At 44.0% G+C, this 144,179-nt stretch overlaps 1 protein-coding gene across 1 annotated transcript; it reads right to left on the reverse strand.

Moving 5' to 3' along the window:
• Positions 1 to 32,722: 32,722 nt before the first annotated feature.
• LOC147422413 (isocitrate dehydrogenase [NAD] regulatory subunit 1, mitochondrial-like) lies at positions 32,723 to 118,724 on the reverse strand. The gene is made up of 4 exons (XM_086503241.1): positions 118,020 to 118,724; positions 66,379 to 66,618; positions 33,602 to 33,680; positions 32,723 to 33,507 (listed from the first exon to the last, which is right to left on the reverse strand). Exons 1-4 carry the CDS (start codon positions 118,569 to 118,571, stop codon positions 33,233 to 33,235), a joined length of 1,146 nt encoding a protein of 381 aa, XP_086359367.1. The 5' UTR covers positions 118,572 to 118,724; the 3' UTR covers positions 32,723 to 33,232.
• Positions 118,725 to 144,179: the final 25,455 nt, after the last annotated feature.

Consider the following 144,179-nt stretch of genomic DNA (forward strand, 5'->3'; position numbering starts at 1 on the left):
TCCGTTCCACCCTAAAATGTCGACCTTTACACCATGCTGCTGTGTATGACTTATACTACAACGAACAAAGATTATGAGTGGCCGTTCAAACGTTTAGAAATAAAGTCACTAGCTAGTCGTACATTGCAAACTTACCTTGGTCGCGCAACCCCGAGAGTACTCCCACTCTTCCTCAGTCACTTCGTCACCGCATTGTTGTGCGCTTTTCAATTGGTTGTGCAACCATCTTAAGCTCATGAATGTTGGTAGGCTCTCCAGACCCGTCGGATAGTGCATCGGTGGTCGTCTTCCCCGTCTCCACTCGATTCGTACCCTTTGTCGCTCTTGCTTTGCATCCTCATATTGTGAAATCCACTTTTGCATCACTGGATTGTGAAGCATGCAAAATCGGTTGATTTTAGCCTCTAGATCTTCCGTCATCTTCTTCTCAACACCAAGATTGCACATGACAATCCCAGATATGCGCTCATCATCTATGGTTCGCCATAGCTTGTCCCGGGCTTTATCAAATCCGTTTAGCCACTCTCCAATGTACACTAGGGACTCTGATACCAACCAACCTTCTGCCATGCTACCCTCCGGACGTGCCTTTTGACGCACATATCCCTTAAGTGTTTTCATGAAACGTTCTAAGAAGAACATCCATATGGAATGAACCGTGCTAGCTATTTCCACCTCATCAACTATGTGAACAAGAAGATGCACCTGAATGGTTAGCATGGTAGTAGGAAAATGTTTCTCAAACATGCACACAAGCTCCGCAGCATTTAGTTTGGAGAATGATATGGAGTCTATGTTGATCTCCTTTTGTGAGATCCATTGCACCAGCTTTGCAAGTTTGTAGATTGTGTTACGGATGTCGAGAGACAAACATCCCTTAATGGCAACCGGTAAAATAAACTGTAAAGTATGTGCAACAATGATATTAAAGTCCACATTTTATGCAATGATATTAAAGTCCACTATGAACGTACCTAACACATTTTATGCCAATCGTGTGACTTCAAACCGGTAAGCTTTCCTTCTTTAGTAAAACACATTCGGAGCGAGTGCATTATGCCAGTGGGGGTCCGCAAAGATCGAATGGTCTCTTTTACTTTGCGTTCTTGGGCTCCTGTGAAAATCCATGGTGCTTTAGGGAGTTATATCGATCCATCAGACGCTATTTGCGGCCAATATTGCTCCATATGATCCACATTTCTAAGGTCAACTCTGGCTCCCAAAGTATCTTTCTTGCCGGTCAGATGGTCCCATAGTAGATTACCCACATTCTTGAATATGTGCATTGGATTGAGCAAGTGATTGATCATGAGTCGGGGCCAGTATGGTAACTCGTACCATAGAGATAGTCTCTTCATCCCTGGAGGCAATCTGTCATCGCACATCTCCTTCTGCTCTAACCATGCTTGTGCAGACATCCTTGGTGGCTCTCTTCCCAAAAAGCCGTCGCGTAACACATGATTCTCTGGAAGATACTCTTGATGACCTTCGTAGATTTGCTTCTTTAGTGAGGGCGCCCTACGTGCATTCAGTCTAGGTCCACATGTGACGCATGCTCTGTATCCGCTTGTTTGAAGCCTTGCATGTCGCAAAACCTTTTGTGGAATTTTTGTCCCGTGGAGATCTACTCGATATCTTTTGGAATCACATTTCGGACACTTCTCCATGTCTATGTATTCCCCTCTGAAAAGAATGCAGTCATTAGGACAAGCGTGGATAGAATTGTAATCCATCCCCAAGTTTCGCAAAATCTTTCTTGCTTCATCTCGGGAATCTGGCATCACATTGTCAGCTGGTAGTATGTGCTCTTTAAGCAATCTACACAACATAAAAATACGATACAGTCGTGTAAAAATCTATCAGATCATTATACATTTAGAGTTTTATTAAAGTAAACTAATTGTAATAGATCACCTGAAAAGCGCTGTGACGCTAGTGTCACTCCATCCAAACTTTGCCTGCATGTTGAGAAGAACCAGGAGTGCTTTCAATCTAGACATACGTGCTCCATTATACAATGGCGTATCGGCTTCACTTTTCATATCATCATAGATAAGCCTTTCTGAATCCATGATCGTCTCGATCATTTCATCAATCTCGGGCTCAAACATTGCCTCGTTGGGAATGTGCTCTGCGTGATCATCCCCCGAGCTGTCAAAGGCTACATCTTGTGGCCTCGCATATGCTGCTTGACCAAAGCGCTTGCGAACACGTCTATTGGGTTGCAAGATTGCTGCTTGTTGGCCAGCGTCAGAGTCCGACGAGTTATAATTGGCAACAACTCGATCTATAATAGATGAATCGAACTCGCCAAATTCGCGAACGTGCTGTAAAGAAACACGTCTTGTCCGTCGCACAGCATGCTTGCATTGATTACAAGGACATAAGACCCTCGTTGAGAGATAGGTGTTTCGGTTGGACGGTCCCACATCCTCGTCACTACTCATAATGAGGATAAAAATCTTATAACCTGGACAACAAATTTAATATTCTATTGGCATTCTTTGTCTTATCTCTCTCTCTCTCTCTCTCTCTCTCTCTCTCTCTCTCTCTCTACCTCACATTCTCTAGTCATGTCCAATCCCCGCACACCTCGGTCTAGAGGTGCACGGAGATCAGAACCACCGGGTTATAATCTCGTCTTTATTGGTCAATACCTATATTTGTGGGTACAAGAAATCTACAGACCCACGTCTACATGATACTGCATGTAGTGGACAAAACCCCTTTGCCTCTTCTCTAGTTGTAGCACTTCACAGCATCTTAACATCTTTTCAAAGTAGATCTTTTCAATGTTCGTCTAACTCTAAACCCTAAACCGTAAGTAATTCTTGCGTGAACTCGATCTAACGTAAATAAGCGTAAATCTAAATAAACGTAAATCTAACTAAAAATAAACCTAAATCTAATTTAACGTAAGTCTACATCTAACCTAATCTTTAACGTCTTTTGGGATAGTTTCCTACGACGTTAAAACTCTCTTCTTCTTGTGTGTGTGTGTGTGTGTGGGGGGGTAAACCTAAATAAACCTAAGTCTAATCTAATATAACATAAATCTAAATCTAACGTAAATTATGTTATATTAAAAACAAAGAACTAAACTAACAGGGATTATAAGAACCTTAAAACTGATTTAACACATAATTTTTCACATAACTCGGCAAGAGTTGGCATTCTCATCACTAAAGATGTGAGAGTTGACTTCCGGCGGTGACACTGCCTCATCTCCATCCACATCTGACGACAGCAATTGGCCCTTTGGACCGTTCTTGCTCTTGTTACTAACTTTGAAGTTGCTGTTGAATGACTAGAGGTTGTCTAGATAGTCATTGTCGGGGATGTAGTGACTCTTGCCGCCCTGAAGATCCACCTTCTTCCCTATCTTCTGAAGACATTTCACCAGTACTTTTGGATCGACGGAGCCCACCATGAGTGAAGGCAGCAATACCCTATATTCCATTGAGGGCTTTCTTCACCCGCTTCATGCAGGCATCGCAGTCTATGGAGACCTAAATCTAATCTAATATAACGTAAATCTAAATCTAGCGTAAATAAACGTAAATCTAACGAAAAATAAACCTAAATCTAATTTAATTTAACTTAAATAAACATAAATCTAATTTAACGTAAGTCTACATCTAACCTAATCTTTAACGTCTTTTAGGATAGTTTCCTACGACGTTATAACTCTCTTCTTCTTGTGTGTGTGCGCGTGTGTGGATGTGTGTGCCAATAAAAAGAGATAAATGGTATAACCTTTCTATCACCCATGCCAAGTATGATAGATTGGTTATGCCATTTCCCTCTTGAATAATAGGTCTTGAGTTCAACTCCTCGCCGGCTAGATCTTTAGGTCTTTTAATTTTAATTAGTTTCCTACGACGTTAAATTAGTTTCTCTCTCTTTCTCTCTCAATGTGTGTGCGTTTTATTGTTTATGCATGTTTTCTCTCTTTTCCTCTCTCAATGTGTGCGTTTTTTTGTTTATGCATGTTCTCTCTCTCTTTTCCTCTCTCAATGTGTGCGTTTTTTGTTTATGCATGCTCTCTCTCTCTTTTCCTCTCTCAATGTGTGTGTGCATTCTTTGTTTATGTATGTGTGTGTGAGTTTTTGTTTATGTTTGTACTCTTTCTCTCTCTCTCTCTCTCTCTCTCTCTCTCTCTCTCTCTCTCAAAAACACTATGTGTGTGTGTGTGTGTGTGAGAGAGAGAGAGAGAGAGAGAGAGAGAGGGAGAGAGAAAGAGGGGAAGGGAACATGAGAGTGAGGAGAGGGAAGGAGCATACCTGGCTCTCCTTCCTCTCCTCGTGTGTGTGTGTGTGTGTGTGGAGAAGAAAGAGAGAGAGAGAGAGAGAGAGAGAGAGAGAGAGAGAGAGAGGGAGAGCGTTACCTGCTCCTTGCTTGAGGGCGCCGAAAAACTCAGATCTGAGATCTGAGTTTTTGGGCGCTCTCTGTTATTTTTTTTAGCCCAGTCGTAAATTTGCGACGCTCATAGCGACGCCGAGAATTTTGTTTTTGAGCGTCGTTGTGTGAGTGTCGCTAATATGAATAGCCTCTTGTAGTGACAGTGTTTGGTCGGGTATATCAAAATATTTTCAAAAAATAAGCAATGAAGTATACGCCATGCAAAAACCAACTAGGTCGCAAATCTAGATAGGAGCTGTCGCCATGGCAACATGAAAGATATAGAGTGGGAAATGCAAGAAAAGAGTGAGCAACCTGCAACGAGCTCATCCCACATTCAATAGCGTGAAGCTCGGGCTACACAAACTCCCACGCACTATGGTTCGGGAGGGAAAGTGACTTGGAAAGATAAATATGTAAGTTATTTTCAATTGTGCAAGTTTGGATAAAAAGGTGTTTTAGTTTTTTTTTGGTTATTGTTAACTTAGAAAAATATCACTCTGAGCCATCCTACTAGCGAGATGGTGAAGTATTGAAAGACACACAGAGTTCGATACTTGGCAATGGTTGTTGGAAAACCATCATATCTCTCACGTGCAATTTGACTCAGCAGTCGGAATGCTACAAGAGGTAAGTGTAGACAATGAATATTATATTAAAAGTTAATTTGGGTTATTGATTTATCTAATTTATTTTTGGTTGGATTCAACATATGCACCTGAGGACGAGGACGAGGATAAGGATGAGGAGGACAACAAAATGGATTATGATAAATATATATTTTTATGTATTCCTCTTCTACAAGTGCAGATGTGGCCCAAAAACCCTCATATTTTGTATATAAAACTCATTTGAAAATTTGGATTTATTTGTAATTTTTTTAAAGTATTGTTCAATTTTCCTCAATTTATAAAGGTAAGATATGAGTTCTAATTTTAAAGTTTGTATTATTTTTGTACAATTTTCAAAATGCAATTGATATTTCTTATGTTTTAGGTAGGTAAAAAATAAAGATGCTCATTTGGGCCACCCAATTTTGGGTGGCTCAAATGAGCATCCTTATTTTTTTAAAGTCGTATAGTGATAATAAATGCGATAATGTGTGTGATAACAATTGTGGATATATTATCATGTATTTTACTAATAAACCATTATTGCGTACATTTCCACCTCTGTTACTGCACACACAAAAAATTATTTTCTAATTTCTTTTGTTAAACCATGGCAATGATGGCGGTTCTGGAGTTTTCCTCTTATACTAAACAATAGACTTGTTGATGATGCTGGTCATGATTATCCCATTGAAGGATACTCGTACTTCGATTGACTTTTACTTAAAACTTTTATTTATCTTTTCTTTTTTTGTTGAGTATATTTTGGAAACTTTGTGCACAATTGAGTCGTACATAATTATTTGCAAGCATCTCCCATAAGCAACACTTCATACCCCAATTGGATCAAAAAGTATGTGTATTTTCAAGGGTTGGTTGTGGCAAGAAGAGTGGCGATGGGAAGCAAAATACCCTACGGTGGTTGTTGCAAACTAGGAGAAAGCACTTGCAACATGAGTAACTACGTGAAAATTGGTTGCATAAAGCTTTAATTGAAGTGTTTGATTATTTTAGACTAACAATTTTTAATCAAATATTCATAATAGGTGTAGTGCATCCTACTAGTATTTTCTTATTAACACTAGGTTGGTAACCTAACAGGACATAAAAGTGTCCTTTCAGGGTTTTGAAAAAAACCTCCAAGACCATAGTACATCCACTCATTTTGTAAAATCCTTTCATGAGGTTATAGTTCAAGGCCTACTACACATGGGAAAAATAAGAAACTTGTAAAATTTCTCATCTTTTGGTCACACCAAGCCTCCAAAGTTGATGGACCATTACATTTTCATCAAAACAATCATTTCTTACGTTTTGTTGCATAAAAATAAGATTAGGGATTTTTGTAGGACTTGAGATAAATTCCCTAGTTAACTTCAATGGGTTGGTGATCAGAACATATGATTGGTTCTCACTCACTATTTTTTGTTTTGCCAAAAGAAATAGGTACAAAAAAGTTGAATTTTTACCATTCTGCAAACCTATCATCAAAGTTTCTATAGCCACGCTCAATACAAATAATATATGCATGTTTTCTTAGTTCCCTATTCTCCTTTAGGTTCATAAGGAGCCGTGGAGCATGTCAAAAGAATAATACATCTCTTACCAAGGGGAATCTTGGGGACAAAGATGAAGTGCTAAATACAACAAACATGAAAAAAATGGGTTCAACATTATGAGTTGTAGAATCCCATAGAAACTATTCAATATCTAGCCAAACTTGATCCTTATGACTAGATATGGTTACTACCTACAAAATGCATGTAGTTGTCACAAGAAACTAACAATATTGAAAAAGCTATACTTGGTATACTAGAATGTTCCGTTTTCTTCTATAATTGAAAAAATCAACCATCGTTGTCTACTATGCAAAATAGGGTATTAGGTGCCCCAAAACTCAAGGAATATTAGCTTTATGTTACAATATGCGACATAGAAAATCAAAAGTGCATTTGGATATCATGAAAGCCACCAAAAAAATCATAGAAGATCTAAAATTGGCTAAAAAACAAGATTTGACAATTTTTGTAATTTGGTCATAACTTACAACTTTAACATTTATTTCTCCCTAGAAGCATCAGGACATGTTGAGGACTACTAAAGATAGTTCTATAGCATTATAGACCTCATAAACATGAATTCTAGACTGGTATAGTTGCAAAAAGTTGAAAAAAGCCAAAAACAGCACCCGTTTTTTCACACAATTTAGGTTGTGAAATGTTGTGCAAGGACAAGGTTAAAGATGGAATTGATATTCCAAAAAAATGTCGAGTTTTTTTCAGCTCATGAGACAACTTTCTAGACACATAGCACCTCAAAATCCATTTTGAAACTCTTGACATATTTCAAGGAAAATGGTCACTTAACAGGACATAAAAGTGTCCCAGAACATAAAAGTGTCCCATTACCAACCTAGTGTTAAAAGAGTTACTATCCAACTTTGTTTGTTGAGGATAGGAGAGGTCGTTTTAAAGGTAACCCATCGCAACGAGATTATGATTTTTGTGCTCATTATATACAAGAAGACACAACATCCACGATCCTCCAAGATAATTCTTGGAGCTGTTCAAAAGAGTATGGGTTTCATGGCATGTGTCCCTAGCACTTCTTGTTCTTTAGGGGGATATATGATACAAGATAGATATTGTTGTAGAAATGTAGTGCTTGCTAGTTATGCTTCAATTTTGAGAATGGTGTTTGAAGTGTTTTTGTGGATTTTGAAAAACAAAAATTGCAATATCTCTTATGTTTGACAAGCATGTGTTCATGTAATGAACTTGTAAAAATTAATACATGAAAAGTAGTGACATGTCATTGCTTGTATGAGGCTGTTTACATAGGATATGATTACTTGCACATCTCTCCCAAGAATTATTCCCTCTTTAGTTTTTTCTCATGTAGCAAGTATGTTGTTTGGTCTAAGCTCGTTGTGGTTTCTTCTTGACATAGAAGTATGATCTTTGGTTTGAAACTTTGGTTTTTATCCCATGAGAAGTATGTGTTGGGCTATGGTGGATCTGCGACACTAGCATTCATGATTGCAATATTGATATTTACACTAGTAATTAGAGAGAGTGTGTGTAGATGCAAATGATAACTTGATTAATGATAAACTGACAAGATGCATACAATGGAGTTGGGTTGGAAATGTGATTTGTTGGGTTTGTGGCCTTTTGCCTAGCACCGACAACTTGCATGTGAGAACCCTCTCTTGTATAATTAGCAATTCAATAAGCATGTAAGCATGTGATCAGCATGGACATTTCACATTCTATGGAGACACTCTTGACCTTTGGAGAGTTTCCCCTTGAGCCTTGGAAAAGGTGCATAGTTGTGACCCTTGAGAGGTGCATGTAGACACTAGCATCTACTGTATAAGTAGCTACTTTCTTGTACACATTTTCAACCCAATTTTATTGTATGCATCTTTTCAATTTTTCATTAATCAAGTTATCATTTGATTCTACACTCTCTCTCTAATTACTAGTGTAATTATCCATGCTACAATCATGAATGCTGGTCTCTTCGATCCACCCTAGCCCAACAATTGGTATCAGAGCTTTGACACGGTTAGTATTCCTTTGCATTTCATAATCTTTTGTTTAATCATGCCTCCTAATCCCTCTTTTAATGCTAATCAACAATGGATATGCACCCTTGAAAGCATGTGCCACTACCCACGTTCATTAAGCCAATGAAGGAGGATTTTTCATCATTAGAAGTCGATAACAAGTAATTTCGCATTCATACTTGCACTAGTTTGAATTCTCTATTGATTTCTTGCATTTTTTAGCCCTTCAATTAATTCATCTCTGTAAACCTTTTGCTTGCAATTTCTATGTGTGGAAGTAGTGCTCAACATAATATTTTTGTAGAGCCCTTAAGCTTTGTATTCTGAGTTTGAGAACCCCTCCAATTATCATCCCCAATCTTTTTGACATGATTTGGTAGAATTTTCCAGATGAGGTGCTTGAAAGACTTTCTTCCAAAATGATCTTTAATTACTCAGTCTCCCCTCGGTTTACACTCTCTTCCACGGATACAATGCTAACCCTATCTCCTTGGATTAGACTTCTAGACTGGTAAAACCTTCTTGACCTTAGAACGATTAAAATTTTTGTAGCAAGAATTCAAAGAAACATCCCAATCGGTAACCTTGGGATGAAATTCCGGTTTTCTTCTTCCTTGGGATACAATTCATTTGATAATCCCATCCTAAAATGTAACCAACACTCAAGGGTTCTTAAGTTCCCTATTAGCTACAATAGATTTTAATCAAGCCTACAAACTTCTCAATTCTAAATTTTGGGACCTCATTATTGATGAATGACACACTTTTACGAATTCAAATTTTTGAAAACTCATATGGACTCGTGGCTAGGACTACCTATGATATGAACGTTGTCTCTATGTGAGAAAATTATTGGATTGTGATCCAACTTTTGCAAGCTTTTGAATTAATTCCTTGGTAGGTGACTTCCCTATCTATGTGGCACTGATGGATTTATCTGTGTTCAACTTTCCTCAATTGGCTAGGGCACATGCATCGTAATCCATGTTCTGCCATATTTGGGCCACAAACTTTGGTAGTAACTAGGTTATGCTTATTCAAGCCTATTTCCCTAGTTTATGGTTGAGTTTGAAAGGTTGGGAGGGATTAACTAGCTTAGCATTCATGTTAGCATAATTGATTAGCACAATAATTAATCTATGCAAGAGAGAGAGAGAGAGTGTGTAGACTCAAAATATAACTTGATTAATAATGAACTCACAGCATGCTTAAAGTGTATAAGAAGTGGCTACTTATATAGTAGTTACAAGTGTCTAGGTGCACCTCTCAAGGTTCACATAAGCATCATTCCCAAGGGGCAAGGGGAAAAACCCAAAGGGAAAGTTGACTCCACAGAATGAGGAAAGGTAGCATGTCTAGGAATCGCTTTTGGACTTTTGCAACTCATCTACCATGTGTGCTAGGACATGTGTCCTCACATGCTCATATGATGATTAGACTAATGACTGTAGAAGATATTGTTCACACACTATTTTTGGTATAGTCCAAGGCCACAATCCCAAGAAACCTCCCTTTGGACTTTGCACTAGACTAGTGACCCACTACCAAGAGCTCACATTGCCACAAAGACCAAACCACAAAGGTTATGGTGAATTAATGGACTTTGGTTTCATGAAGTCCAAAGAATCCTCCCGTCAAACCACAAGTCGTTTAGGACCAAGATGTCCACATAGATTGAGCTATCCTCATATATGACTCCAAAAAATGAGGCTGAGGTTCACCCATATTTTTCCTACAAGTTGCCACTATCAATACTAAGTGTGGACACTGGTTTCATGTCTATCTCTTCTACTGTGATGCACTATGGATGCTACTATTGCTTCAACACTTGGAAGATGGATGACCCATCTTTCCATAGTGTGTACATTGTTTAAGTCTCCAACAACCCTTTGCTAACCCTTTTCTTTATGTCATGCTTTCTATATTTGTAGCATTTCTTGACATCTTTATTGGATGCAAAACTAGATGTAGTACTTGGAAGTTGAACGGTAAATTCAATTCCTCCCTTTGAAGATGGGTTTTGATTATCCCTCATGGTGAGAAATGGAGAGGTCTTATCACTTGGAGGCTCTCCAAGGACAATGTATGTCTCCTTATAGTAGCACAATATCAAATTGTCCCCGTGTAGGAAAACAGTTGCATACATTGAAAATTAGCTTGGATGCAAATTTTTTAGCTTTGAATTTAAAAAAAAAAAAAAAAAGAGCGTGTGAGAAAATATTTTGAAGCTTTCAAGGACCTTCCTTGAAGCCCTTTTCTTTGAATTCTTGAAGTTCAAAGCTTTTGATGCTTCAAACAATCTCTATCGATCCACCTAAAATCTTTTGCTTCAAAACCTTTTGAGGTTTGATTTGATGGAAGACTTTTTCCCTTCAAATTTCCTTTTTCTTGAAGTGCTTTAGGGAAGTCTATTAATCTTGTTGAATCTCTAATAATGCCCCCTAAATGCTCGATGTATAGAAATTTTCTTGGTGTGGTCTTGAAGGTTCTTATGTCAAACTACTCGTGTGAACAAGGGATCTTAGCTAAGGAACAAGGCCTTTGTAGTTGTGGTGAAGCTCGTGGGGATGGCCTTGTTGGGATTTCACACCTTGCAAGGGGTTGGAGGCAAGAGGGATTAGGGACCCCACTCTATCAGACCCAAAAAGCCTTGCTCACATTTGGTGGTCAACTAAAGTAAGAACTGTGCACATGAATCTCCTCCTACATACATGCTTGAGTATTTAGCTATGATTTGGAGCAATTTTTAGGTCCGCCTAGCTCCCCAAGTCTAAATATGGCCTTTGAACATATGCCCCACAACAATAGTCAAATGGCATAAGCCACTAGGCCTCTTGACTTTTCTTGTTATGGGCCTCCAAACAATAGAGTCTTATTTCCTACTATGAAGTTTCTCTCTCTCTCTCTCTCTCTCTCTCTCACACACACACACACACACACACACACACACACACACCCACCCTAAAAATAGGAACTTAAACTAGATGGGATGGGAGTGTCACATTGGGGGGATTTAGAGCTCGTTGGAGAGATCTCAAAGATCAATGCAATGATTTGATGCTTTGAGTGGAATTAGTTGAAGTTGCAAAATATGCAAAAATCAATACACAAATGCACACCAAATCTAAACTACCATGTACACTAATTGTCACTATCGTGTGCTCCTCTTATAGACGAGGGAGGGTAGTAAAGTGAATAGGAAATGCTAATCACATATGTGGCTCTAATACTAGTTGAAAAGCTGGGGAGATTAGCAAGTGCATCATTCATGTAAGCATAATTGATTAGCACAATAATTACTCAATGCAAGAGAAAGAGTGTGGGTACAGTCAAATGGTAACTTGATTAATGATGAACTCACAACATGCTTAAAGTGTAGAAGAAGTGGCTACTTATATAGTAGCTACAAGTGACTAGGTGCACTTCTCAAGGGTCACATAAGCATCTTTCCCAAGGGGCAAGAGGAAACTCCCAAAGGGCAAGGTTGACTCCTAAGGTAAGGTGATTGGGAATAGCTTTTGGACTCTTGTGAAATTGATCTACCATGTGTGCTAGGCCATGTGTCCTCATGTGCTCTTATGATAACTAGATTGTTGATTATAGAAAAGATGGTTCACGCACTTGTTGTTGCTATAGGCCAAAGGCCATAATCCCAATAGATTTCAATACCAAAAGTCCAATCCCTTGTGTATTTTCCAACCTTCAAGCTATTCTGCCAAATTCTTGGTTTTGCAGAGGATTTTGAACAAATTTTTATTCAAAAGGTTGTTATTCGTTTCAGCAAAGTCTTATGGCTTAGTCTTCACACTTTTACAACTTTATGATCTAAGATACATGAATTTGCGATTCAGCATCTCTTTGTTGGTCAAAATCCCTTGATCCTGCTTGGTTATGCTAGCAGTATGCAGAGAAGCTCCCTGGTTTAAAACCCTAGAAAGGTACATAAGTTGCAAGATTCAATCCTTGTAGAGTTTGGACTTCAATTTTTTCATACACCTCGGAGATGCTAGCAGTATGCAGAGAAGCTTCCTGGTCCAAAACCCTAGAAAGCTACATAAGTTGCAAGATTCAATCCTTGTAGAGTGTGGACTTCAAATTTTTCCAACACCTTGGAGATGCTATTTGTGAACAATTTCCCTACTTTGTGCCTAGTTTGGATCCTAATTTTCATTTCCCTTATGTTTCTTGGAATTTTCAGACTTTTTTCCAATTTCCTTATTTGATGAGACTAAACGGCAATCTTGAGCTCAAAGGATTTTTTTTGTTCTTGACAATCACTATGGTTCAATGTGAAATCAAATTTTCTTTTTTCTAGCATGAGATATATGAATTGCGATTCATATTCCTCTGCAATTCGCATTCATATTTTCAAGTTTTGTTTTGCAGGGTCCAATAAAGTGTATTGGTGATTCTCTAAATTTTGATCACCTTTTGACCTATCTACCAACACTTCTTCAATTTTCAAACAGTTATGGTATTTTTTGACCAAATATGATTTTTCCACCTTTTTTTTTTTGAATTGCACAAGCCCAAGTGATGGTTTCTATTTTATCTACTTAGCCTACTCCTATGAGTTGGAAATGATAGTATTCTATGAAATGAAAAAAAAAGTGAAAATTTTGGTGTGTACAACACTCTAAAAGCATGAAATAATCACAACGCTCTTTGCTACTAATTTGCACTCTAGATAGTCCTTGACCTCTACACTGTGCCAAGTGACAAAAACTCAACTTTTACCACTATGTTGCTAATATGGGATGGTTTTAAAGTGGTCCTTCTTAGAAAATGTGAATATGATCACAAGGTCACTAGACCACCATAGGATCATTCCCTAATAGTGGCACCAATGTTATGAATTTCCGCAACAAATGTCCATCATATGGTTTTCTGGCACTAACATACTCTATTCTCAGGGAAGTGATCAAGGGGTCATGGAGACACAATGAAGCTATTGTGACTAAGGGAACCCTATAGAGCAGTCACAGAATCAACTCAAAGAGTCTATGACTACCCATGCTCAATCCCCGTTTTTATTAACAATTTGATGATTTCCTTAGTCAAACGACCTCGGAACGTAGGAGACTATAGGCAAGGACTAATAGAACCCATCTAGACCTTGTAAAATCATTTCCAAGAGGTACATAAATCGTGATTCATGGATTTTCAGGTGTGTAAAACATGAAAAAAAGTGATCTAATAGAATCACTTATGTCCTAGGACTCATCTCCCATCATAAAATCAACATTTACACTTGATCATGGCAACAAAGTATCGAGTTTATCACCACAAAGCGTAATCGCAAACTTCAACAAAATTGACAATGCATTTAATCAAATGAAAGATTAAGAGGAGGGGAACAAGAAGCAATATTTGGAACTTGATTCTGATTACCAATGATGGAGATATGTTGATTACAAATTGGCACCAAGAATCTCTCTTTTTCATACAGAGTGCTTTCTCGCCGTTTCTCCTTTACAAAAACTTTAGGTTCTATTCCCATGGGGTACGGGGTACGACTTTACAAAGTAAAATTGGGCTTTTCAGAGTACATATTAAAAAATGGGGCTTGAGATATCTTGACAAAGCAAATAAATTTTTACATGGGATATTACTCTTGAAGTGGTATTCATGGGGCAATCTCCAAAGGTGCTCTCCGTTGGACTATTTTAAAAGCCACTTGTAGTCAAATGATTATTCATTTTCTCATACCAAACATGAGAAGGTTACTTTAAAACATACAATGCTTTATTACATGTACACACTTTATTTTCTTGTCCTTTCTTGATAAAAGCACGATCCCATTACATACACTTCCTTATATAGGCCACCCTTTAAGAAAGTTGTTTTAACGTCCCATCCAAAACAAGCTGTCAATGAACAAATAAAATGAACAGTAGTCAAACAACAAGTAGGAGAAAAACTTTCTTCATAGCAATGCATTTTGTTTCACATAACCTTTTACAACAAGCCTTGCCTTGTAGCGATCAATACTACCATCATCCAGCTTATAAACCCATTTTGTAACAATGGCCTTCTTGCCAAGAGGCAAGTCATAGAAAGGCCAAGTATTGTTCTTCACACGTGTAGCATATTAATATTACATATTAGCCATCCAATTTTTTGAATTTTGTGCTTCATCAAACGTAAGGGGTCTTCCTCATCAACTATACTTAACACAACCAAGCATAACAATCCGATGCACAAGAAGCATGATGATAAACGAGTACGACTAGACAAAGGTGCATCCAATTTATTATCACACAAAGTATGTATCAGACATTTTGGCATACCCCTAACTTTCTCATTTTCATCCTTGTCCTCATCAAGTGCATCATTTACATGTGCATAAAAAATAGGCTGATTTATGAGATTACTTGAAATGTGTGTAGATTGAATATTTGCCTCATTTGGACTTACATTTGTATTTCCACCATTAAAAAGAGGCAAAAATGTATATAAAATGTCATGTGAGCTTACACATATATCTTTAGAACATGGAAGCAATGGCTCAACTGCATTTTCCATGAAAACAACATCTATAGAAGTCAAGATATGTTTTGATTGTAGGTGATATAACATGTACCCCTTTCTCTCAGCACGGTTAGCAACAAAGATGCATTTTGAGAGCCTTATCATCCACTTTCCTACATTGTTTTTATGGCACTAGAGCATAATCCAAACAACCAAAAACATGCAACCCAGCAGTAAGTGACTTGTTATCATGCCATGCCTTATATGGAGTCATAGACTGCAAAACTTTGGTGCGACACCTTTTAAGTATATAGGCAGCACACATGATAGCCTCTAGCCACAAAGCATGTGGAAAAGCTTAGCTTTTCACCATACATCATGGCATCTTCATAAGTGACCTATTTTTCCTCTTAAAAGCACCATTTTGTCGAGTTATATAAGGCATTGTACATTGATTTTTATTCCACGACCAGCCAAAAAAGAATTAAATTCCTTTGACATATATCCCCCCCCCTCTCCCGCCCTTCCCCCTTGATCAAAACAAAGGGTGCCCATAGTACATAAGAATGCATTTTCAATCAATAGCAAAAACTATTTGAAGTACATAAACACTTTGTACTAAACATTAAGTGGATATAACCATGGATATTGTAAGTAATCATCAATGTAAGTCACAAAGTACAAATTATTACTAAAAGAAGGAATGTGCATTGTGCCACAAACATTACTATGAACAAGTTACAACTTGCAAGTAGCCCGCATTGAAACCTCTTTCAAAAACCTAGAATGCTATATTTTCCCCAAAATATACCCTTCACAAACATGCTTAGATGGTTTCTCCAAAGGGGGCAATGAGGCAACCGTATCAGATTTTTGCAAACCCATCAAACCTGCAAAGTGCTTGCCATAGTTTAGCATTTGAAACACCTTCAGCACCTGTAACTTCATTTCCAAAGTTTTCCACACACTTGTCATAATATTTGAGCTTGTATAGCCCACGAGACAAGGTACCTAATGCCACAATAGTAGCACTTGAACTAAGATCGTAAATAATGAAAATATCAACTACAAACTTTATAGAAAAACCAAGTCTTGCTAATGCATAAAAGAGCGATAGATTCTTCTTGATCCTAGGCACAAAAATTACATCCAAAAGTGTGAAGGAACTTCCATTAATCATAGTGAGTACAATCTTCCCAACTCGGGGGGTGCACTATGTAATCATGTTAATGTACCATGTGAATTCAATAAGAGGGGTTTTAAGATGCAAAGGGGTTTTTTAATCTAGTTTGAAAAACAAATCCTAAAATAAGGGGTCATTTTGTTCATTCAAACATGTTGAAAAAGGGGTTTTTTAGTTACCCTGCAAACACGCGTTATAGGAGGTTATTGAATAGTGCACCCCTAAGCTTTCCAACTCCATGAAGTATAGGTAAGAAGCATTGTTGGCTCAAGTGGCAGTATTCCCATCGGGATTAACAACATCAAGAGAATTGAACAAGCCACAATGAAATGTAATGTGCTGTGAATATGTATCCTCACTCATACATACATCATGGACAAAAATGTCATGCTAACATTGTGCACTAAAAGCCCATTCAGCATCAACAACAGAATTTGCAGATTCTATAATGGTTGCATTTGAAGAATATTCACTTATATTTCTTATGTGCCTCTTTAGTCATTAGCTCAAGACATTGCTTTATCAGATGATCAACACCTCTCCAATAACTGCAATGCAACTTTTTCTTTCCTTTTTCAGCAGATTTACCAGTTGCATTTTTATTATGGGAGGCATTTGTCCCATATGGTTTGCTACTTAAAGAAAGAACATTGGAAATAGCAGGATTGTTATTGCCACCTCTTCTTTATGCAACATGGCAAAAGCCTAATCAAGAGTACATTGCTTAGCCTTATTTTTTCTTTCCACAGTGTCTGTAACAAGCCTTGAAGCCTTTGATTTCAACAAGAAAAATTTTCAGTTCATCTTCTTCATGCATGGCAACCTCATGGCGACCTACATACAATGTAGTTAGAATGTCCCAAGCCCATTTTTCTATCTTGGATCAACAAATGTGATGAGTGATGGTGTGCTTGATATCTAGTGCAATCAATGTTTGAATGTGTGCATATCTATGATCGCAACAAGCGTGTTCAATTGTAGGTAAAACAACACTAGCAATAAGAACAGAAGTGCTAGGATGTGCAACATCCTCCACAAAACCTTGGTGAATATAAAAACCTTTAACAATGTTCCATACACCCTTAGAAATAATAACATGATGCATCATGTAAGCCCACAAAGGATATTTTTCTCCATTTAATTTGTCATCATGAAGACAACATCTTAAAAATATCATTGCTCTCAATCATAGCAAAAGATTGAACCTTATGTAGAAAATGCCCCATGACGGAGTAAAACCAAAGGGAAATTGCATGTGCTATATAGCACAAACCACAGTAGACTGTTAAAGACATGTTTTGCAGAAAATTGTAGTGGAAGAAATTTTGCACAAAGAATAAAATTGCCTACACAATACTTGTAGTACTAGAAACAAAGCCCAAAACGAGCCCAAATCAAGATTCTAAGTGCACCGAGCTCTATGAGCATTCCTGAAGTATTTATTGACCTACTGATGCTCACCAAAGCTCCCCAAAATTGGAGAAAATGAGCAATGGGAAATGGCGACATTGGCGACTATGACCGGGAAGGTGCAACCTGCTCTAAAATCAATTGGTAGAGTTAGGGGTGTAGGAATGCACGCACAATTTGGAGATGGAGAAGAAGCTCAAGGAATACAATAGAGAATGTATAACTTGGTGTGCACATACAAGATAAGATACCCCTAGAGTGATGTGAATACATACAAAGCACGAGGGAAAAAACCTTTTAATGAGGGTAAAAAGTGCCCCAACAATGCTAAGCGTGTTCACACACATCACTTCCATATACATGGTAGCACAAATGTTGGAATTAGGGTTGCAGAGAAACTCACACAGTTTGGAGAAGACGAAGGAAGCTCAAGGCACACAATAGAGAGTGTGTTACTCAGTGTGCAATGGAAAGATAGATAGCCCTAGAGTGATGGGCGTATATACAACGCTCGGGGGAAAAAAACCTCCTAAAGAGGGAAAAAATTCCCCAACGGTCCTAGTGTGTTCACACACATCACTACCACATGTATATGGTAACAAATTCCCCCTGGAGTGATGTGGTGAACGAGAGCTGGCACATGAGTAAAGGGAAGTGCCATGTCCTGAGGACATGATCAGTACACAAAGGGGAGTAAGCCTAAAGCTTTGCGGAAAGCTTCAAGATTCTCATGAGACAATGCCTTTGTGAAAAGATCTGCAAGGTTGTCCTGTGTTGGCACATAAGCCAAGTTGATCTCTCCTGCCGAGAGCCTCTCCCTGACATAGTGGTAATGCACCTCAATATTCTTTGTGCGAGCATGAAAAACTGGGTTCCTCGCAACTTGTCAATGTGATCTGACTGTCAGTGTAGATAGTGTTGGCAACGTCTTGTCCAACACCCAAATCAGCCATAAGGCATCTGAGCCATACACACTCAACCGTAGATGTGAAGACTGCCCTGTACTCAGCCTCACAACTTGAAGTGGCCATAGTAGGTTGCTTCTTGCTCAACCATGATATACATGAACTGCCAAGCATGAAACAAAAACCACTTGTGGACATTCGCGTGTCAAAACAACCAGCCCAATCTGAGTCCGAAAAAGCATGTAAGTCTGGAGGCAATGATCCCCCCTTGGGATAAAACAAGCCAAAATGTAAAGTGCCACTAAGGTAGCGGATAATCCTCTTGACAGCCTGCCAATGCTTAGACCCTAGGTTATGCATAAATTTGCTGACCTGTGAGACTGCAAACTGAATATCCGGCCTTGTGTTGCATACATAAATGAGGCAGCCAACAACAGTTTGGTAAAGAGGGACATCACTAGGATCGCCAGCATCATGTAGAGTCAACTTCAAACCTGTTTCCATGGGAGTGGCAATAGGTCTGCAATCCTCAAGTCCAAACTTACATAGCAATGTCTCTGTGTAACTTTTCTGACACAAGGCAATACCACCATCACATTGCTTAAACTATATACCCAAGTAATGATGCAACAGCCCCAAATATTTCATCTTGAAGTAGCATTCAAATCACCCTTAAATTCAGCAACATGTCTCTCATTTGGTCTAGTGATCAGCAAATCATCGACATAAAGAACCACAATGAGAAGTACATCACCCTCACGCTTTACATACAATGTGCTTTCTAATGGACTGTTACAAAAGCCTCGTTTGACCAAATGAGTGTTAGATTTCTCATACCAAGCACGAGGAGATTGCTTCAACCCATACAAAGCCTTCTTACATCTGCACACTTTGTCCTCTTGTCCTTTTATGAGAAAACCGCAAGGCTGCGTTACACAAACTTCCTCAAATATGTCACCATTCAAGAAAGCAGTAACAATGTCTGATTGATGTACATCCCAACCAAAATGAGCTGCCAAAAATGCACAGTAGTCATACGACAAGTGGGAGCAAAAGTCTCTTCATAATCTATGCCTTTTTTCTGTGCATAACCCTTTGCTCGAGCCTTATGGGGATCGATCTCACCATCCGGCTTGCGTTTCAACTTGTAAACCCACTTCGTACCAATGGCCTTTTTGCCGGGAGGCAAATCACATAAAGTCCATGTGTCATTTTCTATAAGTGCATCATATTCTGATTGCATGGCAGCCATCCAATTTTCTGAATTCTGTGCTTCATCAAAAGACAGAGGCTCATCAACATCATGTAAGCTAGACACAGCCAAAGCATAACAATTTGATGCATAAGATGCATGGAGAGAGACTGAACGAGTACGACTAGACAAAGGTGCATCCAATTTACTGTCACACAAAGTGTGCACCAGCCATTTTGGCATACCTCTAGCCTGCTCATTTTCAGCCCTTTCCTCATCAAGTACATCATGTACATCTGCATTAGTAATAGGTTGATCTATAACATTTTCAGAAACCCCCATAGGCTGTACATTTGCCTCATTGGAATTTACATTCAAACTTCCACCACTGAAAAGAGGCAACAAAGTGTCATAAATGTCCTATGAGCTTACATTACTGTCTCTAGTACATGACAACAAGGGCTGAACAGAATCTTCCACAAACACTACATCCCGTGAAACCAGAATACGCTTTGTTTGCGGATGATACAACCTGTAACCTTTGCTTTCAGCACTGTAACCAACAAAAATACATTTAACAACCTTGTCATCCAATTTTATGTGTTGTGTTTGTGGCACCAAAGCATATGCCAAACAGCCAAAAACACGCATGTGCTCAATAGAAGGCTTTCTATCATGTCATGCTTCATATGGAGTAATAGACTGCAAAGCTTTCGTAGGACACCTGTTTAGTACATAAGTGGCACACATGATGGCCTCAAGCCAAAAAGAATGCGGCAAAGCTTGACTTTTGACCATACATCATGCCATTTTCGTAAATGACGTGTTTTTCCTCTCAGCAACACCATTTTGCTGAGGTGTATAAGGCACTGTACATTGGTGTTTTATCCCACAACTAGCTAAAAATGCATTGAATTCATGAGACATATACTCCCCCCCTCGATCGGAACGGAGGGTGCCCATAGTACATTTCGAGACATTTTCAACCATAGCCAGAGATTGTTTGAAGCACATAAAAACTTCGGAATAAGCGGAAAAACCCATGCATGCCTGGAGTAATCATCAATGAAAGTCACGAAGTAAAGGTAATTGCCCAAGGACGGAGTTTGCATAGGCCCACAAACATCACTATGCACATGCTGCAACCTGCATGTGGCCCGAATTGAACCATCCTTTGGAAACTTAGAACGCTGCATCTTACCCAAAATACAGCCTTCACAAACATGTTTGACAAGTGCTTCAAGAGGCAGCAAAGAAGCAACCATATCAGATTTCTGCAAACGCAACAAACTGGCAAAATTCAGATGACCAAAACGTGCATGCCAAAGTTTTGCATCTGAAATAGCCCTTGAATCTGTAACAGCATTTGCAAAAAAAAATTCACACTTGTCATACAAAGTGAGCTTATACATCCCACGGCACAAAAGGCCACATGCAACAATTTCATCACCAAAACTGTCATGAACTGTACATTTGTCATCCACAAATTTGACTACAAGTCCAAGTCTAGCAAGTGCAGATACAAACAAAAGATTCTTCTTGATCCTAGGTACATAAAGTGCATCAACAATTGTGAAGGAACTGCCATTTGCAGCAGTAAGCACAATCTTTCCAACTCCCTGAACCGGATAAGAGGCATTGTTGGCACAAGTGACTGAATTCCCATGAGGGACAAATTCAAGAGAGGTGAACAATTCACGATGTGAGGTAATGTGCTTTGTAGCACCACTATCGAAATACCACACATGTGAATCTGCAACAACTGACAAGCATGCATCATGGACAGCAGGATTGTAAGTGCACTCTGAAGTAAAAGCCCATTTTGCATCACATCAGCATTACAGTCTCGTTTTACAGAAGACTCAACAATGGATGTATTTGTAGTGGAACTAGCATTTGCAGTGGAACCACCCTTTTTCTTCTTAGCCTCTTTGGCATTCAACTTAGGACACTGCTTGATCAAGTGACCGTTAGCTTTATAATAATGGCAACGCATCTTCTTTTTGCCCTTATCACCAGAATTTCCAGACAAATTGTTGCCAGCAGAAGCATTAGGAACAGAAGTTTTGCCACTCGCAGCAGAACCATAAGAAGTGGCTGCATTGATGTTACCACCCTTTCTTTGAGGAGCAATAAAAGTCTGTTCAACTGCACGCTGCCTAGTCCTGTTTTTTTTGGAAAGTGACTCTTGCAACAGTAATGTGCATAATGCATCAAACTTGATAACTTCAGGATTTCCTTGGGTCATCAGTCTCCAAGTACTAGCAAAAGTCTGGTAGGAATCTGGTAAGGCATCAAGAACAGTCTGCACAAGGGAACTGTCTAAAATGACTTCACAAGGGAACAATGGTGTGCTTCACAGACAACGCAATTAGTGCATGAGCCTGCGCATCCTTTACATCCCAATGAGATTGTTCTGCCGTAGGAGAAACAACTCTAATAGCAGCAATCCTTGCAGCAAGACCTGCAACATCCTCAACATCGCCTGCATCCTCAGAACCAGGACGTACATCAATGCCCTGCACAATATTCCAGACGCCCTTTGACACAAGAACATGTTGCATCATGTAAGCCCACATAGGGTAATTGTTCCCATCCAACTTGTCCTCAGCAGCACACATCTTGAACACATCTGTGTTGTTGTCAACCATGGTAAATGTTGCACCTGATGTGAAAACTGCCTGAAAATAGGAGAAACGGAGCAAGAACAAATCGTAGAAGACTGTAAGGCACCTGTTATGCAGAAATTGGAACTGAAATAAATTCTGCACAAAATGACAAAATTGCCTGTGCAGACCTACCTGTAGTGGAAACAGAGGCCGAAATGAGCCCGAATCAGAAATATGAGCCCAGGTAAGAGCTCTACAAGCTCTTTCAAAATATTTGTCAATCTGTGAACGCTCGCCAAACCTCACGTAATTGGAGAAAGTGAGCACGCGTATGCTGGAGCAGCTGGCGACTAAGCCCGGGAGGACGTAACCTGCTCTGATACCAATCGTTGGAATTATGGTTGCAGAGAAATGCACACAGCTTGGAGAAGACGAAGGAAGCTCAAGGCACACAATAGAGAGTGTGTTACTTAGTGTGCAATGAAAAGATAGATAGCCCTAGAGTGATGCGCGTCAATGCTCGGGGAAAAAAACCTCCTAAAGAGGGGAAAAATCCCCGGTGGTCCTAGTGTGTTCACTCACATCACTACCACATGTATATGGTAACAACAAACCCTTGTTTCACATCATGTATAAAACACTCAGAGCTTGTTTGTGTTGCATTCTAAGTGATCCCCTACTATTGCCTCCATTGAAAAATAATGAGATCTTCCTTAGCTAGCTATTTTTATACTTACCCTCGTATACATATATGGAAGTACATATTGGTGGTACCAAAAAAGAGTATCTTGAACACTCCCTTTCCATGGCACATGGAAGCGAGAATTAGGTGGGATGGAACAAAATTTGTGTTATCCTTAAAATTGTGAGAGTAGAAATTAGTTCAAATGCACGTGTAGTGGTGGACCTACCCATGTCTTGGGTTATATATGTATATCCCCGCAATTATTGCTTCTTAAGGCATGCACAATTAGAGTACACATACAAATTTAGGACATGGTTGTTATCCTAGCGCCTGAGAACGACTAAACCTTTGCACCTCCACATCCCAAACAATTACTTCTATATATGTTTACATGTGTTGCAATACACGAACCTACAATTTTGTAATGGTTCTCTCTCTCTCTCTCTCTCTCTCTCTCTCTCTATATATATATATATATATATATATATATGTGTGTGTGTGTGTGTGTGTGTGTGTGTGTGTGTGTGTGTGTGTGTAGTTGTTTGCATATTGAATAGAAGATATGATTGGTGCTCCCATGGAGGTCAAAGGTGATCATAAAGGTTTTGCACCTTTATTTATAATATGATGTAGCCTTTAACAAAACAAATGTATTAGTGGATTCGTAATTCTTTCTAGGGGAAGTAGCTTCTTCTCTACATTTACAAGTGAGTAACACAACACACATCCCACCAGAGTCAAGAGAATATATGACTTTTCAAGGAAAATGACTCCAAATAATGTATTTGGGTGTATGTGTTATATAAGAGAATGAGTTTGTGACCAAATGCAACAGATAGCCGTGTATAAAATGTCGACCCAAAGTTCAAGTAAGATATTGGAGAGCAAGGTAGTGAGGAAACACCATGTATCTCTATGTAAAAGTAAGTGTGTGTGTGTGTGTGTGTGTGTGTGTGTGTGTGTGTGTGTTGGGGGGGGGGGGGGGGGGGGGGGGGTAGGAGAGAGAGAGAGAAGAGAAATATCTATTTCACAAGTCTTGAACTTAAGATCATTTTAATGAGCTGGATGGAGACGATAGTGTGGATCGCAATCAAGCCATGGGCTTGATCATGTAAGGGTGGGTGTGCTTCCGTCAATGAGAGAAGGAGATGGTGTTGTCGCTCGATGAACATAAGTGGTGTAATATATGAATCCTGAACCCTCGGATGTTGGGCTTTTGGTATTTGGCTTGACACGAATAACTAGTGTGGCAGAACCATCTCTTATATAGTCAGCAGTCCAGTAAGCATGTAAGCATGTGACAGCACATGGGTTAGCACATGTGGCAGGTGAGTTTCACAAGAGTCCAAATGCCATCTCAATCACCACATTTTTCCACATTCTATGGAGCCACTCTTGACCTTTGGATAATTTCCCCTTGTCCCTTGAGAAAGGTGCATTGTGACCCTTGAGAGGTGCACCTAGCCACCACTAGCAGCTACTATAAGTAGCTAGTTTCTTGTACACATTTCTAACCCAATTCCATTCTATGCATCTTGTAAGTGTATCATTAATCATTTGCATCTACACTCTGTCTCTACTAGTGTAATTATCAATGCTACAATCATGTATGCTAGTCTCATAGATCCACCCTAGCCCAACAATTGGTATCAGAGATTTGGCATGGTTAGCATCCCTTTTCATTTCATAATATTTTGTTCAATCATGCTTACTAATCACTCTTTTAATGCTAATCAACGATGAGATATGCACCCTTGAAAGTATGTGCCACTACCCACATTCATTAAGCCAATGAAGGAGGACTAGTCGTCATTAGAGATCACTAATAGAAAATTTTTCATTAATAATTGCATTGGTTTGCATTATTTGTTGATGTCTTGCACTTTTTAGTCCTTCAATTACTTCATCTCTGTAAATCTTTTTCTTGAAATTTCTATGTGTGGAAGTAATGCTCAACAAAAGCTTCCCTTAGAGCCTTTAGGCTCTGTATTCTGAGTCTGGGAACCCCTCCAATCATCATCCCCAATCCTTACCATATTTGAGTGTGTGAGTTTGTGTGTGTGTGTACATCCTTTGCTAAGCCCGACATAAAACTTGTTGTTTTGGAAGTTTCATCAACCATACTGACGAGCCTTGTTGCTTTCCACATCCTTCTACTCCGAAGCCCTTGCTAGGGGCACCTTCCCACAAGCATAAGAGCACAAGCTCCAAGCCCTTGTAAGAGGCAGTTCCCCCAAGCAAAAGAATAGCATAAACAAATCTTCAAAGGAACTTCAAAGTATAAGGAAAAAAGCTTTGCACTCCAAGGCAACGGTCGAACCTTCAAAGGCTTCTTCCAAGCATCTAGGCAAAACATCAAGCAAAGAGTTACAAATTCTCTCGAGGTTCAGAACTTCAAAGAAACAATTTTTTAGAGGTTTTCCCAAGAAATTAAAGAAAGAACCTTTCCTCAAAGCTTCATCGAGGATTCACATAAAAAAGTAACATCTTTTTCTCTCACTAAATTATTGTAGTTCAAAGTTAAACTTTTGCAACCAAGCACAATCACGAAAGGAATGTATGTCTACACATCCATCATCAAGGATATCATCATGTGCATTTGTACAGAGTTTAGACACTCGCTTTGGGTTAAATATCCAAAATTTAAGACCACTCCAAGGCACAATGTGGAAGCAAGAGAGAAGATTCACTTCAAGGGGAGGAGCATCGATATCAAAAACATCATTAAATCATCAGTATTTTCTAGCATTGCATCTAGTTTTGCATCAAATAAAAGTGTCAAGAAGTGCTACGAGCCTGGACATTTAAAGGATTGATCAATGATTAAAGATTGTAGCAGTAGCATCAGCATCCAAACAACAACACCATAAAAGAGGTGAATATGAAGAAAATGTCTCGTGACTTGGCAGTGACAGTGGCTACTTGTAGGCAAAATATGGGTGAGCCCCAACCTCACTTTTTGAAGTCATTGTGGAGGATGGCTTGGTCTCTGGTGGACAGCTTGGTCCTAGGAGACTCATGTTCAAGGGGAGGTGTCTTTAGCTTGGTCCTAGGAGACTCATGTTCAAGGGGAGGTGTCTTTAGCCTTCGTGGCTTCATAGTCCAAAGAGTCATCATAACTTGCAGAGTCTGGCCTTTATGGCAGTTGTACTCTTTGTAGTTGGTCACTAGTCTAGTCCAAAGTCCAAGGGGAGTTTTTTTGGGTTTGTGTCCTTTGGTATAGCACGGATAACTGGCATGTGAGAACCATCTCTTGTATAGTCATCAATCCAGTAAGCATGTAACGGCACATGGCTTAGCACATGTGGTAGGTGAGTTGCACAAGAGTTCAATTGCCATCCCAATCAACATGGCTTTTCCACATTCAATGGAGCCACTCTTGACCTTTGGAGAGTTTCCCCTTGACCCTTGGGAAAGGTGCATTGTGACCCTTGAGAGGTGCACCTAGCCACTAGCAGCAACTATATAAGTAGCTAGTTTCTTGTACACATTTCCAATCCAATTACATTGTATGCATCTTGTTAGTTAATCATTAATCAATTTATCATTTGCGTCTACACTCTCTCTTTTCTCTCTCTAATTACTGGTGTAATTATCAATTCTACAATCATGGATGCTAGTCTCATCCATCAACCCTAGCCCAGCTCGGATTTCTCCCAAGTTAAGATACACTCATGCTAGCTTCAGTCAATTTGGAGTCTATCAAGGTATAATGAAGCAAGTATAATGCACCCCATCTTCCAAACCACTTGATGTCTTGCATCCATCTTGAACTTAAACTTTTTCTTTCATGTGTCTTTTTTAATAAGCTTCCAATGCAATTCTTGGAAGTTTCTATGAAGGGTTTGACCACATCTTTAAACATATATTGCGCAACTCTCTCTACAGCCATAACCACGGTGGGAAGTGATCCAGACTCAAGAAGTAAGAGCGTATATAGAGTGTGTGTCTTAACTTGGAAATAACTTGTAAGAAAATGCTTTTTGACATTAAACTCTTTCCAAGTATACGTAGAGATGCTACCATCCTGTACTTCAACCCCATAAAGAAGCATCAATGTCACCAAGGTGTCAGAGGTATTTCTTGAGAGCCCAACATCTATTATTTGTGGCATTGCACATGTACTAAACTACATAGTAGGATCTCTTCACGGATTCCAAGAGGTGTGTAGCACAATCGTTCCTTTTATGATTGGCTAGAGCATCAAGGCCAAGGTACTTGAGCTCTCTACCACTTTAAGTGGATCGTTATTATATAATCTTGGAACCTTAGTCATTGTGTTATGCATTGCACAATTGACATGTCTAGCCATCCTACCTAGTTACACACTTACACTTGGTCTATCTTTATAGAACCTAAGTCGTGTCCAAAGACCATAATTGTTCTTCGATCTTGTAAATTCACTGACGTTTGATTGCTTGTCACTTTGCAAATATGGGAGGTTTTTATTAGATGTCTAACAATTTCCTAGTAGCTTGTATGGTCATCTTTTGGGTGGATGTTCGGTGGTGAATTCCTAGAGAACCATTGGTCGTTGGTGTTGTGAGTTATTAAAGTTATTTTAGTGTGTCCTTATTTTTTATTTGATGTGTTGGGCACTCTTGGGGAGACATTGTTACAAAGATATCCCGGCTTTGGTTTGCTTAATAGGGTTTTGGTGCACACCATCGAGGAATTGCTTCAAATTACCTTTGATAAACAGTTTTTGGGAGACATAGTGGTTCATTTCTAGAGTTTCGTGGTGAAGAAAATGAAAGTGTTGAAGACTCCATAGAAAAAATGGAGTTTTCTTGTCTCCTTGTTGCCAGCAAGACCCAGCTTTAGTGCTGTAAATTTTCTCCTTTTGCTTGAAGAGTTATGCTAAAGACGGGTTCAAGGACTATAAATTTTTTTACAGTCAACACAATTATTACATATGACATGAAAGGCATGCATTTATTGCACAGTTTCAAAAATTTGAAGACCCACAAAAGGTATGGTAGCCTATTCAAAACTTGATACAAGGAAAAGGACAACTTTGTGAAGGCATTCGACGAATTGTGGATAACGTGGTGCACATTTTATAGGGGCTGAAATTCCTCCATTCATATTGAAAAGAATAGGTTTCTTGCAAGTTTTAGGAGTAGTTTATGTTTCAAGGTGGAGCTTAAGCAACAAAAAACCTTTGAAGAATCACTTGAAATTGAAAATAATGAGTGGAAAGTAGAATGACTTATTCATCTTGGAATTAGCATTAATCCAAAGGCTAAAGTGAATGTTGTAGAGAAACTTAGGGTTCTCACCAAAGAGACAAGGTATGATCAACAAGCTTCTCATGATATGGATGCTTTTTGTAAGGAGATGCAAGAAGGTGTAGGTCTCGTGAAGAATCTGTACATATGATGGGAGGAGGGTGAGGGATTTTCAAGTGGTCATAGGGCAAGAGGCACGTCCGAAATCCAAGTAGAGGAAGGTAAGGATGATTCAAGATCTATGGTGATGCTTGTAGGTTCAAGAGTTACAAGAGATCCCAAGATGGTGATGCACTTCCAAATCATAAGGGAGGAAGACATGTGGAGCAGGGACAAGTAAAGAAACAAAGAAGAGAAGACCCAAGCAAAATTACAATGAATTCGACTTTTTGTTGGAATAAGGGTTACCAAAATATTGTTAAGGGATAATTTGGTGAGTAGAGAGGATAATATTACCATTAGTCAACTCATGGAAATTTTCCCCAAGTTAAAGAGGCAATGAAAGCATGTGGTTATTCCTATGAAAAAGGAGCTTGAAGGGGATGTGAGAGTCCTATCTTTAAATGAGCTAACTGACATATGCCTACTGTTGATGTGTGGCATAATAGAAAGTGTGTTAGAGAGCTTATATTCATGGAGGTTCACATGTATGTGTTATCTCTCAAGCTTGTGTATCAAAATTGGGACTCAATATGGTCAAGAATAAAGGTTGCACACCAACCAAGGTGAAGTTTTTGGGTATCATAAACTTGGAGGTGGAAGACTCTAATGTTAAAAGGTCAATTGTCATGTTATGCCCGTGGGTACTTGTATGTTTTCTTTGATCCTGGGAAGGCCATGGTTGCAAGCAACCAAAAGTTGTACAGGATTGGAGATGCAATACTATCAATCTCTACAATAGAAGGAGTGATAAAAAGAGTTTTGATATGGCTATTAAAAAATCTTTGGAAGCTAATTTTGCAAAAAAATTATGGTTAAAAAAAGTACACAAGTCGAAAAACAAACAATGGAGATCATGATACTGAGGTGGATGATAGCGGTGACAGTGATGTAGAATTGTCTTCCTTGTTCTTAGAAGAAGAGTAGGATGACAAACAAAGATCTCTTTACCTTATGGAGAATGAGGACACATATGGACCTTATGCAAGAATAAAAGAGCTGATGCACCCGAATTTCAACCTCATGTCAAAGAGTTGATTCAAAGTATGTTGTCTCCATACTTGACCAATCATGTGAAGGGTGAGTACCTACACATGATACAACACTTTGTAATTTATTCATCACTTCTTATGAGGAAATTAGAGGCTTCAAAGGAGAGGAAAATTAGCATTATAAGTAACAAAGGAACTCGTATGTCAAAAGTCAGGAATAGTTGGATAGGTGAAACAAAATGCCTTAAAGGTGGTGGATAAGCCTTTTAAAGCTAGCTTTATATATCCTATGGGTAAGTGGAAAAAAAAATTTGATTATAAGTCTCTAAACGTTGCTATCAAAAGGTATCCATACCCTCTTCTTTTTGTAGATGACATACTATTACACATGAGAGGTATAGTATATGTGACGGCTTCTCAAGATATCTATAGCTAATTTTGGCTCCAAACAATCAAAAGAAAACCAATTTTGTCACACCATGGGGATGTTTTTCTTATTTTGTGCTTCCTTTAGGGCTTATCAATGATTGTGCTTGGCAGCAAAAGCAGGTTAATAAGGGACTTATGATCCTCAATGCACTTTGGTAACTAAAAGGAGTTTCAAGCTTATAACAAAAAAATAGCAATGATACTACTTTGGAGAAAGGACTACATCTTTGTTTGAGCTTGGCATCCATCGTGTGAGGGTAAGAGGTGATGCCCTTTTGGTGGTTAAACAAGGGGTATGAAAAAGTACTAAAATCCAAAGGTAGAAAATATGTGTTTTTTAATGAAAATTTTTCTTGCGGGCTTTGAAGCTTGGAGTTTGAGACAATTTAACAAATGTCAAATGAAGAGGCACATACAGCAACACAAGATACGATTGAGCAATTGTATGCGTGATAATGGTTGATTCTTCTCTTTATTTTGAAAGGAAAGTTTTGAAAGAGGAGGAATACTTTCTACGAACAGATATGCGAAAAGCAAAGATGGAGAAATCAAAGAAGTATGCCTTCTTTAATAATGCCAAAAGATATGTGCTTCATGGCGATCCTTTTATATGAGAGGGATTGATCTTATGATGAGAAGAGTGTTTTGATTGGAAAAAAATTAAAAGATTTTAGAGGAGAATCATAAATTTCCTGTGGTGGTCATTTTGCTTCAAAGATCACTTTGCATAAAATCTTGCAAGGGGGGTATGTGTGGCCAAGCAACTAGGTGATGTTCATCATTGGTGTACGTCATGTAATCAATGTCAAAGTATGACAAGTAGAGTGTTAGTATAAAAAATAAAAGGAATCATTTTGGCTTATGATTTTATTGAAAAATGATGCCATAGGGATTTTGTCTATAACAACTAGAATGTTGCATACTCGCTGTTGTTGATTGTCTATACAGATGGGCTGAAGCTAAATCTATGAAGCAAGTCACAAGTGAAGATGCGGCATAATTTATGTATAAAGATATTTGCTAAAAATTTGGTACGCCATTTGAGCTATTTTTTTATAAGGGTCCAAGACTCACAAGAGAGCTCGTGGATTATATATGTGACAAGCTTTGTGTAAGCCATATGACTCAAAACAATGTGAAAAGACTTTTTCACTTTGTTTTTGGCAGACAGACTTTACTTCCTATTGAAGTGGAGATACTAGTTTTAAAGGTTATGGAAGTTAAGGATAAAGTTCATGTTGCTTGAAAGAGAGGATTTTGTATCTACAATGGATACAATTAGATAGGTTGCTTGCTCTTGAGCATCATGAACAGGTTTTGAAGACTAGTCAAGTGCATAAGCTCAAACCTTCATCTTTATGTATATGTCCCTTGTCCCACTCTGTCTAAAAATAGAAGCACACACACCCCATGTTGTTGTCCGGGGGTACTCTTGCACAAAGTGATTATTTTGTCAAATGTATATGTCTACTTTAGTTGATTTTAAAGGGCTGAATATTGGCAATAAAACCTCCATATGTAAGATCTCATAAACTATGGAGTATGTGCACCACAACCTAACGGATTGTATGGTAATGGTCAATTATTGCATGGACTACAATGCCCTGCAAAAACATTGTATTAGTCCTTTTTTAATAGACAGCTTTTGTTTTGCTCCTCTCTCTCTCTCTCTCTCTCTCTCTCTCTCTCTCTCTCTCTCACACACACACACACACACACACACACAATCGTGGCTTCTCCATCTCTAAATTCACCAATACAAGTCGCTTTGACAGCACATCTCACGGGTTACCTTAATTCTTCGAGAGAGTGTCGTGTTTGAGGTGATACTTGTATTAAGTAAAACTCATGCAAAAACTAAGAGAGTTCAACTAAAGATTTAAAAAAATTTGCAAATTTTTGGTCCTCCTGACTTCTTTTGCCAATTTTGTCCTTGACTAGCCTCTCCCTGCATTCTCGTGCAATGGTCACCTTCTATTCTCACCGAATTTGATTTTGGTAACGTTCAAAACTTTTGTTTCAAAGATTTCAAAGTAGAAAAACAATTAAAACAACTTTGCATTCAAAGAACCAACCATTATAGTCTTGTAATTGTTGACATTGTTCACATTTCCCTCCTTATGTGAAAGTTTGATCCAATTTGTACTCTTGGGGCATGTCATGATGAAGTGCAAGTTCAAACATATTCCATATTTAACAATGTGCTTCCTTGCTTGTCCATTTCAACATTTACAGCTTGAATTCCTCTCTTAAGAGAGAGAGAGAGAGAGAGAGAGAGAGAGAGAGAGAGAGAGAGAGATTTGGACTCATACTAAAAAGACATATTTCAAAGCTCAAATATACTGTATTTAACAATGCGTTTCCTTGATAGTTCATTTCAACATTTACAGCTTGATACCTTGAAGATTTCCCCCCCTCTCTCACACACACACAAAGAAGAAAGAGGAAAGTTTTAACATCGTAGGAAACCATCCCGAGAGAGAGAGAGAGAGAGAGAGAGAGAGAGAGAGAGAGAGAGAGAGAGCATCTTTATTTTAACATTATAGTGTGAACTAGCTCAAGGCCACAAAACCCTCTTCTTGATGTTGAATGTTGGTACTCATGGTGTCAACCCTTACAACAATATATTGTCAATCCTACAATATGCAAACTAATCGTACCGATACCATGCCTCCAAACACATCATCTTGTTGGATGCAAGCATTTTGATAAATCTTAGGTGAGCTCTAACGTAGAGAGCACCAAAATTACGCAGACAAATAATGAAAAGCACTTGCAAGCAATACTAAAACTTTATATTAAGGGACACCGAGGCACCATTGGGCTAAAAGACCCAGTGAGCCATCTAGGAAATCCTTCAACATTTGTGCATCGAACGTCAAACTCACGCATGTTTATTCATGACTTTTAAGAAAATGGTATAGCAATGAAATGGCCACATTTGTCCAATTGTGGCTGCATTGAGTTTCCTTTAGTCCACACAAATCCTCATCTCATGCTCTTATAGGTACTGTGATGACCTTCAAAAAAATTTAAGAGGCCTACTTTTAAATCTAGCTTGTAACGACATGTACAAAACCGCACTTATTCACTGTCCCATAGGTGCATGAGATCCTCTAAATAGCTCAAGGAAACACTTGTCGGCTGTAAATAAGATGTTATACAAGGGAACCTGGTGACCCAAGAAACTTGTTTTCATAACCTCTATCATACACTAGAAAAACAACGGTTAGTCGCACTTGTGGGTCAACTTTTGTAGAGATTGGAACTAACCCAAGAGGATGATCTTATTCTGGGCCTCTGTCCTCAATATATCCGAATCGGAGACAAATAACAAAAAACAGACCATAGTTATCTCTTGGTCTTCCCGAACAGAATGTTCCTTATCCCAATTTCTCAATCACTGCATCGACCATCTCTTGTGTGGTACTATTTCCACCCATATCCTTAGTGCGATGGACACCCTCTTTGATCACAAGCATAACAGCCTGCTCCAATCTATCCGCAAACGCAGGGAACTGAAGATGTCGTAATAGCATAGATGAAGAGAGCAGGAGTGCGATCGGATTTGCTCTCTTCTGTTGAACAAGCTTCTCATTCCCGACATTCCCTGCTGAGGCTCCCTGTTCAAATATGGCATGCTCTGCTCCAACATTTCCTGCATCAAAACAATGGTAATAGGCCACAAATCCAGAAACTAATCAGACCCATTGCTATTACACGAACAGATCAAAAGGGATGAATTGCCTTACCTCCTGGCATTACACCTGTTCCACCCGCTATACCAGCTGCTGTGTTTGCCACAAGGTTGCCATACAAGTTTGGGGTCACCTGCAAGCCCAGTGAACATCTCATTGTTTAAACTCATAGATCACTTCTCATTGAATAACAAAGAGCATTAATGAAAATCCTATCAACTCATACATTCACCACTTCCTCTGAGCCCCATACTCTCTCTAAGAACAGTCAAAGGTGCTGCAGACGATCCCTTGCGCTTTGACAAAGACCCCAGAGAGAGAGAGAGAGAGAGAGGGGGGCGCAGGGGCGGGGTCGTGCGTGCTAGAATTATCGAGCTTCCTGCGGCTCTGCTTCCGCCAACCCCATCCCCCTCCTACATTCGCGGTGCGCACTGCCCCTGCTGTGGACGCTGCTGCTGTGACGTCCTGACAGATCTTGGAAGCTCCAAGAGCAAATCCTCCTTCCCCTCTCCCCTTGCTTGCAACTTCGCCGCCTCCCTCTATGTCCTCCGTCGTGTTCTTTGCTTTCTGCTGTTTTTCTTTCCTCAGAAGTTTTCTTCGGTTGCTGCATGTATGCTTGTTGACTCTGTCTGCAACTTCTTTGCTTGTTGACTCTGTCTGCGACTTCTTTGCTTCAAGGCTCGGATTTTGGGGCATTTTTCGTCTACTTGCTCCCAAAAAAAAAAAGGCCTACGATTGCTCGCTATGGATAAGTTATGTACTCCAAAGTGTTGTGGTGGTCTGAATATTCTTCATTTGTGTTCACATGTTACTACAAGGAAGGCCACCTTGTTTTGGTACCAGTAGATCAAAAAAAAAAAACCTGGACGCAAATGTTTGCGCTTTTGTGTTCTCGTGCGGTTTCTACACGAACTTTTGGCCATTGGCAACCTTCATACTGGGATGTAGTTTTTGGTAAATTTGAAGCCACGATACCTGGATGCCCCCTTCCTTCCAGTCTTGTAGCTGATTGGAAAATAGTCACAAATGAATTGTTGTGGCATGGTCGAGATGATGCGAGTGGCAATTCACTCATATCAGAGAGTTTGCATTCGAGTCGGGTTTTTGATCAGACCCTTGTTCAACAGTCTCCTAGATAGGCTTACTCTTCTAATGGTGTGGCTGAGAGGTATAACCGTACTTTATGTGAGAGAGTGCGTTGCATGTTGTCCATGGCTTTGAAAACTGCACTTCATGTATGCAATCGCTCTCCTAACAGTACGCTAAAAAATGACATTCCAGAGGAGGTTTGGTCTGGCAAACCTACCTCTTATGATCATTTGAGAGTGTTTGGCTGCGAGGCTTTTGTCCATGTTCGTAATGACTTGAGGACAAAGCTAGATGCCAAGTCCATCCAAGGACTCTTCCTAGGTTATGGGGAAGAGGGTGAAATGGGCTACAGGATATGGTTGCCTCAGTTTAAGAGGGTAGTACGCAACCGAGATGTAGTGTTCAATGAAGCTAAATTGCTGAAAAATGCTACATCTTCTGAAATTGACAAGAAATCGGTCAAATTTCAGCCTCTCTTGCCACCTATTGATGTTGAAAAAGAGCCTCAGGATGCATTACCGCAAGCTGAAATTGATAATCAACCGGTTAACCTTGAGCCAGAAGAGGTAGGACATGATTTAGATGCTCCAAATGAGGATGGACAGCCACCTGTCATGGCTGAAAATGATTTTCAGCAGCATGAGCATGCTAAAAATGAGTTGCCTCTTGATGTAGAACCCGTGCCTGCGAATGTAGATCATTGGGTACGCAGGTCAACTCGTGTCAGAAGGTTGATACAGCGCTTTGACCCCTCTTTGCATCATGTTATGTTGACAAAATGAGGGAGAGCCTCTTACATATAAAGAGGCAAAATCATGTGAGTTAAGCAGTAAGTGGGAGCTTGCGATGCAAGAGGAAATCAAATCTTTGCATGCAAACAATACTTGGGATCTTGTGCCATTGCCTAAAGGAAGAAAGGCTCTTCCTAACAAATGGGTTTACAAGGTCAACTGTGTTGATGGAAAGCCCAAGTATAAAGCAAGGTTAGTTGCCAAAGGGTATGCACAGAAAGAGGGGATTGACTTTCAAGAGATCTTTTCTCTTGTTGTAAAGCTTACAACATTGCGTGTCCTTTTTGCTCTCGCTGCAGTGCTTGCCTTAGAATTGAATCAAATGGATGTAAAAACAGCTTTTCTTCATGGTGACATTGATGAAGATATCTACATGAAGCAACCCGAGGGTTTTGTAGTTCCTGATAGAAAGGAACCTGTATGCAAACTAAGAAGGGCACTGTATGGTTTGAGGCAGTCATCACGTCAGTGGTACAAAAAGTTTGATACTTTTATGTTGTCTCAAGGCTTTAAACGCAGCCATTCAGACCATTGTTTGTATACAAAGAAGGATAATGATGGAAGTCCTATAATCCTTGTGCTATATGTAGATGATATGTTGATTGCTGGGAAGCATAAGTCTACCATTGATGCTCTTAAACGTCAGCTGAATTCAGCTTTTGTAATGAAGGATTTAGGTGATGCTGAGCACATCTTGGGCATGCGTATTAAAAGAGATAGAAAGCTGAAGTTGTTGTTTTTATCTCAAGAAAGGTACATTGCAAAAGTACTTGACAGGTTTAACATGGCTGAAGCTAAGTCACTTGGAGTACCTTTACCTCCACACACAAAACTTAGCAAAGCCGATTGCCCAAAGGATGACGTGGCAGTGAATGCTATTAAGGGAATCCCTTATGCGTCAGCTTGTGGTTCTCTTATGTATGCTATGGTTGCCACTCGTCCTGACATTGCCCATGCGATGGGAGTTGTTAGTAGATATATGTCCAATCCCGGAAAAGCACATTGGGAAGCTGTGAAATGCATTTTGAGATACTTGTCAGGTACACAATCTAGGTGTATATGCTATGGCAAAAGTGACCTGAAGTTGTAGGGCTATTGTGATGCAGATATGGCAAGTGACTTGGATACCAAGAAGTCCACTAGTGGCTATGTGTTTGCTATTGCTCGTGGTGCTGTCTCTTGGTGTTCACGACTACAGAAAATTGTGGCATTGAGTACTACTGAGGTTGAATATATTTCAGCCACTGAGGCTTCTAAAGAGGCTATATGGTTGGGCAGACTTGTCAAAGAGCTTGGTATGCCTGCTACTAGTACTCCTCTCTCGGGATGTGATAGCAAGAGTGCTGTCTATTTGGCCAAGAATGCCATGTTTCATGCACGGACAAAGCACATTGATGTGCGATACCACTTCATACGACAGGTATTGGAGGATGGTCTAGTCACCTTGACTAAGATTCACCCACAAGATAACCCTGCACATGTTCTCACCAAGAGTCTTGCTAAGGCTCAACATGAGCATTGCATACAGCTTGTGGGAGTTGGTTAACTTAAAGGCATCATTTATGCCTTTAAGTGGGAGGTTGTTGGGTTAAAGGCCTAAATAACCCCTTTTTGTACATTTTTATACTTTGTCCAGGTTCAATATCACATTTTTTAAAGGTCACTTATAATAAAAGTGGGAAAACCCAAAACTCACTTATTGAGTTTTCCCCAAAAACGTGAGCTCTCTCTCTCTCCCTCTTCGTTCTGCTAGTGCTTCCCTTCTACAGCACAGTGCCTCCGCTTCAAGCCTCAAGGCCTGCACATCTTCGCGTGCTCTATCACTTGCACACATCGCCGCGCGCTCATTACTGTTTTCAGCCCAAAAACAACAATTACAGCTCATTGTATTTACTGGTTTTTACCCTATTTTCACACCTAAACAGTCTCACAACTGTCCTCTAACAATGGGGCACTGTTCCCAATGCTTCTGGCATCCATACGGCTGCAAAACAGTCCAAAAACAACGCATAACCAACGCTGAAAATGCACCTGTAAGGTGAGATTATCACCCTCACCGGTGCCTGCTTTTGTAGTAGTTAGCTACTCCTGTTCCTACTCAAAGAGGCACTGCACGTAGGGGGGAGAGAGAGCAATGTAGAGTGTGCAGGACATCACACTTCTTGCACTAGACTGTACATGAGAGGGAAAGCTTGCACACAATAGCTCTTAACCTGTGAGACAGGTTCTCAATGAAGCATCCCCCCCGCATAAATCAAGCGTCCCCCTCTTTTGCGCTTGACCTGTAATGCATCTATGAACAAATAGATACAAAAGGGGAAGAGTTCCATGGCTGCCAAAAGTTGCATATCGCTAAAAACGGTGCAAAACAACCCTGTAAACACACATCTGATGCCTTCCAATGTTGAAAATGAGCTACTTGGTCCTAGGTAAAGTTATGGGAAGCTCAAAAATGCAGAGAAATGGCTAAAAATCAGAGTTATCAACCTCCAAAACTGCTTCAAAAAGTCAGTTACGAGTTCTGTTCTCCTAAACTTGGTAAATTGGCCAAAAAGTGCCACTTGGCATTCATGCATGCAATTTCTCCGCATTGGGCTTCCCGCTTAAAAATCTCTCAACTGGTTGCTTAATTGACTTTACAGCAAAGTAATAAAATGTTCCCCTTGTCATTCTGAAGCTAATGACGCGAACAGATTTCATGGCCCAAAATAGTAGTTCCCTAAATTTTAGGAGATGCTTCCATTGAACCCTCACTAGTCATCTGACCATCTTTCACCATTGGGACCACGTCAAAAAATGCAATGTAGCCGAGTTCTCGGGTGATTCTCTCTTGGTGATCCCACCTTGACATTGTGCCTCTATTGAGTTAGTTTCGTAGTATCCACCGATTTATAAAGTGCGACGAGGGAACCTGGATGACTTTGAACTGAGCCTAGGCACCCTTTTACTACTTGAATTCCAGTGCCAACCAACTTCTTGTCCGTGGGAAAAAGCAACTCTGTTAGAAGCAGGTACTCCAAAAGCAAGTTTGCTAAAAACTTGGTGCCTCAAAAGTCAGTTCACACTGTCTCATCGAGGAGCTAGCTGGTTTTACCTAGCCTCGCCTACTTCGCCTTGCACAGTGCAACCTACTGGTCTGGTCCAGTTTCACCTAGACAGCTTAGTCTAGGTGACCTAGTCCCTCGCCCTGCTCGTCTGGTCCTCTCTTGCCCTAGTCCAACCAGCTCTCGTCCTGGTCTAGTCCTTCCTCGTCCTTGGTCCGACCAGGTGGTCTAGTCACTCACCCTGGTCTAGTAGAGTCTAGACCGGTGTTCAGCCAATTCAATGTCTTCTTGTCCAAAGCTTGGTTGGGTTTGTGGTTACTGCATGACACATACAAGGCGGTCATTAGAGCGTCAAAGCGCATTACTGGGTCTCTGAAGTCCTACCACTAAAGGCGTCAACCCTTGGTACCTAGTAGAAGTCCACCAACCTCATCACCCATACCTCCACATACGGCATCATTCATTCCTCCGTCCGGTTCTACATTTTCCAGGTCACCTTTCTCAATAAAGCTCTCTCCCATTTTGTTATAGCAATCTATTGAGCAACAAGCTCCTGAGCAAGAGGCCATGGAGGAGTTGACCAGTGTTTTGGCAAAGATAAACATCAAGTTTCCTACTTTCAAGGGACTCTCCTCAGAAGATGCAGACGACCATGCAAGGAGGTTTGTATCTCTCTGTAGAGGTCGTGGTCTTAATAGAGAAGATGCTTATTTGGTGCTCTTTCCATCTACCTTGGATGGCTTAGCAGACAAGTGGTACAGTCGGTTTGCAGAGAACCACTTTGCAACTTGGGCCACTTTAGGACAACAGTTTTGTGAAGCTTTCAGACCGGGGGTCTTCCAAGAGAAGGTCCTGGATGAGTTGGCAAACCTGATGCTCCAACCAAATGAGACTTTTGCAGAGCTCATGACCAGAACAAAGTCTCTCGTGGCCAAGCTTCCTCAACAACCGGGTGAATTTATAGTTAAGAAGTGGGTGGAGAAGGCTCTTCCCAAACCTCCCAGCAAAAACTCCGAGAAAGTCTCCGACTTGACGCCACTTTGGAGGAGTTTATCGCGGCTGCTACTAGGATAGAGGGAGCTAGGAAGCTGTTCACCAACTCCCCTGAGGTAGAGACCCCCTTAGTGTTTTCGGAAAGTCCTTCTGATCCGTTAACTTCTTTACGCTGGGAACTGGAAGCCCTAAAGTACAGCGAGCTCTTCAAGAGGAGAGGTCCTTCTCTCTTAGACATGAGAAGCCTCCAAATCACGAGGCATTGGAACAGATCAAGCGCGAGCTAGAAGAGCTCAAGTCTCAGCAGGAGACTAAGGCTATGGTTTGGTGTAGCTCATGCCGCTCTCCAGGGCACCCTCCACATGAATGCCCCCTTCGGGTTTACTGCCACTTCTATGAAAAGTCTGGACATGAAGACAAGGACTGCTACTACCTCAAGGGATTGGGACAAATACAGCAAAGTCTTGGTCCTACTCTTCAACAAGGACCAGCACCTGCGTCCAACATGGTTTCTCCCTGTGGCCATCCATACTATATGCCACCTTTATTGACAGCCCCTCCTATGCAAGGTATGCAAAGTACTTTTCCGTCTCGAGCTTTTATCATACCCATGCTCCTTCATCACCTCAAAGCTCTATGCCTCCACCTCCAACTCCATGCACCAAGAGCAAGGATGTCACGTGACACATCCAACCCTATGTGTCCATGGACAAGCTACAGTATGACCAGGGTTCAGTTCAATCAAGTCAGTCTAGAATAGAAAGTGATCTGGCACTTTTGTGAGTCTGTTTGCAGACCGTGCATGTCCAGACACTTAGATTAGATCAGAGTTACCCGGAACGCAGAACGAGAACAGCGATGGGCCTCCATGCACAACAGGGGAACGGGAATGGGCCCGGAACAGGAACGGCGCGGAACGGGAAGCTAAAAAAACATCCAGATATTGTTTTTTTTAGCGTTATGTGTTTAAATACAAGTAGTACTAGAGTCCTTTGACTCTAATACCCACAAAAAACATGATTCGAAGACCATTCAACCTTATTATGACTTGATTGGGATGTGCAGCGCCCAGAGTACATAGCACATATACGACATTGAGCAAACACAATGCCCATACACAATGCTCTCAAATAATTGCAAGAGTAGTAGTCAGAGATAACAATTTGGAATTAATTATAGCTAACAAGCCTCAAGGGCCGCCAAGGTGCTACAAAAATTTTAAAAACCAAGGGGGGGCAAACCAATGACCACAATACCAAAAGACTGAAGGTGACAAATACCATAAAGATGCTAGTAGCTATAAATGGCAAAGAGGGCAAGGCTCAAGCAGCCATACAAAAAGGTAAGGATAAATGGCAAAGACTCAACACTCAAGAGCCACTAGCCTGAGAGGCCTCCCAATCTGTAGTAGCCGGCTGTAAATCATGCACATCCTCTCATTCCTCATCATCGAGCTCTAGGCCCGGCTCGATCTCACCCATGGATGAAGTACCTGGTGTTGGTGGATGTGCATCTCCACCTGCCTGAGGCCTCTTGCTCCATCTCCCACTGTGTAAAAGGATCTCTCTGTTTGTCTGTACTCTTGCAAAGCATTTTCAAATTTGCGCTGACGAAGACAAGATCATTAGCCTTCTCCACTCCAAGCCGATTCCTCTTCTTGGAAGCAATGTGGCTAAAGGTACTCCACAATTGCTCCAAGCATGAGGTACTAACTGACTGGCTGAGAATACGGATCGCCAATCTCTGAAGCTCAGGGCCATCATAGCCATAGTCCTCCCACCATAGCACTGAACCTATCTTCTTGCGATCAATCTGAGCATCTGGACTGTCAAATGACCCCCGCATCTCTCTGTACTGTCTCAACTGATCTCTGACAATGCGTCGCCCATCTCTCTCTAGAACCATCTTGTTTAAGATCTCTGTAAATTGGTTCATGACTTCCCTATCTGTCTCTTGCCCTACACCTTGAAACTCTAGATCCACCATGTACGCTGCCCCGTGTAAAGGAGAGGCATATGAATTCCACCTCGAGCTGCAAAGCGCATGGATCTCCTCATATGGCTCTGCGTTCGGCTCAAGTTGTGCAAGCTGCTCAATCATGCGGTCCATTGTCTCATAAATCTTGCCAATGCAAGGATCCATGCCATCCAGAACTTGAAGCAAATGAACCACCAGTTTTACCTGTGCGTCTAGACTCTTGAGCTCCTTCCAGAACTCAAGATCCTTTGCCTTATCCTTGCACAAAATCCCTGTAACTATCTTTACATAGGGAGAGGTGGTGAACTCATCACTGATGAAGACCTGTCGGACCGCATTTTGACATTCAGACAGACTACGCATAAGAAGAAAGTTGAATGCGAAGCGGGTGTCTGAATACTTTAGAAGCACTTTGCCGCCCGACCTCTTGAGATACTCACTCCGAACCAAATTGTGATTGTTGATGAAAGTAACAATCTTCACTGCATCAGCAATGACTGGAGCGATCCAGTCTAGCTTGCCGATGTCTTTTAGAAGATTGTTCAAGCAGTGTGCCATGCAAAAGCACACTGTCACATGCGGATAGTGACCCTCCATAATAGCTGTTGCTGCCCTGTTTGATGCCTCCCCATCTGTGACAAAGGCCACCACATGTTGCTCACCGATTGTTTCTATGGCCGTTGTCTACTCTGCAGAGAGGACACCGGCAGACTTGCCACTCTTGGTGGCATCATGAGAGTGCACAAAGTACATCTCTCCACTCGAGTATGCGACGAGACCATGGATAGATCTCTTCCTTGTATCGCTCCTCCTATCGGCAATGAGGGAAATGCCATGTTTTGCCCAAAGACACTGAATATTGAGGGTTGCTTGCTCCACGATAGCCTTCTCTCGATCGAGCAAAGTGGTTCGGAGAGCCTCTTAAGATGGCGGCACATAGCCGGTGCCATACTCTCCTATCCGTTGCACCATGACTTTCCAATACTCCGACCTATTTCGATCAAACATAGAAGAGGTTAGTATCAAAAAGGTGGAAACGACGATAACGGAAGAAATAAGGGAGAAGATTGATAAATCATAAAACAATGAACATACCTCGCCGTGACAAATGGAATATGGTCGTGATAGAAGAATCGGGCCACGGTCGCATCCACCTCTTCCTTCTTCTTTGGGTCCCAAGAGGTGGCAAGGGTCCTTTGGCGACGAATTGGACCTTGTGAAGATGCACCAACACCTACACCGGGTAGAGAGAAAGAAGGGAAAATGAGTCTTTGGATCAATACCTTTGCGTGCGGGCTTGGCTTTATGGTTGAATTACCGATCCTTTTCCTCGAGCTCCTTCCTCTTCTCGATGGTTACGTTGGTGCAAAATCTCACCTCATGTCCCGCCACTCCAAGAAAGTGTGTCCTCACTTTGTCATGCCCCCCTTTCCACGTGTAAGAGCATAGCTTGCATGCCCATGCACGAGAATCTCCCGCCGTCGACAAGGTGCCCTCGGAGGTCACTTCATCCCACCACGACCATTCCTTCGCCTTTTGAGTGTTGCCCGCATGAACGGAGGGGGTTGTACGAGAAGAAGAGGCCATGGAATTATCCGAGAGAGAGAGAGAGAGAGAGAGAGAGAGAGAGAGAGAGAGAGAGAGAGAGAGAGAGAGAGAGAGAGAGAGGCTTGAGCCTTGAGCAATGAGAAGTTGAAACTTGAGATAGAGAGCTTGAGAGAGGCTTCACCTCTTGAAAGTTGAGACCGAGAGGAGAGCTTGAAAGTTGAGCCTTGAGCCTTGAGGGTTAGCCAAAGAGAGAGAGAGAGAGAGAGAGAGAGAGAGAGAGAGAGAGAGAGAGAGAGATGGAGAGCTTGAGGCTTGAGCCTTCAACCTTGAGCCTTGAGGGTTAGCCTAAGAGAGAGAGAGAGAGAGAGAGGTGGAGAGCTTGGCCTTCAACCTTGATGTATTTGTGAGGAATGGGGGTAGAAGCGGCTATTATATAAGCTATGGAGGTGGGCACTGTAAGTAGATGTTGCTGCCCCAAACAGTCAAAATTTTTAAAACTTAAAAAAACAGCCGTTTATAGCCATTGGCTGCCGTTCCGACCGTTCCCGATCGTTCCTGCCCTGCCGTTCCGGTCACAGGCTACCTGCTAGAACGTCCGTCCGTTCCCGAACGTTCCCTACACTCCTAGCCGACCTGAACACCGGAACGGCGTTCCAAGGCCTCTAGAATCCGTTCCCCAGTAACTCTGGATTAGATGCATATCCTCTGGTTCCACACAGCATGACCATCAGATTCCAGTCAGATCCCGTCAGTAGCATTTTTACAGTGCATAGACCTATTTTCCCTATTTTTGACATTTTTACTTATTATTTTTAAGTGACTTTTGTTGGAAAGTAGGTAGGGCAATTTTGCTAAGTTTGTATAAATAAAAACCTAGCGCTAGCACTTTCTAGTAGAAGAGGCAGCAAGAGCACAAGCTCAACAAGCAACTTCTCAGCAGAACCCAAGAGGCCTAGCGTTTTTGCATCACTGTAGCAAAGCTAGCGTTTTCTGGACAAGAACCCGGATCAGCCAGCGTTTTTGCATCTGCATCAACCCGGCAACAGCAAGGAACAAATCAGCCCTAGCGTTAGCAGTTTCCCACCGCAGAACCACAGCGTTTTTGCATCAGCACAAAGATCAGCCCTAGCGTTTTTGGATCTGCCAGACAAGCCAGCATTTTTGCAGATCTTCGCGACGGAACCTCTTTAAGTACCAGCGTTTTCAGTTTTCAGCCTTTAGCACTCGCAGAAGAAGTTCCAAACCTCGCAGATCTCACCTTCCCACAGCAGTTCCTCGCCGCACGGTGGGATCCATCGAAGTTTGCAATTTCAGCCCAGAAAACACGGATTTCGTAGCTCGCTGCTGCTGTTGCGCTACCCACTCGCCATCGCAACCTCCCCCTGCCCCTCCCCCCCTGCCCTCGCGCGCCACCGCTGCCCATTCCCCCCTGCCCTCGCCGCCCGCACCTGCTGCGCGTACGCCAGCGCGCTGCCCAGCCTGCCCGCAGCCCTATGCCCGCCCTGCCCACCTGCTCGCCAGCTTTCCCCCACTCCCGCCTGCCGCCCCGTTTTTTGCCTCAGCCCCCCAGCCCCGCCTCTCAATCCTACCTCACGACGGCCATCCTGCTTGTCGGGCCTCGCCAGTACCAGTGACGGGTTCGGTCCTGCAAAAGCTTCGTTTTTCGACTACGTTTCTCCGCCCCTCCCCTACAGCAGCAGACACAAATGGAGGCTCCAGCTTCGCCACAGAGGGACTCTGATGAAGCCCCCTCGCCCGACCCCGAAGCCCCCTCGCCCGACCCCGCTGAGCCCACCATTCGACTTGCTCTCTCGCCTACAGAGCAAGCGAGCCTTGCCGCAGAGGTAGAGAGATTGCAGGCGACTTCGGTCATCTACAAGGTTCTCGGCACTCGACCTAGCAGAGGAGGGCTGCGAGACCTTCTCCAGGCCCGCCTTCTCTCAGAGGTGGGCAAGATCTTGGATGTCCAGACTCTCGGACGGGGGTACTACCAGATTGAGTTCGAGACTTCCGAGATGGCTTCCAAGGTCATTGCTATGAGTCCACTGGCCATCCGAGCATCACGCGCCCACTTTCGACAGTGGCGACATGGTTTTGACCCGACTTCGGATGTGCTAGTAGAGGAGGCAGACATCCCCATCTCAGTTTGCTTTCCGGGTTTACGGAGGGAGTACCTTCCACTTCTCTCCAGGATTGGCTCCACCATCGGGACAGTCCTGGAGACACCTCGTACGGCAGCATCAGTAGCTGCCAAGGCGGCTGGCATCCCTTCAGTTCGAGTTTTGGTCAGAGATACCCACACGCTCCCGAAGGTCATCCTTTTGCCTCGGGTGAGTGGGGGTTGGTTTCGACAGAGTGTGGAGTACTCAGGTCTCCCGAACCAGTGCTTCATTTGCAGACAGATGGGCCACCTAGCGAAGGCCTGTCCACGGAGGAGACCACGACCCGCACCCCAGCCTCAGCCCCAACCTACCAAGGCTGGGCCGCAGCCACAGCCAGCGACACAGAGCACAGATTCAGCGCCACCCTCCGAGCCTGGGGCTCCAGCGGAGGAGGGGTGGTAGCACGCCCGTGGCCGTCGACGCCAGGGGCCACAGCGTCAGCCTGGCACTCAGAGTGGCCCCCAAGTGCCTACTCAGCAGCAGTGGGTTCCCACGGGGAACCGCTTTGGGCCTCTTGAGTAGGAGGAGCCTCCTTCGCCAGCCTCCACCTCCGCTTCACCCTCGCCAGCCGCTCCGCCTTCCGATCTCCCCTCCTCCTCCTCATGCCCTCCCCCGCCCTCTGCTACCGCTCACCCCCCACCTCGCCCCCCCCATGTCTCTGCCGCCCCACCCCGCTTCTCCTCTCCCCCGCCCCCCCCAGCCCCTTCTCCCCCTCCTCCTGCTTCAGTACCTCAGTCGGCTCAGGAGACTGGACCCTCGCCGGCTGCTAGGAGATCTCTTGGCAGCGCCTTTGCCACGAGTCGCCTAGCGAGAGAGGGTCAACCCTTCATGCGGCCCCCTCTGCAGATTCAGACATCTTCTCTTGCAGCTATCCCGCGTGGTTTGACGAGCATTGACCTCCGACGCCGCTGGGATTTCTTCAATTACGGGTTTACTCGTTTTCTTGGCGACTCCGCAGCAGACCACGAGGCAGCCTGCTTCAGAGTCCACGCTTTGTTCCTCGCCGCTAGGGGGACAGAGGCCTTGGACTCGGCAGTTGGTTTCTCCTTCCCCCTCTGTGGCAGGACTAAGACAGAGTGGTCCCTCGACTCAGTGGTGGGATGGTTGCATACACAGGTTCTCGAGTTCTCTCACCACATGGGAGAACTTGGCGTTACAGATTTGCTGCAGACGTTGTGGCCACTGGCCAAGTTTGCGGTGACACCCCCACACTCAGCAGGATGTAGACACATTGTGGTGTACTTTTTTGCTGATACGCAGTGTTTGCCTTGCTATGTATTCATTCATGAGGACTCCTAGACAGAGGAGGTTGCTTTACGCACGGCTCGCTCTGCTTGGGCTTGGACCAGGCACTCACTGCAGTCTCGCCTATCTAGAGGACGCTCGGATGCGGATTACTCCCCATCCAAGCCTGCTTCGAAGATAGCTCGTCTTGCTGCTGCGGCAGCATCTGTTCTCTCTCGCTCCCCATGAGGATCGTCTCGTGGAACGTGCAGGGACTAGGTGGGCCCCAGTTTCAACGACAACGGGGCCGATTGCGTCAGGAGCTTCAGCGTTGCCTTGTGGGAGGAGAGATTGATCTCCTTATGCTTCAGGAGCACCATTTGTCTGAGAGCCGCATTCGGCGATGTGGTCAGATTTTGCGTGGACGCTATGATACCTTTTGGTCAGCTGCCAGCTGCTTTTGGACCTGGAGGCATCCAAGGTGGGGTATGTATGACTATTGCGGACTCATTACAGCAGGCCATTGTGGGCAGAGGGATTATTGTACCAGGCAGGGCTCAGTGGATTACTATGCAGGTTCAGGGTAGCCTTGTGGGTTTCCTGAACATCTATGCGCCCAATGTGGCGAGTGCTCGTGCAGAGTTTTGGTCACAGATTGTTGAGTCTTTGCCACAGGTTGACCAGTGGTGTGTAGGAGGGGACTTCAACATGTTGCAGGACCCTTCTGACAAGATCGGAGGCAGCCATGCTACTGTGCATGGAGTCGAGTTAGCAGCTTGGGAGAGGTTTTGTATGACGCTGAGGGTCTCGGATACATGGCAGCATTCTGGCTTTGTGAGGCCTCCAGAGAGTCTTGCCTTCTCTAGATCGGACCGCAGAGTGGGAGGAGTGAATCTATCGCGCATATATCGCTTCTACACTAGTGACCACTTCAGTGACTTGGGGGGATCAGTGGGCATCCTGGCAGGGACATCCTTCTCGGACCATGCACCAGTGATTCTCACAGTGGCAGATAGGCAGAGGAGTGGGAGCACGATGCTTCGCATCCCAGAGCGGGTCTTGTTGGACTCAGCACTCAGAGAGAGGGTCGAGGCTCTATGGACAGAGGGCATGGACAGCCAGGCTCCACCTGCAGACAGAGTGGCCTCAGGCCTAGCTCAGCTTAGCCACTTCTTTCTCCAGGAGTCTCTGGCTCGACGGGCTGCAGCGAGAGAGGAGGAGCAGCGTCTCAGACGAGGCACTGCTTCACTACAGAGGATGCAGGAGCAGCATCCAGGCAGTCCATGGTTGGAGGAGCAGTTACAGCAGGCTCGACAGGAGCTTGCTTGCACAGAAGAGAGGCGCCATGAGTTTGCCTTTCATCGACAGGCATCTCGGTGGAATCAGGTGGGTGACAGGGTGACAGGTGGTTTTTTTGAGACAGTGGGACCTCGGCACTCGCATGCCAAGGTCAATCAGTTGAGGAGACCCGATGGGTCAGTTGTTTGTGAGCCTGAGGATATGCGTGCAGTCGCTACTGACTTTTACCGTGAGCTACTGTCGGCTGAGCCCGAGTCAGAGAGACAGGATGTATGCAGGGAGCAGGTTTGGGCACAGATGCCCTGTCTTGTGACTCAGGAGATGCGGCAGAGGCTTGAGTTACCTCTTCAGCTTGAGGAGCTGCACACGGCTCTTAGGGCCCTCCCTCGTGGTAGCTGTCCAGGTGAGGATGGGCTGACTCCCAGCTTCTTCTTGGAGTACTGGGACCTGCTTGGCCCAGATCTTTGTAGTGCCTTTCAGTACATTCTGCACACAGGAGTGATGCCGGATAGCATGAGTGAGGGCCTGATTTACCTCATTCCAAAGGAGGGTGGCTCCTTGGATGAGATTCGACAGTGGCGCCCCATCACCATTCTCAACTCAGCCTACAAAATTCTTGCCAAGGCTCTGAGTTTGAGGATTCAACCACTTTTGGAGAGCCTTATACATGGGACTCAGACAGGTTTTGTCAAGGAACGCAATATCCTTGACAACATCTTCACTTTTTGGGAGGCTTCTGCCCTTGCACGGCTCCGTGGGGAGGACCTTGTGATTCTTCTTCTCGATTTTGAGAAGGCATACGACAGAGTCGACTGGGACTTTCTAGAGGGCACGCTACGCAGGATGGGCTTCTCAGAGGCTTGGATCAGAGGGGTGTCAGCTTTGTACAGACAGGCTCACAGTCAGGTGCTTTTGGCAGGAGGTAGAGGTGAGCGCTTCATGCTCACACGATCGGTCAGACAGGGTTGTCCTCTTGCCCCCTTTCTCTTTCTGTTCTATGCGGAGGCGATGAGCAGATTTTTGGTGTCACAGCAGGTTGGTTTGAGGGGCTTAGCACTCCCTCTACGGGGAGATGAGCTTTTGGACGCTCAGTTTGCCGACGACTCAACCTTGTACTTAGAGGGCCAGGAGGCCAATTTACACAGATGTGGGCAGGCTTTGGAGACCTTCTGCTGTGCATCGGGCGCACTGATCAACTGGAGAAAGACAGTGGCTTTCTCGGTTGGTAGTGCTCCTGTGCCAGATTGGATGCCAGGAGAGGGTTTCAGGTGGATTCCTCCAGGGACTGCAGTTCGGTACTTGGGTTGTCAGGTTGGTTTGGATTTGTCCCCCGAGCAGCAGATTGCTCCTCTTCTCCTGTCCATCAGGAGAAAGCTGTTACATTGGAGCTCAGCCCGACTTTCGCTGGCTGGTAGAGTAGTAGTTGCCAACCAGGTGTTGTTGGCGACTATGTGGTACATCACTTCTTGCTGGATCTTCTCGAGTTCTTGCATCAGCCAGGTACAGAGGCTGATCAGGAACTTCCTTTGGTCAGGTCGCGACACTCAGATTGCCCGAGCCAAGGTGGCTTGGTCGGTCATCACACTTCCTTGTTCTCAGGGAGGGCTTGGGATCATTGATCCAGCACAGCAGAGCAGAGCCCTTCTTGGGAAGTTCGTCGTCAGAGGACTTCTTCCAGGCGAGGAGCCCTGGAAGGAGTTCTTGTTGCAGAGGCTTCGTGCCAGGGTGCCTCAGTCAGGAGGCCCTTGGCAACCTTCGACCAGATGGATCTTTACAGAGTTGCGTCGAGTTGGTTTGAGCAGGAGACTAGAGGACCGATTCGCTGTGAGTCTGCTTCGTTCTTGGGAGCTATTACGACGTGGCCTAGAGCAGAGACAGTCGACGTGCACGGAGGAGCGCCTACGGCAGCCCCTCGTCTGGAACCCCATGGTTAGCACTCAGCGAGGCCACTTGGTTGGGAGTAGGCCTCATGTTTCTTGGGGTCCCATGGCAGCAGGTCCAACGCGCTCTCTAGGTGACTGGCTAGAGTTCACAGGTTTGTCAGAGGAGGTGCAGGTTGTCCAGCTACAGGGAATGAGAGGGGTTCAGAGCATGTGTCAGGACATCTCAGAGTCAGTTCCAGCTGACTGGCTCACGCCTCTCGAGCCAGTGGCACCCTGGTGGATGGGAGCCTTCACACGACTGGAGGTTCTCATTTCAGTCAGGGCTTGCTCAGAGACTGTCCCAGCCCTGTTCTTCGAGCTTCAGGGTGGTAGACGACTACAGAGAGTTGCAGTAGAGGCCCCGCAGGTAGCAGAGTGTTGTTTCCAGAGGATCCGAGTTGTGGGCATCTGTGGGAGGACTTGCGTCATAGACCCTGACCCAGCAGCTCTTGAGACAGGACACTGGAGGCTATGGGCTTGGGAGTGCTGTCCACTGGCACGAGTACAGTGGGATCCTGGTGAGTGGCTATGGAGGGACCCATTCTCTTCTGCAGACCGCCCAGGAGTCCCTTTCTTTCAGTACACTGTTCGGCTTGGACGTCATATACTTGCAGCACAGAGTGAGGCCCGCCCCGCTGCAGCACGTCATTGGCAGGAGGAGGGTCTCACAGTTGAGTTCTTGGCAGCTTTTTGGCAGAGGCTGTGGGACTCCAGACAGCCGAGGCGCGTCACCTTGTTCCAGTGGTTGGTTGCACACAGAGCCACAGCAGTAGGGAGCTGGCTTGTACATAGTGGTCTCTCGGCCGCATGTACAGCCTGTGACCAGTTGGTGGAGAGTCAGCGTCACTGTCTTTGGGACTGTCCCTCGGCCCAGCAGGTGTGGCTACGAGTTCTTCGGCTGATGCCTGCCCTCTCCACGGCTCGATAGTACACTTGGGGGGCAGCGGCTTGGTCCACCCTCACGGGCCCGGCACTTCAGTTTGAGCTATCTTCCACCAGCAGGATGATAGTGATACAGGGGGGTCGACCTACACTCCAGCCTGCTACAGACCTTACTCCACAGGAGTGGAGCAGTGAGAGAGCGGAGTGTTGGGAGCTCATCAGCGGCCTAGCTCTCTGGTTCATCTGGCGGGCCCGTTGTTTCCGCATCTTTGAGGCTCGCCTTGTACCACTAGCAGAGACTGTTCGTGACTTTTGGCTAGAGCTGATCCATACTCTCAAAGGACAGCTTGAGGGACTACAGGGCAGCTCCGACCGCATGCGGGAGCGCCGCTAGGCTTTCCTTCGACTCTGGCGCCCTGGGCCGTTCTACTCCATGGTCCAGGGGGTGCTCAGATGGCACTACTGTCCACCTGTGTGGCTTTTCCCTCCTCCCATCTCTTGATTTAGCCCCATTGTACATATGCTGTTTTTTCATTGGGAGAGTCTCCCCACCATGCTTGTTGTAGCCCTCTCTTGCAGAGGTGGATGTAGCCCTATGGGCAGTTTTCATTAACTAATAGAAGGATCTTTTTCTTTAAAAAAAAAAAAAAAACACGGATTTCAGCACCTGTGTTTTCAGCGCGTCCTCGTCATACCGTCACCATCGGCATCGTCACCGACATAGAGACAGAATTCAGCAGATACAAGATTTACAGATTTCAGCCCTTAGCGTTTTCAGATTTCAGCCCGTCTCAACGTCGCCCTCATCGTCGTCGACATCGTCGGCAAGTCCAAGCATTGTAGAGATTTGTGCAATCATAAGTAGACTGCTCTCGCCATTGAGAGTGGGGCCTTCGGAGGAGGGTTTGACAACATCTTTGGTGTCGTATTCTCTTCTCTCTCTATCTCTCAGTGTCATGCACTTGCATTCACGGTGTCCATTCACTTTATATGTGTCCATTGCACTCTCTCACTAAAGGAATGGAAGGCTCTCCCTTCCGTAAGTAAAAGGAACCCTTGAGCACAGTTCGGAGCACTCATCTTGAGCAAAGTTCAAACATTTATTCCGCTGCACCTTACATTGGTATCAGAGCTTTGGCAATGTTCTGTATCACTCAAGGAAAGAACCACAAGAATCACAAGAATTTTTTTTGCTTGTTGCGGTCGCACGAACCCAAGTTCACTTGGCCGTGTCGATTCCTAATCGTGTTTTTGAAGAGTGACAGGAATCCCAGGAAAGAAGGGCTTGTCCAGCCTCCCCTTGTGCCTCTTTTCACTCATTTAGAGCGGACCGTGCACTTAGCAGCTGGCCAATCAACGTGAGGTGGGAAAAAGCAACCTTGGTGTGAGCGCAAGGCTACCAAGGGGTGCGCCCACAGAAAAGAGCAAAACTGGGGTGAAGAGAAGATCCTTCTCAAACACAGATTGCAAGCAAAAGAAGACCCTCAAGAACCTCAAGACCCTCAACAACCCAAGCACCCAAGACCCGCAAGAACCCAAGTTCCTCGTGAACTTAAGAACCACAAGATCATAGTGCATGGTCATCACCCGAAGCGGAATGGATACCTCGCATACAAGTCATGAGCATGAGAGAGGCGACGAAGAATTTTTCCCACCAGGAGGCTTTTCCGACCCTCCCCCTTCTCCATCTACGCCACAAGTCGTACCAAATCCTATGGAGGCGATGGTCAAGTCGATGTTGGACATGATGGCACAACAACAAGAAGCAAATCGAGTTGCGTTGGCACAACAACAAGAAGCGACTCGCGTTGCGCTGGCACAACAAGAATCGAATCGCGTTGCGCTGGCACAACAAGGAGCGTCTCACATTGCTTTGGAACACCAACGCGATGCACGAAAAGAAAGAAAAGCACAAAGAAAGGAGGAAGCCGAAGCAAGACGAGCGGCCTTGGAGGCCGATCGTGAGGTTCAAAGAGACCTCCGCACTCAAGAATTGGTTCGACAAGTTCTTGCCTCAAAATATGAACCAGCCAAAGATGTTGGTAGTTCCTCAAGTGGCGCAAACCGGGATGCAGACTCCAACAACCCAGTCACAGAAAAGTTGACTTTCAGTAAGTATGATGGTAAGATGGATGCTACGGTTATTCATTCTTGGTTGCATCAATTTAATGCTTATTTTGCAACAACTAAGAAGACAAGGAATAGCAAGGTTTTGACGGCAGCTATGTACCTTGCAGGTGATGCCATCAATTGGTACCACGCATGGCAAGAGGCACAGTTAGCCGCGCACCTAGAGGAAGCCGACGAATTCACCCCCTTTCCTTCAATTGGGCTGATTTCCAAGACAAGCTCAAGGCACAATTTATGCCACCTCAGTACCTCGCACGATTGAAGAACGATTGGCACGCTCTCAAGCAAAATGGTATGCCAGTGATGTCTTTCTCTAATCATGTTTCGGAGCTAGGTACCCAATTACGCAAGTCGGATGATGAGCGCAAGGAGGCATTCCTTTATGGATTGGACGAGTATATCAAGTACCATGTCAAGGTGCTCGATCCAATTGATCTCAAAAAGGCAGTAGCGATTGCTCTCGCACAGGAGATGAAGCACAACAAGGGAAAGCCTAAGGAGAACAAGACTTCCACAACTACCTCTCAGACTTCTCAGAACCCTCAGAACGGTAACTCTTCTAACCAATCTTCCAACAGTCTCTCAAAAAAGAACTCTCAAAATGAACCTAAGGGAAAGCCTAACACAATTGCTAAACCTAAGCTTACTCCAAATGAAAAGGTAGCACAAGGAATTTTAGGAGGATACATCACGTCGGAAGAGCAAAGCACTTATTCTAAGTAAGGTCGTTGTTTTCATTGTCACGTTAAGGGTCACATCAAAAGAACATGTCCTAAGCTTGACTCTGATAAATCTAAAGAATCCACAGAACCCACTTCCTCTGTCAATGCAATCAATGATAACACAAGTGTGCCCCAAGTTTCTCCTGACCCTCCCATTGATGAGTCTCTCATTAAATGTTATGGTCATATGACAGGGCAACGTTTTGTCATATTGTTTGACCCAGGTAGTATGCATGATGTGATTAGTCCCTCTCTTGTTGAGAGAGCCCGCCTAGAGGTTAGTTAGAAATCTCCTCTCGAGGTGAAACCGGCCTGTTCAATCCAAAAAGGGCGGTAGACTCTACTTTAAACCTTGATTTAGCTTTCACCCATTATTAGTCGTCTATTTTACCTGTACTTTCAAGACACAACAAAGGGGGAGAGGGATACAGGTTGCTAGATTGCACCTGTATGAGTAGACGGACACCAGATTGGCCCCTAACTTAGGCGCCCCTTTCGGTATTTCTTTATTGTTCAAAAGAGGGAATAAACGCTGTGGTTCCTACAAGCTGCCCCGCACAAACTCGGCTGAATTTCCACTGTTCCAGCCCGATTTCGGCAGCATAACTGTACTAGAACCCTTCACGGTCAGTATTCCCACGCATTGACTGACTTTCCCGACGCATACGGGCACTTTGCAAAACCTGGCGAGAATCTGCAGCACGCTGAATTCTCTGTTTTCAGCCCTGAAAATGCGCCAGATCGCCTGTACAGCGGTCCCCTTGCGTCCCCGAACCTCCTGGGGGTATTAGGGTCCGTTTAGGGCCAAAACCCTAAACCTGCAAAAATACACAGCAGGCTGTAATTCGCTGTTTCGGGCTCCGTTTCGCGTGCCGGTCGCATCCCTAGCAAGTCCTCGAGCTCCCGCACCTGTAGGGCTACTTGCCCTTTGAATCGGACGAGATTTCTGGCGTGAAACCTCTCCGAATTCACATGTACCTGCGGGGGGATTAGCCGCTAGCTAATCCAGTACCTGTGCAAGAGGCTCTTGCCTCGGCAATCGCGCATGACCCCACACAACTGTACATTGGTCAAATGAAGAGCCCACTAGAGGGGCATAACATACTGCCAAAGGGGAGAGAGAGGGCAGTGCGTAGCGTGCAGGGCATCACTCCTGGCACCGCACTGTGCATAAGAGGGAAAGCAAGCACTCCATAGCTCTTAACCTGTGACAAAATCAGCAAATGAGCCCTTCTTCCCTTCAAATTCAGCGCCACTTCTTGTTGCATAAGGCAAGTGCACCAGAATGTGCCACTTGGCACATTTACAAGCATTTTCCCGTTTCGGGGTTGCCGCCTAAAAATATCCCAACCGGTTGCCCAGTTGACTTCACGGCAGAGTAAGAAAATGTTCCCTTTGTCATTCCGGAGGTAATGACGCCAACACATTTTCAGGTCCCAAAATAGCAGTTCCCTAAATTTTAGGAGATGCTGCCATTGTATCTTTCTAGGTCATCCGACCCTCTTTGTACACTACGGCCACATCCAAAACTGAAATGTAGCCTCTGTAGCAAAGGATTCCACTTTGGCTCGTCAATGACCCCACTTGGCTAACCATAGTCCTTGTCCAACCTTAGTGCTCTCTTGCCCTCAGGCCTGGACTCCCTCTGGACAGTTCCACACTAGCTATGCAATGCAGGGCAGTTAGATTTCCCGAGGGGTGTTTCCAAAAAGTGAAAGTAAATAGATAATAAGAAAGAAATCAACAAAAAGGATAAATAGTAGTCACACGCTGGTGACACGAGGTCTCTGGCTTCGCTCCCGGTATAGACTCTCTCATCGCGAAAGAGTGCCTTGATGTGTTGTTTACACTTCAACAAGCTGCTTTCCGTAGAGAATTTTTTGTCTCTTCTCTCTTAGGATGTGATATGATTATGGGCATTCGATGGTTTCGTGAGCACAACCCTCTCATTGATTGGGCGGAAAATACGTTCACTTTTAATGCCAAAAGTGACTCTCTCATTGTCATTCGTGGAGAGCAAGTTGTTTGGAGTATGCATACAATAATACAGTGCATTCATCAACTGGCAAGGCACCCTTTGAGATAGTTGAAGGTGGCAAGAAAGTTCCTCCCATACTGCATACAAAGGACAAGATATTTGAAGCCGATAAGTATGTTCAGGACATGGATGAAATGTACAAGAAGGTCAAAGTGGCCTTAGAAAGGACTCAGGCAAAGCAAAAGAAAGCAACTGATCGTCACCGTCGTGAAGTGGTATATTCACTTGGTGATTGGGTGCTTTTACGCTTTGAAAAGGCAAGGTTAAAGAAGATGAAGGGCAAGGAAAGACTTTCCAAAGCTCAGCATGCGTTACTATGGGCCTTTTCAAGTATGCGACATAATCAGTGATGTTGCATATAGGCTGAAATTGCCTGACAGTTGGAAGATTCACAATGCGTTTCATGTGAGTCTTCTCAGACCCTATGTGGGTGATGTGCGAGAAGATATGCCAGCTGAAGATTAGCCGGCAGTCGAGGAGCTTGACGAGATCTTGGTCCCTGAATAGATTTTGGCACACAAAGAAAGGAAAGTGAAAGGCAAGGTTGCTAGGCGTTATTTGGTAAAGTTCAAAAACTGTCTATCTATCCTTTTTGTTGATTTCTTTCTTATTATCTATTTACTTTCACTTTTTGAAAACACCCCTCGGGAAATCTAACTGCCCTGCATTGCATAGCTAGTGTGGAACTGTCCAGAGGGAGTCCAGGCCTGAGGGCAAGAGAGCACTAAGGTTGGACAAGGACTATGGTTAGCCAAGTGGGGCCATTGACTAGCCAAAGTGGAATCCTTTGCTACAGAGGCTACATTTCAGTTCTGGATGTGGCCGCAGTGTACAAAGAGGGTCGGATGACCTAGAAAGATACAATGGCAGCATCTCCTAAAATTTAGGGAACTGCTATTTTGGGACCTGAAAATGTGTTGACGTCATTACCTTCGGAATGACAAGGGGAACATTTTCTTACTCTGCCGTGAAGTCAACTGGGCAACCGGTTGGCATATTTTTAGACGGCAACCCCGAAACGGGAAAATGCTTATAAATGTGCCAAGTGGCACCTTCTGGTGCACTTGCCTCATGCAACAAGAAGTGGCGCTGAATTTTAAGCTGGGAGAGCCTCATTTGCAGCTTTTGTCACAGGTTAAGAGCTATGGAGTGCTTGCTTTCCCTCTTATGCACAGTGCGGTGCCAGGAGTGATGCCCTGCACGCTACGCACTGCCCTCTCTCTCCCCTTTGGCAGTATGTTATGCCCCTCTAGTGGGCTCTTCATTTGACCAATGTACAGTTGTGTGGGTTCATGCGCGATTGCCGAGGCAAGAGCCTCTTGCACAGGTACTGGATTAGCTAGCGGCTAATCCTCCCGCAGGTACAGGTGAATTCGGAGAGGTTTCACGCCAGAAATCTCGTCCGATTCAAAGGGTAAGTAGCCCTACAGGTGCGGGAGCTCGAGGACTTGCTAAGGATGCGACCGGCACGCGAAACGGAGCCCGAAACAGTAAATTACAGCCAGCTGTGTATTTTTGCAGGTTTAGGGTTTTGGCCCTAAACGGACCTTAATACCCCCCAGGAGGTTCGGGGACGCAAGGGGACCGCTGTACAGGTGATCTGGCGCATTTTCAGGGCTGAAAACAGAGAATTCAGTGTGCTGCAGATTCTCGCCAGGTTTTGCAAAGTGCCCGTATGCGTCGGGAAAGTCGGCCAATGCGTGGGAATACTGACTGTGAAGGGTCTAGTACAGTTATGCTGCCGAAATCAAGCCAGAACAGTCAAAATTCAGCCAAGGTTGTACGGGGCAGCTTGGAAAGAACCACAGCGTATATTCCCTCTTTTAAACAATAAAGAAATACCGAAAGAGGCGCCTAAGTTAGGGGCCAATCTGGTGTCGGTCTTCTCATACAAGTGCATTCTAGGATCTGTATCCCATTCCCCTCTCTTGTGTCACTATAGCGCAGGTATAATAGACGACTAATAATGGGTGAAAGCTAAATCAAGGTTTGAAGTAAAGTCTACCGCCCTTTTTGGATTGAACAGGCCGGTTTCACTCTCCCTTCCGTAATTAAAAGGAACCCTTGAGCACAGTTCGGAGCACTCATCTTGAGCAAAGTTCAACATTCACTTCTGTTGCACCTTACATTGGTATCGGAGCTTTGGTAGTGTTCTGTATCACTCAAGGAAAGAACCACAAGAAAAAAAAAATTGCTTGTTGCGGTCGCACGTAACCCAAGTCCTCTTGGGTGTGTCGATTCCTAATCGTGTTTTTGAAGATTGACACGAAACCCAAGAAAGAAGGGCTTGTCCGGCCTCCCCTTCGTTCCTCTTTTCACTCATTGAGAGTGGACCGTGCACTTAGCATCCAGCCAATCAATGAGAGGTGGGAAAAAGCAACCTTGGTGTGAGCGCAAGGCCGCCAAGGGGTGCACCCGCGGGAAGGAGAAGAGCTCGGGTAAGAGAAGATCACACAGATTGCAAGCTAAAGAAGAACCTCAAGAACTCAAAGTTCCTCGTGAACTTAAGAACCCAAGACTTGAGTGTATGATCAACACCCGAAGCGGAATGGATACTTCGCATGGAGGTGATGAGCATGGAATTGGCGAACAAATTTTCCCCCTTCCCCATCTACGCCAAGGGTTGCACCAAATCCTATGGAGGCTTTGGTCAAGACGATGATGGACATGATGTTACGCGCAATGCGCCACCTCGGAGCCCAAGCGCAAAGAAAGAAAGGCAGAATTGGAACGTGAGCGGGAAGACAGAAGGGTAGCTTTGGAGCGTGAGCGTGAGTGTGAACGTGAGCAAGCGTGCTTGACGGCTGAAGATAGACAAGCGGCCTTGGAGTTAGAGTGTGAGGCGCAGAGAGGCCAACACATGCAAGAGTTGGTCCTACAGGTACTCACCTTGAAACCCGAGCCAGTTAAAGATGTTGGAGGTTCATCAAGTGCCGCAAGACGAGATTTGGACTCCAACAACCCCGTCACCGAGAAGTTGACATTCAGTAAGTATGATGGTAAGATAGATGCTAATGCTATTCATTCTTGGTTGCACCAATTTTGCGACAACTAAGAAGACAGGGAATAGCAAAGATTTGACGACAGCCACGTATCTTGCCGGTGATGCCATTAATTGGTATCAAGCATGGCAAGAGCAATTGGCCGTGCACCTAGAGGAAGCCGAGGTAGGCATGCCCCTTTCTTTCAGTTGGGCCGACTTCCAAGACAAGCTCAAGGCGCGGTTCTTGCCACCTCAGTACCTAGCGCGGTCAAAAGAAGATTGGCGCAATCTTAAGCAGAATGGTACTCCAATCATGTCTTTTTCTAACCGTGTTTTGCAACTTGGTACCCAATTACGCAAATCGGATGAGAAGCGCAAAGAGGCTTTTATGTTCAGGTTGGATGACTATCTCAGGTTTGATGTCGAAGTCCTCGACCTCGTAGATCTCAACAAGGCGGTAGCGATTGCTCTCACACATGAGATGAAGCATAATAAGGGAAAACCTAAGGAGAATAAGTCTTCTCAAAGTACCTCTCAGACTTCTCAGAACGCTTAGAACGGTAAGAATGGTAAGAATGGTAACTCTTCTAACCAATCTTCCTCTAGTCTTTCGGAAAACAATAGTCAAAATGAATCTAAGGATAAAGCTAACACAATTGCTGAACCAAAGCTCACCCCATATGAAAAAGCAGCAAAAGGAATTTTAGGAGGATACATGCACGTCAAAAGAACAAGTCATTTATTCTAAGGAAGGTCAATGTTATCATTGTCACATCAAGGTTCATATAAAGAAAACATGTCCTAAGATTGAATCTACCGAATCTAAAGAACCCACATCCTCCGTTAATGCCATAAATGAGAACACTCATGTGTCCCAAGTTTCTCATGATCCTCCCATAGGACAAATATGTCTGATCTAGAAAAAGAACGCCAGGATTTTCTCCAAACTCATGCCGCTTGCTTTTCTGAGGGCCTGCCAGGCGAGTTGCCACCAGCTCGTCCTGAGGATCATACCATTGATCTGATACCTAGAAGCACACCATCGAACCGGCCACCTTACTGTGTGAGCCGAGCCCAGAATGAAGAGATTATGAACCAAGTGAAAGACCTCTTGGAGAAGGGTCTTAACTAGCCGAGTACTTCACCTTACTGCTCTCCGGTGTTGTTGGTTTTGAAGAAACACGGATCTTGGAGAATGTGCATTGACTATAGAGCTCTCAAGAAAATCAACGTCAAGAACGGATTTCCAATTCCTAGGATAGATGATATTCTTGACTGACTACAGGGATCCTCTTGTTTTAGCAGGATCGATTTGAAGAGCGGATATCATCAGATCCGAGTCGCGCAAGGAGATGTCTACAAGACAACTTTTCGAACGACCTTCAGTTTATTCGAGTTTTTGGTGATGCCTTTTGGCCTTACCAATGCTCCCACGACTTTTAACCAAATGATGGATAGGATTTTCAGAGAGTACAGATCTCTTGTTGGCACTTTCTTTGATAACATTATTGTCTTCTCCAAGGATGAGGTAAAACATAGAGAACATATGCTACAAGTCTTTCAGGCATCACGAGATCACAAGTTGGTGATTAATGCAAAGAAGAGTGAATTTTTCCTACCAGAGATACACTTTTTGGGACACCGTCTCAGCACAGCAGGAGTGCAGATGGACCCGGCCAAGATAGAGACTATCCGTGATTGGCCCGATTTGAAGAATGTCCATGAAGTTAGAAGCTTCTTGGGCTTATGTTCTTACTACCGGCGGTTCACTAGAAAGTTTGCAGAGGTTGCTTCCCCTTTGCATACTTTTACACAGAAAGGAGTCCCTTTCTCGTGGGGACCCATAGAGGTGACTGCCTTTCAGACATTGAAAGAGAAATTGACTACAGGACCAATTTTGACTTTGTCGGATTTGCAGAAGTCATTCGAAGTATATTGTGATGCTTGTGGTCGTAGTCTGGGTGCGGTCTAAATGCAAGAAGGCCATGTCATTGCCTACGAAAGCAGATTGTTTTCAAGGCCGGAATTGACAACACAGATATATGAGAAAGAGCTTTTGGCGGTTATTCATGCTCTTACTCAGTGGCGACATTACCTAATCGGAGCCAATTTTACGGTCTTCACAAATCACAAAGTTTACGCTACTTCTTGTCACAGAAGCAGCTATCGGAAAAGCAGATGCGGTGGGCGAACATCTTGTTACAGTTTCACTTCCACATTGTCCATGTGCAGAAACTGCAGAATTTGGTGGCAGATGCTTTGTCCCGGAAGACATTGGTTTTGGCTATTTCCGCGATACACCATAGAAGCTTCGAGGATATGGTCGATCAGTATGCCACAGATCCAGATTTTGCAGATGTATTCGTCGAATACAGAATCGGGAGGTAGTAGCGGGATATTCCATTCAGGATGGCTACTTGATGAAGACAACGACGTTGTGCGTTACACAACCGTTGAGGGAAAAGGTTTTAACCGAATGCCACTGTCCACCATTTACGGGTCACCGCGGCTTTGCCACCACCTTGAAAGGTGTGGAGAGATACTTCTTTTGATCGAGACTCAAGAAGGACGTGGCTATTTTTATACGTAGTTGCTTGGTATGCCAAAAGGTCAAGCTTGACAGGCATAAAGCACAGGGATTGTTACAGCCTTTACCCATTCCCACCCGCCCCTGGGAAAGTATTGCTATGGATTTCATTTTTGATCTCCCGAAGACACAGAGTGGACACGATGGTATCTGGACTGTTATTGACAACTTTAGCAGGCAAGCTCATTTCATTCCAGTGAAGAAGACAGTCAAGCCGGATCACTTAGAGAGACTGTTCATTGCCCAGATATTCAAATCACATGGCATGTCTGAGACAATTGTCTCTGACAGAGATCCCCGATTCACGAGTTTGTTTTGGAAGGTGATTTGGGAGAACATTGGCACGCGATTGCAGTTCTCGTCATCTTTCCACCCGCAGACAGATGGGCAATCGAAGATTGCAAATTTAGTCGTACTGTATTTATTGAAGTCTTACATTTCATATCAGAAGACTCCATGGAAAAAGTATTTGCCTACAATAACACAATACACTCTTCAACGGGGAAGGCGCCATTTGAAATTATTGAAGGTGCTCCGAAGGTTCCACCCTCCTTAAGCATGAAAGACAAGATTTTTGAAGCTGACCAGTACAAGACGGACTTGGACACAGCTTTTGCCAAGGTCCGGGAGGCTTTAGAGAAATCTCAGGAAAGACACAAAAAGGCAGCATATCGACATCGTCGCGATTTGAATTTAAAGGAGAACGATTGGGTGCTCTTATGTTTTGAGAAGGCATGCCTTAGAAAGAAAAAGAGAAAGGATCGGCTTTTTCCAAAGCTTAGCATGAGATACTATGGACCTTTCCAGATAAAAGAAACGATAAATGATGTCTCCTTTAGACTGAAGTTGCCTGGTACTTGGAGGATTCACAATGCTTTTCATGTGAGTCTCCTGAAGCCTTTTAAAGGCGATGTGCCCGATGATGGGAGCCAGATGAGCAACCCAAAGTGGAGGAAAACGAGGAGATACTCATTCGAGAACAGATATTGGCACATAAAGATAGAAAGACAAAAGGTAAAGTGATAAGGCGGTTCTTGGTTAAATTCAAGAACTATCCTGCATTGGATGCGAAGTGGATGGAGGAGGACCTAGCAGATACTCCTCAGATTCTGAACCTTTACGTTGAAGCATTCGGTTTAGCATAGTCTACTCTACTCTACTCCGATAGAATCCCGATTTCAGCATGGGCGAATCTAGTGCAGTGGGTATGCACAAGAGGGGAGTCACTCCACTCCTCTGTCGACAAATTGCCCCGATACTTGGATTTGATATAGAGTCACTCATGTCCCTTTGGGTTTCAGGGATACTATTGAGCTGACAGTATTCTGATGTATGACTTTATGTACTGGAATTTTCGATAATGAAAATGATATTGATTTGTACTTGACTTGTTTAAGTGCAGGAACTGATAAACGAAATGATTGCAGCATTTCGGTCTGATAATATCTCAATAGACATGATTGCAATACGGATTAGTTAATTGGGCATCTATGAGGCCCCGACTGGATCTAGATGCGATTGCTAAATACATTGCCAATTAATCATGGTCTGAGATCTGAATGAATTTTGAATGTGATTTGTCCTGTGATGTGACTGTCGATTGGTACATGTGCTTGATGTGTTCCTAGTACGTCGGTACTAACAGTCAGTGTCTGCTAAGACAGTTTATGGTTTCTGTCTGTTTTGCAGACGTAATCGAGGGCGATTACAATGCTTTCAAGAGGGGGGTATGTCACAAAAGGGTGACGTGGCAGCAGATACACACCCTGGTTGCAGATCCCGCAAATCCCGCTGACATGCTGACGTGGCAGTGTACGGCAGATCCCAGATTTTGCGACGCATTCTCCGCTGAAGTGCTGACGTGGCTGAGCGTACGGAATTTCGCTTTTTGCACTGATTTTTGTACTGAAAAAGCAACTGAAGAAAACTCTACGCAATTTTTTTGAGAAGCTTTTGGGAGCTTTGCTTTATTTTTGAAGAGCTTTTAAAAGAACAAGCTTTTGAGGCTCTGCTTTTGGGCATCCCTTGTAAACTTATAAATTAGTGGGTTGGGCTCTCACAACTCAGAGCATCTGGACATAGAGTCTGAGAGTGAGAACCCTCCCACTCCCTTGTACTTTGAACTCAGATTAATACAAAAAGAAATACCGAAAGGGGCGCCAGTCTTTGGGGCCAATATCTCTAGGCAAGGAACTCCGTCGGGCCGTGTCGAATCAATTGTGAACTGTTAACTGTTTTGAAGTGAATCTCTGTTGTTTCACTGTAGAATCTTGACTTAGAGTGACCAAGTTTGTTACACTTTACCTTGAAGCATTCGGTTTAGCTTTGTCTACTCTATAGAACCCCGATTTCAGCATGGATGAATCTAGTGCAGCGGGTTTGCACAAGAGGGGAGTCACTCCGCTCCTTTGTCAACGGATTACCCCGATTTTGAATAGTGTCACTGATGTCCCCCTTTGGGTTTCAGGGATACTGATGGGCTGACAGTATTTTCTTATATGGCTTTATGACAAGAATTCCCGAAAATGAAAATGATTGATTTGTACTTGACTTATTTGAGTGCACGAACTAAAAGACGAAATGACTACAACATTTCGGCCTCATAAATCTCTATAGACATAATTGCAATAAGGATTAGATAATGGACATCCGTGAGGTCCCAAATGCATCTAGATGCGATTACTAAATATGTTGTCGATTAATCATGGTCTAAGATTTGGAATAAATTTGTATGTGATTTGTCATGTAATGTCCTACCATGTCCGGTAATGTGACTGTCGATTTGTACAAGTGCTAGATGTGTTGTGTCTAGTGCGTCGGTACTAACAGTCCATGTCTACTAAGACAGTTTATAGCCTCTGTCTATTTTGCAGGCATAATTGAGGGCGATTACAATTCTTTCAAGAGGGGTATGTCACAAACTGGTGACGTGGCACGCCCCCAGACACACTCACACACTCTAGCGGCAGAAATGCCATGTGGCAATGTATGGACCCGCAAAACACGCCAACATGCTGACGTGGCAGTACCCTACAGACGTCTTCTAAATTCCGCTGACATGTTGTACGGATTTCCTGAATTTACGCTGACAGGTTGACGTGGCAGTTGTACGGAAATCTTTTTTTTTTTGGAGATCATTGCTTTTAAGTTTGAAGCTTTTGGGGCTTTGCTTTTAGCATCCCTTGTAATGTTTATAAGTGACCAAGGGGGCTCACTTCTCAGAGCATCTGGACACAGAGTTGAGAGCGAGCACCCGCAGGTCGGTTGTACTTTGCTCAAAGATTAATATAAAAAGAAATACCGAAAGGGGCACCAGTCTTTGGGGCCAATACCTCTTGGCACGGAACTACACCGGGCCGTGTCAACTCTCTTTTGAACTGTGATTTGAAGTTGTGCAGTATTTTTGAAGTGAATCTCTACTGTGTCGCGGTAGAATCTAGACTTGGGGTGTCCAAGTTTGTTAGAGTCTCCTCTAAAATCATCAGAAATTTCCCCAACGACATCAGCTCTTATATTAACACCTCAAATTCCCATCAAAGTAGCAAGTTCATTGTCTCCTGCAAGGCAATCACCTAGCTCAGGACCTCAACTTATCAATACCCTCTTCTTCTCCATCCCAAAGTCCTAGATCCAGCTCACGAAAACCCTCCTCTTCACATAGCACACATAGCCCAACAACAACTTCCCCTTCTCAAAGTCCAACAAATCTCCTCCCCTGCTCAAAGTCCAATGCAAAAACCCTAATACATCAAAGCACAGACCCTGCAAGCTCCTCGTTTGACAGTCCAATGATTTCTTGCGCTTCCACCACCTAGTGATCTGGCAATTAGCTCAACCCCTGAGAAACCACCTGCTTCGCTCTCACAAAGCGAGATTTCTCCTTTACCACGATCGTCACCTAACTCAATGGCTCTCATCGGTACATGGATGTTCACCGGTAGCATCACGACCACAAGCTGGCCCATAGTTAGAATGGTTTTTGAATAAAGGGAAAACTATACTTGACAAGAGCCGGCCAATCTATCTTGACCGCCAGAAACAGGTCAAAATCCTCCTGCAACTGCAACTTCAGCTCCACGTTGTATGCGCATGCAGCGCCAGTACCGGCGGGCTCATATGAAAAGCGAGCGCGTCTGAAAAAGATGCACACTGTGCAGAATAGTTGACCGTAGAATGAGTTTGCAAGATCCGACGTTAGAGAAGTGGAGAATGTGACCGATTCTAGTCTCAGATAGCCAAAAAAAAGATATTAGGCTCACCAAGTAACCAACAAGCTGAGTTTCTATCACACTTCGGAGGCGATGGGCATACTCAGCCATGACCAAGGCTAGAGGTTGCCAAGTAAGAGTAAAATTGCTAAAAAGCGCTAAAGTGAGCTAAATAACAAATCAGTGCATCACTAAGGCAAAACAATAAGTGGGCTTTTAAGGTCCCCACTTTTATTGATTTGACTGATTGTCTTGAACACTCCAAAAGAAGAAACATTGAAAATAAACTTACTCCGTTGCATAAATGAACTAACGTTTTTCATGATTTTTTTGACTAAGTAACCTTTCTCAACCAGTAAAGAAATAACTTCCAAACTTGCTCAGTAGGCCACATAGGGAATCATCTGCGTTGAGCTGCCACATCAATTGCTGTCATACAGTCTGCCACACCTTGTGACAAGAAGAGACAACAAAATAGGCCGTTGAGCAGTACGTCAAAGCTTGAGGAGTCTTTTGGAAGCCTATCCCAAAAATTTGCACTGACTTTGTTATTATCCATGAACTGAAGGACTAGGTTGTAAGAAGTTTGACAAACCGACATAATGGGTAGGCAACCACTGATAGACACCAATTGCTAGTATAACCAATTAAGCAAGTCAGCAGTTACAGCATTAAGGAGTTAGAAGCAGCAATAACACGGATCCTTGAACTAGTGAAGATGTGCAAGACTGCAAGTGCCTAGCAGCTGAGAGTAGGCATCCTAGGAGGTCAATGATGACAGGTCACATCGCACCATTAGTTCAGTGCAGTCTGGTTCAAAAGCCATCCTTCAAGATGGGACTCAAAGCCAGCCAGAGCATGCCTAGTAGATAAAAAACCAGAGATTAGAGCACAAACAGGCCGTATTGTAAATCCTACTGGTATGTCAAAAAAGTCATGCTTGGGTACATTTCTCATGGTCCACTTTATTCTTCCTTCCTCCACTGATTGCACTTTAAACATCAGAAAAAAGTACAAATTTCAAGTCCTTAGTTTTTCAGATGCATAAAAAGGGACGAATATTTAGTTACATCTTAGAGCTACCAACATTTCAACAACCAAAAGCTTACAACCAGTTTTGAGTTGTTATTTAGCAAAGAAAGAAGTAACTGTTTTTTCAAGTACGCCTATTAGGAGCTTGATCAGGATTCAGTAACATGCAATATGAAACCATCAGAAAGTTAAAAGTTTACCATAACATCAAACTGCTCTGGACGAGCTACCAATTGCATGCAGCAATTATCCACAATAATTTCATTGTACTTGATCCCTGGATAGTTCTTTGCCACTTCTCGACATGATTCCAAAAACAAGCCATCGGCCAGCTTCATGATGTTGGCTTTGTGCACAGCTGTGACCACCTTTCGATTATTCAAGTAAGCATACTCAAATGCATATTTTGCAATTCGTTCGGAACAAAACTTTGTAATCACCTTGCAATGCACATGTACATAATCAGGACATCGTTTCAAAGCCTCTCTCTCTCTCTCTCTCTCTCTCTCTCTCTCTCTCTCTCTCTCTCTCTCTCTCTCTCTCTCTCTCTCTCTCTCTCTAAAAGGGCTTGTACCGTTCGATATTTACAAAAAGGTAGACTCTACCAGTAACAAAATAAAGCTAAAAACATAACAAAAGACAACCATAGGTGAAAAGACCCTTCAAGATCTCCAAAAAACACAAAGCTGAGAAAAGAATCTTTTATTAAATAAACATCTTGAGGACACAATCCCCATGATAAAATATACAAAACATCCCAATCACCACAGAGGTGTAATTCCAAACCTACCAAGTTGGTTCCAAACATATTGTACGTGGCGGATCTCTACTTACTGTACGTTGTTCCATACATAAAATAATTTTATGTGCGTAAAAATACGTACTCTCGTAAACTAACTTCAATTTACCGAACTTTCTAGGACATTTCCAATTAAAAACAAGACTACATGCATCAGTTTTAGAGACATTTAAAGTTTGCTCCCTATTTGTGTGCCCAAAGGTGTACGGAATGGCTCAGAAACCCTTACGAAATCACTCAATGGCCGTATCTCCCCAAAGAAAAAAAAAAGAGACTTAAAAATTTTGGCTACGGATCGATCCGTACAGTAGGACCGTACGGTATGGATCCGATCCGTACGTGCGTACGGAAACAACCTTGTCCCAAACTCCACACGAAATACAAAATCACAAAGACCAAGACTATTTCTTGGTTCTCAATCTCTCATAAATCCTAGCATATACATTTCCAAGAGGTGGAAAATTTTCCTCATATTGTGTCATGAGAACAGTAAGAGGAATATCATCTCGATCATCACTACATGAAGGAAAAAAATATCCTTAGGAGCCCCTTCAAGCTCTAGAGAAGTAGGTGGTACAGCTGTCAAAGAAAAGGAAACACATGGAGGTGAATTCTAAACAACAATCCCCTTCAAGCTCTAGAGAAGTAGGTGGTATAGCTGTCAAAGAAGAGGAAACACCTGGAGGTGAATTCTATAGAACCCTAGAACCTATGTCTGCATGTACCATCGTCTTCAACCTATGCTTCCTTACTGATCATATCAAGAGCACATCTAACCCTATGTGCATGTGGACAAGCGGACTCCTATTTCTAGGGTTTATGACAGCCTAGGAAGTGTTATGGCACCTTTGTGAGCCTGTACGCAAGACGTGCTTGTCCAGACACTTTAGATTAGTTGCATACTCTCTAACTACACGTGAGCACAGCCAATGTCTGCTGGTGTAGGTAGTGGGGAGTGTTCCCATATAGTAGCATATATACCAAGCCTAAGTAGGTATTGCATGCGAGGCACCTCTTATTAATAGGTTTAGTGAATTATTATTGACATTTTAGGCCAGCTTTTCCAAGTCGTGGGACTCCATAAGAGATTCTCCTCGACCCAGAAATTTTCCGCTATTCATGTGACCCTAGGGGTCACCCTTGGATCATCAGATAAGTGAGTACAGCACCGACAATACCCCATGGGCAGCCAGCCCACAATACCCAACCGCCCTCTGGCATTTTTCCACCATCACCAGCAGATCAGACCAATGTTTTTGTGTTACACGCTTGGACACTCCAAGCGAGAAATCAATAGCAGCACACAAACAGAACCTGCAAAAATCACTGAACTTAAATAGAGAGAGAGAGAGAGAGAGAGAGAGAGAGAGAGAGAGAGTCAACACTGCATGGCAGACTTTCGAGCCAAGACACACTATCCCCAAAGACTGGCACCCCTTTTGGCATTTCTTTCTTATTGCTCTTTGCAAAGTAAAACCCGCGAGGGTCTAACTCTCTCTAAGACTTTGTGTCCATATGATCTACGGAAGAGTGGCCCTTTGGGCAAGTATAAACATACAAGGGATGCCCAAAAGCTGAGTCCCAAAGAAGCATAGTAGCTACGGTGCAAGACGAGACGTTTAATACGAGGTGTACAATACGCGTACTGGACGTATTTTTGAGAATCAAAAATAAAATACGCGAACCTTTTTAGATATGATACTTTAATAAGAACAAATGAAGCAGTTCATGGACCTCCTTGATGACTTTTCAATATTTAGCCATAGCATACATAAACCAGCACCATGAAGCTCTAAAACACAATTGATCAATTAGAAAAAGACATGTTTTGAGCAAAAAAACGTTAGAATAGAAAACGTTATGAGACATATTGTACGTTTCAATACGGGACACCATGTATTCTAAATAAAATATGCGTATTTTAGCTGCTGTGCAAAGAAGACTCATTGTATATACCGAGCTCGCTGCTGCTGCGCACCCCTCGCCGGCCTTCGCCATCGCTCAGCTCCCACTCCCTCCCCACCCTTGCTTGCGCGCGGTGTTGTGTAGCCCTCGCGCGTTGCTCACTTCCCCCCCCCCCCCTCCCTTTGCGTTGCCCTGCCCGCCTCAGCTCCTTCTCGCCAGCACTTCTGCCTCCTCGTTGCTGTTGCTGCAGCCCGCCTTCTCTGAGCCCCTTTTAAAAGCCCAAAAAATTTCGCCTTTCCCCCTCCCCCTGCACACACACACGCACATTCTCTCTTTGCCTCTCTCTGGCCGTCTCAGTCTCCCCCCCCCCCCCCATTCCCCTCCAAGGTTCCTGAAGGCTGAGGATTTCGCTTCGTCTTCGGGTACCTGCCACGACATCGTCTCTCCCCCCCCCCCCCCCCCCCCCCCCCCCCCCTTCGACCGCAGCAACGGACACAGATGGAGGCTCAAGCTCCGCCACAAAGGGACTCTGATCAAGTCCCCTCGCCCGACCCCGTTGAGCCCACCATTCGACTTGCTCTCACACCGACAGAGCAAGCGAGCATTTGTGTTGCATTGTGATGTGCCACCCACTGAATATTCCTTATTGGATGAGATACTTCTGGGAAGTCAACGACCCAAGATATCAAGAGTTCCGATCTGGAATGAGACTCCTTATTGGATGAGATTCTTATGGGAAGCCAACGACACAAGAAATGAAGAGCTCTGATTTGGAATGAGAAAACTGATTGTCCCTCGGAATGTCCCTTGGAATGACCCTCGGAAATTTTTGAGCTAACTTGAGTTGTTTTGCAGATAAGTTGTAATCGCGGACGATTACTTTCTTTCAAGAAGGGGGGATGTCACAAATTGCTAACGTGTCAAGCCACTGAAGAACAGAGCCTAAACAGTTTTGAGCTGGACCTTGAAGCTTTTGGAATGTAAGTAGTGTCTATGCCAAAAAGTTACTGGTTGAACCTTGTGCGGTGCGGACTGCACAATGTCACAGATTGAATAAAGTCGCTAATTTCTGTTTGAGATTTTAAGAATACTGATAGGCTGACAGTATTTTACGGAATGACTTAATGAAAATATATATATTGAATTGGAAATTTTCGTTGATTGAATTGAAGACATGTGCTCTTTCATGTGTGTATTGCTAGAGACATGTAGATATCAAAGAGAAATTAGTGACTTTATCAATCTAGGCAATCTGTGACATTGTGCAATCTACATCGCACAAGGTTCAACCAATAACTTTTGGCATAGACACTACTTACATTCCAAAAGCTTCAAGGTCCAGCTCAAAACTCAAGAGAATTTCCTTCTCCATCCTCTTTGCATTGAGAGCCCAAAAAGTGCCCTTGAGCAAATGATCCACCGTTGGCCTCCTCTATCCACTGGCACCTCAATCTGAATGGTCGGAACTCTCTAATAAACCATCAGTACATTCCCTTGCTTCGTTGGAACCCTTGGATGCACTATCATCTGATTCCCTTACTTCTTTTGAATCCTCTGATCAACTTTCATCTGGTTCCTTTGGTTCTTTCTCTTCACTGGAAGACTCTTGTCCTGTTGAGGTGAACACTGGCTTGTCCGTAGGATAGGTCAATGAGCCGGCATGCATACCAAAACCTTGCTTGGCATGTCCCATAAGTCTCTGAATGGAGTCAGACTTTTGTTGCAAACAATACTATCGAATCTCTTTTGGCAAATCACAGCAAAACCGCTCAACCAGGTCCTTCAGAGTGACCCTCCGAAACGAGGACATTGGCAGATATGTATTCCAAAACCTCTCGTAGTAGTCATCCAACGTGTCTTTCTTAGTCATTCTCAGATAATACCAAGTCGTGATGTCACAAAGTGATAACGTGGCATGGCCTAAACCCTAGCAAAAGAGGCAGAAGAAGTTTTACCAACTTGCACGTTTTTGTCGAGGGGCCCAAAGGGGTTTAAAAACCTAACTAGCACAACTTATGGAACCCGACCGAGGGGCCTAAAACCTTTTTAACGTAAAAGCAAGAGGCCCAAATCGCATAGCAACTGATGACGTAACAGATCACCACAAAACGCCCCGCGATTTGCACTGACAACAGATGACGTGTTAGAGCGTACGGACAGCCCATGGGGCGCTAGCTTTTGAGGCTCCAGATGCTTTTAGACTAATGTTGTTCATGTAACAACTTTTAAGCCAGGCCTAGGGCCTTTAAAAGGGTGCCAAGGCCTCCTCTGCCGGCAGATTAGGTTGGGAGCACTGCGAAGAGAGAGAATCCTCAGACCTTGTACTTGAGCAAGCATAATAATAAAGAAATACTGAGAGGGGACTGTAAGGTGCAGCGAAATGAATGTTTGAACTTTGCTCAAGATGAGTGCTCCGAACTGTGCTCAAGGTTCCTTTTGTTCTTATGGAAGGGAGAGCCTTCCGTTCTTAATGAGAGAGTGCAATGATCATAACAAAGTGAAGGGACACTGCGTGAAAGTGCACGAGACTGAGAGATAGAGAGAGAAGAGAATACGACACCAGAGACGTTGTAAAACCCTCCTCCGAAGGCCCCACTCTCGTCGGCGAGAGTGGTCTACTATTGATTGCACAAACTGGTACAAAGTGGATGCATGTGACTGATGCAAGTCTAGGCTAGATCGATGACGACGACGGAAATGGCGAGACCGATCTAAGGGCTGAAATCTGAGGCTTTCTAACTGCTGTCCAAAAACGCAATTGGCTGAAATCTGCTGCTTTTGACTGGCTATCCAAAAACGCAGTTCGCTGAAATCTGATGAGATCAAAAACGCTGTTGTGGGCTGCTTCTTGCGGGCTGAAATCTGCTGGTTCTTAAGGCTGGGCTTGCGATGAGGGTCCTCCTGAAAACGCTAGCAAAAGGGAGGGACAATTGTCGCGATGGATCCCTGCTGAAAACGCTAGCTTGAGGTGTTGATGGCGATGAGCAACTGCTGAAAATCGCCATGCAAGTAAAGGTCTTGCTTGATGGAAAACGCTAGGGCGAGGGGAGTCTGCTTGGAGGAGAAAACGCCACCAAGGGTTCTTGTTGAGAAGTTGCCTGTTAAGCAATGGTGCTCCTGTTGCCTCTTTTGACAATTAGTGCTAGTCTAGATTTGCTTATATACAAGCGTACTCGATTTGCCCTACCTACTTTCCAACAAAAGTCACTTAAAAATAATAAGTGAAAAATGTTAAAAATAGGAAAAATATGCTAAATGCATTGGAAAATTCCTCTGAAGGATTCTAATGGGAATTCTTATGATCATGCTATGTGCAACCAGAGAATATGCATCTACACTAAGTGCCTGGGCATGCATGGTCTGCGAACAGACTCACAAAAGTGTCAGAATACTTATAATCTAGACTGACTGGATTGACGGAACCATTGTTATGTTGTAGCTTGTCCACGGACACATAGGGTTGGATGTGTCAGGTGACATCCCCTCCTTTTCAAAGTGAGGTATTGGTACCGAACTGTATGGCGTCGAGGGAGATCGCCAATAGTATCTGGAATCCTGGAAGGGACTCTTCGCCGGCCCACTCGGATGTGTGGGTCGTGCGGTACTTAAACTTCATAAAGGTCTGCAACGCTTGCTTCTTTGGGCCGCGCCGAAAGCGACACAAAGTCTTGTGTGGCTCCTTCAATACTTCAACTTCGTCGAGTGTCATGCTTCTTTCTTCTTCAAGAATCTCCATGGCTGAAAATTCCTGAAACCATTTCCAACACAAAACCATGAACATACCTATTCCATGTAAAGTGAGTGGAAAAAATCTTGTCTTCCTCAAAGACTGTGCATGCGATGTAGATGAACAAAGAGACGGAGTGCGAACCCGTTCACCACACACACGCAAACAATGAAATCGAATCTCTCTTATGATCTAAAGCAATCAACTGTGGCAATTCACAACGGAAATGCCGATGCTTGGTGCTCATACTATCATGTGCTCTTTCTACGACTCTGTCGTGCCAAGGAAGAGACATGAAATATGACTACCTTGAATGCATACTTTTCAGCTTTTCATGAAAAATCCGCAAACATTTGTGCTCATTCATGAGTGAAACGTGCTCAACATACAATATGTCATGCCTAGGAAAAGGGATCACATAAAAATGCTGACGAAAATACAGGAAACGATCACGAATGCAACACTCATACAATGCGTGCGCACTAATCATGCGGACACATAATACTTCCTCTGAGGATTCTTTGGACCTAGGCTTGAGAGCCAAGATTGGTTCTTCCTAAGGGGGTTCTTTGGACCTAGGCTCGAGAGCCAAGATCGGTTCTTCGTGACTGATCGAATCTGCAATGAGGTTAGCTTCGCTAGAAAAAGCATCAACTAACTCATCATCCTTGTGAACAATCACGTCATCTTCATGCAAATCATCATGCTTGAAAGAAATCACATCTTGATCATCATGTCCTTATTATCCAAATCATCATGCTTATCATTGTCATTCAAATCACCATGCAAATCCTATGTGTCATGCTTTGGAGAAGAAGAGACTGCGAGAGTCTCCTTCTCCTGAATCCGTTCAATCTTCGCCTGCACATTTGCAATGAGAGAGGGAGAATGAACAACTTCCTCTCCACAAATGACAATGGGAGAGTCACTTTTGGCATTGAAAGTGAACGTATTTTCCGCCCAATCAATGAGAGGGTTATGCTCACGAAACCATCGAATGCCCAAAATCATATCACATCCTGAGAGAGGAGAGACAAAAAATTTTCTACAGAAAACAGCTTGTTGAACTGTAAACAATACATCAAGGCACTCTTTCATAATGAGAGAGTCCATACCGAGAGCAAAGCCAAAGAGCTCGAGAGGAGATTTCTGACTAACCTCTAGGCGGGCTCTCTCAACAAGAGAGGGACTGATCACATCATGCATACTACCTGGGTCAAACAATATGACAAAACGCTGCCCTATCATATGATCATAATATTTAATGAGAGACTCATCAATGGAAGGGTCAGGAGAAACTTGGGGCACACTCGTGTTATCATTAATTGCATTGACAAAGAAAGTGGGTTCTCTGATTCTTTAGATTCATTAGAGTCAAGCTTAGGACATGTTCTTTTTATGTAACCCTTAATGTGACAATAAAAACAACGACCTTCCTTAGAATAAGTGCTTTGCTCTTCCGACGTGATGTATCCTCCTAAAATTCCTTGTGATACCTTTTCATCTGGAGTAAGCTTAGGTTTAGCAATTGTGTTAGCCTTTCCCTTAGGTTCATTTTGAGAGTTCTTTTCTGAGAGACTATTGGAAGATTGGTTAGAAGAGTTACCATTCTTACAGTTCTGAGGGTTCTGAGAAGTCTAAGAGGTACTTGTGGAAGTCTTGTTCTCCTTAGGCTTTCCCTTGTTGTGCTTCATCTCCTGTGCATCCTGTGCGAGAGCAATCGCTACCGCCTTGTGGAGATCGATTGGATCAAGCACCTCGACATCGTACTTGATATACTCGTCCAATCCATAAAGGAATGCCTCCTTGCGCTCATCATCCGACTTGCGTAATTGGGTACCTAGCTGCAAAACACGATTAGAGAAAGACATCATTTTGCTTGAGAGCGCGCCAATCGTGCGAGGTACTAAGGTGGCATAAACCGTGCCTTGAGCTTGTCTTGGAAATCAGCCCAATTGAAGGAAAGAAGCGTGAATTTGTCGGCTTCCTCTAGGTACGCGGCTAACTATGTCTCTTGCCATGCGTGGTACCAATTGATGGCATCACCGGCAAGGTACATAGCTACCGTCAAAACCTTGCTATTTCCTGTCTTCTTAGTTGTCGCAAAATAAGCATTAAATTGATGCAACCAAGAATGAATAACTGTAGCATCCATCTTACCATTGTACTTACTGAAAGTCAACTTCTCTGTGATTGGGTTGTTGGAGTCCGAATCTCGGCTTCCGCCACTTGATGAACTCCCAACATCTTTGGCCGGTTCGGACTTCGAGGCAAGTACTTGTCGAACCAATTCTTGAGTGCAGAGGTCTCTTTGAGCCTCACGCTCGGCCTCCAAGGCCACTCGTCTTGCTTCGGCTTCCTCCTTTCTCTGTGCGTTTCTTTCTTTTCGTTCATCGCGCTCGCGTTCCAAGGCAATGCGAGTCGCTTCTTGTTTGGCCATCATGTCCATCATCGACTTGACCATGGCCTCCATAGGATTGGGTGCAATCTCCGACGTAGATGGCGTAGGGGGAGGGTCATGAAAACCTCCATGGTGAGGAAATTCTTCTTCACTACTTTCATGCCCATCACCTCCACGCGAAGTATCCATTCCGCTTCGGGTGATGACCATGCACTGTGATCTTTGGTTCTTAAGTTCACGAGGAACTTGGGTTCTTGTGGGTCTTGGGTCTTGGGGTTCTTGGGGGTCTTGAGTCTTGGGGTTCTTGGGGTTCTTGGGGGTCTTGAGGTCTTGAGGTTCTTACGGATCTTGAGGTTCTTGAGGTTCTTCTTTCGCTTGCAATCTGTGTTTGAGAAGGATCTTCTCTTCACCCGAGTTCTGCTCTTTTCTACAGGCGCACCCCTTGGCGGCCTTGCGCTCACACCAAGGTTGCTTTTTCCCACCTCACGTCGATTGGCCGGCCGCTAAGTGCACAGTCCGCTCTCAATGAGTGAAAAGAGGCACAAGGGGAGGCTGGACAAGCCCTTCTTTCTTGGGATTCTTGTCACTCTTCAAAAACACGATTAGGAATCGACACGCCCAAGCGAACTTGGGTTCGTGCGACCGCAGCAAGCAAAAAAAATTCTTGTGATTCTTGTGGTTCTTTCCTTGAGTGATACAGAACACTGCCAAAGCTCTGATACCAATGTAAGGTGCAGCAGAAGGAATGTTTGAACTTTGCTCAAGATGAGTGCTCCGAACTGTGCTCAAGGTTCCTTTTGTTCTTATGGAAGGGAGAGCCTTCCGTTCTTAATGAGAGAGTGATATGATCACAACAAAGTGAATTGACACTGTGCGTGAAAGTACACGAGACTGAGAGATAGAGAGAGAAGAGAATACGACACCAGAGACGTTGTAAAACCCTCCTCCGAAGGCCCCACTCTCGTCGGCGAGAGTGGTCTACTATTGATTGCACAAACTGGTACAACGTGGATGCATGTGACTGATGCAAGTCTAGGCTAGATCAATGACGACGACGCGAATGGCGAGACCGATCTAAGGGCTGAAATCTGAGGCTTTCTAACTGCTGTCCAAAAACGCAATTGGCTGAAATCTGCTGCTTTTGACCGGCTATCCAAAAACGCAGTTCGCTGAAATCTGATGGGATCAAAAACGCTGTTGTGGGCTGCTTCTTGCGGGCTGAAATCTGCTGGTTCTTAGGGCTGGTCTTGCAATGAGGGTCCTGCTGAAAACGCTAGCAAAAGGGAGGGACAATTGTCGCGATGGATCCCTGCTAAAAACGCTAGCTTGAGGTGATGATGGTGATGAGCAACTACTGAAAATCGCCATGCAAGTGAAGGTCTTGCTTGATGGAAAACGCTAGGGCTAGGGGAGTCTGCTTGGAGGAGAAACGCCACCAAGGGTTCTTGCTGAGAAGTTGCCTGTTGAGCAAAGGTGCTCCTGCTGCCTCTTCTCACAATTAGTGCTAGTCTAGGTTTGCTTATATACAAACTCACTCAATTTGCCCTGCCTACTTTCCAACAAGTCACTTAAAAATAATAAGTGAAAAATGTCAAAAATAGGGAAAATAGGCTAAATGCACTGGAAAATTCCCCTGAAGGATTCTGATGGATTTTGATGGGAATGCTTATGATCATGTTGTGTGCAACCAGAGAATATGCATCTACACTAAGTGCCTGGGCATGCACGGTCTGCAAGCGAACAGACTCACAAAAGTGCTAGATCACTTCTAATCTAGACTGACTGCATTGACGGAACCCTTGTTATATTGTAGCTTGTCCACGACACATAGGGTTGGATGTGTCATGTGACAGGGACGCCAGTCTTTGGGGCCAGAATCTTTGGCCGCAGAACTCCACCGTGTCGTGCCGTGTCGTCTATTTCTCTCAAATTTGCTCGGTTATATCATTTTCTCTCGCGTGTGTTGCATTACATCTTTGGGCTTGGAGTGTCCAAGTCGATTACAATGGTATAACGATTCTTCTTATACAAAGTATCCTTTATTAGAAGCACACATGGATTCAGTCGACCAATCCCACCAGGAGGAAACTGTTGCACCCAACCACTAGCGAACAGAAGAAGACAACGGGGATTCCAACCGACATTCACCTCCTTCCGATGATTCGGGAGAAGAATATGGTCCGTCTCCACCCACAGCTTATGAAAGAATGGAGATGCAACGTCAACAACAGGTTGACAATTGTGCTCGACAAATGCTACGGTACTCCAAAGATCCCCAGTACGCGAAATTTTTGGCGGAGCATCCACTTGACGAGGTGTACTCTCGAGGGCCGTTAGCCCCTCAAGTCGGCTTTAAAGAAGAAACCTACACCGACAGTACCAAGACCAAGGGTGTACTCAGAGGATGAATTTGATGAAGTTGTAGAACGACGAGTCAATAGACTCATGAAGACCAAGAGGCAGTCGTGGAAAGAGTCGAGTAGTGGACTATCTCAGATACTTGGGTCGCAAATCAACCTTTGAAGTCGTCAGTAAACCAAAGAAACGTGTTTCATTTGAAGATATCCCAATTCATCATCGTTCTATTCTAACAGTTCAGAGAGTTCTTCTTCCTCTAACTCCACATAAAGAACAAGAAGCGGAGAAAGACTCAGAGAAATAATAAAGGCAAGAAGAAGGCAAAGAAGAGCAGATCTCGCAAAAAATCTCGGAAGCACTTCGACAGCTCAGATGAGGGCTCCTGGTCCTTTGAGAGTTCGGATTCCAATGAGCTGATGTACACAACGAAGAGAGAGTATCTATATCGAGCCAACCAGTACGACTACCTTGAGTATAAGGGCAAGAAGACCAAGGATTTAAGGAGGGCGGGCAAGCTTTAACACTAGTTTGGTACCAAAAAGGACGCTTTAGCGTCTTTTTTTCTTAATTTTCAGAAAAATCCCATGTGCTTGAAAGAAAGAATTCATACAATTCCCTTTAAGAAGCAGTTCTATAATAGTAATAGAGTTCTTGAAAATTATCTCCTTACATATTTGAGCCTATAAGAATAACCAAATTTACCCATAATTATAGTTGGGCAAATCTACATTCAAATTTTGCAAAGAATAGGCACCATAAGCGTCAAAAAAAAATCCGAAGGCCTAGGATAAAATTTTAGATTGCTCCTTTATACCAATGCTAGGTAATTATGTAGGCTTTTACTCAAAAGAAAAAAAATTTACATTTGTATTTAATTACGTCTAGCTATGTGGATCAAAGAGGCATGTTTTATAAATTTGATCATATACAAAGTAAAATACATTGTATCCGTGCATTAAAATCTTGACTATGTTATATATATATATATATATATATATATATATATATATATATATATATATATATATATATATGTGTGTGTGTGTGTGTGTGTGTGTGTGTGTGTGTGTGTGTATAATTCTCAATTCCAAGGGAGATTATAATTGAAGAGCGTTGAAGAAACTAAATGGGTTACTTTCTCCCTTGTTGTAACACTGCGCACGATAGAAATTCTTGATATTTTATGTAGAAGATAGTAGCAAGCAAACTCCATGTGATACTTTTACAAAAGTAGTAAAGTATAGCTAATTCCTTGATAACAAGGTATCTAGGGCATTTGAATACTCATTTAATTGGTTATTTAGATAAAAAGAGTAAATCAACTATAAAGCGCATCTCATAAAAGTTCAAAATCCATATTTATTTAGAAGATTTATGTTTTCTAAAGTTTCCAAAAAATATGTAGTATCTTGGTTTTAACCCCTAGATTGAGCTTAAAACATGAATTTGCAAAAAGATAGTATGAATTGTTTGGAAAGGAGCTTTGAAAGGCTGAAAATTACCTCATAAATAGCATTTTGCAAAAATCAAATTCTCATTTACTACTTATAGTAACTAATAAATATAGGCTTTCAAATATAATATTTTCCTATCAAGATGGCATTTGCTTTCAATATGGGTTTATAAGTTTGAAAAATATGATTTCTTTAGGAAGTTATAGAGTTTTTTTTTTTTTTACCAAAAACAGCTCAAAATTTGAGTGAATTTTCATTATAAAACTTATCATATATCTTTTGCTATAGTACATATTTTGACATGGAAAAAAATGGTGTACTTTTTTCACCTCATAACCTATGCACACAATGGGCAAGAGCCAAAAACTCAATTGTTAGCTTATGGAAATAAATGTTAAAAGTTGATGAAAAAACAGGACACTTTAGGACATTTGAGTGTCCAATTACAGAACTAGTGTTAAAGTTTGATACATTTTCAAGCTTTAAGGAAACCCATAGAGCCCTTGCTTTTATCCAATAGTTTGACATCGCTTTTTCGGGAGGGCGTTACTCAGAGCACTCCAAGGTAAGAAGAGCGGCGTCTTATCTGAAAGGGAATGCCCAAACATGGTGATCTACACTACTGTTACACAGGGAAGCACCGACGAAGTGGTAGCAGTTCTAGAGAGTTTTCACCTCTTCTTAGCTCACTCAAGAATACAAGAAATATGTAATCACCGCTTGGAATCATCTAAGGATAACCAAGGAAGACACACTGGATGTCTACTGTAAGAGATTTGGGGATACTTTACTATCAGTCTCTTTAGAAAATCACCTTCAAGCAACAAGTTGAGCGGTTAGAAATACGGAGTTATTGTGTACAAAAGAAGTCGGAGTTCATGCAACAGCTCATGGGACATGCCAAAGAGGGGTTTGCAACGCATGCAGGCACTCTTACTTACCCTACCAAAAGACTAGTGGCAATCAGGACCGAACAAGAAGCAACCAATGGTAACAAGAAGAAGGGAAAGCAGCAGTAAAAGAAACCTCCAAGCCCTAGATTATCAGCAGAGCAACGCCCCGAGTACTACAAAGCGGGCAAATGTTACAAAAGAGAACAAGCCACAAAGTTCCAAAGCGGCAGAAGAGCGAGCAAAGAACGACAAGACAAAAGCAAGACTAGTACCGCATTTTGTGGGGACTGTTGCTAAATTTGCTTTATCTGACATAAAAATAATTCTAAATGCATTATTGGATTTATAAGTGAGAGGGTTTTCTCGCTTGGAACATTAGGAAAATAAATTCTAAATGAATTATTGGAATTTTAAGTGAGAGGGTTTTTCTCACTGGAGACATCCGAGTACAGAGTATTCCTAGTGCGTCAGTCAAAGTAATGACGGGAGCACTAAGAACGGGAATATCTGTAAGACCACCAGGAACGGGTACTTCTGATGCGTCACATCGGATGGGTGACGGGGAGCATCGGGAAGAAGTATTCGACCATCCGGGAACGGACATCTCTGATGCGTCATAGGATGGGTGACATAGAGCATCGCAAAGGAGATTGTACCGTAAGTTCGGTAGGAAAGGACTAGGTGATGGGTATTCCTGATGCGTCACAAGGTGGGTGACAGGTGTATCGGAAAGGGAATATCCATAGTCGGGAGGAAATTCCAAACTGTGTTAGAATTGTGCACAAGGAAAAAGCAAGCACTTGAATGAAGATGGGTTCAAAGGAAACTTCGAGGAAAAATAGATGCTTTCTGAGAAAGCGGGATTGCTTTTCGGGAAAGCAGATGCTTTCCCGCGAGGAAGTCTATGTCTGCATTGCAATTGTGCATGTGATTGCATCCAGGGACGCCTGGGAAGTGCTGTGAAGGCATTGTTTTTAACTTATAAGGCTTTATTGAGTTTTTGGACAGATTCAGACCTCTTTTAAAGGTGACCGACCGCCCACTTAATAAGTGGGCAGCCATCTAATAAATAAGGCAACAGATCAGCCAACGTTTTCTCTCTCTTTTTCTGGGAGAGCAGCAGAAAAAAAAAAAAAAAAAAAAACGGCCGCGATCTCTACGCGAGCAGCTATTCGTGCCCGTGGCTAGGAGCTATAAAAGCATAACATGCCCTTACTCAGAGAGGAGGACCAATCTTTGCAAGGAGGAGATGTTGCTGCTCATTTCAACCATAAAGAAGACGTTGCCGGTGATGCCCATGGCTGCCCCAAGTGTACCAGATGTCGCCAACACCCAGTGCGCAACTTCCCTCGCGAAGAAGTGCCTACGAAGCGTGTTTCCATCGCGACAAGTTGCTGTTTTTCTCTGTTTTCAGCCCATAAACGTCGTAGACGGGGCTGATTTACGAAAAGGAACCCGAGAACACACCTCTTTTGTGTGTAGGATTGGAAGAGAGGATTTTCTATGTAGAGATCTCTTCTGGGGAATTTCTTTTTCAAGAACCGAGTTGCGTTCCGAGCGTCGAGACTTTGAAGGTAACGATTTTCATGTTATGATCTTTGAGTATTTGATTGCAGGTGTACTTCCTCTTCGTGAGGGAGTAGGAGCAGAGGAAGGCATGAGCCTCTGCAGGAGAAAGCGCTCTTAGGAACTAGAGTCAGATCAGCCCAAGGGTTTCGTACCCGAGTTTGGGAAGTAGATACACGGATCGGAGAGAGGTAGTCTCTCAAGTTGCGATCCGGAAGTTGGGATTCCCAAGTAAGGACTTCGTGTCCGGGAAAGCAGAGTTGTTCTGCGGGAAGAGGACTCTCGAAATAGAGTTCTAAAAGAGAGTTGCAGGGATGTCATGCCCTGAGTCTGGAAGGTGAGATCCAGAGGCGAGAACCTTGATTCTCGAGGAATTGGAATAAGGAACGGAAGTTCCTTGGAATAGGGTTTTGCCCTAGGAATCGGAAGCTGAGGCTTCCGGGAACCATCAAGTCTTATTCTAGAACGAACGTGGTAATACATTCGGTTCAAGTGCTTGTATAGACTTCTCCTCAGTAATAAAGATACTATTACGGGGGGGGACCAACCCATCTTTTGGTCCCTAGTACTGGGTCGATCTTCTCACTTTATGTCTCTCTCTCTATCTATTTCTCTCTATACCCTCTGGCTTCAATATTAAGTGATAAATTTTATTTTTCCGAGTATATTTTATATTGCTATGCGCTCCGGTTTGTGACAGGGACTGTGAAGGGTATAGTACAGTTATGCTGCCGAAATCGCGCTGGAACAGTGGAAATTCAGCCGAGTTTGTGCGGGGTAGCTTGTAGGGAACCACAGCGTTTATTCCCTCTTTTGAACAATAAAGAAATACCGAAAGGGGCGCCTAAGTTAGGGGCCAATCTGGTGTCCGTCTACTCATACAGGTGCAATCTAGCAGCTTGTATCCCTCTCCCCTTTGTTGTGTCTTGAAAGTACAGGTAAAATAGACGACTAATAATGGGTGAAAGCTAAATCAAGGTTTGAAGTAAAGTCTACCGCCCTTTTTGGATTGAACAGGCCGGTTTCATGGTTCCATCGACGGGATTAAATCACTTTTTCCCATAGAAGTGAGTTTTGGGCTTGAAGACACAAGGGATCATAGACCAGACACAGGGAATTGCAATTATGGCTGACAGACCAGATGATGTGACTGAAGAGGTTTCCTCTTCACAGGGTCAACAAACACATGAAGTGGGTGAGTCCTCAAGACCATCACAGACGGGTGATGATTTATTCAGCACCCAGTTGGCTACTGCTGTGGCTATGTTCACACAAGTAATGCAGAACCCGAGGTTTTTAGCCTTTCTGCAACCTCCTGTTCCGTCTCAGCAAGTTGGGTCACTGGATCATATTCAAAAGCCTGTTCAGGCTGGAGCACAGGTGATTCATACCGCACAGTCAATGGAAACACCTGTACACTTGACGGAGAACATGCAGTCTCCACAACCTATGCCTAAGGTGCAAGAACAGGTGGCTGAGATGCCAATCTTTCAAGCTGTACCAGTTCAGCCCACCACCTTTCAGCAACCTATAGCTGGTTCTAATGGGCAGGGAAGCAACCTACAGGCTATGCAACAGGTCTTCCCACCACCTTCAGTACACCCTCGCTATTTTGGAGGTGGATCCGTATTCCAAAGCATGGCTGGTCATGCACCTGGAAATCAGTTTTACACGCCAGGAACAGTGTTTGGGGGTGCTCAAACGATGATGCCTAACCCCATGTATGGTGTCACGGGCATGCTACCAGGGTTTTAGAGCACTCAGGGCCAATTTGGGATGCCACAAGCATATTTTGGTATGGCTGGAATTACAAATCAGCAGCCAAATACGGCATTTCCAGGTCAAGTTAATAGCGGCCAAGGAACACAGATCAACCCTAATAGTGTTCCCATGTTTCAGTCACTTCCATATGACAATTTAACGCCGCTGGAGAGGCCAACTCCGTACAAAGAAGGTGGCAAAGGTCTGACATTCACGACCTTTACAGGGTTTGATGACAGGAAGAGGGCTCTTTCATTCCTCCAGCAGTTTGACAAGGCCTATGCAGGGGGAAACTTTACAGAGGCTTCAAAGGTCCGCAAGGCAGCCACTTTCTTGACAGGGAATGCGGGACAATGGTGGACAACTTTATTGCTTCAAGGGCAAGCTCCGTCCACCTGGATTTACTTCAAGCATATTTTTGCAGCAGCATGGTTATCTGATGATTTCGAAGCAGATGTCATGACAGAATGGCACCAGCTTAATGCTGCCACTTGCAGAAATCTGGATGATTACAATCGGAAGTTTTGGAAAGCTCTACTTCCAGTAACTTCCTATAGGTTTGTGCCATTGACAAAACAGATTGAAAAATACTGTTGTGGCCTACCCAAAGGATTGAGAAAATACTGCACGAAGACTAAAGTCACTACTTTGACGCAGCTCATCCAGGTAGCAAACACTGGCAATGGTTTGCTCAAGGGAGAAGATTGTGAATTTAACACTGGCGTCAAGGCAGGATCAGGCAAGAAAAATTCAGCCAAGAAGCACGTTCCCAATGAGGCTCCTAAAGGGACTCAGGAGTCAGCCAACGCAGGGAAAGATAAAGCTACGACTGAATCAGAAAAAGGACCAGCAAAGAAATGGAAAAGACGTTTTCCTCGCAAGTCAGAAGAGCAAAAGAAGGTCCTGAGGACAGAGAACAAATGCTTTATATGTGAGCAGCCTGGCCACATTGCTTACAACTGTCCTACAAAGAAAAGACCAGCTGATTCTGAAGACAAGGAGGACAAGAAAGGAAAGAAGCCCATGGCTGGTCTAGTGCCAGATATGGTGGGCGACAAGCCAAATTCAGATGCAAGTGAGCTTTGCAGAGCATGGAGAAAGGTCAGGGATCAAATAGTGCTCATCTTCTTTGATCCAGGTGCCAAAGCCAACTTCATTTCCCCAGAATTGGCTTCAAAGTTGGGAATCAGACATGAAGAGATGGGGTATACAGCAGAGGCAGGTTTGGCATGTCCTGGCCATACAGAGCCTGTGACACCCATCATTGGAAAGTTGCGTCTACATATCGAGTCCTATGTAGATGCTGAAGAATTTTACATCATGCCACTGGACGGATGTGATGTGTTGTTAGGTATTCCTTGGTTGTTTCGTGTACAGGGAATCATGGATGCCTACAACAAAAAGATCATTGTACAGAGCAGGGGAAAGACTCACATTCTGGATGTAAAGCTTAAAGGGGAGTCTATTCCCAGTGTATCAGCTTCTGCTATTACTTCTGTAATGAAAAAGCATCTTTCTGCGTACTTGGTTTTTGCACGTGAAGTGTCAGATTGTGATGAATCAAATTTATCTGTGCTAGATAAAGAAAGGTCAATGTTTTTAAAACAGTATAGTGACTGTTTTTCCGATTCATTACCGTCTCAATTACCGCCAGAGAGACCCGAGGACCATGCGATAGATTTGGTGCCAGGCTGTATGTAACCGGCCTGTTCAATCCAAAGAGGGCGGTAGACTTTACTTTAAACCTTGATTTAGCTTTCACCCATTATTAGTCGTCTATTTTACCTGTACTTTCAAGACACAACAAAGAGGAGAGGGATATAGGCTGCTAGATTGCACCTGTATGAGTAGACCGACACCTGATTGGCCCCTAACTTAGGCGCCCCTTTCGGTATTTCTTTTTTGTTCAAAAGAGGGAATAAACGCTGTGGTTCCCTACAAGCTGCCCCGCACAAACTCGGCTGAATTTCCACTGTTCCAGCGCGATTTCGGTAGCATAACTGTACTAGAACCCTTCACAGTCAGTATTCCCACGCATTGACCGACTTTCCCGACGCATACGGGCACTTTGCAAAACCTGGCGAGAATCTGCAGCACGCTGAATTCTCTGTTTTCAGCCCTGAAAATGCGCCAGATCACCTGTACAGCGGTCCCCTTGCGTCCCCGAACCTCCTGGGGGTATTAGGGTCCGTTTAGGGCAAAACCCTAAACCTGCAAAAATACACAGCAGGCTGTAATTCACTGTTTCGGGCTCCGTTTCGCGTGCCGGTCGCATCCGTAGCAAGTCCTCGAGCTCCCGCACCTGTAGGGCTACTTGCCCTTTGAATCGGACGAGATTTCTGGCGTGAAACCTCTCCGAATTCACCTGTACCTGCAGCAGGATTAGCCGCTAGCTAATCCAGTACCTGTGCAATAGGCTCTTGCCTCGGCAATCGCGCATGAACCCACACAACTGTACATTGGGCAAATGAAGAGCCCACTAGAGGGGCATAACATACTGCCAAAGGGGAGAGAGAGGGCAGTGCGTAGCGTGCAGGGCATCACTCCTGGCACCGCACTGTGCATAAGAGGGAAAGCAAGCACTCCATAGCTCTTAACCTGTCACAAATCTGAAAATGAGGCTCTCCCCCTCCTAAATTCAGCGCCACTTCTTGTTGCATGAGGCAAGTGCACCAGAATGTGCCACTTGGCACATTTACAAGCATTTTCCCGTTTCGGGGTTGCCGCCTAAAAATATCCCAACCGGTTGCCCAGTTGACTTCACGGCAGAGAAAGAAAATGTTCCCTTTGTCATTCCGGAGGTAATGACGCCAACACATTTTCAGGTCCCAAAATAGCAGTTCCCTAAATTTTAGGAGATGCTGCCATTGTATCTTTCTAGGTCATCCGACCCTCTTTGTACACTGCGGCCACATCCAGAACTGAAATGTAGCCTCTGTAGCAAAGGATTCCACTTTGGCTAGTCAATGACTCCACTTGGCTAACCATAGTCCTTGTCCAACCTTAGTGCTCTCTTGCCCTCAGGCCTGGACTCCCTCTGGGCAGTTCCACACTAGCTATGCAATGCAGGGCAGTTAGATTTCCCGAGGGGTGTTTCCAAAAAGTGAAAGTAAATAGATAATAAGAAAGAAATCAACAAAAAGGATAGATAGTAGTCACATGCTCGTGACATACCCCCCTCTTGAAATCTCAAACGTCCTCGTTTGCATCTATGTCGTACATGCTTACTGTCAACACTGATGTATTCAACACCTGTCGACACATATACGACACATACATGCTCATTGTCAACCCTAGTGTATTCAACACCTCGTCGACTCATGTATTGCCTGCGTGTGAACCCTGTCCCAATGACATAGTGGTAGCTTCGCACTCTGCCATTGCTTTGAGTCACTAACTTTCCAAAGACAAAATGGTAGCTGCACATTTTGCCACTGTCTTATAATACACGTTGGATCCCGTAACACTTTCGAGCATACCCAAACCGACAGTTTAAGAATGCAGTTACACATGTACTCTATAATAGAAGCAATCACTGTATCCTTGACAAACTGACAAGAAATACTCACTTCTATAGCACTAACCAAACTTTTGGACATTCCATAAGAGCCATTGCCAAACTGACAATCTGTACAGCTCTAACATTCATGTAACAGGTATTTGATTTGAGCTCACTTTAAATACCATGTACATCATTTGTTTCAGAAGCCATTGTCACACTGACAATCCATTTAGCTTTGAAACTCAAGGGGTCAAGGTAGGTTGCAAATCGAAGGCTTCCAGGTAAAGTGATAACACAGTTGGTGACTCTGCAAGTTCACCTTCTTCCATCCACTTAGCATCCATTGGTGGATAGTTTCTGAACTTTACCAAGTAACGCCTAGCAACCTTGCCTTTCACTTTCCTTTCTTTGTGTGCCAAAATCTGTTCAGGGACCAAGATCTCGTCAAGTTCCTCGACTTTCGGCTGATCTTTAGCTGGCATATCTTCTGGCACATCACCCACATAGGGTCTGAGAAGACTCGCATGAAACGCATTGTGAATCTTCCAACTGTAAGGCAATTTCAGCCTATATGCAACATCACTGATTATGTCGCATACTTGAAAAGGCCCATAGTAACGCATGCTGAGCTTTGGAAACAATCTTTGCTTGCCCTTCATCTTCTTCAACCTTGCCTTTTCGAAGCGTAAAAGCACCCAATCACCAAGTGAATATACCACTTCACGACGGTGACGATCAGCTGCTTTCTTTTGCTTTGCCTGAGTCCTTTCTAAGGCCACTTTGACCTTCTTGTACATTTCATCCATGTCCTGAACATACTTATCGGCTTCAAATATCTTGTCCTTTGTATGCAGTATGGGAGGAACTTTCTTGCCACCTTCAACTATCTCAAAGGGTGCCTTGCCAGTTGATGAATGCACTGTATTATTGTATGCATACTCCACCAATGGCAAATACTGCTGCCACTTTCCTTTATGCTCTGACACATAGCACTTCAGCAGATCTAGGACAGTAGAATTTGCCTCTTCTGACTGCCCATCTGTTTCATAGTTACCCGGAACGCGGAACGGGAACGGCGACGGGATCCCCGCGGAACGGGGGAACGGCTAGGGATCCGGAACGGGAATGGCGCGGAACGGGAGGTTAAAAAACACCCAAATAGTGCATTTTTTAGCTCCTTGTGTTTAAATACAAGGAGTATTAGATTGCTTTGACTCTAATACTCACAAAAAACTCGTTTTGAAGACCATTCAACCTTGCTATGACTAGATGAGAGAGAGAGAGAGCTTGAGAGAGTGAGAGGGAGTGACTCAAGAGAGTGAGAGGGAGAGGGAGAGATTTGAGAGAGTGGGAGGGAGAGGAAGAGAGCTTGAAGGCTTGAAGCCTTGAGCCTTGAGAGAGTGAGTCTTGAGAGGGAGAGATCTTGAGAGAGTGAGAGGGAGAGAGCTTGACCCTTGAGGATTAGCTTGTGGAGAGAAAGGGGGAGGGGGGTGCATTTTATGAGTCCTTGAGGCCTTGCACACTTCAAAAAGAAGCCCAAACATTTACTTCAATTTTTCCAATTTTTGCCAAATTTGTTTGTAGCCGTTGACCGTTCTAGGGGCATTCCGGAACATTCCGGGGGCGTTTTGGAACGTTTCGGAAAGGCCATTCCGGTTTGCACTGGCCACCTGGAACGTCAGACGTTCCGGGACGTTTCGGAACGTTCGGGAAGGGAACTGCCCCCCCGGAACGCCGGAACGGGGGCTAGGGGGCGTTCCCCGGTAACTCTGATCTGTTTGAGGATGAAATGACGAAGAGAATTTGAGCGTGGTGCCCATATTCTCAAACAAGCCTCTCCAGAACAAACTTGTCATGCGTGGATCACAGTCGCTAACAATCGACTGTGGCATGCCATGATACTTGAAAATATTGCTCATAAACAAGCGTGCCATCTGATCTGGCTTTATCTTCTTCCTGACAGGAATAAAATGAGCCTGTTTGCTGAATCTGCAAATAATGGTCCAAATACCATCGTTTCCTGTCTGCGTTCTCGGAAGATCAAAGATAAAATCCATAGCAATACTTTCCCATGGTTTATCTGGAATAGGTAGTGGTTGCAATAACCCTGGTGCCTTTTGCCTGTCAAACTTGACCTTTTGGCATATTAGGCATGCTCGCACAAAGGCATCCACATCCCTTCTCAATGTAGGCCAATAGAAGAATGTCTCAACAGCTTTAACTGTAGCATCGATACCACGATCCCCTGCATACGGTGGGACATGACTCTCTTCCATAACTTTGCATCGCAATGGCTTCGTGACACACAATCTGCCATGCATCATCATGAACCCATCTTTGAGAAGATAGTGTTCATGACGTTGTCCATCCATTAGTTGCTCGAAGACCCTTGCAAAATCTTCATCATTTGCATACTGTTCTCTCATATCATCAAGTTCATGATGATAAGGAATCGACACAGCTGAAATTTGTGGCTTCCTTGACAAGGCATCAGCCACAACGTTCTTCTTGCCTTCCACATGCACAATCTGAAAATGGAACATGGACAAGATATTTGCCCATCGCATATGCTTCTCAGATAACTTTGTTTGTGTCAAGAAGTATCGCAAGGTCTGATGGTCCGTTTGGACAACGAAATCTGCACCTAGCAGGTAGTGTTTCCAACTTAAGAGCGCATGAATCACAGCCAGTAACTCTTTCTCATACACCTGCATGGTCATCTCTGGCCCTTGCAAAATTCTGCTCTCATAGGCTACTACTCTGCCATCTTGCATTAGCACTGCACCAATGCTACTACCGCAGGCATCGCACTGGACCACAAATGACTTCCTAAGATCTGGCAACACAATGACTGGATCTGAAGTCATCTTTTCCTTTAAGAGATTAAAAGCTGAAATGTCTTTCTGTGTCCATCTAAAGGTGACTGCCTTCTTTTGAAGAGCATGTAAAGGTGAAGCAATCTCAGCGAAATTTCGGATAAACCTTCTGTAATAGGAGCATAGTCCCAAAAAGCTTCGGACATCATGCACCATCTTCAAATTTTGCCATGACTTGATCGCTTCAACTTTTGCAGGATCCATTCTGACACCATTCTTTGAGACAATGTGTCCCAGAAAGTGAATCTCTTCCAGAAAGAACTCACTTTTCTTTGCATTGATGAGCAACCTATGACTGCGTAGCTCTTTGAACACAATGGCCAAGTGATGCCTATGCTCCTCTTCATTCTTTGAGTAGACTATCATGTCATCAAAGAATGTACCAACAAACTGCTGGTGTGGACGGAAAATTCTGTCCATCATCCTATTGAACGTAGCAGGAGCATTTGTGAGACCAAAGGGCATCACTAAAAATTCGTAAAGGCCAAACGTCGTTCAAAAAGCAGTCTTGTGCACATCCTCTGATCTAATACGGATCTGATGGTACCCACTCTTTAGATCTATCCTGCTAAACATAGCTGCTCCTTCTAATTTGTCCATAATATCATCAATTCTAGGTATAGGAAACCTATTCTTGATGGATTTCTTGTTCAGTGCACGGTAGTCGATGCACATACGCCATGAGCCATCCTTTTTCTGCACCAACAACACTGGAGAACAGAATGGAGATGAACTGGGTTGAATCAGCCCCTTTTCTATCAACTCCTGTACTTGTCCCATTATCTCTTTCTGCTCAGGCGCACTAACCCTGTACGGAGGCTTATTTCGTGGGCTACTGTGTCACCAGCATGTGACTACTATCTATCCTTTTTGTTGATTTCTTTCTTATTATCTATTTACTTTCACTTTTTGGAAACACCCCTTGGGAAATCTAATTGCCCTGCATTGCATAGCTAGTGTGGAACTGTCCAGCGGGAGTCCAGGCCTAAGGGCAAGAGAGCGCTAAGGTTGGACAAGGACTATGGTTAGCCAAGTGGGGTCATTGACTAGCCAAAGTGGAATCCTTTGCTACAGAGGCTACATTTCAGTTCTGGATGCGGCCGCAGTGTACAGAGGGTCGGATGACCTAGAAAGATACAATGGCAGCATCTCCTAAAATTTAGGGAACTGCTATTTTGGGACCTGAAAATGTATTGGCGTCATTACCTCCGGAATGACAAAGGGAACATTTTCTTCCTGTGCCGTGAAGTCAACTGGGCAACCGGTTGGGATATTTTTAGGCGGCAACCCCGAAACGGGAAAATGCTTGTAAATGTGCCAAGTGGCACATTCTGGTGCACTTGCCTCATGCAACAAGAAGTGGCGCTGAATTTAGGAGGGGGAGAGCCTCATTTTCAGATTTTTCACAGGTTAAGAGCTATGGAGTGCTTGCTTTCCCTCTTATGCATAGTGCGGTGCCAGGAGTGATGCCCTGCACGCTACGCACTGCCCTCTCTCTCCCCTTTGGCAGTATGTTATGCCCCTCTAGTGGGCTCTTCATTTGCCCAATGTACAGTTGTGTGGGTTCATGTGCGATTGCCGAGGCAAGAGCCTCTTGCACAGGTACTGGATTAGCTAGCGGCTAATCTTCCCGCAGGTACAGGTGAATTCGGAGAGGTTTCACGCCAGAAATCTCGTCCGATTCAAAGGGCAAGTAGCCCTACAGGTGCGGGAGCTCGAGGACTTGCTACGGATGCGACCGGCACGCGAAACGGAGCCCGAAACAGTGAATTACAGCCTGCTGTGTATTTTTGCAGGTTTAGGGTTTTGGCCCTAAACGGACCCTAATACCCCCCGGAGGTTCCGGGACGCAAGGGGACCGCTGTACACGTGATATGGCGCATTTTCAGGGCTGAAAACAGAGAATTCAGCGTGCTGCAGATTCTCGCCAGGTTTTGCAAAGTGCCCGTATGCGTCGGGAAAGTCTGTCAATGCGTGGGAATACTGACTGTGAAGGGTTCTAGTACAGTTATGTTGCCGAAATTGCGCTGGAACAGTGGAAATTCAGCCGAGTTTGTGCGGGGCAACTTGTAGGGAACCACAGCGTTTATTCCCTCTTTTGAACAATAAAGAAATACCGAAAGGGGCGCCTAAGTTAGGGGCCAATCTGGTGTCCGTCTACTCATACAGGTGCAATCTAGCAGCCTGTATCCCTCTCCCCTTTGTTGTGTCTTGAAAGTACAGGTAAAATAGATGACTAATAATGGGTGAAAGCTAAATCAAGGTTTAAAGTAAAGTCTACCGCCCTTTTTGGATTGAACAGGCCGGTTACATGGTTCCATCGACGGGATTAAATCACTTTTTCCCATAGAAGTGAGCCTTGGTCAGTTTTGGGCTTGAAGACTCAGGGGATCATAGACCAGACGCAGGGAATTGCAATTATGGCTGACAGACCAGATGATGTGACTGAAGAGGTTTCCTCTTCACAGGGTCAACAGACACATGAAGTGGGTGAGTCCTCAAGACCACCACAGACAGATGACGATATATTCAGGACCCAGTTGGCTACTGTTGTGGCTATGTTCACACAAGTAATGCAGAACCCGAGGTTTTTAGCCTTTCTGCAACCTCCTGTTCTGTATCAGCAAGTTGGGTCACTGGATCATATTCAAAAGCCTGTTAAGGCTCGAGCACAGGTGATTCATACTGCACAGTCAATAGAAACACCTGTACACTTGACGGAGAACATGCAGTCTCCACAACCTATGCCTAAGGTGCAAGAACAGGTGGCCGAGATGCCAGTTTTTCAAGCTGTACCAGTTCAGCCCGCCACCTTTCAGCAGCCTATAGCTGGTTCTAATGGGCAGGGAAGCAACTTACAGGCTATGCAACAAGTCTTCCCACCACCTTCAGTACACCCTCGCTATTTTGGAGGTGGATCGGTATTCCAGAGCATGGCTGGTCATGCACCTGGAAATCAGTTTTACACGCCAGGAACAGTGTTTGGGGGTGCTCAAACGATGATGCCTAACCCCATGTATGGTGTCATGGGTATGCAACCAGGATTTCAGAGCACTCAGGGCCAATTTGGGATGCCACAGGCAAATTTTGGTATGGCTGGAATTACAAATCAGCAGCCAAATATGGCATTTCCAGGTCAAGTTAATAGCGGCCAAGGAACACAAATGAACCCTAATAGTGTTCCCATGTTTCAGTCACTTCCATATGACAATTTAACGCCGCTGGAGAGGCCAACTCCGTACAAAGAAGGTGGCAAAGGTGTGTCATTCACGACCTTTACAAGGTTTGATGACAGGAAGAAGGCTCTTTCATTCCTCCAGCAGTTTGACAAGGCCTATGCAGGGGGAAACTTTACAGAGGCTTCAAAGGTCCGCAAGGCAGCCACTTTCTTGACAGGGAATGCGGGACAATGGTGGACAACTTTATTGCTTCAAGGGCAAGCTCCGTCCACATGGATTTACTTCAAGCAGATTTTTGCAGCAGCATGGTTATCTGATGATTTCGAAGCAGATGTCATGACAGAATGGCACCAGCTTAATGCTGCCACTTGCAGAAATCTAGATGATTACAATCGGAAGTTTTGGAAAGCTCTACTTCCAGTAACTTCCTATAGGTTTGTGCCATTGACAAAACAGATTGAAAAATACTGTTGTGGCCTACCCAAAGGATTGAGAAAATACTGCACGAAGACTAAAGTCACTACTTTGACGCAGCTCATCCAGGTAGCAAACACTGGCAATGGTTTGCTCAAGGGAGAAGATTGTGAATTTAACACTGGCGTCAAGGCAGGATCAGGCAAGAAAAATTCAGCCAAGAAGCACGTTCCCAATGAGGCTCCTAAAGGGACTCAGGAGTCAGCCAACGCAGGGAAAGATAAAGCTACAGCTGAATCAGAAAAAGGACCAGCAAAGAAATGGAAAAGACATTTTCCTCGCAAGTCAGCAGAGCAAAAGAAGGTCCTGAGGACAGAGAACAAATGCTTTATATGTGAGCAGCCTGGCCACATTGCTTACAACTGTCCTACAAAGAAAAGGCCAGCTGATTCTGATGACAAGGAAGACAAGAAAGGAAAGAAGCCCATGGCTGGTCTAGTGCCAGATATGGTGGGCGACAAGCCAAATTCAGATGCAAATGAGCTTTGCAGAGCATGGGGAAAGGTCAGGGATCAAACAGTGCTTATCTTCTTTGATCCAGGTGCCAAAGCCAACTTCGTTTCCCTAGAATTGGCTTCAAAGTTGGGAATTAGACCTGAAGAGATGGGGTATACAGCAGAGGGCTCATGGCGTATGTGCATCGACTACCGTGCACTGAACAAGAATGCCATCAAGAATAGGTTCCCTATACCTAGAATTGATGATATTATGGACAAATTAGAAGGAGCAGCTATGTTTAGCAAGATAGATCTAAAGAGTGGGTACCATCAGATCCGCATTAGATCAGAGGATGTGCACAAGACTGCTTTTAGAACGACGTTTGGCCTTTACGAATTTTTAGTGATGCCCTTTGGTCTCACAAATGCTCCTGCTACGTTCAATAGGATGATGGACAGAATTTTCCGTCCACACCAGCAGTTTGTTGGTACATTCTTTGATGACATGATAGTCTACTCAAGGAATGAAGAGGAGCATAGGCATCACTTGGCCATTGTGTTCAAAGAGCTACGCAGTCATAGGTTGCTCATCAATGCAAAGAAAAGTGAGTTTTTTCTGGAAGAGATTCACTTTCTGAGACACATTGTCTCAAAGGATGGTGTCAGAATGGATCCTGCAAAAGTTGAAGCGATCAAGTCATGGCCAAATTTGAAGACGGTGCATCATGTCCGAAGCTTCTTGGCACTATGCTCCTATTACAGAAGGTTTATCCGAAATTTCGCTGAGATTGCTTCACCTTTACATGCTCTTCAAAAGAAGGCAGTCACCTTTAGATGGACACAGAAAGACATTTCAGCTTTTAATCTCTTAAAGGAAAAGATGACTTCAGATCCAGTCATTGTGTTGCCAGATCTTAGGAAGTCATTTGTGGTCCAGTGCGATGCCTGCAGGAGTAGCATTGGTGCAGTGCTAATGCAAGATGGCAGAGTAGTAGCCTATGAGAGCAGAATTTTGCAAGGGCCAGAGATGACCATGCAGGTGTATGAGAAAGAGTTACTGGCTGTGATTCATGCGCTCTTAAGTTGGAAACACTACCTGCTAGGTGCAGATTTCGTTGTCCAAACGGACCATCAGACCTTGCGATACTTCTTGACACAAACAAAGTTATCTGAGAAGCATATGCGATGGGCAAATATCTTGTCCATGTTCCATTTTCAGATTGTGCATGTGGAAGGCAAGAAGAACGTTGTGGCTGATGCCTTGTCAAGGAAGCCACAAATTTCAGCTGTGTCGATTCCTTATCATCATGAACTTGATGATATGAGAGAACAGTATGCAAATGATGAAGATTTTGCAAGGGTCTTCGAGCAACTAATGGATGGACAACGTCATGAACACTATCTTCTCAAAGATGGGTTCATGATGATGCATGGCAGATTGTGTGTCACGAAGCCATTGCGACGCAAAGTTATGGAAGAGAGTCATGTCCCACCGTATGCAGGGCATCGTGGTATCGATGCTACAGTTAAAGCTGTTGAGACATTCTTCTATTGGCCTACATTGAGAAGGGATGTGGATGCCTTTGTGCGAGCATGCCTAATATGCCAAAAGGTCAAGTTTGACAGGCAAAAGGCACCAGGGTTATTGCAACCACTACCTATTCCAGATAAACCATGGGAAAGTATTGCTATGGATTTTATCTTTGATCTTCCGAGAACGCAGACAGGAAACGATGGTATTTGGACCATTATTTGCAGATTCAGCAAACAGGCTCATTTTATTCCTGTCAGGAAGAAGATAAAGCCAGATCAGATGGCACGCTTGTTTATGAGCAATATTTTCAAGCATCATGGCATGCCACAGTCGATTGTTAGCGACCGTGATCCACGCATGACAAGTTTGTTCTGGAGAGGCTTGTTTGAGAATATGGGCACCACGCTCAAATTCTCTTCGTCATTTCATCCTCAAACAGATGGGCAGTCAGAAGAGGCAAATTCTACTGTCCTAGATCTGCTGAAGTGCTATGTGTCAGAGCATAAAGGAAAGTGGCAGCAGTATTTGCCATTGGTGGAGTATGCATACAATAATACAGTGCATTCATCAACTGGCAAGGCACCCTTTGAGATAGTTGAAGGTGGCAAGAAAGTTCCTCCCATACTGCATACAAAGGACAAGATATTTGAAGCCGATAAGTATGTTCAGGACATGGATGAAATGTAGAAGAAGGTCAAAGTGGCCTTAGAAAGGACTCAGGCAAAGCAAAAGAAAGCAGCTAATCGTCACCGTGGTGAAGTGGTATATTCACTTGGTGATTGGGTGCTTTTACGCTTCGAAAAGGCAAGGTTGAAGAAGATGAAGGGCAAGCAAAGATTGTTTCCAAAGCTCAGCATGCGTTACTATGGGCCTTTTCAAGTATGCGACATAATCAGTGATGTTGCATATAGGCTGAAATTGCCTTACAGTTGGAAGATTCACAATGCGTTTCATGCGAGTCTTCTCAGACCCTATGTGGGTGATGTGCCAGAAGATATGCCAGCTAAAGATCAGCCGAAAGTCGAGGAACTTGACGAGATCTTGGTCCCTGAACAGATTTTGGCACACAAAGAAAGGAAAGTGAAAGGCAAGGTTGCTAGGCGTTACTTGGTAAAGTTCAGAAACTATCCACCAATGGATGCTAAGTGGATGGAAGAAGGTGAACTTGCAGAGTCACCAACTGTGTTATCACTTTACCTGGAAGCCTTCGATTTGCAACCTACCTTGACCCCTTGAGTTTCAAAGCTAAATGGATTGTCAGTGTGACAATGGCTTCTGAAACAAATGATGTACATGGTATTTAAAGTGAGCTCAAATCAAATACCTGTTACATGAATGTTAGAGCTGTACAGATTGTCAGTTTGGCAATTGCTCTTATGGAATGTCCAAAAGTTTGGTTAGTGCTATAGAAGTGAGTATTTCTTGTCAGTTTGTCAAGGATACAGTGATTGCTTCTATTATAGAGTACATGTGTAACTGCATTCTTAAACTGTCGGTTTGGGTATGCTCGAAAGTGTTACGGGATCCAACGTGTACTATAAGACAATGGCAAAATGTGCAGCTACCATTTTGTCATTGGAAAGTTAGTGACTCAAAGCAATGGCAGAGTGCGAAGCTACCACTATGTCATTGGGACAGGGTTCACACGCAGGCAATACATGAGTCGACGAGGTGTTGAATACACTAGGGTTGACAATGAGCATGTATGTGTCGTATATGTGTCGACAGGTGTTGAATACATCAGTGTTGACAGTAAGCATGTACGACATAGATGCAAACGAGGACGTTTGAGATTTCAAGAGGGGGGTATGTCACCAGCGTGTGACTACTATCTATCCTTTTTTTTTATTTCTTTCTTATTATCTATTTACTTTCACTTTTTGGAAACACCCCTCGGGAAATCTAACTGCCCTGCATTGCATAGCTAGTGTGGAACTGCCCAGAGGGAGTCCAGGCCTGAGGGCAAGAGAGCACTAAGGTTGGACAAGGACTATGGTTAGCCAAGTGGGGTCATTGACTAGCCAAAGTGGAATCCTTTGCTACAGAGGCTACATTTCAGTTCTGGATGTGGCCGCAGTGTACAAAGAGGGTCGGATGACCTAGAAAGATACAATGGCAGCATCTCCTAAAATTTAGGGAACTGCTATTTTGGGACCTGAAAATGTGTTGGCGTCATTACCTCCGGAATGACAAAGGGAACATTTTCTTACTCTGCCGTGAAGTCAACTGGGCAACCGGTTGGGATATTTTTAGGCGGCAACCCCGAAACGGGAAAATGCTTGTAAATGTGCCAAGTGGCACATTCTGGTGCACTTGCCTCATGCAACAAGAAGTGGCGCTGAATTTGAAGAGGGGAGAGCCTCATTTTCAGATTTTGTCACAGGTTAAGAGCTATGGAGTGCTTGCTTTCCCTCTTATGCACAGTGCGGTGCCAGGAGTGATGCCCTGCACGCTACGCACTGCCCTCTCTCTCCCCTTTGGCAGTATGTTATGCCCCTCTAGTGGGCTCTTCATTTGACCAATGTACAGCTGTGTGGGTTCATGCGCGATTGCCGAGGCAAGAGCCTCTTGCACAGGTACTGGATTAGCTAGCGGCTAATTCCCCCGCAGGTACAGGTGAATTCGGAGAGGTTTCACGCCAGAAATCTCGTCCGATTCAAAGGGCAACTAGCCCTACAGGTGCGGGAGCTCGAGGACTTGCTACGGATGCGACCGGCACGCGAAACGGAGCCCGAAACAGTGAATTACAGCCTGCTGTGTATTTTTGCAGGTTTAGGGTTTTGGCCCTAAACGGACCCTAATACCCCCAGGAGGTTCGGGGACGCAAGGGGACCGCTGTACACGTGATATGGCGCATTTTCAGGGCTGAAAACAGAGAATTCAGCGTGCTGCAGATTCTCGCCAGGTTTTGTAAAGCGCCCGTATGCGTCGGGAAGGTCGGTCAATGCGTGGGAATACTGTCTGTGAAAGGTCCTAGTACAGTTATGCTGCCGAAATCAGGCCGGAACAGTTGAAATTCAGCCACGTTTGTGCGGGGCAGCTTGTAGGGATCCACAACATTTATTCCCTCTTTTGAACAATAAAGAAATATCGAAAGGGGCGCCTAAGTTAGGGGCCAATCTGGTGTTGGTCTACTCATACAGGTGCAATCTAGCAGCCTGTATCCCTCTCCCCTTTGTTGTGTCTTGAAAGTACAGGTAAAATAGACGACTAATAATGGGTGAAAGCTAAATCAAGGTTTGAAGTAAAGTCTACCGCCCTTTTTGGATTGAACAGGCCGGTTTCAGATTAAGACATGGGACCACTGGCCGAGGCACTTCTAGCGGCACCAAGACGAGATGTTTCCCAAGCAACACAAGCCTCTTGGGCATGGGTTCGACACGAGTTGCAAACTCGCTAATCTCGAGGTCGTTCGGATGCAGACTACTCCCCAGCCAAACCAGCCTTGAAGATAAGAGCGCATGGCTGCAGCGGCAGCATCAGTTTTCTCCCATTGATCTCATGAGGATAGTCTCATGGAACATAAAGGGCCTTGGAGGACCTCAGTTTGTTCGCCAGTGGGGCCGTCTGAGACAGGAGTTGCAGCGATGCTTAGTGGGTGGTCCCATTGATATTCTTATGCTACAAGAGCACCATCTTTGCGAGAGCCGTATTCGGCATTGTGGATAGATTTTGTGTGGCCGCTATGAGACCTTTTAGTCAGCTGCCTTTGGGCCTTGTGGTATCCAGGGAGGAGTATGTATGACCATTGCGGATTCATGGCAGCACGCCATTGTGGGCAGAGGCATTGTGATGCTAGGCAAGGCCCAATGGGTCACCATGCAAGTTTAGGACAGCCTGGTAGGTTTCTTGAACATCTATGCGCCCAACCAGGCGAGTGCACGAGCTGAGTTGTGGTCGCTTCTTGTGGAAGCTCTACCCCATGCTTAGCAGTGGTGCATTGGGAGGGACTTCAACATGTTGGAGGACCCCTCCAACAGGATTGGAGGACGTCATGCTACTATTCATGGGGCAAAGCTAGCTGCTTGGGAACGCCTATGTATGACTTTGAGGATTGCACATACATGGCAGCATGCAAACTTTGCACGGCCTTCAAACAGCCTCTCCTTCTCACGGTCAAATCGTAGAGTGGGAAGCGTGATTCTATTCAAAATAGATCGCTTCTATGCTAGTGACCATATTTGTGACATGGGTGGCTCAGTTGGCATATTGGCAGGGACCACCTTTTCAGATCATGCACCAGTGATTTTCACAGTGCCAGACATACAAAGGAGTGGCAATGTCATGCTTCGCATCCTAGATAGGATTTTGTTGGATACAGAGCTCAGAGAGCAGGTTGTGACACTGTGGGCTACAACTAGGGAGGAAGATAGGCGACTCCGATGGGGCATTGCGTCCTTACAACGGATGCAAGAGCGGCACCCGGATAGCCCCTAGATAGAGGGGCAGCTGCAGCAGGCTCGGCAGGAGCTGATCACCGTAGAGGAGCGGCGTCATGCTTTTGCCTTTCATCGACAGGCATCCCAGTGGACACAGGTTGGGGATAGAGTCACTGGAGACTTTTGAGATTGTGGGTCCCTGCCACGCACACACTAGTGTTAGGCAGTTGAGGAGGCCTGAGGGTCCATTGTGACTAGGCTCGAGGATATGCGTGCAGTTGCTACTGACTTTTACAGAGAGTTGCTTTCAATTGAGCCAGAGTCAGAGCGTCGAGAGGCATGCAGTGAGCAGGTGTGGGCACAGGTGCCCTGTTTAGTCACTGAGGAGATGCGCTAGCAGCTCGAGTGGCCATTTTAGCCAGAGGAGCTGCAAGAGGCCCTCGGGGCACTTCCTAGGGGCAGAGCTACCTAAGAGAGGATGGTTTGACTCCTAGCTTCATTTTAGAGTACTGGGATGTGGTTGGCTCTGACCTTTGTAGTGCTTACCAGCACATTCTGCACACTAGCGAGATGCCTGACAGCATGAGTGAGAGATTGATTATCTTATCCCCAAGGAGGATGACTCCTTGGATGAGATCCGACAGTGGCAACCCATCACCATTCTCAACTCAGCCTAAAAAATCCTAGCCAAGGCTATGAGTTTGAGAATTCAGCCGCTTCTGGAGAGCCTTATCCATGAGACACACGCTGGTTTTGTAAGGGAGCGTACGCCGTAGTATCCTTGACAACATCTTCACCTTTTGGGAGCCATCAACTGAGAGGATAGGATCTTGTGATACTCCTTCTCGACTTTGAGAAGGCGTATGACAGAGTCGATTGGGACTTTCTTGAGGGCAGTTTACAACAGATGGGGTTCTCAGATGCATGGATCAGGGGAGTGTCAGCTCTTTACAGACAGGCACACAGTCAGGTGCTCTTGGCAAGGGCGAGAGAGGAGCGTTTTTTGCTCTCACGTTCGGTTCACCAAGGCCGCCCTCTTGCCCCATTCCTGTTTCTCTTCTATGTTGAGGCAATGAGCAGTTTTCTCACATCACAGGAGGCTTGTCTACGTGATTTGCGACTGCCTATTCGGGGCGAGGATCTCTTGAACGCTAAGTTTGCTGATGACTCAGGTTTGTTTTTGGAGGGCCGAGAGGCCAACTTGCACAGGTGCGAGCAAGCTCTTGAGGTGTTTTGTTGTGCACCGGGAGCATTGATCAATTGGAGAAAGCAATGGCTTTCTGCGTTGGCTCTTGCGTAGTGCCACATGCTTTCAAGATGCAAGCATAGGTAATTGAATCTGGAGAGACACCCTCACTTCGCATCCGCTGAAAACAGTCTAGAGCTTTCTGGTGCTCCTGTGCCTGAGTGGTCGCCTGGCGAGGGCTGGAATTGGAGCTGATCTCTTGAGATAGCTAATTCCAGTGTTAGAAGCTTACAGCTACTAGTGATGTATTAGTTCAGACAGTAGACTGGACAAAGGAACAGAAACTGAACTGGAATACAGCTACTGGAATAAGAGCCAGACTAAGTACTGAGAATGATATTCAGATTCAAATTCAGAGTCAGATTCAAAATAACTGAGTACAAAGTAGGTATAACTGGAATATACTGCACTGTTGTAATTGGGATTACAGATAAAAGATTACAATGAGGATGATGTGGCTTATGGACCAAAAGATGAACAGAGTACAACCGACAAATGACTTAATGCCTGCCTGTAACTTATGCCCGTAAATGCCGACAACAATTGCCAACAATTGCCAACCCGATTACAATGTAATGACCATGGTAATTACCGTAGTAATTACTTACTGATCCACTGCCCCTCTCATAGGAGCCGGTTCCCACATAGTGAAACTGTCTCAGCCATCTACTCCTTTCTTGAATTTTGGCAAGATTCCAAAATTTCTGAAAAGAAAATTCCCCCGTCTGATTCTGGTTTGAAGAGAAAAAATCCACCCTTTGATTCTGATTCTGGAGACCGGACTTGACCAATGATAGAGAGCCAGCTGAAAAGGCGAGTGTAGAGCTCTCATCATCTACACAAACTGATATCAACCTTCCAGCTGAGAAGGAAAAGCCCTCAACTGAATTCGGAGATGGAACTACCCTGTACCCTTCCACTCAACCAGTTGTCGCTCAAGCTCATCCCGCCTTTCCGTGGTCATCTCCACTTCATAAGACGTAAGAGAATGATAGGTTTTGGTGTCAGGATCATAGAGCGTGCGTCTGCCTTTGGTGATCCTAGTTCTGGCCAGTTTGTGACAATGCGAAGCTGTATGGATCCATCCTTTTGGGAGAGGCTGATTGGTTTTGACCCGAGCTTCAAAAAGAATCTCCGCCATCTCTCTATATTGTGGTCCTAGGCCTGGTTTAGCCGCAATATCCTTTTCAGGCAGTTTAAAGGACTCAACAGTAAGTTGCAGCAATTGATTGGTGATCTTGGTGAGGCCTCTGGTCTGAATCTTCCACTGACCCATGCACAATCTGATCCTCTGCACCTCCTGTTTCAGCTCCTGAATATCATTTAGTTGGAGAGCATCATTGAACAGTGTTTGCCAAGTTTTCCATTCCACAGTCGATCGCTCATATCAATCTTAGAGGTCATCAATAATCTTGAAATATGGAAGGCGATCGACTGGTTCTAGATGTTGAGGATAAAGTGCTGGAAAAAATCTTGGCAATTATGTCTCTCTTGTTGGTAAAGCATACAAGAGAATTGGGGAATCAGGCACAAATTCTAAGAAGTTGAGAACAGCCTGGTTCTTTTGCTGCTCGTTACTCTCACCAACTGAGACAGTTTCCGGAGAGCAATTGCTTGTTCTCCAACTGACATTCTAGTCTGAGGTCCTTTGCTAGTGGTCGTCTGATCTTCAAGAATGGCCCGCACCCTTTGATCCAAAACTCCTCTAGCAATTTGCATCTGCACCAAAACCTCTTTCAACTGATTCCTGACATCCTTCATACATTTGTATGTTGGCTTGTTTCCTAGCAAAAGTTCTAATTCTATAGCCAGAGAGCGACAATCTGCAGTAGACTTCATCTTGGCTAGCAGTCCAATCGGAGTGGTCTTACTGTCCTTTTCAGTCCAGTCGGAGTGGTCTGACTGTCCGTTGCTTCTTCATCCGAAGACAACGATATTTTTTGACACTGGAAATGGCTTCTCACTCCAAGCCATTCTTACTTGGTCATGGGCATCTGGAGCAGTTGCCCAATACAAAAATTGCCAAACATACCAGGCCTTGAATACACTTTGGGATTTCAGTTTGGCAGTTTGTTGAAGCACATTATGTGACAAGATCTGACAAAGGTTGATAGAAACTTTTGAATCCGGTCTTTTTGCTAGCAGCATAGCAAAAACACATATGTCGGATTATTCTTAAGACTGACAGCTTCAGCTACAAACCTATAAGCAGCGGGAGCTTCCAGTCCGGCCGCTGGAATCCCTTGACCACTGGCTTTCTTTTTCGCTTGGCAGCATCATCCTCCTTCAAGACTGTGCTGATCTGCTGTGGAGTTGCCACAGACGGCTTGGGCTCATTTGGCATGCGAAATGCAAAAGCTATGTTGTCTGGTGTAGCAGACACCTTCTTGCCATATACCATAGCACTGCCATCTTCAGCATTAAAAGAGTCTAGAACCTGCTTGATGATGACTGTGTCAAAATCAATTCTTGTGGCTTGCAGAACCACACGTAAATCCCACAGTTGCAGCAGAGCCATAGCTTGGTCAGTGAACACATAACGTTGAATCTTGCTGTAAGGGATGAGGGGAAGGCTTGCCTTGGCAGCATTGACAATATAGCTTGGGTTTCATTTAGAGAGTCTTGCATCTTTTCTGAGCGTCTCCTCCTACCCATACACTGTGAAGATGACGAAACAAGTGAGGAAGAGGAAGACTTACTTGATTCTCCAAAGCCGTACCTAGGTATTGCTGGCAAAGCTAGACGACATTCCACTGTCTCCTCAGAAGACGAAGTCTGCGACTGTAGCGAAGATACCTCAGAGCTTGGAGATGGCGAATGGACAACAGGAGGGAGTCATCGCAAGAGATTTGTGAGGAAAAATGCCGACTCTCCTTACTCTTATACCCGTTCATGCCATAAAAGCTCCACCACTTGCCGTTCCTAGACTTTTGTGCGTCGCTGCTGTCGTGGCAGACATGCATTGGACAAGACTTCGACCCATCCTTGCAATGATTACTACTGGAGTGCCATCTGACCGTTGGGCGCCTAAAAATTGATAACTGTGTTCCCACTGATACTGGGTTGGATCCCAGTCTGGCTTGATCGCACTGGTACTGGTTCTGGTACCCGTCTGGCTTGGTCCCACTGGCACTGGTTCTGAAACTGGAACTGGCTACACATGAAAAAGCCCAAAAATGTCTGATTCTGGTATCTCTTGATCTTCAGTTCTGAGCTCCCTTGTACCCTGTTCCTGGCCAAGCCTGCTCTCTAGCTTCGGAATAGTAGAGCTTGATCTTCGCGCCATTATACACCCCTGGCAGCAGTAATCCAGATAAGTCTTTCAATCGTACCGTGCCATTGGAGAAAACCCAGTCTACCTCAAATGGTCCTGCCGAGGCAATCTTTAGGTTTGGCTTCTTAGGACCCAATTTGGACTAATACAGGAGCACCAGATCCCCTTTCTGAAACTCCCGGACCTTAATTCTGCGATCATGCCAGTGCTTCCTTCGTTGCTGAATAATCTCTTGTTCCAGCATAGTCCTTTGCCTAAGTTTATCTAATTGCGTAAGCTCATCCAGGCGCTTTTTCAGATTGTGGTTGGAGTCTAACCCATATCCCACAGCCATTCTGAGACTTGAGATAACAAACTCCATAGGAACAACAGCTTCAGTGCCATACACCATTCTGAATGGTGTCAACTCTGTAGTGACCTTGTAAGCTGTCCTATACGCCCATAAAGCAATCTGGAGCTTCAAATCCCACTGGTCTCGCTTCTTCTACACAACCTTAGTGAGAATAGTCTTAATTGTCTTGTTACTACTTTCAACCTGTCCATTGCATCTCGGATAATAAGGGGTAAATTTCCGATGCTTGACTGAAAGCATATCCAGTAGAATCTCCATGGTGTCATTGATAAAATGTGTCCCTTGGTCCAACAAAATCTCCACACGACATCCATAGCGACAAACAATATTCTCAAATAGAAATCTTGCAGTAGACGTGGCTGTGTTGTCAGGAAGAGCCTTAGCTTCTACCCACTTAGTGACATAGCAAGTAGCCATCACTATATATTTATTCTTCCTGGGGGTAACCTTCTTAAAATGTCCCATAAAATCCAAGCCCCATTTCATGAAAACACCCAGTGGTTGTACTCGCGCTAAAGGAGTCATGTCTGCAGCTGTAGGTTTACCCATTCTTTGGCATACGTCACAAGTTTTGCAAGAACTTCTAACATCGGCTATCAATGTTTGCCACCATAAACCAGCTTGCAGAATCTTCTTGTAGGTAACCTCATTGGAAAAATGTCCACCAGATTCGCCATTATGTGCCTCTGAGATGACTTGCATTCTCCCTTCCATAGGCACAGAACGCCGGAGAATACCATCAACACCTAATCGATAGAGTGAATCCCAATGATGGTAAACTTCAAGCTCTTGATAACCAAAGCCTTCTTCTGGTTCTGCTTCCAGTCAACTGGGAAAGCACCCTGAGAAAGAAACTGATAGACGTCATACCATTCAGGGTCAACTGATTCTCCTGCTTCCAACTGAAATAATTCAGCATCCACTGGTTCGTCCCTCAAGGATACTTCTAAATAGCCTTCTGTACTCCTAGATAGAAAATCAGCGCCACAGTGATTCTTGCCAGGCTTATGAAAAATGCGAAATTCAAACTCCATGAGGAACATCATCCATCGTATTACCCTACCTTGAATAATGACTTTATTAATCAAGAACAAAAGAGCCTGATGATCCACATAGAAATGAAACAGTTTGCCTAGCAGGTAATGCATGAACTTTGTAGCACTAAAAACCATTCTAGGGCTTCTCGTTCAGTGGTCGTATAACCTTATTCAGCCTGATTGAATCTGCGACTGGCAAAATAAACAGGATAATCAGTCCTTCCATCTGGCTGAGCCAATATCGCCCCCATTGCCAATCCCGAAGCGTCCACATGTACATGGAAGATAACATCCCAGTTTGGTTGCTGAGGACTGGTTTACTGATAATGGCCTTTTTCAAGTTCTGAAAGCTTTCCTCACACTCAACAGTCCAATTGAACTTACTGGTCTTCTTTGTGAGCTCATATAATGGTACTGCTTGGGAGGCAAATTTATGCACAAACCTTCTGTAAAAGTTAATATAAACCAAGAAAGAGCTTAACTCAGATGCATTTTCGGGTGCTTTGGCTTGCTGAACACACTGGATTTTGTCGTTGGCCATTTCTATTCCATTGTGGGATACTACATGTCCCAGTAGCTGTCCCTTCCAGACTAGGAAAACGGATTTAAATGGATTCAGACAAATCCACTTCTCCTGGCAGCGTTTGAAAACCATTTCAAGGAATAATAAATATTGTTCCTCATCTGAATATACAGTAAAATCATCCATGAAGATGGCGAGGAACCGATGAAGAAACTCATTGAACGTTTCCATCATACACAGCTGAAAAGTAGCTGGTGCATTGCATAGGCCGAAGGGCATCACCAGATACATGAAAGCTCTCCACTCTGTGATGAAAGTGGTCTTCTCTCTATCCTCAGGAGCGATCTGTAACTGGTTGTAGCCACTGTAACCGTCCATAAAACTATACATTTTGTATCTTGCAATCTCATCAAGCAACATGTCAGTAAAAGGCAATGTAAATGGATCTTTGATAGTTTGGGCATTGAGTTTCCTATAGTCAACACAAACTCTCAATTTCCCATTCTTCTTAGAAACTACTACTATATAGGAAACAGCCAATCGCTACTGGCCACTTCTGTGATGAACCCAGCCTTGAGAAGATTGTCAATCTCCTCCTTGACCTTCTTAGCATAGTTGGGGTTCATTCGGTATCTTTGCAATCTTACTGGCCGAGCATCTGGCTTCAATGGTATCCTGTGCTGGCATACTTCAGGATCCACCCCTTTCAGGTCTGTGTATTCCCAGGCAAATACGTCTTTGTAGTTCTGGAACATCCTGCGTGCCTTTTCCTTCATTGTAGGATTGAGATGCTTATTGACCTTGATCATCCTAGGACTATCCACAGAGCCTAGGTTCCATTCTTCAACTTCTTGGTCGTCTGGAAGCAACCAATTAGGCCCACCGCCTTTTCTCTTGGTCGATTCCTCAGCATAATCCCAAGATGGCCCGTTAAGTTCTGAATTAGCATTCTGATTCACTGTGTGCTCTCTGGAATACATTCGCTCCTCTGCCATGCCAGTTTCAGCTGATTCTTCCGGCCTCCCAGTTAACTGAACTGATCTTTCTCCTGTATTGATTTCAGTAAACTGGTCTGGGAATTGCTTTTTCTGCTTGTCGGCCTGCTCTTTGTTCAATAAAACCGCATCTCAGATCAATTTCTGCTAGAGGAAATATGTTTAAGGCTGCTAACATTCGTTCAATCTTCTTTGCCTTGTACTTCTCGCATAATTCCTTAGGCCTCAGCTCTTTTCTCCAACTCCTAGTATTGTTCGTCTGGATCTGAATCCTGCCGCTGGCCCCTTGTATAGTTAGGGTTTGATTTGCATAGTCGTGAACAGCATGTGTTGTTCTCAACCATGGCGCCCTAGCAGCATTCCATATGCCCCTTGCACATCAAGAACTAGAAAGCTGGGTTTAAATTTTTCCCTGCATACTCGTATCTGCATATTTTCAATCATGCTAGTAGCTTGTACTACTCTGTGATCTGCCATTCTCACTTTAAATGGTGTTGGCTTTAGATTTGTAATGCCCATCCTTTGCTGGAGATGTACTCCCATTATATTGACTCCTGCTCCTCCATCCAAGATGACACTTGAAAGTGGTTCCCATTGCTTCCGAACCTTGTAATCCACCTGAATAAGCGGTACTTCATCATCTCGGACAGCCGTCAAATTAATTGTTCTGGCCTCCGCTTCAGCTTTTCTTCGCTGTCTGATGAATTTCGCCACTTCAGGCAAAGCTCTTCTGATATCTTCCAACTCCACAGTGAGTTTTTGAATTCTTTCACAGATCTTAACATGGATTTCTTCTTTCTCCTGATCAGACTGGTTATCGGAGCTCGAAGAACTGGTCGTATCTTCACAATGTCATTCCTCCCTTGTAGTGCTTCCAGTTCTATCAACTCCCAATTCTCCAATCATCCCTTGTACCGCAGCTAGTATGGTCTCAGGTATGCCACGCTTTGATTAATCTTTCTCAGTAGATTGGGCTGGTATCTTCTGAATGACTCGTGCTTCAGAAATTTCTGCCTGCTCTGGCAGCTTCTTGGCTAAATCCTCCCTGATTTTCGCCGCTAGTTCTCTCTGCTCCTACCATTCATCAACCACCTTCTCTTTACCCTTGGCCTTCCATACCTCTCTCTCTTGAGCCCATTTGTTGCTTTCAGTGGTGACTGGTTTTTTTGGAATCTCTGGAATTTCTTCAATTACTACTCCTTTGCTCCTTGTTATTGTCCTTACTGGAACTGGCTCTGGTGCCTTTGCCTCAGTAGCCACAGTTGCAGGTGTGTCTGAACATTGAGCCGCGAAATGCCCATACTTTCCACAAGTATAGCAATTCAAACTACGGCTCTAGAAGTTACCACGCCCTTAGCCTCGGCCAGTACCCGCTTGGTATCTGCCGCGCCCTGGACCAGTACCACTGGTACCTGGTTTCTCCTCTTGAGAAGCTTTGGCGGGTTCCACTCTTACTGATTCGGTATATGCTACTACTGACAAGTCTTTGCCCTTCTTGAAATGATGAATCCTAATACCACAATTATTCCATAAATGGCCAAACTTCAAAGGCTTTACAATAAGTACACTGCGGGCACTCGTTAGAAACATGGTCCTGGGATTTGCATTTTGAACACCAAGTCTCCATTTTTCTCACTAGTTGTCTAGTCTGGCTAATCTCAGCAATCTGCCTAGCCATCTCTTCAATCTTCTTAGTCCAGGATCCCTTTTTTGACTTATCCTTGGACCTCTCATTGAAGCTACTCTCAGAACTGCTGGAAACTTCGCTGGAATCTGAGTTCTCAATAGAAGAACTACTGCTACTGGATCCTCTCTTCTTATGGCTCTTTTCCTTCTTAGCCTGTTGTTCCAGCTTCAGCGCTTGCTGTACCAGATCATTGAATTTCTTCATTGGTGTTGGTACCTCTTGCAGGCTCTCTAAGCTTCTTGCTACGAAAGCCATTCAGAAACCATGCACACAATCGCTTTTTTGACGGCGGTTCCTGACTGCCTTGTCAGCTCCTTGATTTTCTCCACATAGCTTCAGACTGACAAATTCCTCTGCTTGATCTTATCCAATTCTCAAAGAATATCTTCATCACCTCTGTTGTCGAAATACTCCAGTCTGAAGGCTTTAAGTAGTTTATTATAGGATCTAAGCTGACAAGCGGGGTAATGGTAGTACCACTTTCTCGGTGCCTCATTCAAGGTTTGCGAAAAGTATTCACCCAAGTCATCCTCATCAATATTCTTCAGCTCTGCATCCTACTCAAAAGCCTGGATGTGAACATCCGGATCATCCTTCTTGCCCCCTTTGAATACGGGAAAAGAGATTTTCAGTGAGGATGTGTAATCATGCCGATTACCGCTAGTCCTGCTGCTTCTCTTCTTAGAGTCGGCACGCCGCTCTGGAGTCTTCTTACAGTTGTCAGTATCTACATCCCAATCAATATCTGTTCTGTCTCTGTGTCAGTGTCCTCTTTGGCCTGTCTACTTGAAGTGTGGCGACTGCTTTTACTACCTTTGGTACCCTCATCCCCCTGTCTGGACCGAGAACTTTTGGCTTTACGTGCTTCCCTTTCTGCCCGTCTGCGTCTAGAGTGACTGGAATGTTGTGAGTCCTGCGTCTCATCAGCCTGACTGTGCTCCTCATGGGCCTCAGTGTCAGTCACCCTCTCATGCTTAGGGTCGATTCTCTTCCCGACTCCTCAGGAATAGGATCAACACGGATGGTTGGTTTCCGGCCACGATTGGTTTTGGGTGCCATTGCTGTAGCTGAGAACTTCCAACTGGGAGAAGAGTGTTCCAGTCAACGAGCTTCAGCTCTAGCCACCATGATTGCCAAAATGGAATTGGAGTTGATCTCTTGAGATAGCTAATTCCAGTGTTAGAAGCTTACAGCTACTGGTGATGTATTATTTCAAACAGTAGACTGGACAAAGGAACAGAAACTGAACTGGAATACATCTACTGAATAAGAACCAGACTAAGTACTGAGAATGATATTCACATTCAGATTCAGAGTCAGATTCAAAATAACTGAGTACAGAGTAGGTATAACTGGAATATACTGCACTGCTGTAATTGGGATTACAAATGAAAGATTACAATGAGGATGATGTGGCTTATGGACCAAAAGATGAACAGAGTACAACCGACAAATGACTTAATACCTGCCTGTAACTTATGCCCGTAAATGTCGACAACAACTGCCAACAATTACCAACCCAATTACAATGTAATGGGTCCTATTTATATGCCTTGGGTTTACCATGGTAATTACCGTAGTAATTACTGACTGATCCACTGCCCGTCTCACATGAGCCGGTTCCCACATAGTGAAACTGTCTCAGCCATCTACAAGGGCTTTTGGTGGATCCCACCAAGTACTCTTGTACGATACCTGGGCTGCCAGGTTGGTTTGGATCTCTCACCAGAGCAACAGATAGCCCCCCTTCTCCTCTCCATTAGGAGGAAGCTACTTCATTGGAGTTCAATCGGACTCTCTCTTGCAGGCAGGGTTGTAGTGGTCTACCAAGTGTTGTTGGCCACTATGTGGTACATCACATCTTGTTAAATTTTTTCGAGTTCTTGTATCAGCCAGCTGGAGCGGTTGATCAAGGACTTCTTGTGGATAGGACTAGACACACGGACAGCTCAAGCCAAGGTTTCTTGGCCGGTCATTACTTTACCTTGCTCTCAAGGAGGGTTGGGGATCATAGACTCAGCACGGCAGAGCAGAGCCCTCCTAGGGAAGCTGGTGGTTAGAGGTCTCCTCCCAGGGACGGAGCCCTAGAAGGAGTTGTCGCTTCACAAGATTCAGGCCTGGGTCTGAGGGTCCCTCAGACAGGCGGCCCTTGGATGCCTTCCACCCGCTGGATCTTTATAGAGTTACGCAGAGTAGGCCTGAGCAAGAGGTGGGAGGATCGGTTTGTGTTGAGCTTGCTTCGAGCCTGGGAGCTGCAGGGGGGCCTTGAGCAGCTGCGAGGGGGCATTCATTGAGATGCAGTTGCGGCAACCACTTGTTTGGAACCCCTTGGTCAGTACACAGCGAGGTCACTTGGTTGGTAGTAGGCCCCACATCTCTTGTGGGTCCACGGCAGGGGGTCCAGCTCGTACTTTTGGAGACTGGCTGCAAAATCAGTTCTTCCCGAGGAGATGCAAGACATTCAAATTTCAGCTACATGGCATGAATGGAGCGCAGAGCATGTGCCAAGACATTACAGAGGCTATCCCTGCAGAGTGGCACACCCCTCAAGAGTCGGCAGCACCTCGCTGGATGGAGGCCTTCATGCGACTGGAGGTCCTCATCTTAGTCAGAGCCTGTAGAGCCACAAGGTCTTGCAGTTTCTTCGAGTTACAGGGAAAGGGTAGACTTCACAGCATCTCTATCGAGGCACCAGAGGTAGCTGAGTGCTGCTTTCAGAGGATCCGAGTAGTGGGCATTTGTGGAAAGACCTATGTCATTGATCCTAACCCTGCAGATCTTGAGACTAGCCACTGGCGCCTTTGGGCTTAAGAGAGCCGTCCTTTGGCTCGTGTCCACCGGGATCTAGGGGAGTGGTTTTGGCAAGACCCCTTTGCCTCAACAGACCACCCAAGGACTCCCTTCTTTCAATACACACTCAACTAGGTCGTCACATACTGACAACTCGGAGAGAGGCTCGTCCTGCTACAACGACCTGCTGTTAGGAAGAGGGTCTCACGGCAAAGTTTTTGGCAAGATTTTGGGAGCGGTTGTGGGACAGCAGACAGCCAAGGAGAGTGACCTTGTTTCGGTGGTTAGTGGCACACAGAGCTATTGCAGTTGGGAGTTGGCTAGTACATAGTGGCCTATCTGCAGCATGCGCAACTTGTGGCCATTCACTTGAGACCCAACGACATTGTCTGTGGGATTGTCCCATGGCATAGCAGGTGTGGCTTCGGATCCTGGGACTGATGCCTGCGTTTTCTCCAACCCGACAGTACACTTGAGGTGCTGCTGCCTGATCCAACCTTATGGGCCCAGCACTTCGTTTCAAGTTGGCTTCAGTCAACGGGATGACTGTGATACAGGATGGCAGGCCCTCACTTCAACCAATAACAGAGATCGTCCCTCGGGAGGGGAGCAGTGATAGAGAGAGGTGTTGGGAGCTTATTTGCGGCCTGACACGCTGGTTCATTTGGAAAGCCCGTTGCTTTCGCATCTTCGAGGCTCGCCTTGTCCCACCGACGGAGACTATTCGTGACTTTTGGCTAGTGCTGGTCCACACACTCGGGGGCCAATTCAAGCGTCTCCAGGGTAGCTTTGACCACATGTGGGAGCGCCGAGAGGCTTTTCTAATATTGTGGCAGCCTGGACCTTTCTTCACCATGGTTCAAGGCCCGCCCCGATGGCAGTACCGGCCACCAGTGTGGCTGTTCACCCACCTATCTCCTGATTTAACCATCTTTGTACATATTCTATTTTTCACTGGGAGAGTATCCCCATTTGCTGATGTAGCCCTCTGTTACAGGGGCAATTTGTAGCCCATTGGACATGTTTTTTTTTTTTTTTTTAATTATGAACCAAGTGAAAGAGCTTCTAGGAAAGGGTCTAATTCAGCCCAATACATCACCTTATTGTTCGCCAGTTTTGTTGGTATTAAAGAAAGATGGATCTTGGAGAATGTGCATTGACTACAAAGCTCTCAACAAAATTCCCATCAAGAACACGTTTCCAATACCCAGGATCGATGATATACTGGACAGGCTACAAGGTTCTACATGTTTTAGCGAACCGACTTGAAACGTGGTTATCATCAGATTAGGATTGCTCCTGGAGGTGTCTACAAGGCTGTGTTCAAGATGTCCTTTGGATTGTACGAGTATTTGGTGATGCCTTTCGGTCTCATGAATGCTCCTACAGCGTTTAGTAGGATGATGAACAAGATTTTTAGAGCTCGTATTCTCTAAGAGTGAGGCAGAACACAAACACCATCTGCTATAGGTTTTCCAGTCACTTCTTCAACATAGATGGGTGGTTGATGAGAAAAACAACGAGTTTTTCTTGCCATGGAAACACTTTTTGGGACACATTGTTTCTACAAAGGGTGTAAAGATGGACTCGGCCAAGGTTGAAACCATTAGAGATTGGCCAGATTTGAAGAATCTATACGAAGTTCGAAGCTTTTTGGGCTTGAGCTCGTATTACCGGCGATTCATTTGAAAGTTTACAGAGATTGCTTCTCCGACATTCTTGGGGACCATCAGCGATTGCAGCATTTAAAACTCTAAACGAGAAGTTGACAACTGGTCCACTGTTGGTACTACCAAAATTGTAGAAGCCATTTGAGGTATACTGTGATGCGCGTGGTCGCAGTCTGGGAGCGGTCTTAATGCAAGAGGGCCATGTTGTAGCTTATGAGAGTAGAATGTTCTCGCGACCAAAGCAGGTTGCATAGATTTATAAAAAGGAGCTACTGGCAGTAATCCATGCTCTTACTCAGTGGCGCCATTCTCTCCTCGGAGCCAATTTTACAATGTTCACCGATCACCAAAGCTTGCGATATTTCTTGTCCCAAAAAGAGCTTTCAAACAAAGACATGAGTTGGGCAAATATTTTGCCGCAATTTCACTTTCAGATGGTCCATGTTAAGGGAAAGAAGAACTTGGTCACAGACGCGTTGTCTCGCTAGCCACAGATTTTGGCTATTTCGACGATTCACCATCAGAACTTTGAGGATACACCATAGATCCAAATTTTACAAACATCTTTGACCGGTTGCAGAATGGGGAGATAGTTGCAGGTTATACTCTAAAGGAAGGCTATTTGATGCAGAAGACTATGTTGTGCGTTATTCAAGGGTTGAGGAACAAGGTTATGACAAAGTGCACCATTGTCCACCTTTTACAAGCCACCGCGGCATAGACACCACTCTGAAAAGTGTAGAGCAGTATTTCTATTGGCCGATGCTCAAAAAGGATGTGGATGATTTTGTTCGTACTTGCTTGGTGTGCCATAGGTCAAGTTTGACGGGCATAAGGCACCGGGTCTACTACAACCTCTACCTATTCCTAACCGACCTTGGGAGAGTACAGCAATGGGCTTAATTTTTTATCTTCCCCAGACTCGGAGTGGGCATGATGGCACTTGGAGAGTCATTCACCATTTCAACAAGCAGGCTCACTTTATTCCGGTAAATAAGACAATTAAAGGCAACCATTTGGCTAAAATGTTTGTCTCGCGGATTTTTAGATTACATGGTATGCCTGAATCTATAGCTTCAGATAGAGACCCGTGCTTCACGAGTTTGTTTTGGAGGGCAAGCTGGGAGAATATAGGCACACGGCCTAAATTCTCATGCTCGTTACACCCACAAACAAATGGGCAATCGAAGATCGCCAATTCAATGGTCTAGGACTTGTTAAAGTCGTTGTACATCTCTACATTGGTGAGAAGTATTTGCCATTGGTGGAGTTTGCCTACAATAACGCGGTTCATTCGTCTACGGGGAAGGCACCAGTTGAGATTATTGAGGGTGTCAAGAAGGTTCCACCTATTCTAAGCACCAAGGATAAGATTTTTGAAGCAGAACAGTATACACAGGATCTAGATGTGAGAGTGCACATGTGCGGAAGCGTGAGAGAGAGAGAGAGAGAGAGAGAGAGAGAGAGATTACAAATGCAAGATATGGTGGAGGGGGCGATCAGCCCCCCATGACTACCATGAGCAAAAGACCCGTACAATGATGAGATGATGGAAGTGGGCACCCCCCTGGCCCCATAAATAGGTGCTCAAGGGGAGGTAGAGCAATGCGTGGAAAAATCCCCCACGACCCAACAAGAAATAAATGAAATATATATGAGGGCGCCCGGACAAGGTGGGCGGCCGGCCCAGAAGTGGGTGGCCGGACAATGCAGCCTATATGCATATGCAAAGGAAGGCCAGCCCGGGGGCACACTAACCGTACATGCATGCCCTATACATGTGAAGCAGCAAAGTGGTGTAAGTCTTAACACCCCCTCTCAGCACCGGATGCTAAACAAACCACATGAAGCCGAAGATGTGAGGCAAATGATGAAGATGTTTGCTGCCATGTCCACTAAAGGATACTCCATGAGTGTAGCAGCAGTCTGGGGTGTCCCAACCTCCAAGAGATCTCCATGGTAGAGTGTCGTCACGAGCAATGTAGTAAACTAATGTACTCCGCCGATACAGGGTAAAGATACTGCGTGAAAGTCCCGGACTGTGTGTGAAAACAACTCCTTGTCGTAAAAGAAGTGCCAATAGACCTACAAGTGTCCTGCCCAATAGGATATGTGGTGTCTGTAGTCAAACCATTAAAACTCCAGGAAGGCCAAATGTAGCAATCTGCACCGTTAACGTCCTCCGAAACAAGGAAAGCCAAACTAAACAGTCTCCACTATAGAAGCTACCATAAGCTGCAGCAATCACCGAGAGACCGCACGGGCCACCATCGGATGGTGTCCTATCAGTAGGTAGGGTAATCCAAGATGAGGGGAAAGCCAGACTCTAACAGTCTGCGCTGTGAAGGGCCTCTGAGAAGAGGTGTGGTCAGACCAAGCTGTCCGCACCGTGATCATCCTGTAGAAGTAGGGAAGTCAAACTGAGAAGTCTGCGCTGTGAAGATCCTCTGAGAAGAGGAAAGGCCAGACCAATCTGTCTCCACCGTCATGCCTGTATCTCCTGCCTCCAATCCTCCGGTGTCAACCAAAACAGAATACGCGCCAACAACACCACCAAACCGCATCTCGATGTGGCTCTCAATGTGAATGAACTAGAAGTGGCCTATTGCCCAGGTCGCGGGATAAGTCTGTTGTAAGGTTACCGAGGGTGAGTGTAAGCAACTTTGAAGATAGCAATCCAAATGATCAGGAGTGTAGAAGAGCAACTGCACTACTATCCAAGCCAAGCTCCGGGTGACTCCGGATGTAGTCGCACAAAGATGCCTGATCTCCCGCATCTCGCAGGTAAACTCTCCAAGAGAGTCCAAAGCACTGAAGTCCCACTCCAATCTGTAGATCCAAGCAATGAACCTGTTCAAGAAGAGATTGAAGATCCTCTCCCTAAATCTATGTATATGCTTATGTGCAAGCAAGTGATTTGATGTGTCGAGGTCAAGTGGTAAGTGTCTCTCCACCCAAGATGGTGGTGTCTTCTCTGAAAATTGTCGGAATCCCATATGCCATGAGCATGGCCATATCTCATGTGAACTCCTCTGATGAGTGCATAAGTGTGTCCATCGCAAACCACAAGTCACCACCCCCTTTGGAGTGCGCAACCGCCGAATGATGGCTAGAATGAATGGATCTCCCACGGATCGTACACCCGTGTATGATCAAGCCGATGTCGAAGATACCGTGTATTGCAATAGTCACTGAGAGACCGCATGGACCACCACCGGATGGTGTCCTAGCAGGAGGTAACTTCATCCTCTACGAAAAACACAAGCCATGTGACTGCTGTCCACCCAAAAACGCAACTGCGAGGTGATGAAAACGCTATTGTCCAGCGATTTTTCAGCATGCTCGTACGCTCCATTTGTGGCCAAGTAGTCTAGAGTCAACCTGATGGTCAACTATCATCTCAAGACCCGTTTCAACACTCTGTCAGAAAGATACAGCAAAAGAATGTTCCTTAATGATTGGGAGAGGAAGTGACAAGAGAGAAAAGGGGGGGAAAGAAAGAGAGAGAGTTGGCTCACATTTTAGAGAGAAAATGCAGTGAGAGAATGTGGAAAGTTTGCTTTTTTGGCAGGGGGGCTAAAAAGTGCCTCCTTTAATGAGTTCTAAGTGAGAGTGTTTATATGTTAGAGAGAGAATAAGGGTGGGAAAAGGACATTTTAAAATTCATTTACCTACCTCTCTTTTGGGTTACTAAATAGACTATTAGCACAATATCAACTGGTCATAAATGCCTTTGTGGTCGGCATGTCGTCAGTGAGAGCATTCAAGCCTTAACTATGATGTGCTTTCTTGAAGTTGGTTTTGTCAAATGTAATCCAAACGATTGCTTCCCTCTACGAGACAATATCTCACAAGTTGCTTACTTAGCATAGCCATTTGACAAATTAATGCTTGCACATGTCGGGGCACATAGCAAAGACTATACTCCTCCGTAAATCACGCCGCAATTAACTGTGCAATGTTCTAACTATATGGACACTAGAGAGTGGCGTGGCGATTGCGATCTGGATTTTTTTACTAGAAGGAAAAAACCTTTTTATTAAAATAAATATCTCAAGGGCACTGCCTCAAGATAAATGTACAAAGCCAATTGCAACAAAGGTGCAACCTCCAAAAAGGCCATCAAATATACAATAAAATGACCAAGACTTTTCTGGGTTTTCAAAAGTCTCTCAGACCTCCTAGCATATACAATCTTATGTGATCCAAATCATCTGAGTCAAAACTATTTGAAGGAATAGCAATATTCTCAGGAACCCTTTCGAGCTCAAAAGATGCACATGGTATCTTTGTCAAAGAAGAGGCTTAAGGCTTCAGAAGAAGAAACCTGAATTGAACCCATCACGTGGGCTATCAACCGTCTTCTTTTCTCCTACTAAATCACGGAGAGGCGAAACATGCCTAAAGACGACATTTGCACATGACCTCCCTGAACTCATTCTTCACATGGCCTCACTAAACTCATTCCTTCACACAAGGTCTCACATGCCAACTCTTTTCCCACACCCTTTTAGGAGTAAAGGCTTGCATGTGCTACAACATTGCTGCTGCATTTTCACTTGCACTCTACCACAGCATCATTCCAAGCAAACAAAGTGCACAGAAGATGGATTGACAAACAAGCGTAGATTTGTTTGCACCGTTTATGCTGTTGACCTCGCTTTTTTCAAGTAATGCTCTCAACAATTTTTTCAAGCATATTCCACAGCAATCACTCTATCTCTTCAACAAAAACATCAGGTCTGACCCTTACTTACAGAACTGATCGGCATCACAATTCCAGAACATAACTTTGGGTATACACAGTCACAATTGTGTGCAAGAGTTCAGTGTGTAGCAAGAGCTTAGGGTATATCCATACACGAATAAGACTAATATCACAGCTTAAACAAGAGTTTTATTGTTCAAAACAACTCTACATAAGTTCATATATACAGAACGTGCTGTGCAGTTACATCAAAGTACGCAGGATTGCAAACCCCCTAAACAGCAAGCATCAAAAATCAAAAAGGTATAAAATACCTTGAGACTCTCGACCACCCCAGGAATGACTTCATGCTCAAGTCCAGAGTATTCACCTTCTGTATTCTCCCTGATCACCACAATGTCCACATTGTCATGCCGTGTAGGCAACCCTGGCAAGTTGAAGCAATGTACCAAAGATGCAAACAGGTCAAGTTCCTTGCGGAGCTGCACATTCAGAGAGCTGACTCCACCTCCAACAGGTGTAGCCAGCCCACCTTTCAGGCAGACCTTGTTCTTCTTGATAGAGGCCATAACCTCATCAGGCACTTTATCCATCTTGCCGCTCGCCTCGAATACCTCGAAGTAGACAGGGGCATGCATAGCCTTCATGACATCAACAACTGCACCGGTGACAAGGGGGCCAATGCCATCACCAGGGATGAGAGTGACTGCGCGGGGTGCTCCATCACCTGGTCGAGGCATGTATGTGATGGATCTTGTTCGGGAAAGGGCATGTTGTGTTATTTGAGGAGGGTCAGTCCGATAAGCATGAAACGGAGAATGAAGGGTAGGCACCCGGCACTTCCGAACTAATCGCCATAGCGCCATGAAACCTGCAGAAGCCTGGAAGGGCTTTCCAAATCCAAATTAGTACAGGAGGGAGAAACAGGTGATCCTTGCGAAACGAAGAGGTCGCCTTCCCGAAAATTTGAAAAACATGTACACTAAGGGCAGTTACAGAGCAAATTCAAGGCCAGAGTGCCAAGTGTGTGTCCATTTTAGAGTTCTAATTTATATATGGAAGACAACTCTATGGAAGATAGCCCTAGCATATCAAGTAGACCACACAAATCAATTTTAGTGAAATTTGGATCACAAAAGTGAAACTTAAATCAGAGTCTGCGAATATCAAATAGTTGATAAACTTGAACAGATTTTGTCCAAACTTGTTGAAACTTGTCCAAGGACCTTAACAGGTTGTATACTTAGCAAACCAGGCCAAAAAAATGCAAAAAACTGACAAAAGTAAATAAACACGATTATTTACTACTGCTATAAAGAGATACCACTTTTGACTTTTGAATTTGTACAATGTTAGACCAGCTTAATTCAAAGCCACCGGGCAATTTTGGGTTCAATCGAATCCAAATTGGTACATATTCACTCAGTTTCTAGGTTGCAGATTAATCATTTGATTTTTGCCAAAGTTGAATCCGAAAATCTCAACTGCTGACTAAATTAGCTTGACTTGTAGTGATATACATAGATCAATCATAATAGCTAGCAAAAACTATACGGTCTTTGTGAAAGAATAGCTAACTTGATTAAAATTGATACAGGAATCAGGTTGCAAACGAGGAATCGACAGCTTGATAAAAAATGCAATCAAGTCAAGTTTTTTGGAAGAAATTAACAACAAGTTAATCCAAAGGTAAGTACTCTATCTAGGGCTTCACAAGTCTTTATGAACCTTAGATCTGATCGTACGCTAGGAAATCATGGCATACTTAGAGAAACCTCCGGTAGAGTATTTATTGAAGAAAGCATGAATCAAGGCAATTCCTTGTACACTATCCTTAAAGAAGTCTCAGACACTTTCTCAATTCAACATCTGAAATGTCTTCTTATTTGCCTCACTCAGAAACCGGAATGACAATACGCTACAAGCATACACTCTCATTTTATAAGACTAATCGCCATGGAGCTCAGGTTTACCTGGATCCTAACGAAAAGTACGCTATTCGCATTGATGACCATGGTATTGAGTTCGAAGAGGAGATCAAGACAAACAAACAAGGAAAAACGTACATGGATAGAAACGGAACTCAGTATTTACAAATCAAAAATCCTAACGTGATAACAAATGGGGATTAGAAGTAAACACCCTAATTCTAGATATGGCCGCAAAAGAAGGACCACCAACCTTAGAATTCGAAGGATACGATCAAGTTGATTTGAAGCCTTTGAAATGGCTTAGTACGGATAATCCTAGGATCGAAGTCTATTGTTGGGAGGATAGAAATGTAAAAGATCTTCTGTGGACTTCGCATGCCAAATCCGGACAAGTAACACCCATGAAGATCATCTATATCTTCAAGATCAAGGATAAGGGATCAGCAGACCTACCAAGCTACATGTTTAAGAATTGTTATAACAACAACTTTATTATGGTGACTCCTGAGGAGGTAGAACAAACCAAATATCAAGGATATTCAATAAGGGATTGGATATTGGGCAAAGGACCAGAAACTATTCCAAGAGATGAACAGCGTGAGAGATCTGTTGAGAGTAATGTTAAGAAACTAGAAATCACCTCATTACGAAGGAAACCGGGTGACAGTAAAGCCAGTCCAGGGCTAGATGAGTCACCATTAGGATTGCTTGAAAAAGTGATAGTTAATTCCTGTGGGATTGAATATCAACACACTTTTGCCATAGTAGACTATGAGAAAAAACTCAATTATCAAGGGGAAACAATTATTTGTACTTGAAACAAGTGGGATCTATAACAAGGGTTAATCTAAAAGATCACACTTATAGAGATGTCATGAAGACGCCCATACAAGAGTTTGATTCAGTCTCTTCGGCTGAAACTAAGCTTCCATTGTGGTTGAACAAAGACACTCCTATTTGGATGTGCGGAGCTTCAAAAAACGGGAGTTTAAAACAAGAAGAATGTATCTTAGAAAGGGATTGCACCGACAAAGCTATGTATCTGAACCCTTTCCAAATGTTTGAGCCATTTGAGTGGACTCAAATTTTAGCGACAGTGGATGTATGTGTGAATACGTCTATGCCTACTCAATTTTGCGATGAGGACAACTATGACATAACTCCCATCCAAATGATTTCAACCCTCCACATTGAAGATGAAATTGAGGAACCCAAGGACTTGATGAAATCTCAACAAATCTTTTCAGACCTCTACTACAATGCAACAAATGAGTTAGAAGAACACTAAGCTACCTCAGAAGATTCGGGGTTAGAAAAAGAACATGTGAGAGCTAAACTACTCATGAAAGGAGGGGAGGAAAAGTTTTTTGACTTTCCTAACCAGAAATCGAGAAGATAAAAATGGTATAGACGAAAAAGAGATACCAAAAACGTGGAAGCTAGACCTATGCCATCAGTCTCCAGTAGAACACAGTTCCTGATGCAGATAGATGCACATGATTGTGTCAAGGACAAAATCACTGGTAGATATCCTTCAAACAAAAATCCAGATGTGTCAAAAACATCGAGAAAAATGAAAAAGGATACTCAAGCAAAGCCGAAAAAATGGAAAAAGGAGTCAACCACGACACGAGTCAAGTGGAAAAAGAAGCTTCAAGAGTTGAAAAAAGCTCTAAAGGAGATATATACAACCGAAATGGAAACCACAGAAGAGGATGGTAAAGATGTAATGAGTGTTCCATCCCATTACAAGAAATATACTCTCCAAGATTGAAAAATCATTGTTGAACAACCTGTTAGAGAACTACGAAAATAGGGCAAGTCCTACAAAGGGCCTGAAAACGCAAAAAAGATAGATTTGACTGAACCAGGAGAAGAGCATAGGCTTGCCTACATTGCAAATGACCTAACAGAAGAAGAAGAAGAAGAGCTTTTTCTAAGCTTGTTGAAAGAGTACCGAGATATCTTTGCTTGGTCTTACAAGGATCTCAAGGGTGTTGATCCAAAAATCTGTCAACATACTATACCCATGAGAGACGATGCAAAACCAAGTAGACAAAGGCCATACACATACAATGAAACATTTGCCAGAAAGATCAAAGAAGAGATTGAAAAACTAAAGGAAGCCGAATTCATTTATGAAATTGAACACACGGATTGGGTGTCTCCAATTGTGGTAGTACCCAAGAAAAATGGAAAACTAGAGTGTGTGTCAATCTCAAGAAAGCGAATGCAGCTACCATTAGAGACAACTTTCCTCTTCCAATTACTGAGCATGTGCTAGAATGAGTAGCATGTAAAGAAGCTTACACCTTCTTAGATGGCTTTTCGGGATACAATCAACTTTTGGTTGACCCAAAAGATCAGCATAAAACTGCTTTTGCAACGGAATGGGGTGTTTTTGCCTATCGGGTTATACCTTTTGGGTTAACTAATGCTCTTGCCACCTTTCAAAGATTGATGAGCCATGCTTTTAAAGAATATCTTAGGAACTTCTTGGAAGTATATATAAATGATCTATGCGTACATTCATCAATCCGGACTGATAATTTTGAACACCTCAAAAAGGTATTCGAAAAATGTAGACTTTATAGGATTTGCTTAAATCCTGAAAAGTGCACATTCATGGGTAGACAAGGAAAATTTCTTGGACATATAGTGTCTAAAAATGGCATAGCTACTGACATGGATAAAACTCATGTTATTGCTAATTTGCATAGACCAACAACAATCAAGGGGGTTCAAGCCTTCATGGGACATTGTGGATATTACAGACGGTTCATTTACATGTATGCTATAATTGCAAAACCCATGTATAGCTTGATTACACACTTTGAATGGATTGAGACGTGTGAAGAATCCTTCATGAAGCTTAAGCAAGCTCTCACTTCAGCTCCAATATTGAAAGCACCAGATTGGAATAAGATATTCCACATACATGTAGACGCTTCCAATTTTGCCATAGGGTGTATACTGTTGGGGTATAAAGCCCAATGTGGTCGCCCAGGTAAGTGGGCGGGCCGCCAGGTATGTACACATATTCTTTTGTAAAAACCTAATAAGAACTCACTATGCTCTACACATTACAGTAGCGCGAGTTCACCATATCGTCGTGCTCTTCTTCTCGCACTCTCTCTCGCGTCGCACTTCCGCTCGTACTCCTTCAACTGGTATCAGAGCTCAGATCGAGGCTCGAGGCAGCACTGCAGGAAGCTAGAGTCACCAGCTCAGATTGGAGTGAAATTCGACAGGCGAAGACACGGCCCCAAATCCTGTGGGCAAGCCCGAAGGGCTTAGTGTTCTCAGAATTTCATTCTGAGGTCATCTCGGCCACCGTTCGGCTTCGACAAAGGTCTGTGCAGGCCATTTTCGACTATGTGGTCTCAGCGGGTGCAGATCCGACTCTGCAAATTTGGGGTTTTCGGCCTACGACTGCAGGTGCTGAGGATATCCACACTCCCAGAGTGTTGATTTGTGGCTGTCTACACATTGAAGGACGGCTCACAGTTCTTGTAGGCGTGTCACATACGACACGGGCGCATCTACACACAGACTGTAGGCGACATCCACTAGTTCATCACGTAGCTTGTGTTTGCTGCTTGATATTCCAGATTTCATCCTGATATTGCAGGTACTTCCACATGGGATGTATTGTCAGAGATGATGTATGTCTGTTGAGGGTTTGCTGGCTGTGAGTCACGCAACAAACAACCGCCGCAGCGGTTACAGCATACAGTGGGAAATTTGTGGATGTATGACTTTGTGGGAAGTCTATGTATTGTCAGATTTACTGCAGCCTTTGTTGAGGGTCGAGTGAGGTTTTATTGAGCTGGGTGATTCTCGAATGTTGAGATCCTTTCGGTGATACAGGTCTTGGAGCGATCCCTCGAGCACCCTTAGATAGGCAGCTAGGATGTATTGACTGTGAGTTAGACAGTTGGGATTGCATCTTTGCTTTACTGCCGTTGAGGCATTGTCACAGTCTATGCTTACAGGACAGTGACAGGACAGTGAGAGACAGTACAGGTGCACGACAGGTTTACCCGCAGCTTATAGTGTCAGAGAGATAGTGTTTTTTGAGCTGTTTTTTGGTCTGTTTTTTAGTACAACAGAGCCATTTTACAAAGGAGACTCTGCCGAAACTTATGCAGAATCTGAAGCTTTCGTGGTTCATTTGACAGGTTGATATTGGTTCAGAGGTCAGTTTAGAGGGGAAACTCTGCCGAATTTTTCCCAGGAAAGTAAACTACTGTGAAGCGTAGCTATGGCTGCATCACAGGACACTGCTCTTTACAATATCAAGAAGCTGGATGGAACCAATTTCCCATTGTGGAAGCAACAGATTTGGCACGTGTTGGTACAAAAGAAGCAGATAAAACCTATAAAGCTCAAGGGGATAAAACCAGAAGATATGGACGAAGATGAATGGAGCGAAATGGATGAATTGGCACTTTCTACCATTATGCTGACTTTGGCAGAAAGCGTTTACTTCAATGTAGCAGACGAGATGTCGGCTTATCAAGCATGGTTAAAGCTGAGTGATCTTTATGAGAAGCAGAGTGCAGCTTCACAGGTATACTGGCTTAAGAAGCTTGTTGACTTGAAGATGAAAGAAGGGACACCTATGTTCAATCATCTGAATGAATTCAACACAATCTATAGTCAGTTGTTAGCTCAAGGTGTCAAGTTTGATGAACCTTCTAGAGCTATGTTCCTGTTGATCACAGTGCCGGAAAGTTGGGACACTTTTCGCACAGCTTTGAGTAATTCTGCACCTCCAGATGGTTTGAACATAGCAGGTGTAGAAGGAAGTCTGCTTACTGAAGAAACCAATAGAAAGACAATGGACAAAGGCAAAGGAACAGCCTTAGTTGTCAGGGGAAGGACCAAAGAAAAGTACAAAGGTGGAAAGAGGAATCAGTCTCGTAGCAAGTCCCGCAGTGCTAAAGGGAAGAGTGACATAGAATGCTACCATTGTGGCAAGAAGGGTCACATGAAAAGAGACTGCAGAGAATGGAAAGCAGAAAAAGGCAAAGAGAAAGCTGAAGACCATGGTGAGAAGAACAAGTCCTCAGTGAAGATTCAAGAAATAAATGTGACAAACATTGTTGCAGAGGATGACAGTCTAGTGTCAGGAGACATCTACTTCTTGAAGAATACAATGGACTCAGGTCTTCTTACAGCATCTGATGGAAATGCACTGAGTGACTGGATTATAGACTCAGGGGCATCACTTCATGTGTCTCCAAACAAGGAGTGGTTTACTTCTTATGTGACCACTAAAGATCATGTTCGGCTAGGCAATGGGCAGACATGTGAGATCTTAGGTGCTGGAGATGTTCAATTGAAGTTTCAGAATGGCTCTTCTTTCACACTGAAAAATGTGAGACATGTTCCCGCAATTACAAAGAGCTTGATCAGCACAGGTTTACTTGATGATGCTCGCTACGTCACCACTTTTGGACAGAACATGTGGAAGATATCCAAGGGTTCTATGACAGTAGCACATGGAGTAAAGTCTGGAGGACTTTACATGATTTATGTATCAAATGTCTCTAAAAATGTAATCAATGTAACCGAGCAGCCGAACGTTTCTTTGTGGCATAGCCGGTTAGGACATATGTCCAAGAAGGGAATGGAAATCTTGTCTCGTTCTGGTTATTTTCCTGGCTTTTCATTTAATGATTTTGAATTCTGTGAACATTGTCTGTATGGTAAGCAAACACAACAGCCACATAAGCATAGAAGCAGTAGAAGAGATACACAGTTGGCACTTGTTCATAGTGATTTGTGTGGACCTATGCCTAACCTATCTCTAGGGGGAGCTTCTTACTTTATGACATTTATAGATGATTACTCGAGGAAAGTATGGGTTCACTTTCTCAAGCACAAGGATGAAGCGTTTAGTGTTTTCAAAACGTTTGTGACACTTGTGGAGAATCAGAGTGGCAAGAAGCTTAAATGCTTACGCACTGACAATGGTGGAGAGTATGTTTCAAAGGCCTTTCAGGACTTTTGTGAGTCAAAAAGTATAAAACGTGAACTTACTCCTCCTTACAATCCTCCTCAAAATGGTGTTGCTGAGAGGATGAATAGGACCATACAAGAGAAGGTCAGAAGTATGTTGTCTAATGCACAGCTGCCAAATGGGTTTTGGGCTGAAGCTGTATCAACACCTGTTCATCTTGTAAATAGATCTCCTAGCAAGGTTTTGTAGAAGGATTCAGTGCCAGAGATGGTATGGTCAGGCAAAATGCCCTCATACAAGCATCTCAGAGTCTTTGGCTGTGAGGCATATACTCACGTTCCAAAGGAATTTAGAAACAAACTTGAGCCAAAGAGTAGAAAGTGCATCTTTCTAGGCTATGGTAATTCTGGTGAGATGGGGTACAAACTTTGGGATCCCGAATCCAGAAAGGTTGTCCGCAGCAATGATATTCACTTTAATGAATCCAAATATCATTCTAAACCAGAGAGGGTTGAGGAGATTAGAAGAGTTGTCTTCCAAGAAGATGGACCTGCACGTGCAAGAAAAAATGTCAGGGCTCAAGAGGAGCAAGGACAGGATAGAGTGGAACCACAGGTTGTGGCTGAGCCTGATCCACCTATTGTGCGTAGATTTGAAAGTGTCACGCGACCTCCTGATAGGTTTGTTCCATCTATGAACTATGTCATGTTGACTGATTGCAATGAGCCTTCATGTTACAAGGAAGCAGTGCAAATGAAGGACTCCGGGAATTGGCAATTGGCCATGCAGTCAGAGATGACAACTCTGCACAAAAACCAGACATGGAAGCTAGTTAAATTACCACAGGGAAAAAAGGCTCTACCTTGTAAATGGGTTTACAGGTATAAGATCACCGCTCATGATAGTCAGCCAAAGTACAAAGCAAGGCTTTTTGCCAAGGGCTTTAAGCAAGAACAAGGCATTGACTTTGATGAAGTCTTCTCTCCGGTGGTCAAGATGACTACATTGAGATGCTTTCTTGCATTGGTTGCCATATTAGATTTAGTGTTGCACCAAATGGATGTCAAGACAGCGTTCTTGCATGGTGATTTAGATGTGGAAATTTACATGCGGCAGCCAGAAGGGTTTGTTGAGAAAGGCAAGGAAGATTGGGTATGCCAGTTGTTAAAGAGTCTTTATGGCTTAAAACAATCACCGAGGGCATGGTACCATAAATTCCACAAGTTTATGCTTTCTCAAGGCTACAAACGTAGTGAGTTCGATCACTGTCTATATACAAAGAAGGCTAAGGATGGTAGTTGGTTGATCCTTATTTTGTATGTGGATGACATGTTGATTGCTGGCAAGCACTTGCAAGAAATTTCAGCTTTGAAGTCAAAGATGGCAAAATCGTTTGACATGAAAGACATGGGTGAGGCAAGTCATATACTTGGTATGCGCATTGAGAGAGACATATCAAAGAAGTTGATTTGGTTATCTCAAACAGAGTATATTGACAAGGTTTTGCAACGTTTCAATATGGAGAAGGGAAAGGCACTGAGTGTTCCATTGCCACCATATGTGAAACTTAGCAAACAAGATTGTCCTGTGTCTGAGGAAGAAAAGGCTGAAATGGATAAGATTCCATATGCGTCTGCAATGGGTAGTTTGATGTATGCAATGATTGCTACTCGCCCAGACATTGCATTTGCAGTGGGAGTAGTAAGTCGATACATGTCAAACCCAGGCAAGAAACATTGGGAGGCAGTGAAAGGAATATTGAGATACCTGAAAGCTACAAAGAGTATGCGTATATGCTATGGGAGTCAGGAGCTAAGTGTAAAGGGTTTTATAGACTCAGATTATGTAGGTGACTTAGACAACCGAAAGTCTACGTCAGGGTATGTCTTTACATTGGCTGGTGGAGCAGTATCATGGCGTTCTAGATTACAAGATTGTGTTACTCAGTCTACTACAGAGGCTGAATATGTTGCAGCATCAGAGGCATGCAAAGAATCAATTTGGCTTAATCGACTAGTAACAGATTTGGGAATCAAAGAAGAGATGCATGTGTTATATTGCGATAGTCAAAGTGCTATACAATTGGCTCGCAATCCAGTTTATCACTCAAAGACAAAGCATGTGGATGTGAAGTATCATTTCATCAGGGAAATGCTCGAGGATAAGCAACTTCAGCTTGTCAAAGTTCACACCACAGAAAATCTTGTTGATCTACTTACAAAAGGACTTCCCTCAGAGAGCTTTGCGCATTTTCGCAAGCAGTTAGGTGTAGGGTAGTACATCACTTCTCTACATCTCTTGTACATTAGCTTGTATAGGAGCTTCTCTCACACTTAAAGTACCACATTGGACTTTAAGTGGGAGGTTGTTGGGGTATAAAGCCCAATGAGGTCGCCCAGGTAAGTGGGCGGGCCGCCAGGTATGTACACATATTCTTTTGTAAAAACCTAATAAGAACTCACTATGCTCTACACATTACAGTAGAGCGAGTCCACCATATCATCGTGCTCTTCTTCTCGCACTCTCTCTTGCGTCGCACTTCCGCTCGTACTCCTTCATATACTAGCTCAACCAGGAGACGAGAAAATTGATTTTCCTATTTCTTATGCTAGCCAACAGTTAAACATGGCAGAAAAGAATTACACCACCACTGAAAGAGAAGGATTAAGAATGATCTATGCTGTAAAAAAGTATAGACATTACCTATTAGCAAACAAATTTGTGTTCTTTGTGGATCACCAAGCCTTATTGTACTTGGTCAACAAGCCATGTAGCACAGGAAGAATAGTGAGATGGTTCATCATTCTTCTGGAGTTTGATTTCACTGTGGTTGTAAAAAAGGGCACCACTCATCAAAGAGCAAATCAATTGTCAAAGATTGTTTCAGGGAATCACCTAAAGGAGTAGATGATGATCTACCAGATGCCTATTTATTCTCTATAGAAATGATACCTCGATGGATAGAAAATATGGTATCATTGATGACCATAGCTCAAGTGGATTCGCAAATACCACTTCCTATCACAATCGGATTAATTGAGCAATCGGCTATGTATCAGTTACTAGTTGGTAGGCTATACAAAAGAAATTGAGATGGAATATTGCTCTTATGAATTAATCCTGAAGAGAAAACCCAATACGTAAGTCAAACACACATTACCATAGTAGGACTTCACTTTGCGAAAGACCAAACTATGCAAAGGATCTTGAGACTTGGAGTATTTTGGCCAATTATGAGGAGTGATGTTCTCTCTTTTGTAAAGTATTGTCTTCAATGTCAAAACAAACACCCATACCTCATGTAACATGGTTCCAAATGTCACCTGTTCCTAAGTGGAGTAACTATCTAGTTACTTACTTATCGAGCCGAACGTTTCCTGAGGATATGAGTAAATGCTGTCAAAGAGCGATTGAAACTGAAGCCAGAGACTATACTCTTATTGAAAACCAATTGTATTGGAGAGGTAAGGATCAAAATTTGTGTCACTATGCAAATGAAGACTAGTATATTCCGATTATAGAACAAGCACATGCTGGATTAGGTGGAGGCCACTCTTCTAGTGAGACCACCGCAAGAGCAATCTTAATGGAGGGAATATGGTGGCCAACACTTTTTGCAGATGCGAAAGAGTATGGTCAAAGGTGTGATGCTTGTCAAAAATGCCAACACAAGTAGATAGCATGCCCTTAAGGCCAATGATGGGAGCTAGAGCCTTCGAAAAATGGGGTATAGACTTTGTTGGGCCAATACAACCACCTGCTTATAGAACCCAAGCTCAATATATCATTGTAGCTACGGATTATTTGACTAAGTGGGCTGAGGCTAAAGCAACTCAAAAGAATGATGCAAGAACCTTTGCTGCATTCTTATATGAGTATGTATTCACAAGATATGGACTGCCAATAGAAACTGTCAGTGATAGGGGAAACCATCTCCTCAATGAGGTAATCGAGTATCTGCTTAACGAATTTATGGTAATCCATAACAAATCATCTCCCTATCACCCACAAGCAAATGGACAAGCTGAGCATACGAATAAAATTCTTAGCTCGGTATTTACTAAAGTGGTTAGTTCAGGAAGGACAAACTGAGAAATGAATCTCCATGCTGCTCTATGGGCTTATCGAGTTTCATTCAAAACAGCTTTAAAGGCTACGCCCTTTAACTTGGTTTACAATTTTGATGCCATATTGCCAATAGAATTTCTATTGCCGACATTAAGGGTAGCTAAAAATCTCGAGTGGACTGGACATGAATTGTTAGAAAGACTTGAAGATGTAGAAAAGCTACATGAGCAAAGGCTAACAGCTGTAGCTCACATCTATGCACAAAAGCGAAAACAAAAAGAGTTTTTTGATTCCCATCTAATGGATGGAATGGACCTTCGCATCAAAGTACAGCTTAACAATCATAGCACACATGTATTGGTCAATACAAGAGCTAGAGTAAATACAGTCAGTTATTCCACGTACAAGAAAGCAACAAGAACCCAACACCAACATGGGGAGTAGTCAACTTGAATGTGATAGTACATGGATATTCATGTTCTCATCAGTTTGTATGCTTACCAGATGAACACATGAATGAGACAATGAATCTCATGGATGCTGTGTTTTTCAATGGATTTTCTTAATTATTGGATTTTTACTTTGCTTTTTTAGCGCATTTTGTTATTTTCTTTGATTTTTTTAATAAGAGGTCAAAAATTAATAAAAAATAGCTAAGGAGCTCAGATGAAAAAATTGAAGACACGGTGGTGATTAGAAGACAAGGCGGACAAGCACAAAAAATTTCAATCAAATCGGCAGATGAAAGCGGGAAGCCTTAATTAGGCAACCAGGCCTACTTTTGCTGCAAAATTCTTGCAGAATAAGCTACAGGAATCCGATTGGGAAATTTTTTAGTGTAACATAGATTTCACGTCCTAGTAGGACTAACAGGGGGATTTGGAAAAAAATGGTTCGGGAAGTCCGAGCATAGATACCCAAGGTAGGCTAGAATCACCTCATTTCCACTTGTTGCCTTTGGAGAGAGAGCCTTTCGACCCTCTTCGCGCGTATTTTTCGGAGTCCACAGTCACCTGATTTCAGCACCGTCTCACACGAGACATGAGGGGTAAGTTCTTTACTCATCAATGATCCATTTTGTACGGCTGGTAGCTAGTCTAAACCCTTGGAAAAAAACATAGAATTCGAGCCGTGCACGAAGACCTATGACCAAAAATCGAACATAGCGGCCTGCCAGCTCAACCAAATTGGATGAGATTTGAACCGTATTATGCCCCAACATAATAGAACACTTCTATAACAACACTTGACTATTCGGCAGGGATAAAGGGGGTCCCAAGTAGAAAAGCTAGGTTTTTGGTAGATGCCAGAATTGCATTCTGACTTCACAGACAGCTTACCTATAATGTCTATACACAATGCATATGATTGGTTTTGTAAAATCAATCAAGCCAAATCCTCGAAAAGCAGAAAACGGCTCAAAGGCTACAAAGAGTCAAATTCGACATATGAGGTCAAATTGACTCCAAATGGACCAAAATTGGATGAGTTGCTTCATGACTATGTTGCGGACAACTCCATAGCCTCAAAAGTGACTAACCAACCCTACAAGCCATGTAGTCACAAAAATCGGTGATTTCAGAGTCGACAAAGCACAAAGTGATACCGGCAAGACCAAACTTTACCAAATTCAATTTAGGACTTGTTTTAGGTGTATAGAATGTGTTTAGGTCAAAATTTCTCCAAGTTTTGTAAGAAAATCTTGATTGCTATAAATAATCGCGATTATTTATTTTTGTACTATTTTGGCTTGAAAATTGTATCATTACCTTACCTATCACTTGTACACACCTATTACATGCCAAATTTCAAGTATGAGCCAAAATGATCAACTATAACTTGGAAAATTGCCAAAAAACGCAAAGAAGTCCTTGCAAGCCAAATTCTGAGTTATGAGTCATATTTTTTGATCCAAATCACATCATATCACATACACAAGGTATACCATACCTAAACCAAGTTGTACCAAAAAATGTTCATTTTGATGAAAAAGTCAATAAGCGTGATTATTTACTTTTTGGCCAAAATGGGGGAAATTTGCAACTTTGCCATCATGGGACCAAAGTACATGATGTCCTAATCCCACTAGCCAAGTTTGAACAAATTTGGAGCTCAAAATCTCAAAATTCCTTTACATCTACTGTTTCAGAGAGCTAAAGCCTAAATCTGGCACCATTTTCACCATGTGCACCCACATGAGCCCATATTTCACTCAAGGTATCTAGTTGGTATATACTTCAAGCCTATAATGTCAAATTTGCAAAAAGTTGAAAAAATTACTCAGCTGTAAATAATCATGATTATTTACTTTTGTTGCAATTTTTTGTTTTGACTTCATAATTTTGATCTTTACATGTTTGTATGCATCTATGCATGTTCAAAAATTGATTTGAAGCAAATTGGACTCAATTTGTCAGCATTTCAGACTGAAGGACATTTCAGAGAAGAATCTGCCAAATTTGCTAATGACAGGAGCAAAGCGAACCCCGAACCCCGACGGCCTCTAAAACACAGGGGACCGAATGGCGCGCCTCGAGCCTGAACAGGGGGCACCGCCTAGCTTTGAGCCGCTAGGACGCAGACTACGATGATATGAACACCGCAAACTTACACACAGTGAGTGAGTGTGTGTGTGTGTGTGTGTGTGTGTGAGAGAGAGAGAGAGAGAGAGAGAGAGAGAGAGAGAGAGAGAGAGAGAGAGAGATTGACAAATGATGAAAACCCTCGGGGGTGTGAGGGAGAATTATTACTACAGTATTTACAATGACCTTCCTTCCAACGAGGCGGCACCTTGTGGTGATAGAGAGGTAGGGAGAAAGAATGGTGAAAACTACTTGGTGCGTTCTCTAAGACGACTCAATGATTGTGAAGCTTGCTACCAAGAGCGTGTATACGTGTGTGCATCGACCATTGGAGTCGAGAGGTGGATGTGGCTCCCTTCGCATGGTGCAATTCCCAATGCAAACCCAACACACAAGCCCGCTCCTCGTGATGTCAATAGTGTCAACTCTTCCCACTACACTCTACCAAGTGCTGACCTCTCATGAACTGTCCCCCCCCCCCGATAGTGACCTCTCAGTGCCAATTTATAGGTGTTGGCTGCTTGGATTATGGTAATCCCGGTGTGATTAGGGTAAGCTAATCGGGGAGACAAAGCAAGCGGTGGGCCCGGTGTGGTTTACCCTTGCTTTGTCTTGAGAGTTATTTAAAAATGAGAATCTCTAGGTGGGCCTTTGTGACCATCACCTAGAGAGAGGGAATTTACAAATTGGGAATTTTACAAGGCTTGGGTGAAAACTGAAGAAATGATGAACATAACCTACAAATTACTGAAAATGGCATCGTGGTTGCGTGATGCCGGTGAATGGTGTGTTGCCGGTGTGTCGGTGTAGCGCGTACTTCTTTTTGGGGTCGGTCGGGGCATGCCTTCGGCGCATTTCTCCTTTTTGTTGTTGGCGGCGCGTGATTTGGGTTCCTCCTTCTTTTTCTTGATGTCGATGGCGTAGGATTCTCTTTTTTTTTGGACTTTTAAAAAAAGTGCGTGCGTATACACGTGTCGTGTGTATATATAAGTGAATGTGTGTGCGCGAGCGTGCGTGGGAATGTATGTAATGTGTATATATATATATTTTTTCGATTTTTTGGTAGTGCAGACGACGTAGAGACGGGGGGTGAGGATGGTGAAGGGGGGGGGTGTGCGCGTGCGTAGCGGGTGTGTGTGTGTGTGGGGGGGGATAGCGTGCGTGTGCGGCAGTGTAGACAGAGCGCGCGCTCGCGGCAGTGTGGAGCCGGGCAGTAAGCGGGCGAGACAGAGCGCGAGAGAGAGTGAGAGTGGGGGGGGGGGGGGGGGGGGGGGGTGGGGAGAGGGGATAGGGATTGGGGGTGTGTGGATGATAGTAGGCGTGCCGGCGGGTTGGATGAGCGCGAGGCCCGGGAGGGCGGGGGTAGCGACAGCGGGCGTGACAAGGCAAAGGGGGGGGGGGGGGTGAGGGTGCTTAGTCAACGAGAGAGGAAGAGGGATTATTTGGCTAAGGGTGGTTCCCACCTAGGGAGGAGAGGGAGAGAGGGGAAAGGGTTGTGAGGGGGAGGGAAAAGTAGAGATAGAGAGAGGGTATGAGAGATAGAGGGAGGGAGAGGTGATACTTTCCCTAATGCCCGCCGTGGCTATTTCTACGAGAGAACGAGAGAGAGAGAGAGAGAGAGAGAGAGAGAGAGAGAGAGAGAGAGAGAGAGAGAGAGAGAGAGAGAGAGCTAGGTGTAGATAAGGGGGGGGGGGGGGGTGTGTGTTTAAGGCCGAAAGAAGTGTGGACGAGAGGAGGTGGGGGTACGGCCGGCCGGGGCTGGAGTGTGGACAAGCAAAGAGAGAGGGGGGAGGAATATTTGGAAGAGAGAGAGAGAGGATACTATCTATGGCGGCCCGCCGGGGGTTGGAGTGTGACAGAGATACCAAAGGCACCTACCGGGCTGGATGATGCAGCGGTAGAGTAGGAGAAAGAGAATATGGGCGGGGCCGGGCAATAAGAGAGAGAGAGAGATCGTCTTGTGGTGATAATGGAGGGGTGTGGCCAAATTGGCGGCGCCCTACCGGTGGTTAACCTTGGGGGGTATGGTGAATGGTAAAGGCCTTTTTTTCTTTTTTTCTTTTTCTTTTTCGGTAACAAACCCTCCCTTCCTTAGGGTGTGGTTCTCACGGGCATGATTTCGAAAGCCGGCTATCACTAACTTTGACACTCTATTCACTTAACAGGAGCCATGCAAGCTGCAGAGAAAGCCAAGAAAAAGCTCTTGCAAAAAGAGAAGCTGCAAGAGCTACCACCATATCAACTGGATCCCAGTTCAATTAAAACTGCCAAAGCTACCTATCTATCAAGAGAACAGTTGGATAGAAAAACACCACAGTATTCACAAGTAGATTTAAAAGCGAAGATGGATATCAGGTAGAACTGCAACTTCTACCAAAACAAGTATATGGTGTCGCCGCAAAGCCCGAGACCAAAGAAGCCAACCGAAGGCAAGGACTCAGAGATTTTTATGAACAAGAGCCATGCGGAGTGGACTTCCAAAAAGCTTATGAGCTCTTGTCCACGATCAAAGAAGATGGAACCGCCCAAATCTCTGACCAAAAAGGGAACAAAGTCGAAGTGGTGATTACAAAAGAGATAGTGGTAGAAGCTCTCAAACTGCCAACAGAGGGAATGACCATGAGGGCAAGAGATAGAAAGATGGCAGGAACTTTCACCAAGGAAACCGCCACTGCGACATTTGTTGACCTCAATCCAAAAACAGGTGGAAGAGCTTGCAAGATTGTATCATCAACACTTTCACTTCCTCGCCAAGAGACCGCCAAGGTATACGACACCCAATCATGCGGTTGCCACAACCTGTACAAAAGTTCTCAAACCAACAACTAGGCAACCAATTGGCCATGCACAGTACATGTTGTCTACACTGAAAGGGACAAAGAAGGAGGGAAAAAATAACATATCTGGGAGCACCAAGGTTCTAACTAGAATTTCCTACCATGCTATCGGCATGGCCGAAAACTTGCCGCCTGCTCTAGATCAGAACACTTGGATAGTGTTAGCACAACCTTCCCCTCGAGCCACAAGATCTACCAAGAGAACATACAAGTCTGATGAGGAGTCTGTTGAGAGCTCGCCAGAATGACATAGTAGTGAAAGCTCAAATAATGAGGAAAAAAGAGCATGAAGGGAAGAGATGAAAAGAAAAGCCATGGCAGCACATCAGGAGGAGCCACAACAGAAACAAGCCAGGTTTAAAAGAGAAAAGCAGTCCTATGAACGCAGCCGCCAAGCACAAGGCAAGGACCCGGCAAAGTGGATACCAATTGAATTGAAAGGACCAAGAACAAAGCACCATGCCAAGAAACAGACAAAAGACCCTACAGAGTTACTGGAAAAAATGTATCAAGAGGTAGAAGCGTTAAGCTGAAAGAAGCCCAAGAAGCAGAACGGAAAGCTAAAGAGGTGGCTGAGCAGCAAAAGCAAACAAAGGAAGAAACCGCACAAGGAGAAGCACAACATGAACAAGGTGATATATCTCCTCGACCTTCTTCACCTGCTTCAGGACAGCATGATCACCTCATGCCAAGCCCACCACCATCACTAGCAGATAAAGTCACAGAAACTGAGCCCACAAAGGAGACGGAGCCTGAACAAAGAGAAGCAGCTGAATCTGCACAACAGGCATCTACTACACAAGAGCAAAACAAAGAGCAAGAGCTAGAACCGGAAAGGGCAGCAAGTCCTGCACCAGAGGATGCCTCAAAGTTTGAACAAACAAGAGATTAGGATTCTGAGGAAACACCTTCTACCTCTACACAACAAGAAAAGGCCGAGGCATCCACGCAGCCTCAGGATGACACATCAAAAGAAGATCAGCCACGACCTCAAGGGCAAGAACAACCAGTCGCCACAACGCAGCCGAGAGAAACACAAGAGATTCCTGAGACATCTAGGCAGCTAGCAAGAAATGAAGATTGGCAATCAAACAATGAGGTAATCCTGCAAGTCAATGAATATGCAAAGCAAATGCAGGACATGACGGGAAGACTCCCATCAGCAGCACTTAGCCATAGCACAAAGGCTAAAGAACTAGAGATGGTGATTGACACACTCCAAGGGGAGTTAGATGACAGATTAAATGTCATCACCGATCTACAAAGGCAAGTGCAGGAATTGAAAGCTGAAGCTGAACAACATCAGCTAGCAAGGGATAAACAACAGAAGGAAATGGAGGAGCTCGGTGACCTACTTACGAAGTTGTCATATGCTTGCAAAGCAAAAGATGAACAACTGATAGAAGTTACCAACGAACTTCTAACTGCAACCCTGTTAGTTCAGAAGATGCAAGTACAGTTAGATGTAGCGAACGCCTCCCTGCAATACTCAGACCAGAGAATAAATGATCAGGCAACTTTCTTGCGGCAAATACGAGAAAATCCCGTAGTAGCATCGATCAAAGGAACAGACGATGTCTACAAAGCATTAGAGAAAAAGAATAAAGACCTCGAGATGGAGCTAAAACTGGAGTAGTCTTAGCGCAGAGACCTGGCTTTAATGTGCATGCAATGAGAAGAAGAGCTACTAAAAGAAATAGCCGAGCTTAAAAGAGTCATCTAACTGCTGAGAGATGGCCGGCCAGAAACTCAAGAAGAAGCGGGAACTTCCAAGCAACCACAAATAGAGATCCCTCAATTTCATTCGGTAAGATGGAGACACATCCAGCAGAAGGGCTAGGTGACGAGGAGGAATTCTAGGTACAGATAACAAAATCTAATACAATGCCAATGGTCCAGCTGTCAAAAGCTGAGGAAGATGTACCGAAAGAAAAGATTACTTAAGAGGTAGATAAGCAGTGGAAAGCAGCGATGGATTGGGAGTTGAGAGTTCTCCACTATGTCAATGTTACTCAACTCACTCCCAATCAAATCAATGTGCAATGGCATTAGCAATCCCTACCGTACCCTTTGATAAAGGTGGAGTTGCTCCAAGTCAAAGAGAGGCTGTACAAAGACATGCAAGTAGAAGGCGCAGATCAAGACCACCCAAAGTGGAGGCTGAGCTGGTTGAACAAGAATCCAAGGTATTTGATTTTGTTCACAAGAGCACCTGCGACCCTACAAACGGATCCTACTTTCTGTCCTGTACCAAGAGTAAGGACCTGGCAAGCACATGACACAATAACAAAGAAGCAGCCAACCTGGCTGAACTACCCAAGATTGCCCGCTCTAGAAAAGGGACCGTCAACCGAAGAGTACATGGTGATGTTCTTACCATCACACAATATGCTGGCGTTTGAGGAAGCGTTCTACACAAGGTGGGTTCTTCACTTGGAGAACGAAGATATTTGGGCCAATGATCAGCAACCTGACTTCAAGATTTGTAGGCTACTCAACTGTGGAGTTAAAAAACAGAGTCACAATGCAGTTTTTGCAGGTGCCAGACAAAAAGAGAAAAATCAGATATGAAAAGGCCCTAAATGCACTTAAAGACCGCCTCGCCAACCGTCAACCCGAAGACTACTTCAACCCATAAAGCTGTGTCAAGGGACGACACAGGTGAGGAGGGGGGAATGTTAGTAGCAAGCTAACTCGGATACCATTTTTGGAGCTCTCATTATTATTTTTTATAAATCGAGAATATTGTAACTACTATTTTTTGGGTAAACCTTGTAATTGATGAGCCGGGGCTACAAGCTTCCAGATTGTATCAACCTGTCAGTACCGATCTTTAGTTAGAGCTCCCAAGTTACTAGTTTTGACCACCAAAAACTTTGTCTAAGGTATAAAAACCATTTTTTGTAAGTTATTATTAAGTTTTGGATAATGAAATACACAGCGTGAGCTAACGACGCTCACTTCTCTCCTTCTCGCGCTTCCTACTCCCTCCCCGGTTGTTACATTATAGTCGTGTTTGTTGCATTGCAACAGTAGGTAAGAGCTCTACGCATTGACGTAAATACATCCTAGTATTTCCTAGCTTTTGGCATCGCCGACCCGCGGCTTAATTTCATCATAAGTAAGAATTTACACTTCAAAATAAAAAACTAAGCATAGGCGGGATATTGGGGCATCATTGCTAAGCATTTAGGTGCATTCTAGGTCGAAAACGACTAGGTCAAAAATCACTGCTGTTAATAATCGCGATTTTGGCACTTGACCTAAAGTGGGTTATGAAACCATAATCATATGTGCTTAGGTCTTATAAACATGTCCTAGAAGTTTCATTACGTTTGGATGTCATTTGATGCTGTAACGGATGTGAATTGATGAGCGATTGGCTTTTGGTGATTTCAGTCACTTGAGTGTAGCTTGAGTTAGATGCGAGTTGTTTGTTGTTTTTCAAGATATTGACAACCTCTTGTAGCCTCTATGCAATAGTGGAGTCAGCTTCATCCCATGGATTGACAATTTAATCGTGGTTCTTGCTAAATCTGCAATAAGATAGGAGTCACGCTAGATACCTGTCCACAACTATCAAGAATAGGTTTCCCGTTCCACGGGTAGAAGTACAAGGGTCGATCTACTGCAGTAGGATTGACCTAAAAAGTGGCTACCATCAAATAAGGACAGTTGATCAAGACATTGTAAAGATCGCATTTGCAGGACCATTACATGACCTAACAAAGAAAAACGTTAGGTATATATGGTCTTCCAAGGAGAACAATGCTTTCGAAAAGCTTATCTCTCAACCTATGCTTACAATGCCGGATCTCTCAAAGCCATTTGAGGTCCAATGTGACGCTTGTGGTGATTGCCTTGGAGCTGTTTTGCTCCAAGAAGGGCATGCCATAGCCTATGAAAATCGAAGGCTCGACCCTGTTGAGCAAGCTCTAGGCATATATGAAAAGGAACTTGATGCATGGTTTTTAGGACCCCTTCTGAAGATGCAATAAAGGCACAGTCAGTTGTTGGGGAGATGAGGATGCTCTAGTTCAAGGGATCTCGAAAGAGAAGAAAAATCTACTTCACAAGCACCAAAGAGTAAAAAGTGCCATGGACAGAAGATACGTGGGAACGAGCTCTTATGCATGCCTACAACCTATATCTTAAATAATAGCCCATTCTAGGTGTGAATTTCTAGTGAAATTTACACGAGGATGTTCGTGTGGACTCACAGCACAGCATACTCCGTTTTCACCTTTTTACCGGCCGTAAATATTTTTCACCACAGTAAATATTTTTTACCTACAGTAAATATTTTTCACCTGCATGGTAAATACAAATCACTTTTTACCTACAGTAACTTTTTTACCCATGGTAAATATTTTTTACTGCACCATAAGTATTTGATAGGTAACAGTTCACTGTTACTAGAAGCAGTGATTGGGCATCAACAATGCAGTTACAGGAGGAGAAAAGGGGGAAATCTTATGGTAAAGGTGAGTCAACAGGGATAAAGACTTTTGAGTTGAAAAGAGACATGCTGATTTTTTCAAAGAACACATGTCAAAAGAAGCCATGGTTGAGGATTTTTTGAGAATTTGATATTCAGGAGGACCCAGCTGCCACCTCCCCCCCGCAGGTCCCCCCCTGACATGTGCAGAACCTCCAGTTTCAACAGCCACCTTACCTGCTCTTAAATGCTGGTCAAGGCCTTATCCCCATGTGTCACAATCAGAAAAATCAGCATTTACCCTCCCCTCTCACATCACTCTAGAGAATATCTTGATGGTGACATATCAAGTGACCTCAATCTGTTGACCACCCTAAGCAAAAAGTAACCCCAATCAGCGGATTTAAACATGTTTATCCCTAATCCTAAACCCTCTCAGAAACCTATATAAGGAGGCCTTCTCTCACTCAAAACGAACACACTTCACCAAGCAACGAAGCTATGACGACATTGCTCACAACGAGGAGCTATGGATGGAGCTCTACTCTCTCTCCCTCTCTCTCTCTCTCCCTCTAGTATGCTACATTACTAGCCCTAAAACCTAAATAAGGAGTCTTCTCTCATGCTCCATGGCCACCATCCTCGCCATCATTCTCTAAGGTATTGATGTGTTGCTAGTAGGATCATACCTACTTGCTGGGTTGATTGTTTTTGACAAGGGATTATGCCATCCTTGGCTTGCTTCTCTATATCCTTGTTATGCATGATCAGATGCCGTTGTATTGTTAAGCTGATGTCTTGTATATATATGCTACATAAGGTCCCTAAGCTTCGTTTCTATGTGTTTCGCCATATGTTTTGATGCCATCATAATGCTAGAAGTCTCACTTGCCTATGTGCACTATGTGTGAGGTCCCTAAACCTTTGAATTTAGGGTGGTGCCCCCTTTGTTTTGTTCTTTGCTTGTTTGCATGAGGTGTGGTTTGTGGAGTTTCTATGTGTTTTGCCATATGTTTTGTTGCCATCATAATGCCAGAAGTCTCACTTGCCTATGTGCACTATGTGTGAGGTCCCTAAACCTCTTAATTTAGGGTGGTGCCCCCTTTGTTTTGTTCTTTGCTTGTTTGCATGAGGTGTGGTTTGTGGAGTGTGCACGAGTACAGAGGCCACCCGATTGCACTGCTCTTTTTCCCGCTATCATTTTGGTGCCCCCACTGAGGAGGGCTACACAGACCTTCAGTCCACAAGCAATGAAGATGTGCAATCTACAACATGGACGAATGGCGTGAGGAGTTTGCAAATTGGAGAACAGAAGAGGAGGAGGCTTTAGAGGCCTTAAAAGCTTTCATCGAGGTCTTGTTACCAGGTTGCAATGTCATTGAAATTCAAGAAGTAAGTTCTTCTACATGCCTTGTTCGTGATCGTCGCCAACGAAGGGGAGTGAGAAGAAGAGCTTGATATACCTCTCCTCTCAACCTATGAGTGCTCCAGAAACCTCCAACGCACATGAGCTTGAAATATTCTACATCAACATACACGAAGGTACTATGACACACATTAAGGGAAGAGAAAGCATCACCAGACCTCTCTTTCCTGAGGAGCCGACTAAGAGGAGGAAGATCACCTCTACACCTAAGTGGCCCAAGGCCGCAGCGTGTGCTCAAGCGTAAGGTAACATTTGGCTTAATCTCATTAATAAGGGATTACATGACCACTACAAGCAAGAAAAAGGCTAGTGAGCAACCAACTTCAACCTCCAACTTGCAACCACGACTCTCACCCCTAAATCCTCCTGAAGCAAAGAGGCGAAGGCTTGCCTACAAGATTGCCGCCCGTCTGCGAGTGCTCCCAGTGCACTTTGTGAATCCAGACACCACCAATCCCAAGCCAACCTCCTGTCCGCGTGAAGATCACTTTGGATATTGTCCAAAGTGCTTTGGAGACCGGGTGAAAAGCCTCCCTGCCCTACCGTTGCTGCTAATTTTCAAGAAGTTATCTCAATCTAAGGAAACTATCTTAGTTGATGATGTGCTGCACATTAATGGTGTCACTTTCATTCGTCATGCTGATTATGGTAATAGCATCCAATTGTTGCTTGCTAAAAGGCTCAGCATTGTACAAAGTGTTGCCATCACGCCTTACGTTTTCACAGATGCATCAGGAAGAGTCGAAGTGACCCGAGGTGCTGACCTTCTGTGGCTGATCAGGCTCATTGGTCCCAAGGTGGTGCAACTAAGCTAGGCTCTTGTGTGTAAGTATGGATGCCAATAATGAGAATGATGATCCTCGCACGTTTCCTTTCCATTTTGTGCGTCATATCCGTGTGAATATTTGTATTGAGAGAAAAATCTTTTATCAGCAAAGAATAGCCCTGTTGTTTGGAGCCGAGAGACTTGGGGAAATCTTGCGCTCTCCTCATCCTATCATTCTACCCTTACTAGACTATTACCATTCCTTTGATGTGTCGATCTTCATCCTATTTTGAGCTAAGTTGTGCTAAAGCTCCAAATTGTAATTACTATACTCTATTTTAAAATAAATTGGAGCTGTTTGTGTAATTGTTTACTCTCTCACTTATGGCCTTCCCTAATTTTTATGGTAAGCCTGGGGAGGTTGCTCCAGACTTTTTGGATAATTTGGAAATGGCCTTTCTGGTATCGGGAAGGGATGACGAAGCTACCATGTTAAGGGCCTTTCCTTTGGTCTTGAGGGAAGGTGCAAAATTATGGTATCAAACTTTGGCATCTGAAGAAAGAAGAGACTGGGAGTCCTTAAAGATGGCCTTCATCGAAGAATTTCGCCGCCATGAGCCTCCAGAGGAGATATGGAGACAACTCTTAGAGCTACGCCAAACATCACCCAATGACTATAGAAGCTATGAAGGAAAGTTTTCCAACCCGTGGGAGAAATGGTGTGCATCACTAGGTGAAGGAGAAAGGGCGCCAGAATGCCTAAAGAAGGACTGTTAAGGACTGTTTCCTGGCAGGGCTTTACCCCATCCTTCGAGAAAAGGTAAAAGGTAAATTCCCAGATACCTTTGATAAAGCTATGACTTATGCAAGGGAGAAGGATAGGAAGTTAAAATTCCAAGCTCAACTACAAGGGGGAATGGAGCCTCCACCGCTAGCTCAACCTACGGCAAGGGTAGTAGCAGGGACAGGAGCAACAGACCAAGAGTCCTCTCAACAAGAATTACTTCAACAAATCACGAATCAACTAGAGAGCCTGTCCATCAATCTGGTTCAAGGTGTAAGGGCTCCCCAGCCAGGAAATGAACGAAATAGACAAGAAGGACAAAGGCAAGCACGTGAGTACATTTGCTACAACTGTGGAGAGGTAGGTCACGGCATGTATTATTGCCCCCATCCACGACGCTATCAAGGAAATGGTAATCAAAGACGGCCTCCTCGCCAGCAAGTCACTCCTCCTCGAGCTAGGCCACTAAATGGACAAAATGCACACGTGGCTCCACCAATCCAAATATTGAGACCCCCTCCTCCACCACCACAAGCACCAGCAGAGATCCCTCCACTACCATCAGGAGGGGAGGACAGGGCTGTCTCTGTTATAAGTCTTGACAATGGTAAGGATAAAGGGAAAGAAAAAATGGAGGAAGCTGTTGCCATGCCAATAAAGAGAGTTAGGAGACAAAGAACTGATGAAATGGAAGCTTCAGAGCCGGATAAAGGGAATGAGGGTTCCTCCCAAGTGATAGGAGACAAGAAAAGGAAGAGTAGGTCAAGGAGGCACATAGGAGTAGAAGACTTTCCACTTGGGGTAGGATCCATACCTTACGACCTGGTAGCAGATGTGAGTAAGCAAGAACCAAAGATTTCATGGCAGCAACTCCTCCACCTTTCCCCAAAGATGCGTAGAACCTGGTCTAAGATGGTCAGCACCAGGAGGGCTAAGGCAAAGTCAGTTGGGTCTATTAGTGCAAGAGGCATGAAGGATATCGTGCCAGTCATTGATGCAGAGATTAAGAGTTAGCGAGTCTCCAATGTGTACGTAGATGGTGGAGCCGAGATTTGTGTCATGACAGAGAAATTAATGCACAGGTTGGGTTTGGAAGTAAACGAGAAAACTTCCTTACAAGCTAAGATGGCAAATAATGTAGGGGTGGCTTGTGTGGGAAAGGTTAATGGAGTGAAGGTTTCAGCTTTTGGTGTTGCAATCTCAATTGATGCTTATGTGATCCCAACTAAGGGGGAGGGCTATCCGCTAATCCTTGGAAGACCTTGGCTTATGGCTATGAAAGCTAGGCAAAATTGGGAGACAGGTTCCCTTGAGTTGCGACCAAATCATAAGGTAGGTGGTGATAGCCGTTTTTCGGCTCTCCATAATTGCCATACTAGATTACTCCACCCTACCAAATTCACCTAAACGCTATGGCTATCCCTACCATTTCACTGTACATAGACGTGTGTGAGTTAGGGGGCTTTTCCCATATCTTCTTAAAAACCCTCAGCTAGCTAGTCACTGGGCTAGGTGAGCCAAAAAAAAATAAAAAAAATAAAAAATAAAAGTATATTATGGCCTCTTTGTGTGTAAATATTTCATTGTATATATGGCCTAAATATAGGGATTTTTTATAATTATTTTGGTATTTTATTTAAATATTTCTACTTAGGTGTGTGTTTTATTAAACCT

Source organism: Adiantum capillus-veneris, chromosome 27 (genome assembly GCF_014529385.1).
Source record: "Adiantum capillus-veneris isolate H3 chromosome 27, ASM1452938v2, whole genome shotgun sequence".
Taxonomy (NCBI): Eukaryota; Viridiplantae; Streptophyta; class Polypodiopsida; order Polypodiales; family Pteridaceae; genus Adiantum; species Adiantum capillus-veneris.

Bases quoted from the DNA above. Each gene is read 5' to 3' on its own strand.
- LOC147422413 (XM_086503241.1), bottom strand. From the start codon at position 118,571: ATGGCGCTATGGCGATTAGTTCGGAAGTGCCGGGTGCCTACCCTTCAT. The intron at 66,619-118,019 runs GTATTTTATACC...GTGCATTGCAAG, and splicing joins GGGTGGTCGAGAGTCTCAAG to GTGATTACAAAGTTTTGTTC. The intron at 33,508-33,601 runs GTAAGGCAATTC...GTTTTGATGCAG, and splicing joins AACAGGTGTAATGCCAGGAG to GAAATGTTGGAGCAGAGCAT.